At 40.2% G+C, this 119,859-nt stretch overlaps 5 protein-coding genes, 1 long non-coding RNA gene and 1 pseudogene across 10 annotated transcripts; 5 read left to right on the forward strand and 2 right to left on the reverse strand.

Annotated features, from left to right (window-relative positions):
* The first annotated feature begins 6,181 nt into the window (after positions 1–6,181).
* Positions 6,182–40,112, forward strand: LOC124289331 (alpha-L-fucosidase-like). Of its 3 annotated transcripts, none has more exons than XM_046725946.1 (8): positions 6,182–6,544; positions 10,632–10,738; positions 11,513–11,643; positions 12,181–12,314; positions 13,422–13,519; positions 14,219–14,351; positions 21,696–21,866; positions 39,409–40,112. In XM_046725946.1, exons 1-8 carry the CDS (start codon positions 6,210–6,212, stop codon positions 39,665–39,667), a joined length of 1,368 nt encoding a protein of 455 aa, XP_046581902.1. In that variant the 5' UTR covers positions 6,182–6,209; the 3' UTR covers positions 39,668–40,112. The 3 variants fall into 3 exon arrangements, with proteins under 3 accessions (XP_046581902.1, XP_046581903.1, XP_046581901.1); XM_046725947.1 differs by lacking the exon at positions 21,696–21,866 and adding an exon at positions 39,119–39,289; XM_046725945.1 differs by lacking the exon at positions 39,409–40,112 and adding an exon at positions 22,981–23,281.
* Positions 40,113–50,506: 10,394 nt separating this feature from the next.
* On the forward strand, positions 50,507–58,930 carry LOC124289330 (annotated as a pseudogene).
* A 10,900-nt stretch (positions 58,931–69,830) lies between these two features.
* LOC124289333 (alpha-L-fucosidase-like) lies at positions 69,831–81,630 on the forward strand. Its single transcript, XM_046725949.1, has 8 exons — positions 69,831–70,206; positions 73,583–73,689; positions 75,533–75,663; positions 76,285–76,418; positions 78,024–78,121; positions 78,398–78,530; positions 80,317–80,487; positions 80,941–81,630. The coding sequence occupies exons 1-8, from the start codon at positions 69,872–69,874 to the stop codon at positions 81,197–81,199; spliced, it is 1,368 nt and encodes a 455-aa protein (XP_046581905.1). The 5' UTR covers positions 69,831–69,871; the 3' UTR covers positions 81,200–81,630.
* On the forward strand, positions 78,586–79,225 carry LOC124289340. Its single transcript, XR_006901665.1, has 2 exons — positions 78,586–78,763; positions 78,798–79,225. It is a non-coding gene; the product is annotated as an uncharacterized LOC124289340 (long non-coding RNA).
* A 3,088-nt stretch (positions 81,631–84,718) lies between the features above and the next one.
* On the reverse strand, positions 84,719–92,662 carry LOC124289338 (IQ motif and ankyrin repeat domain-containing protein 1-like). Its single transcript, XM_046725954.1, has 5 exons — positions 92,476–92,662; positions 91,223–91,334; positions 89,269–89,403; positions 87,728–87,850; positions 84,719–85,675 (listed from the first exon to the last, which is right to left on the reverse strand). Exons 1-5 carry the CDS (start codon positions 92,576–92,578, stop codon positions 85,525–85,527), a joined length of 624 nt encoding a protein of 207 aa, XP_046581910.1. The 5' UTR covers positions 92,579–92,662; the 3' UTR covers positions 84,719–85,524.
* A 3,443-nt stretch (positions 92,663–96,105) lies between these two features.
* On the reverse strand, positions 96,106–104,596 carry LOC124289328 (alpha-L-fucosidase-like). The gene is made up of 8 exons (XM_046725942.1): positions 104,211–104,596; positions 103,680–103,786; positions 102,413–102,558; positions 100,800–100,933; positions 99,675–99,772; positions 98,818–98,950; positions 98,140–98,310; positions 96,106–97,368 (listed from the first exon to the last, which is right to left on the reverse strand). Exons 1-8 carry the CDS (start codon positions 104,546–104,548, stop codon positions 97,104–97,106), a joined length of 1,392 nt encoding a protein of 463 aa, XP_046581898.1. The 5' UTR covers positions 104,549–104,596; the 3' UTR covers positions 96,106–97,103.
* Positions 104,597–104,673: 77 nt separating this feature from the next.
* LOC124289334 (methyltransferase-like protein 22) lies at positions 104,674–115,644 on the forward strand. Of its 3 annotated transcripts, XR_006901663.1 has the most exons (11): positions 104,674–105,025; positions 105,182–105,265; positions 106,378–106,464; positions 108,385–108,425; positions 108,949–109,093; positions 110,085–110,219; positions 110,546–110,626; positions 112,242–112,341; positions 113,667–113,835; positions 114,536–114,854; positions 114,904–115,644. XR_006901663.1 is itself a non-coding variant. In XM_046725950.1 (10 exons), the coding sequence occupies exons 1-10, from the start codon at positions 104,932–104,934 to the stop codon at positions 114,569–114,571; spliced, it is 972 nt and encodes a 323-aa protein (XP_046581906.1). In that variant the 5' UTR covers positions 104,674–104,931; the 3' UTR covers positions 114,572–115,644. The 3 variants fall into 3 exon arrangements, 2 of the variants coding, with proteins under 2 accessions (XP_046581906.1, XP_046581907.1); XM_046725950.1 differs by having other exon boundaries at positions 114,536–115,644; XM_046725951.1 differs by lacking the exon at positions 106,378–106,464 and having other exon boundaries at positions 114,536–115,644.
* Positions 115,645–119,859: the final 4,215 nt, after the last annotated feature.

The following is a 119,859-nucleotide window of genomic DNA, read 5'->3' on the forward strand; positions in this document are numbered from 1 at the left end:
TGGTTGCTGGTCATGGGGATGATCTCGGTCATACCTGGTTGCTGGTTGTGGCGATGATCTCGGTCATACCTGGTTGCTGGTCATGGGGATGATCTCGGTCATACCTGGTTGCTGGTCATTGGGATGATCTCAGTCATACCTGGTTGCTGGTCATGGGGATGATCTCAGTCATACCTGGTTGCTGGTCGTTGGGATGATCTCGGTCATACCTGGTTGCTGGTCGTTGGCATGATGTCAGTCATACCTGGTTGATGGTCATGGGGATGATCTCGGTCATACCTGGTTGCTGGTCATGGGGATGATCATGGGGATGATCTCTGTCATACCTGGTTGATGGTCATGGGGATGATCTCTGTCATAGCTGGTTATTGGTCATGGGGATGATCTCGGTCATACCTGGTTGCTGGTTGTGGCGATGATCTCTGTCATACCTGGTTACTGGTTGTGGCGATGATCTCTGTCATACCTGGTTACTGGTTGTGGATCTCGGTCATACCTGGTTGCTGGTCATGATCTCGGTCATACCTGGTTACTGGTTGTGGGGATGATCTTGGTCATACCTGGTTACTGGTTGTGGAAATGATCTCTGTCATACCTGATTACTGGTAGTGGGATGAACTCAGATATCTCCACACTTTTCAAGTATTTCAGTAGATACCCCTCAAAAGGGTGAGCATCTTTCCAGATTAAGGTGATGCCATAAGGTCATCGAGACACCTAATGGAATGCAGAGTGAACTCCCTCACCATTACATTCCTCACACTATATTGGGGGAGATTTGCCATATTGTTGCCAGAATGAAATAAACCGATGGATTACACAAACTCTCTGTGTTGACTTATTTGAACTGTAGGCTGGGTGGCGGATTTGTAGTTTTGATGTTTATCCTTTCATTCATACATAAAACATACTTCGCAGACGTATGAGACAAATGACACTTTCCAGCTACTTTGCTTGTCCACAATATTTTTCATCCATCTTAATGTATTGTTACCTTGTATTTGAATATTAATTAATCATAGGGCAACTTATATAACCCTCAGGGGCGGTGGGGTAGCCTAGCGGTTAAAGCGTTTCAATCTTCCACGGACATTCTTAATTACTGCCTTTAACACTGATTCCATCAAAACCATCCTCTAACTCTCACTGCAATGGGATAAACATTTGAAACGAAACAGAGTCTCCATCTACCTTGGGAAGTACTGAAATCCAGCCTCAGCCATCTAGCTGACATTCCAGCATTTTTGTTAGTCCAGTTTCTAAATTTTGAATCGAGAACTTTCAAAGAGTTTTCTTGAATGGAAGTCGCGAAATTGAAACAGGGACCGTTATGGCATTCGCAACCAATTCATGTTCTTGACAGCGCACGCCAATTACTGACACATTTTTTTGTGTGTGACTGGATCACCTCTAAACACAAACGGACATAGCTGAAAGATTTGTGGACACATTAGACTACCTCCAACGCGGTCGAACCGCCTCCGTGGTGTAGTGGTTAGAGCGTCCCCCCGGAGAGCGGAAGGTCGCGGGTTCGATCCCCGGCCGCGTCATACCAAAAGACGTTAAAATATGGTACTTGTTGGTCCCTGCCTGGCGCTCGGCATTAATGGGTACAACAAGGACTGGTCAGCTCGGAGTCAGTATAATGTGTCTGAGTTGGGTATTCATGCTTCACTGCGGTATGGTATCTCAGTGGGCTAGCACTATAAAACCAGCTTCAGTCTGGGCTAGTACAAGCAGCCGCACATACACATACACACGCAAGCACGTCGACATGTGAGCGAAATATTCTCAAGCACGACGTTAAACCCAATTTCGCCCCACCTCACCTCCAACGCGGTCGCGTACCGATCCATCGAATTTCTGATTTCAAAGTAGTAAAATGCATTCGACGGATGAGCACTGTGATCTTAGCTGTTAATTAGTTATCAAAACATTGGATCATACCAAAAAAGTGACACAAGGGGTGTTGGATGGTTTGACTCTCTTTATTTTTGCACTTTTGTACCTATCTTTGCCTTCTCATATGGGCAGAATTTTTATTTTTTGTGTTTCTCATCGCCCGACCGACCCTAATTATATTGCCGACCAAAAATAAAAAAAAAACCTTTTTTAATTTCAACACCGCCGAATCGAACCTAGAACGTACCGACTGGTCATCTAAAATATTACCACACACAAAAAAGTTATGACCCTTGACAACAGACCGACCATGATGTCTGCTACTTGCATAGCAAACGAAAACGAAAACAAACATCTGGTCTATTTTGCAATTGAAGTATCACCTTCATATCCCTTTTAATGTGGGAGCAGTGTCATCTATATTTGATAACCTTTTAAATTTTATGAACCTATAAACTCGTTCAAGCACAATATATTTGTGTTAGATATAGAGATTACTAAACGAATGTCTGTCAGATACCGTTTATCTTACGAGTTGTTTCAAAACGTATTTTACGAGCGAAAGCGAGTTAAATACGTTTTGAAACAACGAGTTGTAAGATAATTGGTATCTGACAGACACGAGTAATGTAATCTGTTTCTTGCCATACAAGCCGACCCCTTAATTAATGAACTTAGACTCTCCCAGTGTGTTAACACGGTCTGAAATTCGACCGATCAGCACTGAAGCATGATTCGACGGATCGTCACTGCTGACTGTTCAAAATTCGACGGATTAGGCCGTAACCCTCCAACGCATATCTATCACACAAATGACATAAATTGCAGACGGCAATGAAAATAATTGGATCTCAGCCGGCGGATCCGTGTGTGTGTGTGTGTGTGTGTGTGTGTGTGTGTGTGTGTGTGCGTGTGTGTGTATGTGGACCCGTGAAGGTCCAATGCTTGTAAGAGGAGACTAAGGGGTGGGTGGTCAGGCTCGCTGACGTGGTTCACTCATGTCATCGGTTCCCAATTGCGCAGATCGATGCTCATGCTGTTGATCACTGGATTGTCTGGTCCAGACTCGATTATATACATACCGCCATCATATAGCTGGAATATTGCTGAGTGCGGGGTAAAACTAAACTCACTCACTGTCTGTCTGTTATTCTGTCTGTCCATCTGTCTGTCTGTGTCTCCCACGGTCGGCCCTGCAGATCTCATTTTCCCCACAAGTAGGAGTCTAGAAGATGATCCTTGAGAGACAATGTCTTCAACTTGCCATATCTGCTCAATCTTCGGTAATGAAAAGGTGACGAATTAATTCAGTATTTCTCAAATTAAAATGACATATCTTTCAGAGATAGGTTACTTGTTTTTGCATTGTGAATTATAAGTCAACAAAACACAAAGACGTATACATGAATGGAGAAAATGGAATCAAGGTTTGTCAAATTGTGACCTGGGTTAGCTTAGGGACCGTTCATAATTTACGGCTAGGGGGGGTGATGATGATTTTTATGGAGAAGCATGTACAATGTGAATGACCCCCAACCCCTAAAATATATGTACAAAATAAGTGAACCCCCCTGCATGTCATGTACAAAATCAATGACCCCCCTCCCCTTCCCATAATGTCTCAGCATCATTTTATACATATTTTTATGTACAAAATTGCTCCCCAATACATGTGTATAAAATTGATGACTCCCCAGAACAAGATGGGTGCCCCCAAAGTACATGTGTACAAAATTGATGACTCCCCAGACACAATCATCATCATCTATAGCTAGCCATAAATTATGAACGGTCCCTTAGGTCTCTGCTGTCTTGAATGCGAAGCGATTGTCATTGCCTGTTTTCTCCCAATTACATTTATCCATGTGAGAAACAGCTTTCCATCTTAATCAAAGATACAATCATATTGTCTCAGAGAGATCTTTCGAACAGTTGGGAATAATTATTCAGTGTGATGTTGGTCCGATTTTTAAAAATGCTCAGTTTTTTCTGTGTACATGGTGAACAAGCTCGAAGTCATAGACCCCTAGAAACATTGCCTAACTAGGATTAACAGATTTAAGCATTAATACCATTCTCCGTGTATAATTAGTTGGTGAAACAACCCATGATTAGGGGTGAAACAGCCTCTAATACGGGATGAATTGACCCAGTTTGGAACTGGGATGAAATGACCCGAGTGAAACTACTTTGGGGTGAAACGACCCGAGTGACACTACTTGAGGTGAAACGACCTGGACCCCTTGCTGAACACCACGCGTGAGAATGTCGCTTGTGAATATATACTGAGGGGAAAACATAAGGGATCACATGAAAGCACAAGTGTTCCTTTATTTTTTTCCAGGTTTCTTCACAAGCTTTGTATCGCATATTTTTTCCCTCAGTATATCTTTGGTTATCTCAGCTGTATGTGTCTAGTTTTTCATGTAAAATTACAGCAGGACAATGTTGCTGAACCATGGTCACTTTCCAAACGACATAACACCCTGGCATGGTCTATGCAGCAGGCCAAGAAGGACTAATATTAACGTTTTCATATTTATATAGACGTGTTTAACAGTTAATCTCGTCATCACCTGGATGTATTGGGTATTCACTCCGCCATGTGGCGTATTTCCACCAGTAGACGGGTTCTATTCATCTGTGGAACCTTGAACACCGTCTTAACATGCAGTTATAACAGTTCAACTACAAGGTATACGCCCCATCAAAAGTTTAGACTCACTAGTGTAAATGTAACCACTTATTTCAGTCAACTGTTCTAATCTAGATTTTGCAAAATAGTCCGTACTGTTTAAAGGTACTGCTTACACATACACTGATGTATTGTAAAACAAATTCGTAACGTTGAAAAGATTAATGTCAAGAGTTCAATAAATTATGAAACACATTGAAAGTTGGCGAATTCCTAACCAAACTTTACACCAAAACGAAGATGTTTGCATGCACGATATTTGCACGTGCTTTTCAGCAAATTTGATGCATGATCCTCGTGAAATTCATCTGCATAATGTTCGATGTAACCGTACACACACACACACACACACGCACGCACGCACGCACGCACGCACACACACACAAACACACAACATATAGTGAGTGCATTAAGTGAGTCTAAACTTTTGATGGGTAGTATATTTGTAATTTTATGGAAATCGTAGGGTTTGTGCACGAACGCATTTTATCAGTCATGACTTAAGCCGATAATTAAATTGTTTGATCACACGGTCACGCTCGCTGACATTGGAATGCTAGTTTGAAAAATTAAATTGTTTGATCACACGGTCACGCTCGCTGACATTGGAATGCTAGTTTGAATAGCTAGGTTTGAGGTGGATACTTTCTGTCTGCTCTACATCACAAGATGAATGTGTATTCATGGGTTTTATATATGAACGTCGTCGTATTCACAGGGGTAACCTCCAAAAACTTAGACCGCCATATCTTAGACAGCTTAAACCGACAGCACTTCTGGTTCAGTGCACAACTAATCCTCAAGCTGATACCTATTTCTTATAGTGGATCAGTCCAGTAGAATCAGTTAGACAAAACGTTATGTTCATTCAGCATAATATTAAATATTAAATATGGTACTATGTTGATCATGTCCACTGCATTTCTACAACATTTCCTAAAATATAATATTTGTACATAACATAACATTTAATTTGCACATAACATGTAATGCTTACTGGTCATCATCACGACATCCTTGGCACATTAAGCACAGCACTTATCTGATCCAAAATTTCCCTAACCAAGATGAAGCAAATGCAAGGAACTGCAAGTGTGTTTTCTCGGCTTGCTGAAGTTGCCGCTTGAGTCTTTCCACTCTGTTGTCAATCTCGCGGTAGATTCTCTCTTTGCTGGGTGGGGCTACTCCGAAAGTTAACTGCGACAGCTTAGCTCTATCAGCATTCTCTATTCTCCTGATATCTGACATTAATGTAATATAGCCCAAGTCTTTACTGAATAAACAATCGAATCGAATCGAATCGAACTCATCGGGACCACTAATTAGGACTGTTCCATTTCAGCCATAGGTGTTGTCCTATTTAATCCCCATCATTAGTGTCTAAGTTATGGCTGTCTAAGTTTTGGGAGATAACCTTCACGGGCACCCTGACAATGAATAAACAGCATTTGCTTCCCCGCTCAACTGTGACAAGTGTTAAGTCACGTGATAATGATCTCCAGACTAAATCGGGTTTTGCATAAGCTGCACATATGACTAGCTTCAAGTCCTGTGTCAACATTCGTTAACAGAACGTACAGCCTGATATCTAATATATACTGGATCAGCCAACATGGCTGGGCTGTTGTTGTTTACGCTGTTGACAGTGACTCTAGCGGCAGGTGCCCGCTACGACCCCACATGGGAGTCACTGGACCAGAGGCCCCTCCCTGCCTGGTACGACGAGGCGAAGTTTGGCATCTTCCTTCACTGGGGGGTGTTCTCTGTTCCAAGCTTCGCTGGAGCTTGGTTCCAGGAGTACTGGCGACAAAACAGAGCGGACGTTGTGGAGTTTATGAAGAAAAACTACAGACCCGATTTTACCTATGCTGATTTTGCAGCTCAATTCACAGCTGAATTCTACAACCCCGACGAATGGGCGGAGATATTCAACGCCTCTGGAGCAAGGTGAGATCGCTATATATAGCGCATGCGTTAATTGACCCAACCAATCATACACGCCTCCAGTGGTTATTATTAGTAACAGTGCTGTTTCATTCCGAGCACAGACCATATTGATATTATATATTTGGGGTGTAACTCTCAATTGTAGCTGTGTTGACGGTATCAGTTCTCGTATATCTAATAGTAGTAACTCGACCTGTATCGGATTTGTGGACTCAGATCAGTGGTGTTGGCCGTTGTGATGACTTTTTTCCCTGTTCCGGCTTTATGGCCGCTGTCACGTGATTACCTTATCAAGAAACTCGCATTGCAAGGAACGATAACTTGTAAAAATCATTTCTACATACCCTGGTTGAAGCAATCTGTGAGATTGACTTGTTTGTTAAGATTGGCCATGCTTTTGTCAAATGCTGACAGTATGAGTGAGTGAGTATCTTTACGCCGCTTTTAGCAAAATTCCAGCAATATCAGGGCGTGAGAAACCATAAATGGGCTTCACACATTGTACCCATGTGAGGAATCGAACCGGGTCTTCAGCGTGATGAGCCAACGCTTTAACCATTACGGCCCTTGATGGTATTACCTCATCAGCTGTTAATGTTTAATTATAGAGATGTTCCGAACAGCAACTTAATCCTCAACCGTCTAGTTTTCCGGGACGGGGTTCCGTTTCATTCATATAAATTATACTTTCAGCATACATTTAAATCAACATGGATTTCACTCGAGCATAAACTACTCTATGTCAAACTAACCAAAGTAAAGAAGCACAATGAAATAGATCAGGACAAACCTTTATGGATGAACAACTTCTTTATTCAGGTGACGCGACGTGTCGATAACGATGACAACGATACAAGAATCTGAATCGAAACGTCGCATCACCTGAATAAAGAAGCTGTTCATCCATAAAAGGTTTCCTCATCTGTCTCTCCAACTTAAAAAAATGCGACTCAAAGAAGTCATAATGAAATAGTGGTATTAGTATTTAAATTATATGCATAAAGCTTCCGTTAGTCGTCTAACTATCTAAAAACGCAGTGGGGTAGCCTAAATGGTTTAAAGCGTTGAGAATATTTCGCTGATAGACCGGGTTGCGTGTGTATCCCTACATGTGTATGTGTATGTGCGGCTGAAGCCCATTTGGTTTGGTAGTCCCCGCCGTGATGTTGCATGCCGCAGTGAAGCATAAAATCGGCGTAAACACATTATACTGACTCCGAGTCGACCAGTCCTTGTTGTACCCATTAATGCCGAGCGCCAGGCAGGGACCAAACGCACATAGACATTTGTCGGTGTGGTATAACCATTCCATCGCTACGATTCAACGCATTCAATACTATTAGAATCTTCTTTCTTCATTCGCTCTAACGAAAATACACAGCTGAACATATGCCATATATAACTAGATACATCATGCATACCCGGCTGACAGTATCTCTTTGCTGAACTGGGCCTAGATTTTTTGAAGCTCTCTTAGCGCTAAGATAGTCGTAAGTGCCATACATTTACATTAACTTACTACTATCTTAGAGAGCTTCGAAAATCTAGGCCCAGAAATGAACTTACTATTTAACAAGCGTGTAGTTTCACCACTGTGGGGCGGTGGGGTAGCCTAATGGTTAAAGCGTTGGCTCTTAACGCCGAAGACCCGGTTCGATTCCCCACATGGGTAAATGCGTAAAGCTCATTTCCGGTGTTTCCCCGCCGTTATATTGCTACAATATTGCTAAAAGCGGCGTAAAACGATGCTCACTCATTTTCACCACTGTATTCGCCACCGACTGAGGTAATTATTCATACATTGATAGCCACAGAAGGACATACCTAGTGAATGGTCTTTGTTGATTCCCAAATTGAAGGTTAACTAAAAGTCGGTACATACAGAACTAAACTGTATTGAATTGATAACACATACACAAACTTCAATATTTCGAAATAATTACGTAGTTTGGGAGACAATAATCCCCAATCACCAGGTGTGTGCTTACTTTAATACGTCAGTTTACATTACATGTAAAGAAGGTGCCAAACTCTGGGACGAGGTTAGGTCACAAACATCCATTCAGGCCACTCTATTGCACGAGGGGCGGTAACGTAGCCTAATGGTTAAAGCGTTGGCTCGTCACGCCGAAGACCCGGGTTCGAATCCCAACATGGGTACAATGTGTGAAGCCCATTTCTGGTGTCCCCCGCCGATGATGTTGCTGGAATATTGCTAAAAGCGGCGTAAAACCAAACTCAGTCAGTCAGTCTATATCAGTCTACCGTCAGAATATCGCCACGCACAGTATTCAAATTACTGTTACTTACAATCACCAGAAATATACATATATTATACACTACATATGTATATAAGAATAGTAAGTTTTTTTTAAGATTATAATGGATATAAGATTTTTTGAACAGATCTTACAAAGTTATAGAAGAATAGTGTTTTTAAGAGGAAGCATGGATAAAACTGTTCAATTGTGTACGACGTCTCTACATTGTTGTTTATATGTAATTAAGAGAGGAATACATTTCTTTAGATTTCGGTGTCGAGACTATGATATATAACTGTATGGTGAGTTGGATAGTGAGACTCACCATACAGTTAATTATCATAGTCTCCAGATAAGGTCCGTATCGGCGTATGTACGGATATAAAATAAGCACGATACGGTAGGAAATAATTTAGAAAACGTAGCAGATACGCACCACAGCAATGGTGTACGGTCTTAGAATCATTTACAGACGTATTTATCTGAAAAAGTATTGTTTTATTGTTTATTGACCTGTTTACACAAGACTAGCAATGTTGTGGTGCATATATGAAACAAAACACAAGATTACTGATACTCCTGTAATTCCATTCAGTACTCTAAATGTACTCTTATTGTTTTCCAGTACTCCTATATTGAAAAAATAAGGAGTACGTACTCCTGATCATGAAACATTATCTGGAGCCCTATGGTCATCTTACAAGGCTGACCATGTTTTGGGTAGTAATTGTGTTGTTTTTATTAGCTGGAATATTGCTGAGTGCGGCATAAAACTAAACTCACTCACTCATTTATTCATAAAAATATGGCGAATCGACTAATTTGTAGTTTCGAACTTCCTACATGTGTTATACTTCAAGCGGAAGTGTTGTATTTGCCATTGATCGCCTGTCTCACAGTCCCTGAACCACATTATTTTCTCTACTGTCAAGTTCTCCTGCAATGCTCTATAGGTCTGTCTCACAGTCCCTGAACCACATTATTTTCTCTACTGTCAAGTTCTCCTGCAATGCTCTATAGGTCTGTCTCACAGTCCCTGAACCACATTATTTTCTCTACTGTCAAGTTCTCCTGCAATGCTCTATAGGTCTGTCTCACAGTCCCTGAACCACATTATTTTCTCTACTGTCAAGTTCTCCTGCAATGCTCTATAGGTCTGTCTCACAGTCCCTGAACCACATTATTTTCTCTACTGCCTAGTCCTCCTGCAATGCTCTATAGGTCTGTCTCACAGTCCCTGAACCACATTATTTTCTCTACTGCCTAGTTTTCTACTGCCTAGTCCTCCTGCAATGCTCTATAGGTCTGTCTCACAGTCCCTGAACCACATTATTTTCTCTACTGCCTAGTCCTCCTGCAATGCTCTATAGTTCTGTCTCACAGTCCCTGAACCACATTATTTTCTCTACTGCCTAGTCCTCCTGCAATGCTCTATAGTTCTGTCTCACAGTCCCTGAACCACATTATTTTCTCTACTGCCTAGTCCTCCTGCAATGCTCTATAGGTCTGTCTCACAGTCCCTGAACCACATTATTTTCTCTACTGCCTAGTCCTCCTGCAATGCTCTATAGGTCTGTCTCACAGTCCCTGAACCACATTATTTTCTCTACTGCCAAGTTCTCCTGCAATGTTAAAGCCCTAAATGAAGCAAGTCTAGATTTCATCAGGTTCTGAATTTCCCATCTCACTGGGGCTCCTTTTCAATTTAAATGGGTTTATTTGTTACTATCAAAAACATATATATTCAGAGACTAAGCGGTTGTCTATTAACATTGCCTGAATCTGTTAGTGTGCAAAGTGTGTATCATTTATGTAAAATGTTTCAGATATGTTGTGCTGACAACAAAGCACCATGAAGGATTCTGCAACTGGCCAACCAAACACTCCTTCAACTGGAATGCCATGGATGTTGGCCCTCACAGGGACTTAGTGGGTAGGTACAGAGTTGCGTCCCTTGGCTGTGCATCATCAATTGAACTTTGGTTCGAATCCTGAGAACCGCTTCAGTTATGATTCTTGTTTTGCTAGCAGTAATGAACTGACTATTTGAATACTTGTTCGTATGTCAGCAAACACAGATACAAGAATAGAATATAAGATGCCATTTATGCTACACAAGTCTTTTATACTATTATACCAAAGGTAAGAGTGGGTAATAGCAGAGTGCTATGCCTTTGCAAGACTCGATCAGATTATGATTTCTTGGTTTGGTAGCAGCAATGAATTGAAGCATTGTGACATATTTGTTCGACCTTTACCAATCATCCAATACAAAATGTCATTGTGGATAATTATTTAATGCTACACGTTTTTTGTTTGTATGTTTGCTTGTTGTTTAACGCCGCACTCAGCAATATTCCAGCTATATGGCAGCGGTCTGTAAATAATCGGATTTGGACCAGACAATCCAGTGATCAACATCATGAACGTCGATCTACGCAATTAGGATACGATGGCATGTGTCAACCAAGTCAGCGAGCCTGACCACTCGATCCCATTAGTCGCCTCTCACGACAAGCATGGGTTGCTGAAGATCAATGCAAACCCGTATCTTCATGGGGCTAATGCTACACGACTCTAGTACAGACTTGTTATCAGAGGTACACACAATCGTTTCTTCAGCAATAAGTAAGGACACATGTCAGATTCATAATATACACAACCGCCTTGTTAACCTTTACCCTTTGTTGTGCATCATCTGTTCCAGGTGACCTGGCCAAATCCATTCGGAAGAAGACGACCATCAAGTTTGGTCTTTACCACTCACTGTTCGAGTTTGTCAATCCCATCTTTCTTCAAGATAAGAAGAACGGTTTCAAAACACAAGACTTTGTTAAGGTACGTCAAGCGTACTTTAATTTTATTCCTAGTTTACAATTTGTAACAAAAAACATTTTCTTTTTCAAAATGCTTGATATGAAACGCTTCACCAGACATTTATGGGAAACTAGTCATTTGGTATGCATAACAGAGTGTTCACTTTCTGAGATGTTTCGGTTTGTTTCTTGTTGCCCCTTAACGCCAAGGATCTAGTGGTTAGGCTTCATGGTTGGGTGTTGGGCGGTGGGCCGAAGACCCGGGTTCGAATCGTCATATGGGTACAATGTGTGCAGCCCATTTGCTAAAACCGGCGTAAAACTGAATGCACTCACTCATGATTGGATGTCATGGTACCCAGGCACGTGGTCATAATATCAACCACTGGTTACGCTGATGATTTCAGGCAGCTGTGATGAATCTGAAAATGTTGCTGATTGTGGAGACAAACCTGTAAACGTACAAACTCACTTGTGTGAAAAAACAGAAGTAAGGAACACCCAGTAGTGACATATATTGACAAGGGGAGTGCATTGATTCATTAAACTTGTCTTCCAGTACAAGACAATGCCCGAGTTATATGAGCTAGTGAACCTGTACAAGCCGGACATTGTTTGGTCTGACGGGGATTTGGGTGCGTCATATACCTACTGGAACTCTACAGAGTTCCTCGCCTGGCTGTATAACGACAGGTGGGTCTTTATCTAGAGTGAAGACAGAGGAAGAGAGAAATCACAGGGAATTGCAAATATTGAAGAAAAAGGAAATTACAGTTATTTTTATACATTGATATGGTCTGGCATAGCAACGCCCATGACATTCTGTGACAACAACACCCATGACATTCTGTGACAACAACACCCATGACATTCTGTCACAACATCCATGACATTCTGTGACAACACCCATGACATTCTGTGACAACAACACCCATGACATTCTGTGACAACAACACCCATGACATTCTGTCACACAACACCCATGACATTCTGTGACAACAACACCCATGACATTCTGTGACAACAACACCCATGACATTCTGTGACAACAACACCCATGACATTCTGTCACAACATCCATGACATTCTGTGACAACACCCATGACATTCTGTCACAACATCCATGACATTCTGTCACAACGCCCATGACATTCTGTCACAACAACACGTGACAACACCTGTGACAACATCCATGACATTCATGACATTCTGTGACAACATCCATCAACACCCATGACATTTCTGTCACATGGCATTCTGTGACACAACAACACCCATGACATTCTGTCACAACATCCATGACATTCTGTGACAACACCCATGACATTCTGTCACAACATCCATCACATTCTGTGACAACACCCATGACATTCTGTCACAACAACACCCATGCCATTATGTGACAACAATACCCATGACATTCTGTCACATGGCATTCTGTGACAACATCACCCACGACTTTCTGTCACAACAACACCCATAACATTCTGTGACAACAACACCCACGACGCTCTGTGACAGCAACACCCATGACACTCCTTGACAGCAACACCCATGACATTCTGTCACAACAACACCCATGACATTCTGTGACAACACCCATGACATTCTGTGACAACAACACCAATGACATTCTGTGACAACAACACTCATGACATTCTGTGACAACAACACCCATGCCATTATGTGACAACAACACCCATGCCATTATGTGACAACAACACCCATGACATTCTGTGACAACATCCATGACATTCTGTGACAGCACAGCATCCTGACAGACACTCCCTCATGTTCCAGCCCAGTAAAGGACACCGTGGTGACGAACGACCGCTGGGGAAAAGGCACGGCATGCAAACATGGCGGGTTCTACACTTGCACTGACAGGTACAACCCAGGTACGTGTATACCCGTGATGATCCGAGTTCGAATTGATCTTCCGCAAACCATGCTTGTCGTAAAAGGAAAATGGGATCGGCTGGTCAGGCTCACTGGCTTGGTTGACACATGTCATCGTATCCCAATTGTATAGCTCGATGCTTATGATGTTGATCATTGGATTGTCTGGTCCAGACTTGATTATTTACAGACCACCGCCATATAGCTGAAATATTGCTGAGTGCGGCGTTAAACAACAAACAAACAAACAAACAAACCTGGTACTTGTAGCACATCTATTTAGTGCTCATTTACAAAATGATTAATTTTGAAAGAGTTTGATATTCTGTCATGCGATACTTATCATCAGAACGATAAAGGAGTAGTTGTTGATCCTTGTGGGCAACAGACGCCGAATATTCAGTCCTTACAACTAAAAGGCCTGACTTTGTGACTAGGGCTGTTTGGTATTATCGACCCATGAGTGAGTGAGTGAGTTTAGTTTTACGCCGCTTTTAGCAATATTCCAGCAATATCACAGCGGGGGACACCAGAAATGACATTGTACCCATGTGGGGAATCGAACCAGGGATGACGAGCGAATGCTGTATTTAATCACTAGACTAGAACATCTACGTGTAATTACAGAAATATCATTACTGACCCAATATTTATTCATGGGCGACTGCTGTTGTACTGAACATTGTCAAAATGGACAGGAGTGGCACAGAAGCATAAGTTTGAAGATGCTACCACTATCCACAAGACGCACTGGGGATTCATCAGGAACGCCAAGCTGAGTGACTTCCACACCATTGAGGAACTCCTTACTGAGCTCGTCACAGTTGTCAGGTACATGTAATTATTTCAATAAATAATGAATGAGTGATTGTTCGGGTAGGCATCAGAATCAGATTAAAGGACTCGGCTCCAAACTTCCCCAGTCTCCTCGCTATTCTAACCCCGGAAACCCTGTGTGGATATATGCGTATAATCGTGGAATCTCTACTTGTATATATATATGTCTGTAAGTGTAAACACAGATGTGTGTGTGTGTGTGTATGTGTGTGAGTGTGGAATCACTACTTGTATATATATGTGTGTGTGAGTGTGGAATCACTACTTGTATATATATATATGTGTGAGTGTGGAATCACTACTTGTATATATATATTATTATTATTATTATGCTAGCATTTGTATAGCGCCGATATCCAGCTCAGCTCAGCTGCTCAAAGGCGCTTTGTTTTTCCCTCGTTCACTGGATGTCAATCTCAACGGCACATCGTATTGTCAATCTCAACTCCCTGGGGAGCATACAACTCTTGCAGCCTACTAGGCGCACCGAGTTAGTGTGGCATTCCCATCCTTACGAGGTACCCATTTTTACAGCTGGGTGGACCTGCACACAAAGTTGACTCCAAGGTTTTTACACCCGGTCACAGGTGGGCTCGATCCCGGCACCTGAATCTCGCTGGATCACTAGCCTGGCGCTTTAGCCAGTTCGCCCACCGCGCCCCCAGCGTGGAATCTCTATTTGAATATATATGTATGTGAGTGTGGAATCACTACTTGTATATATATGTGTGTGAGTGTGGACACACTTCTTATATATGCACGTATGTGGAAGCGGAATCACTACTTGTATAGATGTGAGTGTGAGTGTTGAATCTCTATTTGTATATGTGTACGTGTGTGAGTGTGGAATATCTGCTTGTATATATGTGTGTGAGTGTGGAATTTCTACATGTATATGTGTGTGTGTGGAATTCCTACTCGTATATATGTGTGTGAGTGTGGATTTACTACTTGTATATTTATGTGTGTGAGTGTGGAATTCCAACTTGTATTTATGTGAGTGAGTGTGGAATCACTACTTGTATATGGATGTGTGTGAATGTGGAATTACTACTTGTATGTATATGTGTGTGAGTGTGGAATCCCTACTTGTATATATACGTGTGTGAGTGTGGAATCTCTACTTGTATATATACGTGTGTGTGAGTGTGGAATCTCTAGTTGTATATATATGTTTGTGTGAGTGTGGAATCTCTAGTTGTATATATATGCGTGTGTGAGTGTGGAATCTCTACTTGTATATATGTGTGTGTGTGTGTGAGAGTGTGAGAGTGTGGACTATCTGCTTGTATATATGTGTGTGAGTGTGGAATTTCTACATGTATATGTGTGTGTGTGGAATTCCTACTCGTATATATGTGTGTGAGTGTGGATTTACTACTTGTATATTTATGTGTGTGAGTGTGGAATTCCAACTTGTATTTATGTGAGTGAGTGTGGAATCACTACTTGTATATGGATGTGTGTGTGATGTGGAATCTACTACTTGTATGTGGAATCTCTACTTGTATATGTGTGTGAGTGTGTGAATCCCTACTTGTATATATATACGTGTGTGAGTGTGGAATCTCTACTTGTATATATATATATATGTGTATATATGTGTGGAATGAGTGTGGATATATCTAGTTGTGTGTGTGAGTGGATATATGTTGTGTGTGAGTGTGGAATCTCTACTTGTATATATATGTGTGTGTGAGTGTGGAATCTCTACTTGTATATATATGTGTGTGTGTGAGTGTGGAATCTCTACTTGTATATATATATATATGTGTATGTGGATATATCTATTGTATATATATATGTGTGTGTGTGAGTGTGGAATCTCTACTTGTATATATGTGTGTGTGTGAGTGTGGAATCTCTACTTGTATATATATATGTGTGTGAGAGTGTGGAATCTCTACTTGTATATATATGTGTGTGTGTGAGTGTGGAATCCCTACTTGTATATATATATGTGTGTGAGAGTGTGGAATCTCTACTTGTATATATGTGTGTGTGTGAGTGTGGAATCTCTACTTGTATATATATGTGTGTGTGAGTGTGGAATCTCTACTTGTATATATATATGTGTGTGTGAGTGTGGAATCTCTACTTGTATATATATGTGTGTGTGTGAGTGTGGAATCTCTACTTGTATATATATGTGTGTGTGAGTGTGGAATCTCTACTTGTATATATACGTGTGTGTGAGTGTGGAATCTCTACTTGTATATATACGTGTGTGTGAGTGTGGAATCTCTACTTGTGTGTGTGAATCTCTACTTTGTATATATACGTGTGTGTGTAGTGTGGAATCTCTATTGTGTGCTTGTATATATATGTGTACTTGTATATATATGTGTGTGAGTGTGGAATCTCTACTTGTATATATATGTATGTGTGTGTGAGTGAGTGTGGAAATCTCTACTTGTATATATGTATGTGTGAGTGCGGACTCTCTACTTGTATATATACGTGTGTGTGAGTGTGGAATCTCTACTTGTATATATATGTGTGTGAGTGTGGAATCTCTACTTGTATATATATGTGTGTGTGAGTGTGGAATCTCTACTTGTATATATATATATGTGTGAGTGTGGAATCTCTACTTGTATATATATATGTGTGTGAGTGTGGAATCTCTACTTGTATATATATATGTGTGTGAGTGTGGAATCTCTACTTGTATATATATATGTGTGTGAGTGTGGAATCTCTACTTGTATATATATGTGTGTGAGTGTGGAATCTCTACTTGTATATATATATGTGTGTGAGTGTGGAATCTCTACTTGTATATATATATGTGTGTGAGTGTGGAATCTCTACTTGTATATATATGTGTGTGTGAGTGTGGAATCTCTACTTGTATATATATATGTGTGTGAGTGTGGAATCTCTACTTGTATATATATATGTGTGTGAGTGTGGAATCCTCAAGTGGATATATATATGTGTGTGAGTGTGGAATCCTCAAGTGGATATATATGTGTTTGAGTCCGGAATCCCTACTTGTTTATATGTGTGTGAGTGTGGAATATTGTATATGTTATAGTCAATGTGTAAAATTAGTCGATTTATTTGCCAGATTGGTTGAAAGACAGTTTCAATGTGTATTATCATTATTAGTGTATAAAAACTTAACTTTTAGATAAATGCCTAAGACACAGACACATCTTTATTGACAGAAAACAGTAATATCTAGCTTGAGCTGTCTCAGTTTCTGTAGGCTCGGTGGTTGAAGGCTCATCATGGGTAGAAGGCTGCTCACTGTTGTCTGTCGGGGTTGAGGCTGGGGCTTGGTCTGAAACTGGACATGCCTGATAGGCCACTTGCAGGTCATCTTCAGTCACAAGTCTCTCAAGGATCTCATTTGGAAGAGATGTTGCTCGAAGACCAACTTTGGCATCGTTACCAAACAGCGCCTTGAACGGAAGACACTGTTCTTCTGAAACTGGACAAACCTCAGTCCAGTCGGCCAATCAGTGGAGTCATTGTCTCCCATCCATGCAACCAGCATGTCTTTGATGCCACAGTTCAATCGCTCTACACAACCCTGGTTTTGGGGGTGCCGAGGTTTGCCATGCACCATCAACAAGGCCACATTGACTTGAGTTCAGTGATGACCTTTGCAGTGACCTCACTTCCGTTGTCAGAATCTGGATGCAGCAAACATCAAGAAAATGGCCAGGCTACTTCAGTCGGCTACTACTTTGGTTGATTATGTTGATTTTGATCATCTTACCTGGCTTCCTATAACAATCAGCTGCAATCACAATGGCTGAGGATGATAAACATGACTTAATTAACCTATTGTTTCAATTCATACTAAAACCATTGAAACTGACTTACAGTCAATCTGTCAAAAACAATTCAGGCAATTTGTAAACTGACGGAGTGAATCAGGCCATTTACAAATTGACTGATTTTACACATTGACTGAAACATATATACGTATGAAATCCCTACTTGTATGTAGGGGTGGAATCCATACTTGTATCCATGTAAGTATGGGATCCCTACTTGTATATACGTGTGTGCATGAGTATGGAATCCCCACCCGGATATATATGTGTGTGAGTGTGAATCCCTACGTGGATGTATTTGAATTGATGTGAGCCCGGCTCACCATCACATCCTAAAGCCATGGAGCCTGTCTGTCAATTTAGGTGAGGTGAGGTGAAATTGGGTTTAACGTAGTGCTTGAGAGTATTTCGCTCATATGACGACGTGCATGCGTGTGTATGTGTATGTGCGGCTGCTTCTACTAGCCCAGACTTAAGCTGGTTTTATAGTGCTAGCCCACTGAGATACCATGCCGCAGTGAAGCATGAATACCCCACTCAGACACATTATACTGACTCCGAGCCGACCAGTCCTTGTTGTACCCATTAATGCCGAGCGCCAGGCAGGGACCAACAAGTACCATATTTTAACGTCTTTTGGTATGACACGGTCGGGGATCGAACCCCCGACCTTCTGCTCTCCGGGCGGACGCTCTAACCACTTTAGTCGCTTGGTAATGATGGACCCCAGTCGCTTGGTAATATTCAGAATGATTCGTGACTGACTGTGGTCAACAGAATGATGCGTGACTGACTGTGGTCCACAGAATGATGCGTGACTGACTGTGGTCCACAGAATGATGCGTGACTGACTGTCGTCCGCAGAATGATGCGTGACTGACTGTCGTCCGCAGAATGATGCGTGACTGACCACAGAATGATGCCTGTGAATGATGCGTGACTGACTGTCGTCCACAGAATGATGCGTGACTGACTGTCGTCCACAGAATGAACTGACTGTCGTCCACAGAATGATGCGTGACTGACTGTCGTCCACAGAATGATGCGTGACTGACTGTCGTCCGCAGAATGATGCGTGACTGACTGTCGTCCAGAGAATGATGCGTGACTGACTGTCGTCCACAGAATGATGCGTGACTGATGCTGTCGTCCACAGAATGATGCGTGACTGACTGTCGTCCACAGAATGATGCGTGACTGACTGTCGTCCACAGAATGATGCGTGACTGACTGTCGTGATGCGTGACTGTCGTCCACAGAATGATGCGTGACTGACTGTCGTCCACAGAATGATGCGTGATGACTGTGACTGACTGACAGAATGATGTCGTCCGCAGAATGATGCGTGACTGACTGTCGTCCGCAGAATGATGCGTGACTGACTGTCGTCCGCAGAATGATGCGTGACTGACTGTCGTCCACAGAATGATGCGTGACTGACTGACGAATGATGCGTGACTGACTGTCGTCCACAGAATGATGCGTGACTGACTGTCGTCCACAGAATGATGCGTGACTGACTGTCGTCCACAGAATGATGCGTGACTGACTGTCGTCCACAGAATGATGCGTGACTGACTGTCGTCCGCAGAATGATGCGTGACTGACTGTCGTCCACAGAATGATGCGTGACTGACTGTCGTCCACAGAATGATGCGTGACTGACTGTCGTCCACAGAATGATGCGTGACTGACTGTGCGTCCACAGAATGATGCGTGACTGACTGTCGTCCCACAGAATGATGCGTGACTGACTCGTCACAGAATGATGCGTGACTGACTGACAGAATGATGCGTCCTGTCGTCCACAGAATGATGCGTGACTGACTGTCGTCCACAGAATGATGCGTGACTGACTGTCCTGACTGTCGTCCACAGAATGATGCGTGACTGACTGTCGTCCACAGAATGATGCGTGACTGACTGTCGTCCACAGAATGATGCGTGACTGTCGTCCACAGAATGATGCGTGACTGACTGTCGTCCACAGAATGATGCGTGACTGACTGTCGTCCACAGAATGATGCGTGACTGACTGTCGTCCACAGAATGATGCGTGACTGACTGTCCACAGAATGATGCCTGTCGTCCACAGAATGATGCGTGACTGACTGTCGTCCACAGAATGATGCGTGACTGACTGTCGTCCACAGAATGATGCGTGACTGACTGTCGTCCACAGAATGATGCGTGACTGACTGTCGTCCACAGAATGATGCGTGACTGACTGTCGTCCACAGAATGATGCGTGACTGACTGTCGTCCACAGAATGATGCGTGACTGACTGTCGTCCACAGAATGATGCGTGACTGACTGTCGTCCACAGAATGATGCGTGACTGACTGTCGTCCACAGAATGATGCGTGACTGACTGTCGTCCACAGAATGATGCGTGACTGACTGTCGTCCATGTATATTCATCACCGTTTAAACCTGAAACAAATCATTTAGAGTAGTGTTTAAGTGAACCATACGTGACACGTTCCTGGTATGCCACGTGGAACGTGTGATTTGATAAATGTGGATGACAATCATAGTTGAGGACACAGATAAGGGTATTGACGACATGTATTTGTTTGCCTACCTCTGTCTGATCAGCACAATAACTGATAATGTTCCTGAATTATGTTATCATTTTGACCCTATGACCAAGTTTACAATACTGGAGCACTGACCATTAGTTTGTAATATTCTGTTTCCTCTACGCCTAATCCTTGATTTGTAACGGGTTGAAATATTTGCAAGATCTTGTCGTTTTCCCCGTTTTAATTGTAGAGACACATGTCACATAACAAACCCAAAACAAGGCGAGAGCGACAGACCCATTTTGTTAGTGTGTTATTTTACGCCGCACTCAGCAATATTCCAGCTATATGGCAGTGGTCTGTAAATAATCGAGTCTGGACCAGACAATCCAGTAATCAAAAGCATGAGCATTGATCCACGCAAGTGTCATACGATGACACGTGTCAGACATGGGTTGCTGAAGATCAATTCTAACACGGGTCGACAGAGGTGGCTTAGTGGTAAATTGACCCTTGAAGATCCGGGGTAGAATAGGTCTTCAGCAACCCATGTGCTTGCCATAAAAGGCGACTATGCTTGTCGTAAGAAGCGACTAACGGGATCGGGTGGTCAAGAGTGATGATCCGAGTTCGAATTGATCTTCCGCAAACCATGCTTGTCGTAAAAGGAAAATTGGATCGGCTGGTCAGGCTCACTGGCTTGGTTGACACATGTCATCGGTTCCCAATTGCGCAGATCGATGCTCATGCTGTTGATCAGAGGATTGTCTGGTCCAGACTTGATTATTTACAGACCGCCGCCATATAGCTGGGATATTGCTGAGTGCGGCGTAAAACTAAACTCACTCACTCACTAGTGGTAAATTATTCGCTCGCCTGGTTGGTGCGACAGTTTGTTCGCTCTTTTTGTTCTTTATGTGTGATATTGTGAACACTAGTTCGGGGTAACCCTCTTAAAATCCTATTACCACCAAAAACATAAGACGTAATGTTATGATACCTAAGGTTATTTTGTTGACAGTTGTGGTGGAAACTTTCTGCTGAATGCTGGGCCCACCCGTGACGGAATTATCAGTCCAATATTTGAAGAGAGGTTCCGTCAGATTGGACAATGGCTGAAGGTTAATGGAGACGCTATCTATAAGACCCGACCCTGGACTTCCCAGAATGACACAGCGACCCCTGGTGTCTGGTATGTATATTACATACAAGTTCCTCCTATCTACGTACATAAGTGACCTACTTACGGACCATATTCTCACGTGTCTTGTCCTTGACATACTAAACATATAAGATATCTAAGCTATTTTATCATTAATTTAATCATTTAACGAGGTTAAAAATAGTTAATGAGGATTGTTATAAAACAAGAATCAAACACAATTGACCATATATTTCAATGAAAAACTCTAGTACCAAACAACATGATAAACCTAGCACAGCATCGACAGGAAGGGTTGAGGAAATAAAGTCGCGAGGCCGTATTTTGTGGGTGTAATTCAAATATGTCACAATGTTTCTTTCATGGGTCCACTTTCATAGAAGTGGGTTGGTGAGGTAAAATTTAACTAGCCATATTTCAGCAATGTTGTGTGGTTGCCTAGAATATAGGTAGACTATCATCTAGTCTCTGAAACGAACATATTTTAAAGACAAAATACCCGTTCATAACTTATAGTCATAAAATACAGTGAAAAGGAGCCCAGAGACTCTCTTAATGAAACTGTGGTAATCTAGACTTACTACGTTTCTAGACTTGCATGGGCTTTCTTGGTTATATTTGTTTCGGGTCCGTACGCCAGACTGAGAACTTAGGTTGAACGAACATATGATATTCACAAGCGTAACGTATCGACATTATTTTCTTTCTTACAATTAAAAGCCATTACGACTATTGGTGAATTATTATTATTCTAACTGAAATGCCCAAGAAAACTCAAGATTGGCGTGAACTCTGTTTCAGCCACGTTGTAAACTGACGTACCAAAGAAAGTATACACCGGATGTTATGGTAATTTTTTCCCCTAAAAACAGCGTAATATTTAGAAAAGTGTTTTGATTGTGACTCACAAACATTGTGTACGTGTTGCAATAATACCATAGATATCGTTTCCAACTGGAACATTGCTAGCAAAATATTTACGTTTTTTAATAGTCTCAAAACACCAGGTGTGTTCTTTCTTTTGTACATCAGTATACTTTCGTAGGCACAGAGGCTTATTTGCGAAACGGTTATCATTTTAACTGAAAGCTGTGAAGTACTGAAGAGTTGTTAACTCTGTTTTATCACCTCTATACTTTCGTAGGTACACTACCAAGAAGTCTGCCACCGGCATTTCCGTGTACGCCATCGTTCTCCGCTGGCCAAGGGGTGATAAGCTGGAGCTCGCTGCCCCACAACCGGGTCCTGCCACCACAGTGACGTTGCTAGGATACCCAGGACGCTTTGGATTCAAGGCTGGCGCCACATCAGGAATGGCAATCATGATTCCAGCAATTCCAGCCGATCGTATGCCTTGTCAGTGGGCCTGGGTCTTCAGACTTGATAATCTCAGAAACCAATAGAATACCTTTTACATACAACATGTATCATTTATTAGTTCCAACTGTTTGTTTGTTGTTTAACCCACACTCAGAGATATTGCAGCTATCTGGCGGCAGTCTGTAGCAGGACACAGATAAGGGTATAGACGCCATATATGTATTTGCCTACCTCTGTGTGATCAGTACAATAACAGATAATGTTCCTGAATTATGTTATCAGTTTGGCCCTTTGACCAAGTTTACAATACTGGAGCACTGACCGTTAGCTTGTAATATTCTCTGTTTCTTCTCTACACCCGAACCTTCAAATGTAACGGTATTTGCAAGATCTTGTCCTTTTTCCCGTTTTAATTGTAAACACACATAGTACACATGTCTATGACCAACCCAAAACTAGGCGAGAGCGACAGGCCCACTTGTTTGGTTTGTTGTATAACGCCACACTCAGCAATATCCCAGATTTATAGCTGCGGTCTGTAGATAATCAAGTCTTCACACGACAACCCAGTGATCAACATCTTTTGTAACGGGTTGAAATATTTACAAGATCTTATCCATTTCACAGTTGAATGGCAAGGCCATCTATGGCCGACAAGTGAGTAGGATTGCCGATGATTTTGGAGAAAATGCCTGCTTACTGTCGAGGAAATGATTTGTAGATGTTGCAGTAAGTTTGTAGACCCGTGGAATGCCGCCACCAACGTGGCTGGAATTAATAAACGAATTTAAAAGGCGAGTTTTCGCTGACTTGGGTGATCCATGATTTTGGCTTGGAATGGCAGAGGTAGCTGTTTTCGGTGAGTCAAGGCGTATAACTTTTGAAATAATGATCTGATTGTGACCATTTATAGCTCATTTTGTAGGGAAATCATCTCGCTTTCGATCCGTCGGCCTCGATGGGGCCTTAAAAATAGTTTACGTGCTGAAATCTAACTTTGATTGAGGAGGGTGGTTCCGTCGTTACATCCCTTTCCTTTTATATAGTACTAGGGCAGGGTCCATATACCTATATGTCTTTCTAACGCTGTTTCTAAGCGTGACACGCCCCAGTGGTCCATTTACCCCATTCTAATTGTAAAGACACATGCCACATAACCAACCCAAAACAAGGCGAGAGCGACAGCATGAGCATCGATCTACGCAATTGGGATACGATGACATGTGTCAACCAAGTCAGCGAGTCTGACCACCCGATCCCGTTAGTCGCTCTTACGACAAGCATGGGTTGCTGTAGACCAATTCTAACCCGGATCCTCCCGGTAGGGAGTTCCCATTGTGATTTTTTTGTTCGTTATTTTTAACATGTTTTGTATCCTTATAAATCGTATTCTGGGCCAGACAAAATCTATTTTTATACATACATTATTAAATACTTGTAAATTATTATTTTTGTGCTAAAATAAATATTAAACATTTGTGCATCTCGCTTTAATGGGACCTAACATTTGCTACACTAAGAATCTCAAACTGTTATTTTTGTGTTAAAATAAATATTAAACATTTGTGCATCTCGCTTTAATGGGACCTAACATTTGCTACACTAAGAATCTCAAACTGTTATTTTTGTGCTAAAATAAATATTAAACATTTGTGCATCTCACTTTAATGGTACCCATACCATTTGCTTCACTAAGAATCTCAAACTGTTATTTTTGTGCTAAAATAAATATTAAACATTTGTGCATCTCACTTTAATGGGACCCATACCATTTGCTTCACTACGAATCTCAAACTGGAATCAATTTCATGGACACGATTTACAGGATACACAGGTAATCGCAGAACTCCAGTATTCAGAGGAGTGAAACTCAGGGTACCATATGTTTGGTAATGAAATTCTTTGTGTTTCTCTTTGTTTTAAGAAAAAAGCAGAGTTCCTTGTCGTGGGTTTGATCATGAGGTATTTCGGTAGAAACCCCCTAGAAGAATGAATACATGGCGGGGTTCATTGTCATGGGTTTGAACTTGAGGAACACGCGCCAGGGTCTATTACATTCCTAAACATTTTTGGAAGATGCATATGTAACTTAATCTTGTCACTTTGAAATAAACCGATGGATTAAAGAAACCCCTGTGTCGTGTCATATGAACATATGAGCTGTTTGCTGGTTAGCGGTGTCGGATGTTGACGGACTTGCTTGAAATGTTGACATGTAATTTAATAAATACACCAAACATATGACCTCCTACTACTACATTCATAGTCAACAACATCAGTCCGCCTTCATTCGTTGTAATCGTGGATTATATGATGCTATTCTTAGAAACAGGAAGGAAAGGACCCAAAGGCAACTGAAACTAGAATATTCAGTGTATTCAATTGGTTAACTATAAGGATGGTATTTGCTGTCGCTCTTGATGACATAGACTAACGCTTAGTCTCTAAATATATATAATTTCGACAGAAACAAATAATCCTTTTAAACTTAAAGGAGCCCTTATTGGATGGGAGATTGTGTACCTTACCAAATCTAGACTTGTTTCATTTAGATCTTTAGCAGCCCAGAAGGAGTTGGGTGAATGGGAAAATAGGACGTATCGGGGACTGTGAGAAAGTGTATTGCTGACATTGACCCAAGTAAACTGAAATTATTGGAAATAGCGTCTGGATGTCACCAATATTGGATATAAAGGTTGGATTGAAGATTTCTATGTTACATGCACTAATCTGTTTTAAGTTGAATAGTAATGTTTCACTGGATTCTTCATTGAAGGACATATGAAACAAGTTTTAGCTTGCTATTCCTATACGATGTAGCACAATGAATCTTTGTATATAGAGAGCCGTAACGAAGTCCATGCGTAGCAATCGGTTGTGTTAGAGTTATAACTGCATCCTAGAATAACGCATTCCATTGTGAATGTTTTTGGTTTTGGCATGCTATCACTTGCTTGGCAACGACATTAGAATCTATGTCGAAACGTCGCCTAAACAATAAAGAAATTGTATATCCAGTCCTCATTCTTCATCTACCCAACTTCTAGAATGCCAATCAAAGAAGTCATGCAATCAGGTGTTATCTTCATAGGAGTTGCCTAGCTGTTATCTATATATGTGTACTCAATGCACTTCGCTTTTAAAGGTCTTTGTAGTCATTGGCTATGTATACACATGTAACAGCACCTTCCCTTCAATCCTTCAAACGTCACTGCTCATGCGTCGTTATGACCGCCATATATAAGCACGTAACAGCATCATCTCCTTCAAACGTCTCTGCTCTTGCATGACAAGCGTCGAGCCTCGTGACACATTGATAAGACTGAATCTGGTTTGCATTAGACACACTGAAGCAGCATGGCTGGGTTGTTGTTGTTTACGCTGTTGACTGTGACTCTAGTGGCAGGTGCCCGCTACGACCCCACATGGGAGTCACTGGACCAGAGGCCCCTCCCGGCCTGGTACGACGAGGCCAAGTTTGGCATCTTTCTGCACTGGGGGGTGTTCTCTGTTCCAAGCTTCGCTGGAGCCTGGCTCCAGGAGTATTGGCGAGAGAACCGATCGGACGTTATTGAGTTTATGAAGGACAACTACAGACCAGGTTATACCTATGCTGATTTTGCAGCTCAATTCACAGCTGAATTCTACAACCCAGACGAATGGGCGGAGATAGTCAATGCCTCGGGAGCAAGGTGAGATTACTAGCTCCAGAGATAACGTAAATAGCTTGCAGCGATACCAAAATACGCAATGATTATTTAAACTAAACCTTTCATATCTAATATTGATAACAGTGTCTCGACTGAGGCAGATTGGTGGAATAATGGCAGACTTTGTCAATGGTCCTTTGAGAGGTCTTTTACGGTGTTCTAGTCAGCATGATAAGACTGAGTCGGTTAGTCTGACTCACAGTCCCCGAACTATATTATTTCCCCTTCCACCCATTCCTGCAAATGCTAAAGCCCAAAATGAAGCTAGTCTAGATTTCCTTAGTTTCAGAATCCCAATTTTCCCTGAGACTGCGTTTCAGTTTAAAAAGAATTATTCGTTTCTGTCAAAAGTATGTATATTCAGAGACTAAGCGTTAGTCTAGAGTGGTGTATGAGGGGTTGAATACAAACTGAATACAACTTAACAGGCATATATATTAACAACTATTACCGCATCTATTTGTCAACATTATGTGACCATCAAGGCTGTGTTATGAGCAAGTAGCAAGATGCGGATTGGAGGACCATTAGGCTACCCACCGACCCAGTGTTACACGCGTGTTGTAGGCATGGTCAAATGTAAATAACATGTCTAACACGCTGTTCAGTTTTATTTAAAACTAGTGAGCTAGTATGGTTTTATGTCGCTTTTAGCAATATTCCAGCAATATCACGCGGGGGCACCAGAAATGAGCTTCACTTAATGTACCCATGTGGGAATCGAACCCGGACCTTCAGCATGACGAGCGGACGCTTTAACCATTAGCCTACCCACTACTCCTATCCAATAAGAACCGAGGTAGAGTACAACATAGATTTCAATTACACGTGGTGTAGCATTTCATGTATGACAAATGCTCAAGGCTGGTCACATGTTACTAACGGGATGAATTGTTGTTAATTTTCAAAAAACGACGAATCGACAAATATTTATTTTCTAGTTTCAACTTCTGACATGTGCCTCCAGTTGTTTGTGTAACAGGTGTATATTGAATAATACGCAGGTAAGGCTGGTCAAATGTGAGAACCAATTGTTTGTTTATTGTGTTATTATTGGTAACAGGATCGTATTCATTGTGATGTGGTATCTTTTAACTGGAAGTATAGTATTTGAAATTATCTGAAACTGTTTTTAAGCAAAGTTAGTATTATTTATATACGCTCTTCAAAAAAAACCGCACAGGCGTTTTCAGCAGTTCATTTCGATATATTTTGACAGCAATCGTCATTCAGACAATTCCTTTGTTTGAATCCCCTTAATCAAGTGGCGATTGTTGTTCATTTGGCGCAAACGCATCCCAAAATGTGTTTAATAACGTTTGTCATCAAAGACAGCAGGGACATCGACTATAAAACGCCAAACGGAATTCATCATTTCATTACACAATTTACAACGAAGAACATAAATGCCAAGATTGAATGCCACTGACCAATATATTGCCATTGAACGTTTGGAAGCAGGGGAGTCCCAGTCTGCCGTTGCAAGACACTTCATCGTCCACCATAGCACCATATCTCGATTATGGCATCGATATACCCCTTCAAGAAAACCATTAGTGACCACTCCCTCTCAGGACCGATTCATTCGGGTGTTTCACCCACGTCACCGATTTGCTGCAGCAACGGACACTGCAGAACAGGTGCCTGGTCTTCGAAGAATTTCCGATCAAACCATCAGCAATCGTCTGAGAGAAGTGGGAATTCGAGCATATTAATGAAACGTTTGACCTGTCCTGACGCATTTGGTTCAGCGATGATTCGCGTTTCCTCCTCGCGTTGTACTCCCAGGATGGGAGACAACGTGTCAACCTACATCGACACGTACGTTTAGCACTGAACTGATGGACAGGTGGACATATTTGATGGAGAACGCGTCATGGTGTGGGGAGCCATGTCCTACACGGGTAAAACAGATCTATTGGTGGTTCAAGGCAATCTTGCAGCAAATTGCTATATCGACATCCTGCGACCTCACCTCCTCCCACTTATCATTGACTGATTGAGTATGGTTTTACGCCGCTTTTAGCAATATTCCAGCAATATCAAGGCGGGGGACACCAGAAATGGTTCCCTCCCACTTATTAACCTGATGGAGCTGTTTCAACACAACAACGCTCGACCCCACACAACTCGTTGCAGAGGTGCCTATCTCGCCAATGCAAACGCCAATGCCCTTACCTGGCCATCCAAATCGCCTGATCTGAGCATCTATGGGACGAACTTGATCGACACGTCCGTAAACCCCACTATCGTCCTCAGACACCCGCAGAACTAGCCAATGCATTGCAGGAGGAATGGAATTCCCCAAGCAAAAATCCGACGACTTGTGCAATCCCTTCCAAAACGGTGTCGAGCGGTGACGGCTGCAAGGGGGTGGTGTCACCAGGTACTGACCTGAACGCCCCCTTGTGTCCACACATGTGCAGTGAGTGAACTGAATTAATGATGACAATGACAACAATACGTATGTTCATTAGTGTGTCGAAATTTCCTTCATCTATGTTCAATCTTAATCGTCTTATGTAGTACTACACTAAGATACGTTTAAAACATTTCCTTATTTTGGTCCTGTGCGTCTTTGTTTTTGAAGAGTTTACATATATTTCAGATATGTTGTGCTAACAGCAAAGCATCATGAAGGATTCTGCAACTGGCCAACCAAATACTCCTTCAACTGGAATGCCATGGATGTTGGCCCTCACAGGGACTTAGTAGGTAGGTACAGAGTTGCGTCCCTTGACTGTGCATCATCCATTGATCTTGGGTTTGAATTTCTGAGAATCGCTTGGATTACATTTCTTGGTTTGATAGCAGTAGTGAATGACTTATTTGAATATTTGTTCCAGTGCAGCGATGTCAATACCATTTATGCTATTGTTTCAAATATTATAGGGGGAAATTATATTTCGTTGATACTACTAGTTATACAGTACCATATTGGTAAATATTTACCCTTTGTTGTGAATCATCTATTCTAGGTGACCTGGCCAACTCCATAAGGAGGACGACGAATGTCAAGTTTGGTCTTTACCACTCACTGTTCGAGTTTGTCAACCCCTACTTCCTGGAGGATCAGAAGAACGGTTTCAAAACTCAAGACTTTGTTAAGGTACGTCAAGCGTACGTATATTTTGATGCCTGCTAAAGTTTACAATTTAGAACAAATGCTTCAGACATTTTCTGTTTCAAGATTTTGTTACGTTTTTAGTACGTCTAACGGGCACTTTCAAATACTTGAAAATGTATCTTCAGTTTTAGATTTCTTTGCTTATATATTTTTTTGATTGTTTCTTAAAATGTTCTCATAGATATTGCCTTACTGAAGGCTTTGTCAGCTTAGGTTAACCATGATAGGCTTCACCATGCAGACATTTGTGAGAAACTAGCTATATGCTTGGTACAGTAGTGTTTATATTCACTTTCTGAGATGTTTCGACCAGTGAAGATGCGGGTTAGAATTGGTTCTCATCAACGTTAACCCATGCTTGTGGCAAGAGGCAACAAACGGGAGCGGGTGGGCAGGCTTGCTGACTTGGTTGACGCATGTCATCGTATCTCAGTTACGTGGATCGATGCTCATGCTTTTGATCATTGGATTGTCTCTTCCACACTCGAGTATTTACAGACCGACGCCATACAACTGGGATATTGCTGAGTGCGGCGTTAAACAACAAACAAACAAACTTGGTTGACACGTGTGTCCCAATTGCTGAGATCGATGCTGATGCTGTTGATCACTGGATTGTGTGGTCCAGACTCGATTATTTACAGACCGCCTCCATATTTCAGGAATATAGTGTCCATATTCACTTTCTGACATGTTTCGGGTCAGTGAAGAATCCCAGTAGCCCTTAATTTTAGAGAGTCTGATGGGTAGATTTTGTTATTGGTTGTCATCGTTACTAGGCAAGTTGGTCATCATAATATCAATCACTGTTCTGATTGACTAATTTGAATTTTACAGGCAGCTATGAATAATCTGCAATATTCTCACTTGTTTCGACAAAAGCAATTCTTCCCGTGATACAGGAGCCTGTAAGAATAGTGAAGTGTATTGATATCGTGTACACACTGATTCATTTGAAAATATATATTCACTCCTTAAAAAACCCTTTCCTTATGCCATAAGAACATATTTATGGTTTACGCCATAAATGAACAAAATATTCACTATTTCAAACAAATGATTCACTGTTATTTTCAGTACAAGACAATGCCCGAGTTATATGAGCTGGTGAACATGTACAAGCCTGAAGTTATTTGGTCTGATGGGGACTGGTCAGCAAATTCTTCCTACTGGAACTCTACAGAGTTCATAGCCTGGCTGTATAACGACAGGTAGGTCTCCACCTTCCACTTACAAACTAAGCGAAGACAGTGTAATTCAGACTGTCAAAAGATGAAATGGGAATTGTAGGACATATAATAAAGTAAAAATCGATAAACAAATCTTCATTACGTTTACGTATAAATACGTCCTGTCAACAGCATGGCCCTCTGTTAGAGCAGCGTTCATGCCGTATTGTTTCAATAAACCCCCGTTAAAGCAAGCATTTGTGGAATACATTGCACTTCAACCTCAAAACCATTCAGCCTTCTTCACAGTTTTGCATTTCATCCTTAGAACGCAAATGTAACTGTCACTGTTCTGCATCCCTAGAAAGAATTCTGCCCCTTTCACAGTCCTGCACTGCATCCCTAGAAAGCATTCAGTCCCTTTCACAGTTCTGCATTGAATTATTAGAGGTCATTCTGTCCCCACACTTCGAGCATCCACGAAAAGTATTATGTCCATCCCCATTCCCGTATTGTATCCTAAGAACGTATTCTGTCCCTTTCACAGTCCTGCACTGCATCCCTAAAAAACATTCTGTCCTTTGCCCAGTTCTGCATTGAATTATTAGAGGTCATTCTGTCCCCACACTTCGAGCATCCACGGAAAGTATTATTTCCATCCCCATTCCCGTATTGTAGCCTAAGAACGTATTCTGTCCCTTTCACATTTGTGCACTGCATCTTTAGAACCTAATCTGCCCCTCTCACAGATGTGCACTGCATCCTAAGAACGTATTTTGTCCCTTTCACATTTGTGCACTGCATCCTTAGAACGTAATCTGTCCCTCTCACAGATGTGCACTGCATCCTTAGAACGTATTCTGTCCCTTTGACAGTCCTGCATTTGCATCCAAGAAAACATTCTGTCCCTTTCACAGTTCTGCACTGCATCCCTAGAAAGCATTCTGTCCCTTTTACAGTTCTGCACTGCATCAACAGAAAGCATTGTGTCCCTTTCACAGTCCTACACTGCATCCCTAGAAAACATTCTGTCCCTTTCACAGTTCTGCACTGCATCCCCAGAAAACAATCTGTCCCTTTCACAGTTCTGCACTGCATCCTTAGAACATAATCTGTCCCTTTCACTGTTCTGCACTGCACCCCTAGAAATCATTCTGTCTCTTTCACAGTTCTGCACTGTATCATAGAAAGACTTCTGTCCCTTTCACAGCTCTGCACTGCATCAATAGGAAACATTCTGCCCCTTTCACAGTCCTACACTGCATCCCTAGAAAATATTCTGTCCCTTTCACAGTTCTGCACTGCATCCTTAGAACGTAATCTGTCCCTTTCACTGTTCTGCACTGCATTCCTAGAAAGCATTCTGTCCCTTTCACAGTTCTGCACTGCATCAATAGAAAGCATTCTGTCCCTTTGACAGTCCTGCACTGCATCCCTAGAAAACATTCTGTCCTTTTCACAGTTCTGCACTGCATCCCTAGAAAGCATTCTGTCCCTTTCACAGTTTTGCACTGCATCACAGAAATCATTCTGTCCCTTTCACAGTTCTGCACTGCATCCCTAGAAAGCATTCTGTCCCTTTTACAGTTCTCCACTGCATCAATAGAAAACATTCTGTCCCTTTCACAGTCCTGCATTTGCATCCCTAGAAAACGTTCAATCCCTTTTACAGTTCTGCACTGCATCCTCAGAAAGCATTCTGTCCCTTTCACAGTCCTACACTGCATCCACATAAAACATTCTGTCCCTTTCACAGTTCTGCACTGCATCCCTAGAAAACATTTTGTCCCTTTCACAGTTCTGCACTGCATCCCTAGAAAACATTCTGTCCCTTTCACAGTCCTGCATTTGCATCCCTAGAAAACGTTCAATCCCTTTTACAGTTCTGCACTGCATCCCTAGAAAGCATTCTGTCCCTTTCACAGTTCTGCACTGCAACCCTAGAAAGCATTCTGTCCCTTTCACAGTTCTCCACTGCATCAATAGAAAGCATTCTGTCCCTTTCACAGTCCTACACTGCATCCACAGAAAACATTCTGTCCCTTTTACAGTTCTGCGCTGCACCCCTAGAAAGCATTCTGTCCCTTTCACAGTTCTGCACTGGATCCCTTCGAAAACATTCTGTCCCTTTCACAGTCCTGCACTGCACCCCTTGAAAACATTCTGTCTCTTTCACAGTCCTGCATTTGCATCCCTAGAAAACATTCTATCCCTTTTACAGTTCTGCACTGCATCCCTAGAAAACATTCTGTCCCTTTCACAGTTCTGCACTACATCCCTAGAAAACATTCTTTCCTTTTCACAGTTCTGCACTGCATCCTTAGAAAACATTCTGTGCCTTTCACAGCTCTGCACTGCATCCCTAGAACACATTCAGTCCCTTTCACAGTTCTGCACTGGATCCTTAGAAAGCCTTCTGTAAGTTTTACAGTTTTACACTGCAGCCATAGAATTTATACAGGTCATGCATCTGAATTTAAATAAAACTCGTAAGAGATCTTTATCATATAAAAACTCTGATATATATTTTTCCGGTTCAAATTACAGATTTATATGACGAGTAATGATTTAAGAATGATGAAGAAGGATTTTTGCATACCAATTCTGTATATCTATATCTTTACATCTCTGTTTAAAACACTTATAAAACTTGTTACATCGCCACAATCTTGCGATAACCACACAAAAAGAAACCAGAGTGAAATAAAAGTAAAGCGTACATGGGATACCCAATTGCGACCACCATTGTCGTCGTATGTTTTAACATCTCATAGCATGCCTTTGGAATACGATAACTTTCCATATTCAAGGAGTCTACACCAGTACTTTATACAACTTAGGTGAAATACTGTACACAAAGATGGCTTCTACCTGTTTCACCGAGGTACAATGTTGAAGATACAGTTTGCTAACACGAAGATATCTTTTTGAAATAATAAGTTTGTAATTTTTCAATGTTTGCACGATAGGTAAACCCCATATTTCTGCACCATAAAGCAGAATCGGTGCAATTTGCTGTCAAATATATAGTAGATGCCACATTCAAAGAGATATTTTGATAAGTTCTGAAAAGAGAAAATATCGGAAATGAAGCCTTCCTAGCTTGTAAAGAAGCTAATGTTTCACATGCTTTAGACCAGTACAATTTTGATGTGAAAACAATGCCAAGATATTTATAATGAGATAAAACCTTCATGTTTGTACCATCATAAAGCCATTTTTCCGTTATTTCGAAGATAGCCACCATTCCTGAAAACAATAATGCAGGATTTATCTAAGTTAACTTCTAGACCCCATTTGATACAAAATGATTTTAATGTATCCAGCTTTTTGTAAACCTATTACTGTGTCATCAATGAAAGTGACGTCATCTGCGAATAACAATAAAAGTATATCATTCATACCACCATTTTTCACAAATATTCCACGTAGGCCACGTGCATTCATTTCATCTACTAATTCGTTGATAAAGAAAATGAACAGAACAGGACTGAGAATACATCCTTGTCGTAGTCAGATGTTGTCGAGAATACTTCTGTTCGTACACTAGATATTTTCACACGAGCAGATACCTTATCATACATATTTTTTGAGGATTCTGCATTATTTTTCCCATGCATACCTTTACGGAGATAAGAGCATATAAAAGCTTGTTTCTGTCTATATAATCAAATGCCTTCCGAAAGTCAATAAAAGCTGCGTAAAACCGATGTTTACGTTTTCTTAAATACTTTTGGCATAGAGCTTGCAGAACGAACATATTATCAGCTGATGAGTAATCGGGCCTAAACCCTGCTTGACATTCATGTAGTATATCGTTTTAAATCTAACCAGATACGGATTCTGACTTCGAGGATAGAAGTGAATATTTTCCCATTACATCTAAATCAAAGAGATTCCACCGATAGTTATTTGGTTCAGTGAGTGCTTCCTTTTTATAGAATTGGAATGATCAAGCCAACATTCCAGATATCAGGGGAAAATGCCGCTAACCAGTATAGCATTAAACAATATTTCTAGGTAGGAATTATGCATTGAGAATGTTTGAAGAATTCGGTGGTGTTTCCATCAATACCTGGGGATTTACCAGATTTTAACACTTTGATTGCATTTCTATTTCTGTTCTGGTAATTGGTGCAGATAAAAAGTCAGTATTGTTAAGCAGTCCGCACAGTAATCATGCTGTAGTCAAAAATGCGTCAACATTCTCATTGAACTCCATATTTGTTTCCGACACGTCGGGTTTAACAAATTCTTAAAATATCATCACCACTTATCTGCCGTAATTGTGTTATTTTCATTACAATTACTCAGTAGAGATTTTATCTTATGCCAGAACTTCTTACAGTCACCACTTTTAGCTGCACTCTGAATCTCATCAGCAATACCACCGTTAAACATTCTACTTTTATTTCTGCACAACAATGAGGCGAAAGTGTCTCTTTGCTTCAATGTATCTGTTTAGATTTTCATTTGATCTGCATTTGCGGAACATATTAAGCCAGTAGAACTTATATCTTTTGAACTTTCGCATTCTTCATCAAACCAATTAGGTTGAATATTCTTTGATTTCGGGATCTGAACATCACGACATTGAAAGTGACTTCCACAAAGTGGAGAAACTCAACAAGTTTCTCGGTGGCACCATTGATATCAGAATAGACTAGATCAAGAAACTCATCTAATATACAACTCGCTGTACTAGACGCTACAGACTCATTGAACTTGTCTAAAACCACCATTATTCCACCTGAACTTTGCGAGTTTTCACACTCTACATGACGAACACTGGTTAATAGCGAGTTATCACCACAATCCTCGACGGATACCTCTACAATGCACGATAGAGGCAGGTGGTCAGAGTCTGACCGCGAGTGGACAAACATATCCCTAATCAAGTAAAAACAGCTGGTCGACGCCAATATAAAATCAACAACATGAGTATTTAAAAGGAATCCAGATCTGCTGAAATCAGTTAGATTGTGTGCATTAAAGGGAAAATAATAACTTCCGAGGGAGATTTACGACAAGAAACTATTTTCACCAAGAGTCAAATTGTCACGTATCTGTTACTCCCACGTCACGTATCTGGTTCACTATAAAACGAACATATATAAACAGGCAATCCTTTAACCTTTAAACAAACATGTAGGAGATCAACGATTATACAACTAAACCAAAACCAGTGAACCCTTACGGATACAACAGCAGATGAAATCAGTAACGTATCTGTTCACAAAGTGGTCTTGGCATTTGTGACAGACTGAACAAGATCTGCTGCCATTCTGTAATACATTCTGGATCGTCCAAGGGACGTTACTTCAACTGGCATGCACACCAGATGGCATCACGATGGTCTGGCCATTGCAGTCAGATTTTACCTTGAACAATTTATTTTGCCATAAAGGATACAGAGGCATCTGCATCCTCCATATCAACCTCAAGCACTTGTCCTGGAAACCAATCACCATCATACTTCACAGCTAGCATACATTTGGGCGGTGTTAGACATGTATAGATGTAGACTCAGTATCTATTGGCAGAACCCCAGGTGTGTCTGATAATGTGGATTGTTGTAGGTCTGTAGTAGCTGCAGTGTCTGGTACAGTTACGTTGGTTGTTACTGGTGTCAGCTCATGGGCACTCCAGCCGTCACATGGTTGATTCCAGTTCAGACAGTTGTCACAGTAACAAGATGTCTCTCGAACAGATGTCTCTCGAACATAGATAACCCTGTCTCCAGAAGACTGTACATCATGAATCTTCATGGTTCCAGGGACTGTCTTAGATTTCAGTGAGGCAAGATAGGCTGCTGCAGTATCATACTCATCTTGGGAGTAGAAAATATATCGGATTGATTTCTCATTCTCATCTGCCCATTTGTAATGATTACGGGCATCCTGAATTGTACCTATGCCTTGTTTGATAGCAATTGCTGCCATACGTTTAGATGTCCCCTCTATCTCATCGCATGGACCTTTACCATGTCCACACCAAAAATAATTTTATCTGGCTCGGATGTTGTCAAAATATTCTGTGTGGTTTGCCTGTTTCTGTACTGGGAAGATGGACTATCAGTTCAGTAATGGATATCCGTGAGCTTTGGATAGAGATTTTTCAGTTCAGGTATCAGCTTCTGCAAGATGGTGTACACAGCATTAGCATTATGATAGCTGACATCTGACACAGACCAAATTCTTATGAATTAGGTCTTCTGTCCAAATGTCACTCTTGATGCCATATAGCTGGAATATTGCTGAGTGCGGCGTAAACCTAAACTCAATAAACTTCAATAAACTATGTCACTCCTGAAGTAGACAACAACTGGGTGTAATGAAGCTGCTGTAGCATTCCAGTATGCGGACTGAATTTCATCCATGGTCTAGCATATAAAGTCCGCAAAGTCCATCTGTATCACGGCATGTCCTTGGGGCAAATTCATTTTCAGATCATGGAGCGCTTTGTATTGTGCAGCTACTCTAAAAAGAGGTGATACTGATGGGGTTGATACTAATAACGTAAATGCTGCAGTACTGTAGGAGCTGTAGTGTCTGGTTCAGTTACGTTGGTTATCATCAGATTACTTCTTGCGTTCGCGATAGGCTTTTTTAATTTCGACCCCTGTTTTGCACATGACTGTCTGAACTTGAAATTAAAAACACTTTTAGACTTTAGGAATCGTTGATGGTTATCTAAACTAGAATTTCATGCTTTACCATCTAATAAAGTTAGTGAAATCTGAAAGAATGTGCCGTTGAAAATGTGCAACAGATACGTTACTATGAAAGACTTCAGTAAATCATCAATGCATGTTTATACAGTAAGCTAATTATAATCGCAATTGATAAATAAATAGTTAACATAACAAAACCCAACATAGCAGGTTTTTACAACGTTTAGACTGGTGGTGATACAAGATTGCATGGATAATAAATACATTACTTTCAGATTGGTGACTTTCCTTCTCATGCGTCCTTCCTAGGAACCAGAAATGCTTGTGTGATACAATCATCGTTAATTATCACGTCAAACTTGAGTTCTTAACGCGGAAAATTCAAATTTTGACACTGTGGTAACGTATTGGTAACGTATCTGTTGGACATAAAATGTATTTAGATGTGTTGGACAAACAGTTAAAGCCAGAAAAGGGCCATAACCCCCAGACTACTCACCAAACTCCATGCACGATGGTCATGTATGAGAGTCGGTGAGTGTAAGACGGTTCATTCCAAAATGGGAGGCAACTTATGTAACGTATCTGTTGATATTTTCGCGTACTTGTTACAGTTGAGAGTACTCTCTCAAAAAACATTATATTTTTAAAGCATGCGTCTTTTAACTGATTGTTAAATATTGTTTTATATTCATTTGCGGTTGAGATGACATTATAATTTTTGTTATATACCTTCAATTTTGATTTCATAATGATTTTAGGTAACGTATCTGTCAATTATTTTGGAGACACCTACCTCTGCGCCTGGCTTGAAAAACACTGACATACTAAAGTATTGGAATCGTATTAAATATATTCTCATGTTATAGAGACATTAGGATCTAATGTTTAGAAAATTTGTTCACTATTTCGAATATGACATATATAATTGTTACTGCTCTGTTGGCTAGCGACATGCATATTTATGTAAAACTGGCACATTTATGAGCCTGAAAGTAAATAAAATCAGTTTCTATAACTTCTGTTAAACATGTTCTTAAACATTTTATAACTATCCCAAAGCAACGCCATTATGTGTTAAATGCACGTTTAGTGGAGAATGAACCAAAAAATGGGGAACTATCGACTATAGATTAAAGGGACGCAACTCTGCACAGAATTGATTCTCCTCGGAAAACTAGGACAAAGTGTCTTCTCACTCCTCACCAAGAAATGGTGGAATACGTTCAGCAGATAATGTTATAGATTGTGAAACCTACAAAGATAATTTCGTTCTATGACAGCTGCGGTGGCAACATCCTGCTGAATGTTGGTCCCACCCCAGACGGAATGATCAGCCCGATCTATGAGGAGAGGTTGCGTCAGATGGGACAATGGCTGAACGTTAACGGGGACGCCATTTATGAGACTCGACCCTGGACTTTCCAGAATGACACAGCGACACCTGGCGTCTGGTACGTATGTTACATACAAGTATTTCAATGGGTGTGTTGATGAAACGGTTATCATTTTAACTGATGGCTGCGAAGTACTGAAGAGTTAAATCTGTTTTATCACCTCTATACTTTCGTAGGTACACATCCAAGAAGTCTGCCACCGGTATTTCCGTGTACGCCATCGCTCTCAGCTGGCCAAAGGGAGGTAAACTGGAGCTAGCTGTCCCACAAGCGGGTACTGCCACCACAGTGACGTTGCTAGGATACCCAGGACACTTTGATTTCCAAGCTGGCGCCACATCAGGAATGACAATCACAGTTCCAGCAATTCCAGCCGATCGTATGCCTTGTCAGTGGGCCTGGGTCTTCAGACTTGATAATCTCAAAAACCAGTAAAGTTTTAGAAAGTACAGTTTTGTACTCTTCTTCAACCAGCGTACTTTTATGTCAAGGTCATTTCCTTTGTTCTATATTTGCCTTATGCTTTCCCAGGCCTTAGGGATGCTTTCCCATGTCTCACCCCATATACAACGTTGCCGCAGTTTTGGCCACGCTGAAAATGTACGAAGCCCGATGTGATATTGCAGGAATATTGCTAAAAGCTGCATAAAACAATACCCGCTCATTTCGTGTTGCCTTTTCACTGCATGGGTCGCTCGGCTACCCAATTGTCATCATTATTACATATCTCGATATATTTGAATAATATTTAATAATTTAAAAAACACATAATACAACCCCTTACATCCTTCACTCATTTGATTAACACTTGCTCATCCCTTTTGCCTGTTGTCAATGGTTTTGTACTCCTGTTTTAGAATTAAACTGCTCTTGAAACATTGTCGTCTTCTCGTTTTATCTGATATTGGTTACATTTTGGTTTTATAAAAAGGCCAAAGGAGATCCTTTGTGCATTGATAACTGCAGCACCTTCTAGAACTTAGAGTACACAAGTGTTGCTTTGGTATCGGTAGAACACGGATTCACAAGCCCTACCGTAATCTGTGTGCGATTAGCACGCTCGTGTTTGTTAACTCTCTCACATTATTTTATGTTCACTAGCCTCTCGTAGTTACGCATGGAACGGCTTAACATATCAATTTTTATTTGTTTTCTATATTTCTTGTGCCAAATGTTAAAGTGAGACTTTTGTACACTCACTGTCTATTAATTAGCGCAGGACGAACTGATTCTAAGCAGAGGATATAAAAACAACACATCTGATTAGTGTGTACACATTTAAACTGACTGACTGATTTTGGTTTTACGCCGCTTTTAGCACTATTCCAGCAACATCACGGCGGGGGACACCAGAAATGGGCTTCACACATTGTACCCATGTGGGGATTCGAACCCGGGTCTTCGGCGTGACGAGCCAACGCTTTAACCATTAGGCTACCCCACCGCCCCTGTACACATATAAAGAATACGTAGGTTAATACATCGGTTCACGAATTCAGTCTTGGTGATGATAGTAAAATTTCATTCTGAATAATGTGTGTATAAATAAAAGAATCTTGAGGTTAATAAGTCGGTTCAGGAATTCAGTCTTGGTGAAAGTAGTAAGATCACAATGTCATTCTCCCCCGGGGCCTCATTTCCCAGAGCACTAAGGTCATCGTAAGTCACTAGGGTAACCTTAGTGCAATGTTAAAGGTCACATGCAACGTAAAACACAACTTTGCAGATTCTGATACCTTTTGGTATGGAAATTCAACTTATAAAGTTGAAAAATAACGCGATAAAAAAACCGCGCGAAATCGGAGTTCAAACGTTTCACTAAACTGGTTTCAACAGCTGAGCTGCGCTCATAGCACGTGCGCAGTGAAATAGGTTCGCGCAGCTTGGAAGCGGGTTGTCCGGTGAATACTCGGTGAAGGCTTTGGTGTGAGCTATTTTTCTAATGTTTTGTTGATATCTCACAGGCGCGAGCTTTTTATATGTTATGACAGTAAATTAACTGTTTATATAATTTCATTTGTCTATTTCACCACACGTTCTTCTTACCGAATCACTTTCTCAGTTCGATACTTAAAAGCAATGTCATTATTTATCGTTGACAGAATTTCTAACTGTGATATAGATATGTCGTTGTCACAGACAAACTCAATGTCTTGTTTTATTGACACCTGTGTGTCTGCCTGCCTGTCTCCAAATGACAATATTCAATTGTACAGCTGCTATCACTGACCACATGCAATTTGAACTTAACACCAATCAGGCTATACACCATAAACAAAATGCATTGATTTATGGCCCGAGTTCGGTCTCTGTCACATTATGTAATTACACAGACAGGCAGGTGTGATACTTGAACACATGACATGTTATGATGTCAGTTGATTGCAAAATGTTATTCACAAAAAATGAGCATGTATTTACAAAACCCAACATCTCTATATATACACGCACAATGAGCCGTGACGGCATCTGCAAATGAACCAGCCGTTACACTTGAGTGCACACCCACCCGCTCTGACTGGGTTCGGTATCCCGGCTGCTTCGTTTCTTGGGAAGTAAACCCAAGTACACAATATTGCACTTTTGATTTGCGATTGTACGCTTTTAATTTTGTTTATATGTTTTTATAACCAGCAATGTATATTATATGTCATGAATAAGTGATAATTGTGTTTTAATTATGTTTGATATTTTGGTTGCATGTGACCTTTAAAGAATGGTATTTAAGGTTAAACTTAGTAAAGGTTGCTTCGTGAAAGGAGCCCCTGAGCCGTGAACCTTTGCACAATATGAGGAAGAGGAAGAAACTATTGTATACAAATACTCAGAATACGTACGCTATGCCAGGCCAGATTACCTTTTACGTAACACAGATTATGTACATTCATAAATGAATGAAAAGAAGATATATGTACATGAAATCACAGTGGAATCTGTCAAATCCGGACTCTGTGTAATCCGGCTTTCTTCATAATCCGGACTACTCTCTGAGACCTCGGAAATTGTTCTTAATTCATCATTAAAGCTTGCTTTATAATCCGGACTCTCTCAATTACGGATTACGGACTAAACTAAGATTCCCGACAATCAACTTGCTATTACAAATATGGCAATACAAATACTCAGAATACGTACACTATGCCAGGCCAGAGTACATTTTAAACATGCAACAGAGATTATGTACATTCATAAATGAATGAAAAGAAGATACTTTGTACCTGAAACTATATATATTCCCATTTCATATTAAATTGAACTTAGGATCAGGTGGTTTATTGGGAAAGCTCGTGTTTTCTTCACTGGAACATGTAGGATAATGTTTCGGGATATAATCAACCTATCGCTGCGAATTAACACATGTCGACAGGGGACATCTGCAAATATAACTATAGTGAGCTAGAAAATGTACGTCGGCTTCAACGACGTGACGTTACTTTTAGAACCAGCAATAAATTTCTGATTGTACGGATTTTTATGTAGTTTTGGAATCCAGTATAAAACAGGAATGGACATGTCTTCAGGTTTTAGAGTCAAGCCAAACGTTAACTCATCAGTTGATGACTGTGTTCAGGGGACTGTGCGTGTGTGTGAGTGCGTGTGTGCGTCCGTGCGTGCGTGCGGTCGGTCCTATTTTAAGGGCTGGGTGCTACAACGAATCTGACTCAGCCCTACTCTGAGATCTACTTAAAACAAAACTGATTCATCAGTTGATGTGACTTTCAAAATATTTTATTGCCATAAACTTGACCATGGTCAATCAAGGACATGTGTACAAGTCATGATAATCTTTGGAAACAATGTCAGCATGATGAAAATCTAAACAAGAACTTTTAAAAATCAGAAATTTGTAACTTAGGGTTCTTAAGAAGGCCAACACTTTGTTATTTCCAAGATATGTTTCCAATTTATAAATAACAAAACAATGGCTGAATTGGAAAATGGCTCAAGATTAATGGCGACGCTATCTATAAGACTCGATCCTGGGCTTCCCAGAATGACACAGCGACACCTGGTGTCTGGTATGTATACTGAACATAAGAAATGTCACACTGATAGAGGTTTCTTAAAGCGCACACTTTAATTCACTCTAATTAACAATCAAAACGGAGGACTGAGTTCAAACTTGACAGTTATGGTTAACAGTTATGGTTTTCGGGAATCACATTTAGAGTTCACACAAACAAAATCACCAACAATGGTACCATTAAGATACCCCAAAGTCAGTATCGTGTGTGGCCTATATGGGCATCGATGAAATCGTCTGTACATGGAATTAATTAGCAGGTCGATGAAGGCCATAAGCACTTTGGTCCATACTCTGCGAAATGACTGATCGAGTCCAGCCACAGTTGGTTGGAGTTGGTCCTAAAGGTGTTCTATGGGACTTGAGTGCAGGCTATTGTAGGGTTTTAAATGCCTTGTTATCTTAGGAAGTCCAATGTTGCTCTAGCAGTGTGGGCACGACCGTTGTCTTGCTGGAAGATGTGATTTCTGTAACGTCCAAAATGTGGTACAACGTGGGGTCTTATGACTTTTTAAAAAAAATTAAATTATTTACCATTTTTTTACTTGTTTATAGGTACAGTACATGTGGTCAACGTATGACATTGATAGGTACAATTGTGCTGATATACAAGATTACAAAAGCAATCAATGATATTTCTATAAAGAAGTCTGCAAATGGCATCAGATACCATGATGCCATATGTATGGGTATGATTATGGGTATGTATGTATGTATGTATGTATGTATGTATGTATGTATGTATGTATGTATGTATGTATGTATGTATGTATGTATGTATGTATGTATGTATGTATGTATGTATGTATGTATGTATGTATGTATGTATGTATGTATGTATGTATGTATGTATATATATGTACATGTATGTATGTATGTACATGTGTATGTAGGTACATACGTACGTACGTATGCATATGTATGTACGTATGTGTATGTATGTATGTACGGGTACGTATATGTGTGTATGTATGTAGATATGTATGAATCTACAGGTGGATATGCATTCAATTTGTATCTTTATGAAATAAGGATGACAGACAAAATCAGTCATCCCTCTCCTTATAGTGCTGGAAAAGTGTATGTAGAGATGACCAAAAGGAGAAAAATTTGTCAACACCACAAGAGGAAGAATAAACATATCTTGTAATGTCATAATACTTAATTATCTCCCTTTTCACATGACTGATAAAGGGTACAGTTGAATTTCTGCTGTGTCTAAAGATAACTTGCTTTACAACAAGTATTATGGCATTAATTGGATTATTATTTTTTCCTCTAATTCCAAGTAAGACATTCTGTTTTGTGAAATATAACGGAATATTCAAGTCAGTTAAAAGCCATGACTGAAGGTTTTTCCAGATATCTTTCACAATTTCACAGTCCCAAAATAGATGGGTCTTATGACTTGGTCAATATGGCGAGCAGCCGTCACGTCATTTCCTCATCTTGGACCAAGATTCTGGAACACCACGGTGTCAACTAACTGGTTCAGACCAAGTGCACCCCACACTGTGATGCTTGGACCACCCCATGAGTCTCTTTCAACAATACACTCATTGGAAAACATTTCACCACGCCTTCGCCTTACTCTCACTCTGCCATTGACTGTCGAAACACAATATCGGCTTTCATGGGATAACAGCACAGTTCTACATTGTCGATAAGGCCAATTTCGATGCTGAGTTGCCCAGTGGGTTTTGGCGGTGATAAGCGGTGAGGACAGGACCACGATAGGGTCTCTGACAACAGAGGTTTCTTCCGCGCAAACGTCGACGCACTGTATCGGCACTGATGGGTCTGTTGTTAGTCCCAATAGTCTGGCGTGCTGTTTCCGCACAATCGGTGGCGCACAATCTGTCGGTCTTGACGTTGCGATGTTACTGAATGTCGCCCACTGCGTGGACAGTGTTGGATGTTGTTACTGACCTGATACCACTCCTGCAGTCGGTAGATTGACCTAACATGAACAAATGATTGCCTACCCTCCGTGCATCTGGACAACTTGCAATCGTCCCAAGACTTGGTTCCTCTGATCTCTTGTAAGACGTGGCATGGTGGTTATGTCAAAACAAAGATGATTTCAGTTGAGTTTGGGACTCGCTTTTATTGGTAGGGTTGTCACGACATGCACGTGCATTTTCATTTTCACGAATGTCATACGGAACCTTTTACCATGTCTACTTTTTTCGGTGCGTTTTGTCGATTTGCTTTTTGATCAGAAAACACACTGACGTTGGTAATAACTGTCAATTTGGATTGAAAAACATGTTAAGACAACAGTACAATTATAATAAAAACACCACCTTGCAAAAACAAAATTTTGCATTTGGTTTTGAAAAGCGACGTTTCTTTTGTGGTTCAGTATATATCACATACAAGTGGTTCAATGGGTGTGTTGATGAAACAGTTATCATTTTAACTGAAGGACTGAAGAGTTAACTCTGTTCCTCCAAGCATATCCTATCACATAAGAATCTAATCTTTTATTCACTATCAATTTAACACTGTAATTATAAAATGGAATAACATAAAGTAACCTAAGCCTTTCTTTACCCTATAGGGCCTGTAAGTCTCGCGAGACGCTACTTTCGGTACTAAGTTGGTTCCCGGCTCCCTTTGCACGCGCCAATAGGCGAGACGGGGCCCAGCTTACATCCGGTACCAGAGTTCGGGGGACAAGCGTATATTCAAGAAATAGTTCTGGTTCCAAATTGCGCGACCGCCAACTATGTCTTTAGTAGACGGGACCAAGTGTACGTTGTTTGTCACGGGGAGTACTAAGGTCTTGCCCTACTTACGGACCCTATTCTCACGTGTCTTGTCCTTGACATACTAAAATGATAAGATATCAAATTTGTCATTTATCATTATTAGTGGTTTGACAACGAGGTTAAAAATAGTTAATCCGGATTGTTACAAAACAAGAAATCAAACACAATGGACCATACATTTCACTGAACGAATCTAGTTCAAAGCATCATGATGCTTGCACAGCATCGACAGGAAGGGTTGAGGAAATAAAGTCGCGATGCCGTGTTGTGTGAGTGAGTTAGATTAGTTTTACGCCGCTTTTAGCAATATTCCAGCAATATCACAGCGGGGGACACCAGAAATGGGCTTCACGTATTGTACCCATGTGGGGAATCGAACCCGGGACTTAGGCGTGACGAGCGAACACTTTAACCGCTAAGCTACCCCACCGCCCCCGGTTTTTTGTGGGTGTAATTCAAAAATAAAATATTTTATAGCAATAGAACATATTATACATACAACATGTATCATTTAGGAGTTCCCATTGTTTGTTTGTTTGTTTGTTGTTTAACCCACACTCAGAGATATTCCAGCTATCTGACGGCAGTCTGTAGCAGGACACAGATAAAGGTATAGACGCCATATATGTATTTGCCTACCTCTGTCTGATCAGCACAATAACAGATAATGTTCCTGAATTATGTTATCACTTTTATGAATAAAATGTCTGCCTGTCTGTCTGATATCACTTTGACCCTTTGACCAGGTTTACATTACTGGAGCACTGACCGTTAGCTTGTAATATTCTCTGCTTCCTCTTCTTCTCTACACCCAATCCATGATATGTAACGGTATTTGCAAGATCGTGTCCTTTTCCCCCGTTTTAATTGTAAGGACACATGCCCAGCTGTCCATAACCAACCCAAAACAAGGCAAGAGCGACAGACCCATTTTTACATGGCGTTGGTCTGTCTTCACACGACAACCCAGTGATCAACATCATGAGCATCGATCTACGCAATACGATGACATGTGTCAACCAAGCCTGACCACCCAATCCCGTTATTCCCTCTTACAAGAAGTATGGAAGTATTCCCTTCTTACTGAAGACTAATTCTATCCCGGCCTTCACGGTAGGGAGTTCCCATTGTGATGTTTTGGTTCATTATTAATATTAACATGCTTTATATGAATCATATTCTGGGCCAGATAAAATCCATTTTTATACATCCATTATTAAATGCTTGTAAATGACTATTTCTGTACTAAAGTAGATTTTGTCCATCTGACTTTTATGGGATCCATACCATTTGCTTCACTAAATATCTCAAACTGGAATAAATCTTATCCAAGTTTGGTCTCCATGGACACGATTAATAGGATACACAGGTAATCGCAGAACTCCAGTATTTAGAGGAGTGAAACTCAGGGTACCATATGTTTGGTAATGACATAACGTCATAACCAATGTCAAATAATAATCTTAGATAGATATTTCTCCTTTGTATTCCCTGTTTTCGACAATTTAATTATATGCAACGGAATTATATCCCGTCCATAATCAAGTGATCAAAACGTTCATGTCAACGATTCAGTGATATTTTTCTATAACACAATACGTTAGGAAGCAGGACGGGCCAGGTCTGTGTCGCAATTCTCTGGGATTCTCTTTGTTTTAAGAAATAAAGTTCCTTGTCATGGGTGTGAACTCTGATCAAGAGGATGAACTACATTCCGAGGTATTTCGGTGGAAACTAGATGGAAGGATGAACACGTCCCAGGGTTCATTGCCGTGGATTTGAACTCTGATCATGAAGATGAACTACATTTCGTGGTCGTTCGTCAGAAACCCCTCAGAAGGATGAAACACTGTTGGGTATTATTACGTACCTAAAGACGTTTTTTGAGAGATGCCTATGTATATTAATCTTGTCACTTTGAAATAAAACGGTGGATGGACGAGACCCCCGTGTTGTCTCATATGAATGTGAGTTGTTTGCTTGATGGTGGTGTTGGACGTTGACGAACTTATTTGAAATGTTGACATAAATAAGACAAATGACCGCCTACTACTTTGTCTGGTATCAATAATTAATAACATCATTCCTTGTACTCGTGGATTTATATGATGGTTTTATTAGAAACAGGAAGGAAAGGACACAAAAGCAGTTGAAACTAGAATATTCGGTGTATTCAATTGGTTAACTGCAAGGATGGTATTTGCGGTCGCTCTTGATGACATAGACTAACGCTTAGTCTCTGAATATATATCATTTCGACAGAAACAAATAATATACTGAGTCAAAAAAGAAACTTCACATTCTTTCGTCAGGGCACTATAAAAGAACAAGAGATGGTAAGATGGTTAAATTGTTATTATTTCATTGCTGAGATCTGTGTGATGTACACGATACACTGGCAGTGCCATAATCAGTTCCATTAGGCTACACCGCCGTTCCAAAACATTGGTATACAGAATGTCAAGTCACAAGAATAAAAATGCGAAATTTCTCAGTTCAATATCGTGTATGGCCGCCCCGCGCATTCACCACTGCCAAACACCGTCTCCTCGTCGACTGCCTGATGCTTGTGAACACGTGGTTGGGGATTCTGCGCCATTGCTCTTGCAAGGCAGCGCCAAGTTCCTGCAAATTCTGAGGTTGGTCCCTAAGACCACGAAGCCTTCTCCCAAAGGTGCTCTATTGGATTAAGGTCAGGGGACCTCGATGGCCAGTGCATGACGTTGATTCCAGCGTTTTGAAGGAAATTCCGTGTCAACATCGCGGTATGCGGCCGAGCATTATCATGCTGGAACTGTAGACCTTGGCCATGAGCCGCCATGAAAGAACGAGTTCAGGGGTGAGCACCTTGTCGAGGTAAGCAGCAGCTGTGAGGTTTACACGGATGACCAGAAGTCGGGAACGGTTGTTCCCACAGAAAGCACCCCCACACCATGCAACTTCCGCCCCCGCATCTGACGACTTCCTGTACACAACATTGGGCATACCGTTCACGACGTCGTCTCCAGACTCTATCCCTGCCGTCCGCGAATCCGAGTGTAAACCTGGATTCATCGCTAAAGACGACTCGATTCCAGTCTCTCTGGGTCCATCGGAGGTGACGTTGGGCCCACAGCAGACGTTGACGTTGATGAAACGGCGTCAATATTGGCCCACGATATGGACGTCGAGAATGGAGATTGGCAGCCCGCAACCGATTTCAAATGGTCTGTGAGGACAGTCGACCTCTAAACATCTCAGCCCTGGTTCGTGTAGCTGGCAGAAATCTGTCACGTAGGTGACGTAGGACGATTTGACGGTCTTCTGCTCGTGACGTCACACGTGGACGACCCGACCTTGGGCGATCAGAAGTGGTGCCAGTTTGTTGTAGACGACCTCGCAAGTCATACACAGTACGACGGCTGCATCCCATTGCTCTTGCGACGTCAATAACTGATCTTCCCGCTTGCAACATGCCAACGGCACGTTCACGTTGCACATTTGACAATCGTGGCATTTCAAGTACCGTTAGAACTGTGGTTTAAAAGTGTTTTTTTCAATTCTTGAGGCCAATGCAAACACGTGCACATGAAGAAAACTTCGATGCGAAGATCACGTGATCGACTGCACGCGCAAAACCTGATTTGGCACTAACGTCATTTGCACGAGGAATGGATGGGTTTGAGTGGGTTTTGCTAACGTTTTTCTAGAGTCGAAAGATAGGGATCCCATTTCGGATACATAGATGTATCATCAGAGAAAAATTATTCATTATTTTTCAAATAACATTTTGTGAAGTTTCTTTTTTTGACTCAGTATAGTTTTAAACTTAAAAGGAGCCCCTATTGGATGGGAGATTCTCAACCTGAGGAAATCGAGACTTGCTTCATTTAGATCTTTTGCAGCTGGGAGAAAGGGCCAATAGTACGTTTCGGGGACTGTGAGAAAGAGCATTGCTGACATTGACCCAGGTTAATTGAAAATGTTGGAAATAGTGACTGAATGTCACCAATATTAGACATACACCATATGCTTTACTTTCTTCTTCAGTCAAGGACATATGAAACAATTTTGAGCTTGTTATTCCTATACGATGTAGCACAATGAATCTTTGTATATAGAGAGCCGTAACTAAGCCCATACATACCAATCGGCTGTCTTAGCGCTGCAACTGCATCCTAGAATAACGCATTGCATCGTGAAAAAATACCAAATTTTGGTTAGGCATGCTATCAGGTGTTATCTTCATAGGAGTTGCCCGCCGTGATATTGCTGGAATATTGCTAAAAGCGGCGTAAAACCAAACTCAGTCAGTCAGTCAGTCATAGGAGTTGCCTAACTGTTGTCTGTGTATGTGTACTCAAGGCCTTCCAGTTTTGAACGTCTATGTATTCATTGTGACGGTTATATATATACACCTGTTACATCATCATCTCCTTCAAACGTCCCTGCTCATGCGTCATTATGACGGCTATATATAGACACGTAACAGCAGCATCGCCTTCAAACGTCTCTGCTCATGCGTGACAAACGTCGAGTCTCGTGACACATTGATCTGACTGAAATTGGTTTGCATTAGACACACTGAAGCAACATGGCTGGGCTGTTGTTGTTGACGCTGTTGACGGTGACTCTAGCAGCAGGTGCCCGCTACGACCCCACATGGGAGTCACTGGACAAGAGGCCCCTCCCGGCCTGGTACGACGAGGCCAAGTTTGGCATCTTTCTGCACTGGGGGGTGTTCTCTGTTCCAAGCTTCACGGGGGCCTGGCTCCAGGAGTTTTGGCGAGAGAATAATTCGGCTGTCATTGAGTTTATGAAGGACAACTACAGACCAGGTTTTACCTATGCTGACTTTGCAGCTCAATTCACAGCTGAATTCTACAACCCGGACGAATGGGCGGAGATATTCAACGCCTCCGGAGCAAGGTGAGATCACTAGCTCCAGAGATAACGTAAATAGCTTGCAGCGATACCAAAATACGCAAAGATTATTTACACTAAACCTTTCATATCTAGTATTTATAACAGTGTCTTGACTGAGTCAGATTGGTGGAATAATGGCAGACTCTGCCAACATTGATGCTCTGTGAGGTCTTCTCTTCCTTTTACGGCGTTCTGGGGCGGTGGGGTACCCTAATGGTTAAAGCGTTGGCTCGTCACGCCGAAGACCCGGGTTCGAATCCCCACATGGGTACATTGTGTGAAGCCCATTTCTGGTGTCCCCCGCCGTGATGTTGCTGGAATATTGCTAAAAGCGGCGTAAAACCAAACTCAGTCAGTCAGTCAGTTTACGGCGTTCTAGTCAGTATGCTATGACTGAGTCGGGTAGTCTGGTCCCCAGTCCCCGAACTGCATTATCTCCCCTTCCACCCAGTCCTACAAATGCTAAAGCCCAAAATGAAGCAAGTCTATACTTCCTCACGTTCAGAATTCCCTTTTCCCTGAGACTCCTTTTCACTGAATTATTTGTTTCTGTCGAAAGTATGTATATTCAGAGACTAAGCGTTAGTCTAGAGTGGTGTATGAGGGGTTGAATACAAACTGAATACCAACTTAACAGGCATATAGTTTAACAACTATTACCGCATCTATTATGTAACTTTCAAGGCCGTGTTAAGAGCAAGTAGCAAGATGCTGACTGGAGGATAGTGGGTGAATGAGTTTAGTTTTACGCCGCACTCAGCAATATTCTAGCTATATGGAAGCGGTCTGTCCATAATCGAGTCTGGGCCAGACAATCCAGTGATCAACAGCATAAGCATCGATTTGCGCAATTGGGAACCGATGACATGTGTGAACCAAGTCAGCAAGCCTGACCACCTGATCCCGGTTGTCGCCTCTTACGACAAGCATGGGTTACTGAAGATCAATATTCTAACCCGGACCTTCACGGGTCGATTGGAGGATAGGGATATAAGGAGATAGATAAGGAGATAGATATGTATAAGGAGGGTCGGACCGCTCCGACGGAGAAGCACCGCCCAGTGTTACGTGCGTGTTGTAGGCATGGCCAAATGTAAATGACATGTCTAACACGCTGTTCAGATTTAGTTAAAAGTGGTGAGCGAGTGTGATTTAGTGACGCTATTAGTAATATTCCAGCAATATCACGGCGGGGGTCACCAGAAATGATCTTCACACAATGAACCCATGTGGGGAATCGAACCCAGGCCTTCAGCGTGACGAGCGGACGCTTTAACCATTAGGCTACCCACCGCTCCTATCTAATAACAACCGAGGTAGAGTAAAACATAGATTTCAATTACACGAGGTTTGGTATTTCATGTATGACAATTTTTCAAGGCTAGTCACATGTTACTAATGGGATTGATTGTTATTAATTTTTTTTAAAATGACGAATCGACAAATATTTATTTTCTAGTTTCAACTTCCGACATGTGCCTCCAATTGTTTGTGTAACAGATGTATATTGAATATATACGCATGTGTTTCAGATACTAGTATATTTCGCTGGTAATGCTGTTCAAATGTTAGAACCAATTGTTTGTTTATTGTGTTATTGTTTCATTGTTTCGAATGATGTGGTATCTTTCAACTGGAAGTATAGTATCTGAAATTATCTTAAACTGGTTTTAAGCAAAGGTAGTACTATCTATATATACTCTTTAAAAAAAAAAGAAACGCACAGGCGTTTTCAGCGTTTCATTTCGATATATTTTGACAGCAATCGTCATTAAGAGAACTCTCACGTTAATCATGTCGTGGTTGTTTTACCATTGCATCCCAAATGTGTTTGTAAGCGTTTGTCGTAAAAATGAAAACGATGCATGAAACGTGCATGCAGAATATGTTTTCCTCGTAATGCACGTGCAATGTGTTGAGACGAGTAGAGACATCGACTATAAAAGGCCAAACCAAATTCATCATTTCATTACGCAATTTACAACGTAAACGAAGAACACAAATGCCAAGATTGAATGCCACTGACCAATATATTGCCATTGAACGTTTGGAAGCAGGGGAGTCCCAGTCTGCCGTTGCAAGACACTTCAACGTCCACCACAGCACCATATCTCGATTATGGCATCGATATACCCCTTCAAGAAAACCAAGAGTGACCACTCCCTCTCAGGACCGATTCATGCGGGTGTGTCACCCACGTCACCGATTTGCTACAGCAACGGACACTGCAGGACAGGTGCCTGGTCTTCAAAGAATTTCCGACCAAACCATCAGCAATCGTCTGAGAGAAGTGGGAAATCAAGCATATCGACCAAACGTTGGACCTGTCCTGACACAACTACCCCGACAAAGACGTTCCAAAGGTGCAACACGGCAACAGGCATGAAAACTGGGGAACTGGTGACGCGTTTGGTTCAGTTTGGTTTCCTCCTGGCTGCAACTACGGGATGGGTGACAACGTGTCTACCGACGTCGACACGAACGTTTTGCACCGAACTGCGTTCGACAGGTGGACAGTTTTGGTAGAGAAAGCGTCTTGGTGTGGGGAGCCATGTCCTACACAGGTAGATCAGACCTAGTGGGGGTTCAAGGCAATCTTACAGCAAATTGCTACATCGACATCCTGCGACCACACCTCCTCCCACTTTTTAACTGCCATAGGGAGCTGTTTCAACACGACAACGCTCGACCCCATACAGCTCGTGTGACATATGCCTATCTCGCCAAGGCAAACGCCAATGCCCTTACCTGGCCCTCCAAATCGCCTGATCTGAATCCGATTGAGCATCTATGGGACGAACTTGATCGACGCGTCCGTAAAGAACGCAGAACTAGCCAGGGGTGCAAGGGGTGGTGTCACCAGGTACTGACCTGAACGCCCCCTGTACAGTGAGCGCCCCCTTGTGTCCACACATGTGCAGTGAGTGAACTGAATTAATGCTGACAATGACAACAATACGTATGTTCATTAGTGTGTCGAAATTTCCTTCATCTATGTTCAAGCTTAATCGTCTTATGTAGTACTACACTTAGATACGTTTAAAACATTTCCTTATTTTGGTCCTGTGCGTCTCTTTTTTTGAAGAGTTTACATATATTTCAGATATGTTGTGCTGACAGCAAAGCACCATGAAGGATTCTGCAACTGGCCAACGAAACACTCCTTCAACTGGAATGCCATGGATGTTGGTCCCTCACAGGGACTTAGTAGGTAGGTACAGAGTTGCGTCCCTTGGCTGTGCATCATCCATTGATCTTGGTTTTGAATTTCTGAGAATCGCTTGGATTACATTTCTTGGTTTGATAGCAGTAGTGAATGACTTATTTGAATATTTGTTCCAGTGCAGCGATGTCAATACCATTTATGCTATTGTTTTAAATATTGTAGGGGTAAATTATAATACTACTAGTTATACTCTACGATTTTGATTCACATTTACCTTTTGTTGTGAATCATCTATTCTAGGTGACTTGGCCAACTCCATAAGGAGGACGACGAATATCAAGTTTGGTCTTTACCACTCACTGTTCGAGTTTGTCAACCCCTACTTCCTGGAGGATCAGAAGAACGGTTTCAAAACTCAAGACTTTGTTAAGGTACGTCAAGCGTACGTATATTTTGATGCCTGCTAAATTTTACAATTTGAAAACAAACGTTTTTACTACGTCTAACAGACATTTTCAAATACTTTAAAATGTACCTTCAGTTTTAAGATGCTTTCATTATATATTTCTTTTGATTGATTCTTGAAATGTTCTCATAGATACTGTCATACTGAAGGCTTTGTTAGCTAAGCATAACCATGATAAGCTTCACCATGTAGACATTTGTAAGAAACTAGCTATATGATTGGTATAATTGTGTGTATATTCACTTTCTGAGATGTTTCGACCCGTGAAGATCCGGGTTAGAATTGGTGTTCAGCAACCCATACTTGTAGTAAGAGGCGACTTGGTTGACACATGTCATCGTATCTCAATTGCTTAGATATTTGCTCATGCTGTTGATCACTGGATTGTATGGTCGAGACTCGATTATTTACAGACTGCCTCCATATAGCAGGAATATAGTGTGTATATTCACTTTCAGAGATGTTTCGGGTCAGTTAAGAATCCCAGTACCCACAAATATAGAGGGTCGGATGAGTAGGCTTTGTGATTGGTTGTCATGGTAACTAGGCAAGTTGGTCGTCATAATATCAACCACTGTTCTGATTGAGTGATTTGAATATTTCCAGGCGGCTATGATTTTTAATCTCCAATATTCTCACTTGCTTCGACAAAAGAAATTCTCCCGTGATACAGGAGCCTGTAAGAATAGTGAAGTGTAGTGATCGATTCACATATTGATTCATTTGAACAGATATATTCACTCCTTAAAACCCTTTCCTTATGTCATAAGAACATATTTATGGTTATGCCATAAATGAACAAAATATTCACTATTTCAAACAAAATATTCACTATTATTTTCAGTACAAGACAATGCCCGAGTTATACGAGCTGGTGAACATGTACAAGCCTGAAGTTATTTGGTCTGACGGGGAATGGTTGGCAAATTCTTCCTACTGGAATTCTACTGAGTTCATAGCCTGGCTGTATAACGACAGGTAGGTCTCCACCTTTCACTCACAAACTAAGTGAAGACATTGCAATTCAGACTGTCAAAATATGAAATGGGAATTGTAGGCCAATTAATAAAGTAAAAATCGCTAAACAAATCTTCATCACTTTTACGTTTTAATACGTCCTGTCAACAGCATGGCTCTCTGTTATAGCAGCGTTCATGACGTATTGTTTCAAGAACGCATGGTGACATTCTGCCACGTCTGTCCCTTCACAGCATTCTGTCCCTTTCACAGTTCTGCACTGCATCCTCAGAAAGCATTCTGTCCCTTTCACAGTTCTGCACTGCATCCCCAGAAAGCATTCTGTCCCTTTCACAGTTCTGCACTGCATCCCCAGAAAGCATTCTGTCCCTTCACAGTTCTGCACTGCATCCCCAGAAAGCATTCTGTCCCTTTCACAGTTCTGCACTGCATCCCCAGAAAGCATTCTGTCCCTTTCACAGTTCTGCACTGCATCCCTCAGAAAGCATTCTGTCCCTTTCACAGTTCTGCACTGCATCCTCAGAAAGCATTCTGTCCCTTTCACAGTTCTGCACTGCATCCCCAGAAAGCATTCTGTCCCTTTCACAGTTCTGCACTGCATCCCCAGAAAGCATTCTGTCCCCTTCACAGTTCTGCACCCCAGAAAGCATTCTGTCCCTTTCACAGTTCTGCACTGCATCCTCAAAAAGCATTCTGTCCCTTTCACAGTTCTGCACTGCATCCTCAGAAAGCATTCTGTCCCTTTCACAGTTCTGCACTGCATCCTCAGAAAGCATTCCGTCCCTTTCACAGTCCTGCATTTGTCCATCCACAGAAAAGCATTCTGTCCCTTTCACAGTTCTGCTGCACTGCATCCCCAGAAAGCATTCTGTCCCTTTCATCAGAAAGCATTCTTCAATCACCTGCATCCCTATTCTGTCCCTTTCACAGTTCTGCACTGCATCCTCAGAAGCATTCTGTCCCCTTCACAGTTCTTCACTGCATCGTTAGAAAGCATTCCGTCCCTTTCACAGTCCTGCATTTCATCCACAGAAAACATTCTGTCTATCACAGTTCTGCACTGTATCCTCAAAAAGCATTTTGTCCCTTTCACAGTTCTGCACTGAATCCATTGAAAGGACATAACATATGACTATTTAAAGGGAGTTCCGGAGAGATAGGAGATCCAGATCTGTGGAAAACACTTAGATGGTTTGCATTGAAGTGAAAAAATATCTCCCGGGGAGTGTGGGAGACACTACCTAAGATAGCATACTAGCTGTTTGTTCTTCAAAACCTGAATCTTGCCATATTATTCTTTCCCTATTACAATGCTTATACTTGTGTTATCATTAAGGCATTTAAGTCTGCATCACAATGTTGGTATGTTAGTTTGCTGCAATTTCGCAGTGATGTTTGAGCATTCCTAACAGACATCACTTGTTCCAGCCCTGTAAAGGACACCGTGGTGACGAACGACCGCTGGGGTAAAGATACCACGTGCCATCATGGCGGGTACTTCACCTGCCACGACAGGTTCAACCCAGGTGCGTGTAGAACTCCGGTTTGGAACTGAATTACAACTAATTCGAAGATGAATAGAAATAGTTTAGTAGTTTGCCATGTGATTTTCATGTTCGCTTGGTACACTATTGACAGGAGTGGTACAGAAGCGCAAGTTTGAGGATTCTACCACAATCCACAAGTCGTATTGGGGATTCGTCAGGAACACCAAGCTGAGTGACTTCCACACCATTGAGGAACTTCTAACGGAGCTCATTACAGTTGTCAGGTAATTATTCTAGGAGAGTAGGTAGGTTGGTGAGTGTTTGAGTGCGTATATCGATGGTCATTATGGATTATGATTCACTGGATTGTTTGGTGTAGATTCGATTTCTTACAGACCTCCCTCATATTGCTTGTACAGGATGGGTCCAGGTAGTCCAAGGAAGAGTCATGACACATGACATATTTTGATACACTTCAAACCAATTGTGTGTCCAGATAATCTATCTCCTTGGTTACAAGGTAAGGGGTGGCAGGATAGCGTTTGGGCCTAGTGGCAAATGGCTTGTTCCCCTGGTTCGAGTCTCAACAGTCATACGTACATTTCTCTAAGCTCCATCCATTTGCCTTGTGATAATAGCGTTGGATAAAACTGAATAATTCATTCACTCGATCAAGGCGCGAGTGATCTCCGCCAGGTTAACGTATTTACACGGGGAAACTATAGACTAAAGATTAAAGGGATGCAACTGTGCACAGAATCGCTTCTCCTCGGACAACTGGGAAATGATGTTTTCACACCCGCCACCATCACATAGAAGCAAGAAATGTTGGGATACTTAGACTATATAATGTTATGTTATGAGACCCAAGATAATTTTGGTTCTATGACAGCTGCGGTGGCAACCTCCTGCTGAATGCTGGCCCTACTCCTGACGGAATGATCAGCCCAATATTTGAGGAGAGATTGCGTCAGATGGGACAATGGCTGAACGTTAACGGGGACGCCATCTACGAGACTCGACCCTGGACTTTCCAGAACGACACAGCGACCCCTGGCGTCTGGTATGTATGTTACATACAAATATTTCAATGGGTGTGTTGATGAAACGGTTATCATTTTAACTGATGGCTGCGAAGTACTGAAGAATTAAATCTGTTTTATCACCTCTATACTTTCATTTTATTTATTTCTCTTTATACCTCTATACCTAATATTTATAGGTACACATCCAAGAAGTCTGCCACCGGTATTTCCGTGTATGCCATCGCTCTCAGCTGGCCAAAGGGAGGTAAGCTGGAGCTAGCTGTCCCACAAGCGGGTCCTGCCACCACAGTGACGTTGCTAGGATACCCAGGACACTTTGATTTCCAAGCTGGCCCCACATCAGGAATGACAATCACAGTTCCAGCAATTCCAGCCGATCGTATGCCTTGTCAGTGGGCCTGGGTCTTCAGACTTGATAATCTCAAAAACCAGTAAAAGTTCGAGAAAGTAGTCTTGTAGACTTCAACCAGCGTTTTTTTATGTCGAGGTCATTGTCTGTTTTTCTATATTTGCCTTATGCTTTCCCACGCCTATACAACATTGCCGCCGTTTTGACCATGTTGAAAATGTACAAAGCCTTTATCCTGGTGTCTCCCGCCATGATATTGCAGGAATATTGCTAAAAGCCGCGTTAAAACAATCCCCGCTCATTTCGTGTTGCCCTTTCACTGCATGGGTCTCTCGGACACTTAATTGTCATCTTAATATATTTGAATAATATTTAATAATTTAAAAACTACATAATACAACCCCTTATATCCTTCACTGACTTGATTAACACTTACCCACCCTGTTTGCTTGTTGTCAATGGTTTTGTACTCCTGTTTTAGAATTAAACTGCTTTTAAAACATTGTCGTCTTCTCGTATGATCTGATATTGGTTACATTTTGCTTTTATAGAACTCCAAAGGAGGCCCCTTTGGGCATTGATAACTGCAGCATCTTCTGAAACTTAGAGTACACAAGTGTTGCTTGGTAAATGCAGAACATGGATTCATACGCCCTACCGTAATCTGTGTGCGATTATCACGCTCGTGTTTGTTAACTCTTTCACATTATTTTATGTTCACTAACCTCTCGTAGTAACGCATAGAACGGCTTAACATATCAAGTTTATCTTTTTTAGGAAAAAAGTATTTCGATTTCTACGAAAAGCCTAGATATACTGTCTGCAAGATACCCACTTCACTAGAGAACAAGAGCAGATTATTAAACAAGAATGGGGGGTATAACCAATGCTACATGACTTCATATAAAAGCAATGCTAGAGGTACAGCTATATTATTCAATAATAACTTTGAATTCCAAGTTTTAGATATTATTATTGACAATGAAACTGGAAATTATGTTATAATAAACGTTAAAATGGCAGGTAAAATCTATACTATTGTAAACATTTATGGTCCTAATCAAGATTCACCAACTTTCTTTAATACAATTAAAGAACATATTCAGCAGTCATTAGGAGAAAGAATTATAATATGTGGAGACTGGAACCTAGTATTAGACCAGCTGAAAGATACCTTCAATTATAAAACATAAACAACCGGAACTCAAGATAAACATTATTAGACATGATGAACTATCTTGATCTGAAAGACCCTTGGAGAGAAACCTACCCCTTTGAAAAAAGATTTACCTGGCGACAGCCTACGCCCCTAAAACAAGCGCATTTGAACTACTTCTTGATCTCTCATAACTTACTTCAACAAGTTATACATACAGATATAAGCCCAAGTATTGACTCGGACCACTTAGTTATATCAATCTCAATATCCCTATCTGAGGTAAAAAGAGATAAAGGATTTTGGAAATTTAATAATTGTTTGTTACATGATTCAGAATATGTACTACTAGTTAAATAAAAAAATAAAAAGAACTTTAAAAAGTTATGAAACAGATAAAGAACAACAGGAACAAGGTTCAAAATATATTATTAATGACCAACTCCTATGGGAAATGATTCTTCTGGAAATAAGAGGACTAACAATCTATTATGCCTCCACTAAAAAGAAAAAAGACACTAATACTATAAATAACTTAGAGAATATATTGTATGAAATGGAAGTAAAACTAGACACGAAGGATAATTCGCAAGATAAACAAGAAATTCTCAAAGAAATAGATGATATAAAGAGAAAACTTAATGATTTTGAAGAAAAAACAACTAAAGGAGCATTTATTAGATCAAAAGCCAAATGGATCGAGCAAGGTGAAAAACCAAGCAGATACTTTTTAAATTTAGAATTTAGAAACTTTCTAAATAAATCTGTATCAGAAATAAAAAGAAATGATGGAACAACAAGTTAAAAAGCAAGAGGAACTACTAAAGGAAACTCAAAACTTTTATAGAAAACTATATACAAGTGAAAATTGCACCCAACTAGATCTAGATACATTGCTTGGAAAATATGAAATACCAAAATTAAATGATGACATTGCCTCAAGTTAAGAGGGAGAACTAAGCTATGAAGAAATTTTTGAAGCTTTAAAAAAATGAAAAATGATAAGAGCCCAGGGCCAGACGGATTTACATCTGAATTCCTAAATTCTTTTGGAATGATCTAAGCAGACTCTTGATAAACTCACTAAACTTGGCTTATAATGAAACTTTATTTGTAACACAGAAAACAGGGATTGATTACATGTATTCCTAAAGATAATAAACCAAAAATGTATTTGTAAAAATTGGAGACCAATTTCACTTCTGAACACTTCCTACAAATTAGCTTCTGCAGCTATTGCTAATAGATTAAAAAAAATATTACCGTTAATACTAAATGATGACCAACAAGGATTTGTACCAGGTTGATATATGGGTGAAGTCTCTAGATTAATATATGACCTTATGGAATATAATTAATCTTACCAAATACCAGGCCTCTTAGTTCTTATTGATTTTGAAAAGCATTTGACTCTGTAGACAGAAACTTTATATTAAACTTGGACCAAGTATTCAAAGGTGGATAAAGACTTTCTTTAATGATATGTCTTCAAATGTACTTGTAAATGGATTTGCTAGTCCATTCTTCCCAATAAGCAGGGGGTGTCGTCAGGGAGATCCTGTTTCACCATATATTTTATTTTATGTGCTGAAATTCTAGGTATACTTATAAGAAATAATAAAAATATAAAGGGTATTAAACAGGGAAATATAGAATTCATCTTAGCCCAATTTGCAGACGATACCACCCTTCCTTTAGATGGCAGTGAAAGTAGTCTATATGCATTGCTGAATACCCTATCATTTTTTGCAAGATTCTCTGGTCTGAAAGTTAATGCTGACAAGACAAGACTGATTTGGATTGGCTCAAAAAAGAGATGCAGATTTAAGCTTTGTAAAGACTGGAACTTAGATTGGACACAAAGTAATTTTAAACTTTTAGGGATTATGTTTGACGTTGACCTTGATGAGATGATTAAAATAAACTATGAAGATAAACTTAAGAAAATAGGAAATGAAATGAATCTATGGTCAGTTCGAACACTCACTCCAATAGGAAGAAATGTAGTACTGAAATCTTTGTTACTTTCAAAACTTAATCATCTATTTTCATCTATTCCATCACCCCGGACGATTTGATTACGTCATTCAAAAAAGGTGCTTCAGTTTTATATGGAAATCTAAACCGGATAAGATTAAGAGGGAAACATTATCTATGCCAACTGAATATGGTGGAATAAGTGCTCCAATTGTGAAGGATATGATTAATGCGCAAAAAATCTCATGGGTAAAAAGGTTCTATACCAGTAATTGTAAATGGAAGACACCAGTTGATAACTGCATACTAAATCACAACAGACTATGGCTAGTCAACCCTGAATACATAAGAAATAATATTATCCCTAACATAAGAAATACTTTTTGGAAAGATGTAGCTATCGCATATAGCACACATTTAAACAAACAATGCAAGACACTAAAGGCGACAGATTTCCTAAAGCAATCTCTTTGGTATAATACCCTATTCAAAGTGGGTAAAGAAATGGGTTTTATTTAAAAATTGGTACAATGCAGGGATACACTTTGTTTGAACCCAAATACAGGTGAATTCTATACACATGATGAACTGCAGGAGGTTTTTAACATCAAGATAAATATCCTTAGATATCAAAGCATGAAATCAACCATTAAAACATGTATGAAGAAATATCATATTGTACACTTAGACCCCTTACCTACTTCTCCAATAATGCCTTTCAATATAGCAAAACTTATCAACAACGGCGAGGGTACTAGATACTTTTATCTGTCTCTTCTAGAAAGAACCTACGAAAAACCATATGTACACAAAAAGTGGGAGAGTCTTTTTGAAAGAAAATATGATAGTGAAATGATAAAAAATATATACATGATGGGAAACAGATGTACTAGAAGTAGTAACCTAAAATGGTTACAGATGAAAATACTATATAATATTATACCTACAAATAAGTATTTACATAGAATTGGTATTAAAGAATTTGCTTTGTGCACCTTTTGTTCAAAGGAACCAGAAACAATTGTTCACCTTTTCAGTGAATGTAGCTATGTAAAAGAAATATGGAGTGATCTAACCAGATGGCTTAAAACTGTAGCAGAAGGTAATATTGAATTTAACTCTGAAAATATCTTACTTGGATTTAAAGGAAGGAATAATAACTCATTAAATGCCATATGTCTTGTTGTGAAACAAGTCATATACTCCTAAAAGGTAAAAGAAGCAATCCCAAATTCCAATCACGTACAAAGGGAGATAAGCAGAGTTTAGTTTAGTTTTACGCCGCACTCAGCAATATGGAGATAAGCAGATACTATGAAGCAACAAAATATAGTGCCCTTTTATGCATTCTGGTCATCATTCCATAATCTACTCAGCGAACCTAATATTTTTTTAACTTATATTTAGATGTGTTGCATTCTGACTCACCCCCCAAAAATGTCTAAAGTATTCCAAGTTATATAAGAGTATATTATCTTCTGAACCTATCAAGTTAAGAGAATTGAATATGTAAATCATGTCATATATGTCAATATTAGTATTCATTGATACAAGCAATACAATTGATTATAATATCTTATGATGTTTATTAAGTAATGTCAAATGTAATCATGGCATCTATGTCAACAATCCCTTCCATTGCTGGAAGTTATACAATCTGGGTAAGATATGTGGATATCAAGCTACAATTAATACAAGGAAGCATATTACTTCTATTTATGGTGTATATTCCTGTATTAATAGCTATTGATATTTATCCTCTCGACAATACATGGAGAATGTTATATATACAACATGTTTAGCATGAAGTGGAAATCGATGCTTATATTTATGCCTTTGACACTTATATGGAGAACATTGTATGGATAAGATGTTATAATATGTAATGAAATTAAGGTTTGTACTTTTGACAATGTATAGAAAATATTATATATATATGTATATATATATATGCATCATATATAAAACATGTAAAACATGAAGTGGAAATAAAAAAAACCAAAACAAACTTTTTGTTTTATCTTTTTTTTCTACATTTCTTCTATCATATGTTAAAGTGAGACTTTTCTACACTCTATTAATTAGCGTAGGACGAACTGATTCTAAGCAGAGGACATAAAAACAACACATCTAATTAATTTGTGTACACATATAAAGAATACGTAGGTTAATAAGTCGGTTCAGGAATTCAGTCTTGGTGATAATAGTCAGATTTCACTCCGAATAATGTGTGTATAAATAACAGAAGGTTGAGGTTAATACGTCGGTTCTCGAATTCAGTCTTGGTGGTAATCCGGTTTTCTTCATAATCCGGACTACTCTCTGAGACCTGGGAAATTGTTCTTAATTCATCATTAAAGCTTGCTTTATAATCCGGACTCTCTCAATTACAGATTACGGACTAAAATAAGATTCCCGACAATCAACTTGCTATTACAAATATGGCAATACAAATACTCAGAATACGTACACTATGCCAGGCCAGAGTACCTTTTAAACGTGCAACGAAGATTATGTACTTTCATAAATGAATGAAAAGAAGTTACGTATGTTCATGAAACTATATATATCTTCCCATTTCATATTAAATTGAACTTAGGATCAGGTGGTGTATTGGGAAAGCTCGTGTTTTCTTCATTGAAACATTTAGGATAATGTTTCGGGATATAATCAACCTATCGCTGAGAATTAACACATGTCGATAGGGAACATCTGCAAATAAAACTATAATGAGCTAGAAAATGTACGTCGGCTTCAATGACGTGACGTTACTATTAGAACGTTTACGTATTCTTCAGGGGACTGTGTGTGTGCGTGCGTGCGTGCGTGCGGTCCTATTTTTAAGGGTTGGGTGCTACAACGAATCTTACTCAGTCTCACTCTGAGGTCTACTTAAACAAAACTGATTCATCAGTTGATGTGACTTTCAAAATATTTTTGGGCCATAAACTTGACCATGGTCAATCAAGGACATGTATACAAGTCATGATAATCTTTTGACAAAATGTCAGCAAGATCAAAATCTAAACAAGAAATTTAATGTAACTGAAGGTTCTTAAGCAGGCTAACACTTTGTTATTCCATTACTGGTTTCCAGTTTGTAAATAACAAAACAATGTCTGCAAATGGCACTTTACATTTACCTATTCCGTGCCACACACATAACATTTTTCATGGTTAATGAAGATTTCACCAAGAGCAGCCAGTTTTATTACCGACCGCTTACTCAGACCTTGAATGTTGTAACTTTGATCAAACACCTACTGGGTAAAAGTGGCATGACGCTCTTTGAAAGCCTGATAAATCACCCCCAAATTTCACAAAGATGTTATCAATAAGAAAGTCCAGCATTTCACATATTATTTTTCTCGGTAAACTCCAAATGACATTTGCTTTCAGTTTTGACAAATTGTACTGAACTCTCTGAACATAGATATGTAGGTATATCTTTGTTCACCACGTTTGTTTACAAAAGCCCCATGAATCAAGGAATGAAATTTTTCCTTAAGTTTGTTATGTGGGATAGTGGTATACAATGTTGAAAAATCAAATATTGTGACAGAACGGAACTCGGTCCGTTTCTGAGATTAAAAAATGTAAGCAAATCCTTTGAGGTTTTGAGAATCCACATGGTATTAATTCCCTTTGTCTCAAATATATTCTGTGAATATCGGAATAGTCCTTCCTTGATAGCGTTAGGGATTATGGTTAATCTCTGAGACAGTGATCTGGTGGTACATTTGCTGGAACCAGCAATTAATCTCTCCTTGTACGGATTTTTATGTAGTTTTGGAATCCAGTACAAAGCAGGAAAGGACATGTCTTCAGGTTTTAGAGTCAAGCCAAACGTTGAGAGCACTAAAAAACCCACAGTAGGATGAACACATGACAAGGTCAGTTGCCGTTGGTTTGAACTCTGATTATGAAGATAAACTACATTCCGAGGTATTTCGGTAGGAATCCCACAGATGGATGAACACATGGCAGGGTCCAATGTCAGTAGGTTTGAACTCTTATCATGAAGATAAACTACATTCCGAGGTATTTCGGTAGGAACCCCACAGGAGGATGAACACATGGCAGGGTCCAATGTCGTTGGTTTGAACTCTGATCATGAAGATAAACTACATTCCGAGGTATTTCGGTAGGAACCCCACAGAAGGATGAACACATATAGAGCCTGCATCAGTTTGGACTTTACTTCTCATAAAGTGTCACATACAGTTGACGCTACCATATCATAATGTGGGAAAGGCTCATTGAGCAAACCCTGACACCATATCATCGAGATACTTTCTTAAATACAGCATTAAAAAATGCTCTCACCGTCACATTCCAAAACACTTTTTCGCCTATGTATTTTGTTCTTGTCATTCTGAAATAAGCCGATGGATTAAAGAAACCCCCGTGTCGTGTCATATGAACACGAGTTGTTTGCTTGATGGTGGTATTGGACGTTGAGGGACTTACTTGAAATGCTGACCTGTTCTTTAATAAATAAAACATACCTTGCAAACACACGAAACAAATTATGTTCTACTACTAAGATAACTATAATCAAAATCATCAGTCCGCCTTCATGCGTTGTAATCTTGGATTGTGTGAAGTTTTTTTATAAACAGGATGGAAAGGATTCGCTTATGACACAAAGGCAACTGAAGCTATAACATTCAATGTAACTATTCCAAGGTCCAATTTCAATTGGTTAACTACAAGGATGGTATTTGCAGTCGCTCTTGATGTCTAACGCTTACTCTCCGAGCATATATATATATCGTTTTTCGTGACACATTGATCTGATAGACTGATCAGGGTCCAATGTCGTTGGTTTGAACTCTGATCATGAAGATAAACTACATTCCGAGGTATTTCGGTAGAAACCCAACAGAAGGATGAACACTTGGCAGGGTCCATTGTCGTTGGTTTGAACTCTGATCATGAAGATAAACTACATTCCGAGGTATTTCGGTAGAAACCCCACAGAAGGATGAACACTTGGCAGGGTCCATTGTCGTTGGTTTGAACTCTGATCATGAAGATAAACTACATTCCGAGGTATTTCGGTAGAAACCCCACAGAAGGATGAACACATGGCAGGGTCCATTGTCGTTGGTTTGAACTCTGATCATGAAGATAAACTACATTCCGAGGTATTTCGGTAGAAACCCCACAGATGGATGAACACTTGGCAGGGTCCATTGTCGTTGGTTTGAACTCTGATCATGAAGATAAACTACATTCCGAGGTATTTCGGTAGAAACCCCACAGAAGGATGAACACATGGCAGGGTCCATTGTCGTTGGTTTGAACTCTGATCATGAAGATAAACTACATTCCGAGGTATTTCGGTAGAAACCCCACAGAAGGATGAACACTTGGCAGGGTCCATTGTCGTTGGTTTGAACTCTGATCATGAAGATAAACTACATTCCGAGGTATTTCGGTAGAAACCCCACAGAAGGATGAACACATGGCAGGGTCCATTGTCGTTGGTTTGAACTCTGATCATGAAGATAAACTACATTCCGAGGTATTTCGGTAGAAACCCCACAGAAGGATGAACACTTGGCAGGGTCCATTGTCGTTGGTTTGAACTCTGATCATGAAGATAAACTACATTCCGAGGTATTTCGAGGTATTTCGGTAGAAACCCCACAGAAGGATGAACACATGGCAGGGTCCATTGTCGTTGGTTTGAACTCTGATCATGAAGATAAACTACATTCCGAGGTATTTCGGTAGAAACCCCACAGAAGGATGAACACATGGCAGGGTCCATTGTCGTTGGTTTGAACTCTGATCATGAAGATAAACTACATTCCGAGGTATTTCGGTAGAAACCCACAGAAGGATGAACACTTGGCACTTGGCAGGGTTTGAACTCCATTGTCGTTGGTTTGAACTCTGATCATGAAGATAAACTACATTCCGAGGTATTTCGGTAGAAACCCATTCAGGTATTTCGAAGGATGAACACATGGCAGGGTCCATTGTCGTTGGTTTGAACTCTGATCATGAAGATAAACTACATTCCGAGGTATTTCGGTAGAAACCCACAGAAGGATGAACACATGGCAGGGTCCATTGTCGTTGGTTTGAACTCTGATCATGAAGATAAACTACATTCCGAGGTATTTCGGTAGAAACCCCACAGATAGATGAACACTTGGCAGGGTCCATTGTCGTTGGTTTGAACTCTGATCATGAAGATAAACTACATTCCGAGGTATTTCGGTAGAAACCCCACAGAAGGATGAACACTTGGCAGGGTCCATTGTCGTTGGTTTGAACTCTGATCATGAAGATAAACTACATTCCGAGGTATTTCGGTAGAAACCCCACAGAAGGATGAACACTTGGCAGGGTCCATTGTCGTTGGTTTGAACTCTGATCATGAAGATAAACTACATTCCGAGGTATTTCGGTAGAAACCCCACAGGTATTTCGGATAGAAACCCCACAGAAGGATGAACACAGAAGTCGATGAACACATGAAGATAAACTACATTCCGAGGTATTTCAGGGTCCATTGTCGTTGGTTTGAACTCTGATCATGAAGATAAACTACATTCCGAGGTATTTCGGTAGAAACCCCAAGGAAGGATGAACACATGGCAGGGTCCATTGTCGTTGGTTTGAACTCTGATCATGAAGATAAACTACATTCCGAGGTATTTCGATAGAAACCCCACAGATAGATGAACACATGGCAGGGTCCATTGTCGTTGGTTTGAACTCTGATCATGAAGATAAACTACATTCCGAGGTATTTCGGTAGAAACCCCACAGATGGATGAACACTTGGCAGGGTCCATTGTCGTTGGTTTGAACTCTGATCATGAAGATAAACTACATTCCGAGGTATTTCGGTAGAAACCCCACAGATGGATGAACACATGGCAGGGTCCATTGTCGTTGGTTTGAACTCTGATCATGAAGATAAACTACATTCCGAGGTATTTCGGTAGAAACCCCATTCCGAGGTAGATAGATGAACACATGGCAGGGTCCATTGTCGTTGGTTTGAACTCTGATCATGAAGATAAACTACATTCCGAGGTATTTCGGTAGAAACCCCACAGAAGGATGAACACATGGCAGGGTCCATTGTCGTTGGTTTGAACTCTGATCATGAAGATAAACTACATTCCGAGGTATTTCGGTAGAAACCCCACAGAAGGATGAACACTTGGCAGGGTCCATTGTCGTTGGTTTGAACTCTGATCATGAAGATAAACTACATTCCGAGGTATTTCGGTAGAAACCCCACAGAAGGATGAACACATGGCAGGGTCCATTGTCGTTGGTTTGAACTCTGATCATGAAGATAAACTACATTCCGAGGTATTTCGGTAGAAACCCCACAGAAGGATGAACACATGGCAGGGTCCATTGTCGTTGGTTTGAACTCTGATCATGAAGATAAACTACATTCCGAGGTATTTCGGTAGAAACCCCACAGAATGGTATTTGCGGATGAACACAATGACATAAACTAACTCTCTGAATATATATAATTTTGACAGAAACAAATGATCCTTTAAAACAAAACTAGTGTCTGAATGTCACCAAAATTGGACATACAGATGAGCTTGAAGATTTATATGTTACATTCACATGACTGGTCTGGTTTAAGTTGAATAATAATGGTTGACTGGATTCTTCAGGGAAGGGCGTATGAAACAATTATTTGAGCTTGTTATTCCTGTACGATAAACACAATCGTTCTTTGTATATATAGAGAGACCATATCGACTGACTCAAACGTAGGCCTGTGTTTTGTCAAATAAATTGTACTGCAATATATTGGGATTTTGGTACCTGTATTCCGATACGTATTGCGATATATTGGGAGCTTCGGTGTCTTACTGTGAGTGACATTGATTGTACGCGCTGAACTTATTTTCTACATTGAACAGCCCTTAAAATAAATGTTATGGATGTAATATTATAAATCTCGAATTTAGATTTGATATTCAGAGATTGAACTTTCTTTTTTATAAAATATATTGTATGTAAAGTATGTTGTTTTGTCAATTAATTCCAATGGAAAATTTCAGTGTGAATGAAAGTCTGTGTAGATTTTAACTTAAACCTTAGAGATAATCACAAAACTTCATTTGATTTTATTACCTAATATAACGGTTCTGAGAAAACATTACCATACGTGTGGTTTGAAGGGCGATATACCGTTTTATCAGTAATACCGCGCTGTCCTACTCAAACGTCTGTGCTCATGCGTGACAAGCGTCGAGGCTCGTGACACATCGATCTAACTGAAACTGGTTTGCATTAGGCACACGGAAGCAACATGGCTGGGTTGTTGTTGTTGACGCTGTTGACTGTGACATTAGCGGCAGGTGCCCGCTACGACCCCACATGGGAGTCACTGGACAAGAGGCCCCTCCCGGCCTGGTACGACGAGGCCAAGTTTGGCATCTTCCTTCACTGGGGAGTGTTCTCCGTACCAAGCTTCACGGGAGCCTGGCTCCAGGAGTTTTGGCGAGAGAACAGATCGGACGTTATTGAGTTTATGAAGGACAACTACAGACCAGGTTTTACCTATGCTGACTTTGCAGCTCAATTCACAGCTGAATTCTACAACCCCGACCAATGGGCGGAGATATTCAACGCCTCTGGAGCAAGGTGAGATCACTATATATAGCACAAGCAGTAAACTCAACAAAGCAAACATACATTTGCTGCAGTAACAATGTTAAATCACCATAGCGACCGCTGTCTTTGTCACCTTTCATATCTAATATTGATAACAGTGTCTCGGCTGAGTCAGATTGGTGGAATAATGGCAGACTGTCGAGGTGCTTTGTGAGGTCTTCTCTTCAATTTACGACCTTCTAGTCAGCATACTATGACTGAGTCGGGTTAGTCTGTCTCACAGTCCCCGAACTGCATTATGCACCCAGTCCTGCAAATGTTTAAAGCCCTAAGGGACCGTTCATAATTTATGGCAAGGGGGGTGATGATGATTTTTATGCAGAAGCATGTACAATGTGAATGACCCCGCCTAAAATTTACGTACAAAGTAATTGAACCCCCGCATATCATGTACAAAATCAATGACCCCCTTCCCACAATTTTTAAGCATTATTTTTTAAACATTTTTATGAACAAAATTGATGACCCGCCTAGTACATGTGTACAAAATTGCTGCCCCTTACTTCCCCAGAACAAAATGTGTGACCCCCTTAAAATCATCATCACCCCCCTAGCCATAAATTATGAACGGTCCCTAAATGAGCAAGTCTAGGTTTTCTCAAGGTTCCTGAATCTCTCGTCTCCCTGGGACTCCTTTTAAATTTGAAAGGATTTATTTGTTTCTGTCGAAATTATGTGTATTAAGAGGCTATGCTTTAGAGAAGGTCTGGGCGATTGAATACAAACTGAACAAGCATGTAGTATTCCCGCCATCGACCGAGCGTATTAGTCAACATTATGTGACTGATATTCAAGTATTATTCACATAAGGGAACACCTGGTGAAAGGTCAGAGTTACGTTCAAGGCCGTGATAAGAGCAAGTAGCAAGACGCTGGTTGGAGGATAGTAATATAAGGGGATAGGTATACATGGGTATAAGGAAATAGGACTATTTAGGAGGTAGGGATATAAGGAGATAGGGATATACGGATGTAAGGAGATAGGGATATAAGGAGATAAGGATGTAGATAGGGATGTAGATAAGGATGCAAGGAGATAGGGAGATAAGGGTATAAGGAGATAGGGATGTAAGGGGATAGGGATGTAAGGAGATAGGGATGTATGGGGATAGGGATAAAAGAGATAGCGATGTATGGGGATAGGGATAAAAGAGATAGGGATGTAAGGAGATAGGTATATAAGGAGATAGGGATGTAAGGAGATAGGGATGTAAGGAGATAGGGATGTATGGGGATAGGGATAAAGAGATAGGGATGTAAGGAGATAGGTATATAAGGAGATAGGGATGTAAGGAGATAGGGATGTAAGGAGATAGGGATGTATGGGGATAGGGATAAAGAGATAGGGATGTAAGGAGATAAGGATGTAAGGAGATAAGGATGTAAGGAGATAGGGATGTAAGGAGATAGGGATCTAAGGGGATAGGGATAAAAGAGATAGGGATGTAAGGAGATAGGGATGTAAGGAGATAGGGATGTATGGGGATAGGAATAAAAGAGATAGGGATGTAAGGAGATAGGGATGTAAGGAGATAGGGATGTAAGGAGATAGGGATGTAAGGAGATAAGGATGTAAGGAGATAAGGGTATAAGGAGATAAGGATGTAAGGAGATAAGGATGTAAGGAGATAAGGGTATAAGGAGATAAGGATGTAAGAAGATAAGGATGTAAGGAGATAAGGGTGTAAGGAGATAAGGATGTAAGGAGATAAGGATGTAAGGAGATAAGGATGTAAGGAGATAAGGATGTAAGGAGATAAGGGTGTAAGGAGATAAGGATGTAAGGAGATAAGGGTATAAGGAGATAGGGATGTAAGGAGATAGGGGTGTAAGGAGATAAGGGTATAAGGAGATAGGGATGTAAGGAGATAAGGGTATAAGGAGATATATGGATGTAAGGAGATAGGGATGTAAGGAGATAAGGGTGTAAGGAGATAGGGATGTAAGGAGATAGGGGTGTAAGGAGATAAGGGTATAAAGAGATAGGAATATAAGGAGATAGGGATGTAAGGGGATAGGGATGTAAGGAGATAGGGATGTAAGGAGATAAGGATGTAAGGAGATAGGGATGTAAGGAGATAAGGATGTAAGGAGATAGGGATGTAAGGAGATAAGGGTATAAGGAGATAAAGATGTAAGGAGATAAGGATGTAAGGAGATAAGGATGTAAGGAGATAAGGGTGTAAGGAGATAAGGATGTAAGGAGATAAGGGTATAAGGAGATAGGGATGTAAGGAGATAGGGATGTAAGGAGATAAGGGTATAAGGAGATAAGGATGTAAGGAGATAAGGGATATAAGGAGATATAGGATGTAAGGAGATAGGGATGTAAGGAGATAAGGGTGTAAGGAGATAGGGATGTAAGGAGATAGGGGTGTAAGGAGATAAGGGTATAAAGAGATAGGAATATAAGGAGATAGGGATGTAAGGGGATAGGGATGTAAGGAGATAGGGATGTAAGGAGATAAGGATGTAAGGAGATAGGGATGTAAGGAGATAAGGATGTAAGGAGATAGGGATGTAAGGAGATAGGGATGTAAGGAGATAAGGGTGTAAGGAGATAGGGATGTAAGGAGATGGGGTGTAAGGAGATAGGGATGTAAGGAGATAGGGATGTAAGGAGATAAGGATGTAAGGAGATAAGGATGTAAGGAGATAGGGATGTAAGGAGATAGGGATGTAAAGAGATAGGGATGTAAGGAGATAGGGATGTAAGGAGATAAGGATGTATTATTTTAAGGAGATAGGGATGTAAGGAGAGCAGGATGTGAGGAGATAGGGATGTAAGGAGATAAGGATGTAAGGAGATAGGGATGTAAGGAGATAGGGATATAACAGATAGGGATGTAAGGAGATAGGGATATAACAGATAGGGATATAAGGAGATAGGGATGTAAGGCGATAGGGGTATAAGGAGATAGGGATGTAAGGAGATAGGGATGTAAGGAGATAGGGATATACAGAGACTGTTCCGGCGGAGAAGCGGCACCTGGTGTTGTATTGTAGGCGTGGCCAAATGTAAATGACATGTCTAAGAAACTGTTCAGATTTGTTTAAAAGTAGTGGTTTTACGCCACCTTTAGTTATATACCAGCAATATCACGTTGGGGGACACCAGAAATGGGCTGGACACAATGTACCTATGTGGGGAATCGAATTGGGGTGTTCGGTGTGACGAGTGGACACTTTAACCTCCTATTGTAACAATATTAATATTAATAACAAGCTTGTTTTTCATTGTTTCGAGTTATGTGGTATCTTTCAACTGGATGTATATTATAGTAACTCAAATCATCTTAAACTGGTTGTAAACAAAGTTGGTATCATATATATACATATATTTCAGATATGTTGTGCTGACAGCAAAGCACCATGAAGGATTCTGCAACTGGCCAACCAAACACTCCTTCAACTGGAATGCCATGGATGTTGGCCCTCACAGGGACTTAGTAGGTAGGTACAGAGTTGCGTCCCTTGGTTGTGCATCATCCATTGAACTTTGGTTCTAATCCTGAGAAAAGCTTGCATTACATTTCTTGGTTTGATAGCAGTAATGAATGGATTATTTAAATATTTGTTCGAGTCATCACAGATACGAAACGCCATTATAGAATTAGTGATGTTTATTAATGCTACAGAATTAAGTCTTTTATGCTGGTATTTGAAATATTTAAGGAGTAATTCATATTTAGTTGATACTTCTACTTATATAAACTGAGGGCCAAAAGAAACGTCCCCAAAGTAAAATTGTAAAAAACATTTCTTCTGTTTTCGTTATGACGGAAATTTATTTAGGAACACATCTTCCGAACGCATCCCCACGTCTCACAGAAAGGAAATCCACGTGGAGTTTTTTGTAAGCATGAAAATTGCTTTTATTCACGTTTTTTGCATGCTTCTGTGGAAACATACCCGTATGAAAGTACAGTATAAAAATTATGCTCGACTGTTCGAATTCATCACTTCAATACGTTGGACACAAAGAACATGCCTCGACTCACGGCAGAACAGAGAGAACGAGCTATTGGGATGTTGCAGCTGGGTGCTTCACACAGTCACGTTGCAAAGAATCATGGGTTGCAGCAAGAAAACCATCACCAGACTGATGACACGCTTCAGAACAACAGGTCGGACTGCAGACAGGCCTAGGGACAGGAGACCACCCGTAACCACCCCTCAGGAAGACCGCCATTTACGGGTGCTTCACTTGCGCAACAGATTCCTGACTGTGACGTCATCAGCAACAACCAGCCTTACCCATCCAGTCAGTAGAAGGACCATATCCAGACGACTCCGCCGATTCGGTATCAGAGCCTACAGACCATTCCGGGGCGTGACGTTAACGCGTGAACATCGACGTCGTCGATTGGCTTGGGCACGTAGAGTTCGGCAGTGGCAGCCGCGGAACTGGCGCCGGGTACTCTTCAGTGACGAGAGCCGCTTCCAGTTGAACAAAGCTGATGGTCGGGTACGAGTCTACAGACGTCGGAACGAACGCACAGCACGTTGTTGCGTTCAGGAAGTTGAGACGTTTGGCGGCGGTAGTGTGATGGTGTGGGGGGAAAAGGGCGAGAGGAAGACTGACTTGTTGGTGATAGAGGGAAACCTGAATGCCCGTCGATACATTGATGTTGTTTTACGACCTGTCGTGTTACCCTTCCTCCAGCAGAATCGAGGCGTGTTGTTTCAGCAGGATAACGCTACTCCCCACACTGCTGTTGTTACCCGGAACTTCCTGAACAACAACAACGTAAACGTCATTCCTTGGCCAGCAAGATCCCCGATTTATCACCTATTGAGCACCTATGGGATCATCTCGGCCGTCAGGTTAAGCAACGTCAACATCCCCCACAGACAAGAAACGCTTTGGCTCAAGCTCTACAGGAAGAATGGCGTCGCATCCCACATCACGTGATCAGACGTCTTGTGCACTCTGCACGACGTCGTGTGGCAGCATGTATCGCTGCAAGAGGTGGACACACTCGCTACTGAGGAGTTGGACACTCAAAGACACTCTGTCAGTACTGATGTGCATATGTTGTCATGATCGAACACCGGACATTTGAACCTCCTGTGAAAAACGTCACAAAAACTCTACTTACAGCAAATTGTTTCAATTGTTCTGTAATGACAGTCTGCATAATATGTTAAAAAATTATATCAAACATTTCAACATTGAATTGCACGTGTTTGTATCATTTTATGATACAAAAATGATCGGGGACGTTTCTTTTGCCCCTCAGTTTACTACCACCTCGATCAGTATTTACCCTTTATTGTGGTTCACCTATTCTAGGTGACCTGGCCAACTCCATACGAAAGAAGACGACCATCAAGTTTGGTCTTTACCACTCACTGTTCGAGTTTGTCAATCCCATCTTTCTTCAAGATCAGAAGAACGGTTTCAAAACTCAAAACTATGTTAAGGTACGTCCAGCGTAAGTTTTACAATATGAAACAAATCTTAAAGACATGTTCTTTTTCAAGACTTTGTTACGTTGTTAGTACGTCTAACGGACATTTTCATATATTTTAAAATGTATCTTCAGTTTTAAATTTGTAGTATTAAATATTTCCTTTGGTTGAGTCTTAAAATGTTCTCATATATATTGCCTTACTGAAGGCTTTGTTAGCTAATCTTAACCATGATAAACTTCACCTTTGTGAGAAACTAGCTATATGTTTGGTATAATAGTGTGTGTATTCACTTTCTTAGATGTTTTGGTTTGCTTCGGGTCAGTTAAGAATCCCAGTACGGTACTACCCTTAAATACGGAGGATCGGAAGGGTAGACTTTGTGAATGGTTGTCATGGTAACTAGGCATGTTGGTCGTCATAATATCAACCACTGTTCTGTTTAATTATTCTGCAATATTCTCGCTTACTTCGGCAAATGCATTTATTCACATGATTCTGTTACAATAGTGAGGTGCAATGATGTCGGGTACACATCGATTCATTTGAACAGACATAATTACGCCTCTCCTTATGTCCATGGTTTATACCATAAATGAACAAAATATTGACCATTATAAGCATTATTTTCAGTACAAGACAATGCCCGAGTTATACGAGCTGGTGAACATGTACAAGCCTGAAGTTATCTGGTCTGATGGGGACTGGATGGCAGAATCAACCTACTGGAATTCTACAGAGTTCATAGCCTGGCTGTATAACGACAGGTAGGTCTCCACCTTTCACTTACAACCTAAACGAAGACAGTGTAATTCAGACTGTCAAAAGATGAAATGGGAATTGTAGGACAAATAATAAAATAAAAATATATAAACAAGTCGTCATCACTTTAGCGTGTAAATACGACTGTCAACAGCATGGCCCTCAGCCGTAGCAACATTCCTGGCGTATTGTTTCAAGACCATTGGTGAAACTCTACCACGTCAACAGTCATGACCTACTGTTAAAGCAAACATTTGTGGCACGCATTGCACTTTAACCTCTGAAACCTTTCGGTCTGCTTCACAATTCTGCACTGCATCCATAGAAAACATTCTGTCCCTTTCACAATTCTACACTGCATCCATAGAAAACATTCTGTCCCTTTCACAATTCTGCACTGCATCCATAGAAAACATTCTGCCCCTTTCACAGTTCTGCACTGCATCCACAGAAAACATTCTGTCCCTTTCAAAGTTCTGCACTGCATCCATAGAAAACATTCTGTCCCTTTCACAGTTCTGCATTGCATCCATAGAAAACATTCTGTCCCTTTCAAAGTTCTGCATTGCATCCATAGAAAACATTCTGTCCCTTTCACAATTCTGCACTGCATCCACAGAAAACATTCTGTCCCTTTCAAAGTTCTGCATTGCACTCAAATTTCTTAGAAACGATTTGGTCCCTCCCAACAGTCCATTTTACAATTCTGCACTGCATCCATAGAAGGCATTCTGTCCTTTTCACGGTTCTGCACTGGATCCATAGAGGGCATTCTGTCCTTTTCACAGCTATGTACTGGATCCGTAGAAAGGACATAACATATGACAATTTAAAGTGAGTCCCAGAGAGATGGGAGATCCAGATCTGAGGAAGTCCATTCTTCTCTTGACTTGAAGGGTTTGCATTAAAGGGAATATAATATCTCCCAGGGTGTGTAGGAAAGATTAAACCACTAGGGAAAGTTATGTCCATTGTTCTTGGAAGTGTTTTATTAGCATAACTGGGGCGGTGGGGTAGCATAGTGGTTAAAGCGTTGGCTCGTCACGCCGAAGGCCCGGGTTCGATTCCCCACATGGGTACAATGTGTGAAGCCCATTTCTGGTGTCCCCCCGCCGTGATATTGCTGGAATATTGCTAAAAGCGGCGTAAAACCAACTCACTCACTCACTATTAGCATAACTGAATAGCCCTAGGGCAATTATTTTTCTATTTAAAAACAATAAAATTGTACTTATTTTGATAATCTTCATCATGCCTAATACAGTACACGCGTATTAAATAAGTATGCCCTCGTGGTGTAAGCCGTTTAATCACCCTCACTACGGTAGTTATTTAAATAAACTCTGCTCGGGCTTAATCCCTCGCGGAGTTTATTCAAATAACTATATTGTAAAGGTGATTAACCTGTGCGTACCCAGGACTGCAATCTAGCTTAGCTTTTTGTTCTTCAAACGTTGTACTGAATGTTGCGATCTCCTTTCCCCGTTACAATGCTTGTACTTGTGTTAACTGTAGATACGTAAGACTGTGTCACAATGTTGCTATGTTAGTTTCCTACATTTTCGCGGTGAAATTTGAGTATTCCTAATAAAAACTCTCACTCGTTCCAGCCCTGTAAAGGACACTGTGGTGACGAACGACCGCTGGGGTAAAGATGCCACGTGCCATCATGGCGGATACTTCACCTGCAACGACAGGTTCAACCCAGGTGCGTGTATAACTCCGGTTTCGAACTGAATCACAAATTATTCAAAGCTGAATAGAAATAGTTTGGTATTTTGCCATGCGAGTTTTATGTCCGTTTGTACAATAATGGTACATTATTGACAGGAGCGGGGTACATTATTGTCAGGAGTGGGGTACATTATTGACAGGAGCTGGGTACATTATTGACAGGAGCTGGGTACATTATTGACAGGAGTTGGGTACATTATTGACAGGAGTGGGGTACATTATTGACAGGAGCTGGGTACATTATTGACAGGAGTGGCACAGAAGCATAAGTTTGAAGATGCTACCACCATCCACAAGACGTACTGGGGATTCATCAGGAACGCCAAGCTGAGTGACTTCCACACCACCGAGGAACTCCTTACGCAGCTCGTCACAGTTGTCAGGTAAATATTCCAGGCTGCTAGGTGAGTGAGTGAGTGGGTGGATGAGTATGTGTGTGAGTGAGGGAGTGAGTGTTTGAGTGCGTATGCCGATGCGCATTATTCCAATCACTTGATTGTTTGGTCTAGATTTGATTACTTACAGACAGCCGTCCTATAGCTTGGATAGATGTGAGTGGCTTTAAACAATCATGATACAAGCCTATATATGTTGGTTTAATTGTTGCACAACGTGGGTCCCATAGATGTATGTATATGGAAGGAGCATAGATTATTGCTTGTCCAAGGAAGACATATTTTGAAAAACATTCAAACTAAATGTGTGTCCAGATCTATCGCCTTGGTTACGAGGTAAGGGTCACAGGATAGCGTGTTGGCCTAGTGGTAAAACCTGGTTCGAGTCTCAACAGTGACACGTACATTTCGTTAAACTCTACCTTGTGATACTCCGAATACCGCTGGATAAAACTTAATCAATTCACCTACTGGATCCACGGAGTGAAACAGGGGTGAACTACTGATTAAAGGTGAAAGGGAGGCAACTCTACACAGCATCGCTTCTCCTCGGACACCCCTCTTCACGAAATGGTCGGATATATGGGGGCGTGGTGGGTGAGCTGGGCGAGCTGCCTAAGGTGCCAGGTTAGTGATCCAGCGAGCTTTGAGGTGCCGGGATCGAGCCCACCTGTGACCGGGTGTAAAAACCTTGCCGTCAACTTTATGTTGTGTTATTGTCACAACCCCTAGTGTACAGTACACAACCCTGTGCACTTAAATGAACCCACGAATCCGTTGGTAAATGACCAGATGGTGGCCACATAAATACGTGTTAACACCTAGTTGAGGCAGTGAACTTGGACAAACCGATGTGACTATGTGGTCCACCCAGCTGTGAATGGGTACCTCGTAAGGATGGGAAAGCCATATTAACTTGGTGCGCCTCGTGGCTGCACGAGTTGTATGATCCCCAGGGAGTTGAGATTGAAAATACGATGTGCCGTTGAGATTGACATCCGATGATTGAGCATGCATGTAGATGAGATGAACTATATCGCTATGTAAATACTAGGGGTGACGATTGATGAGGAAACAACTATTGTGATATCGATAGTCTATTGCAACATACTATTGCGATATCGATAGTCTGTTGCAACCAACTGCAATACTAATGCAATTATAGTTCTTTTTCTCCTTGAATTGTTTCAGTTGAAGTCATTTCCCAAATGAATGTATAGTGTATATGAAATATAAACAAGTAGTTTCAGTCTCTTTTATTAACCGAAACCCAGATCAAATAAACAGTTAAAACATAAAGTCAGTGAAGCTGCAAGTCTGCACCCAAACAATAAAAGAATACAAAACAATATAAATATTTACTAAAAATAAATAACCTTCCAAATACCCATTTGGATTGAGAATTTATCAACAGGAGTTAATTATTAAACTATCGATAGTCATACATACTATCGATGCATCGATAGTTTTATTTTCGTTTCTGACATCGATTAATTGCCATTGGAGACTCAACAATTGCAATCCATCGATAGTTCGATGCATCATTACAACCTTAGTAAATACCCATATAATGTACAGAACAACATTAGAAACGCACCACACTAAAATGCATGAACGATGCTCAGATATCATGGGTACATTTCAGTCTGACAGGGATATTTGGTGTTATATGGGTGGTGCGTTTCTAATGTTGTTCAGTATATATACAGTACATGATGTTATATATTGTGATACCTACCTACCTACCTACCAAGATAATTTCGTTCTATGACAGCTGCGGTGGCAACCTCTTGCTGAATGCTGGCCCCACCCCTGACGGAATGATCAGCCCAATACTTGAGGAGAGATTGCGTCAGATGGGACAATGGCTGAAGGTTAATGGAGACGCCATCTATGAGACTCGACCCTGGACTCACCAGAACGACACAGCGACCCCTGGTGTCTGGTGTGTATATTACATACAAGTTCCTCCTATCTACGTACTTAAGTGACCTACTTACGGACCATATTCTCACGTGTCTTGTCCTTGACATACTAAACATATAAGATATCTAAGCTATTTTATCATTAATAGTGGTTTGACAACGAGGTTAAAAATAGTTAATGAGGATTGTTATAAAACAGGAAATCAAACACAATTGACCATATATTTCAATGAAAAACTCTAGTTCCAAGCAACATGATAAACCTAGCACAGCATCCACAGGAAGGGTTGAGGAAATAAAGTCGCGAGGCCGTTTTTTGTGGGTGTAATTCAAATATGTCACAATGTTTCTTTCATGGGTCCACTTTCATAGAAGTGGGTGGGTGAGGTAAAATTTAACTAGCCATATTTCATTTTAACTGGTGGCTGTGAAATACGGAAGAGTTCTGTTGTATCACCTCTATACTTGCGTAGGTACACTTCCAAGAAGTCTGCCACCGGTATTTCCGTGTACGCCATCGCTCTCCGCTGGCCAAAGGGAGGTAAACTGGAGCTAGCTGTCCCACAAGCGGGTCCTGCCACCACAGTGACGTTGCTAGGATACCCAGGACACTTTGATTTCCAAGCTGGAGCCACATCAGGAATGACAATCACAGTTCCAGCAATTCCATCCGATCGTATGCCTTGTCAGTGGGTCTGGGTTTTCAAGCTTGATAATCTCAAAAACCAATAGGATTTTGAGAAAGTACAGTTTTGTACACTTCAACCAGGGTACTTTTATGTCAAGGTCATTTTCTTTTGTTCTATATATGCCTTATGCTTCCCCACGCCTTACGGAAGCTTTCCCATGTCTCACCCCATATACAACATTGCCGCCGTTTTGGCCACGCTGAAAATGTATGAAGATGAATTCCGGTTTCTCCCGCAGTGATATTGCAGGAATATTGCTGATAGTAAAACAATACTCACTCATTATTGGGTGAGTACGTAATTGTTATCATTTTGACATATCTTGATGTATTTGAATAATATTTGATAATTACAAAACTACATAATAAAACCCCTTATACCCTTTCACTGATTTGATAATCTATCACCCGTCCCGTTTGCCTGTTGTCAATGGTTTTGTACTCCTGTTTTAGAATTAAACTTTTCTTAAAACATTGTCGTCTTCTCGTATGACCTGACACTGATTACTTATTGCTCTTAAAGAACTCCCAAGGAAACTCCTTTGGGTTTTCAGTTTTTCCCATGATGTCAACATGCATTGATAACTGCAGCACATCCTGAAAGTTTGAATACCCAATCGCAAAGATCCAGGTTAGAATTGATCATCAGTAACCCATGCTTGTCGTAAGAGGCGACTAACGGGATCGGGTGGTCAGGCTCGCTGACTTGGTTGACACATGTCATCGGTTCTCAGTTACGTAGATCGATGCTCATGCTGTTGATCACTGGACCATCCGGTTCAGATTCGCTTATTTACAGACCGCCGCCATACAGCTGGAATATTGCCCAGTACGGCGTACAACAACAAACATAACAAACTGGTGTGGGTAGAACATGGATTTCTGGACCCTTCCGTTATCTGTGTGCCCCCGTGAGTCCAGGGTAGAATAAGCTTCCAGCTCCTCGTACGTGTTGCAAGAACCCATTATCAATCCGGTTGTTACAATGTGCCGTCTGGGCAAGCCCAACCAGTGGTCGATAGCATACAAGCGATGACACACAATCGCATCAAACAACTTAATATTCATGATACGTACACCCGTGAAGATCCGGGTTAGAATTGATCATCAGTAACCCATGCTTGTCAATCAATCTTTATTTCAGTACTGAGGAGGCCATAGGCCTATAGTACATTTCATATATACAAATTTCTTATCGACATGGCTTGATAAATGAAACCGCAACATTATTAATTACACTTTCATTTGAAGAATTCAATAGAGACGAAAATTTATCAATTGATGGATGGACAAAATAGAGTTCTTTATATATTTTTTACGTATAGTATTATATGCTGGGCATAGTAGAAGAAAATGTCTTCTATAAGATTATTATTACAACATCTACATATTCTATCCTCTCTTTTGATATTCATAAACCTACCTCTTTCAATTAATAAATCATGAGATGAACAACGGAAACGAGCTAAAGCTATTCTATATTTCTTAACATTAACACATGATAAATAACGTTCAGTAAAAATGTGTGTTTTAAAGATTGAATAATAATTACATTTTGAAGCTAATGAAATTGTTTCCAACCATTTCTGCTGGTAAATATCTTTTAATCTTTGAGTGAATGCATTTAGAAACAATGACGAACATTCAACGTTTTGTTTATACCATAAATGACTAAATCCAGTAGAAAAAGGTAGGTGTTTAACATCTGTTATCCAATTCCTTATTTTTTACCTTCTTTGTCATATAGTAACATTATATTATAGCATTTTTTTTGTAAACGGTAGGATGGCATACTTAGTAACCTTATCCAATATTTAATAGCCCTGAGTTGTGAAGATATGATGAGCGGGTATCTGCCACATTCCCCATATACCGTAACATTTGATGTGCTCATCTTTACCCCGAGAAATTTCTTGCAAGGAAATAAATACTTTTTCTATGGAATCAAAGTATTTAAATCCCCATATTTCCGCACCATACAGTAGAATTGGTTTGATTTTAACATCAAATATTCTAAAAAAGGATGTTAAATTTAAATCCCCAAGTATTTCTATATTTCTCAATATACCTATCAAAACTTTCGTGCTTGAATAGATGCATATTTTGCATGTACCAGCCATGATAGATGATTAGTGACGTATACACCAAGGTATTTATATGAAGTTGTAGTCTCTATAGTAGTGCCTTTATAGAAGCATTTTTCCTTTTTTGATAAGTTCCCCCTTTTTCAAAAACAACTACTTTCGTTTTATCCATATTTACATTTAGGCATGATTTTTACAGTAGTTTTCTAGTTCGTTAATTTGCTTCTGTGGGCCAATGATAGTACTCGAGATGAGAACAATATCAAGATGAAACATATCGGGATGCAACTGTATACCACGTGAGCAATTATTTTCAATCTGTACTGCTAGTTCATTTATGAAGAAGGAAAACAAAAAGGACTGAGTACACAACCTTGCCTTACTCCAATAAGTACATAAAAAGTTTCAGAGAGTACAGTGTTATTCCTGACACAAGCTTTAACATTCTCATGCATGTTACGTAATAGATTGGTCATTTTGAGGCTGAGTCCATTTGTGTTACATAGTCCCCATAGCTTATGCCTTTGCACAGAATCAAAAGCTTTTGAAAAGTCAACGGACAATGCATATAACCTGCCACATTGAGTATTTTAATATCTTTAAATACCATGCTTGTCGTAAAGGCGACTAACGGGATCGGGTGGTCAGGCTCGCTGACTTGGTTGACACATTGTATCCCAGGGCCTAGATTTTCGAAGCTCTTTTAGAGTTAAGATAGTCGTTAGTACTATACATTAACATTACTTACGACTATCTGAGCGCTAAGAGAGCTTCGAAAATCTAGGCCCAGTTGCGTAGATCCATGTTCATGCTGTTGATCCCCGGATTGTTTGGTCCAGACCCGATTATTTACAGACCGCCGCCATATAGCTGGAATATTCTTGAGTGCGGCGTAAAACAAACCCCTCACTCACTCATAATGCGTACGCAATGCCAGGCTATATGGCCTATGAAACACACGACTCAGATTATACACATTCAGATGTGCATAAAAACAAGATACGTAGATACAAAACATTGTTGATTCCCGGGTCATATTGATGAGTGGGGTAATGGGGAAAACTCGTGTTTTCTTCACTGAAACATTTAGGATAATGTTTCGGGATATGATCAACCTATCGCTGCGAATTAACACATGTCGACAGGGGACATCTGCAAATATAACTATAGTGAGCTAGAAAATGTACGTTGGCTTCAACGACGTGACGTTACTATTAGAACCAGCAACAAATCTCTGATTGTACGGATTCTTATTTAGTTTTGGAATCCAGTACAAAACAGGAATGGACATGTCTTCAGGTTTTAGAGTCAAGCCAAACGTTGACTCATCAGTTGATGACTGTGTTCAGGGGACTGTGTGTGTGTGTGCGTGTGTGCGTGCGTGCGGTCGATCCTATTTTAAGGGCTGGGTGCTACAACGAATCTTACTCATTCCCACTCTGAGTTCTACTTAAAACAAAACTGATTCATCAGTTGATGTGACTATCAAAATATTTTATTGCCATAAACTTGACCATGGTCAATCAAGGAAAAGTATACAAGTCATGGTAATCTTTGGAAAGAATGCGAGCAAGTTAAAAATCGAAACAAGAAATTGAAAAAATAAGAAACTTGTAATTGAAGGTCAACACTTTGTTATTTCCAAGATATACGAAATTTATAAATAACAAAACAATGTCTGCAAATGGCACTTTACATTTGTGATTGATAAGCAGAAGCCAATCTGTGCCCAACCTATAACAGCCATTACCAGTGGTTTTATTACCAACTGATTAAACGTCCGGCGACATGCTCCTTCTCGACAGCATTAACACAGCTCAACTCCGGTGGGACAAATAGGGAAATAGCAAACACACAACACAATATTCCTTGGTAAGGTCAGTCCGTGTCTGTTATTACGATGATTCGTAACGCTGCGAAAGCTTTGTTTTCGGAACCCTTAACATAAAATAGATAAAAATCAGAAACTTGTAATTGAAGGTTTCTTAGACAAAAGCTTTGTTATTTCCAAGATAAACATTTTTTTTTTAAAATCCAACGAAACATCCACAAATGGCACTTTATATTTGTACGCAATCTGTGCACAATCCCTTTTCATTTTTTCATGGTTAATGAAGATTTCACCAAGATCAGCCATTACCAGCGGTTTAATTACCGACTACTTAAACGTCGACCCCCATACTTGCTTCTCGACAGCATTAACACAGCTCAACTCCGGTGGGACAAATAGGGAAATAGCAAACACACAGCACAATATCCCTGGGTAAAGTCTGTCCACGCTGTCGTCACTCCACCTGGAAGCAGGTCATTCTGGCAGCGATGAGTGTGTTGGGGCTGGGGTTGGTGGTGATGACAACGAAGCTGAACCTGTCGGTGGCGTAGTAGGCGGAGTTGTGGTACTCCTTCTCGTCCTGGTCCTTGACCAGTGTCAGGTATCTGTGAACACGTCAGTATGGCAACAAGTCTCGCATTGGACAGTTTTGGTTTACAGGTACGTTTCACAAACAACGAACCTTTTTCATATTAACGTGGGGCGGTGGGGTAGCCTAGTGGTTAAAGCGTTCGCTCGTCACGCCGAAGACCCGGGTTCAATTCCCCACATGGGTACAATGTGTGAAGCCCATTTCTGGTGTCCCCCGCCGTGATATTGCTGGAATATTGCTAAAAGCGGCGTAAAAACATACTCACTCACTCACTCATATTAACGAACTCACCTACAACGATCTTAAGAATATAACCAGCTGTGTTTTTTATTCGTCCAGGCAACATGCTGTATATTTTAGTCAAAAACGCTTATTACGAACTATGGATATCACGAAGCAAAATTAGTGATCCGTATTTTGTTGTACTAATGAGTAGGGATGGGCGATAATACAAGTTAACCGGTATATTGCAATTCGAAGTTCGCAATACCTTATATTGCGGTACACTTTTCGCGAACCGGTTCGCCCGATCCGATCGGCCATTTCCGTGACCATGATCGGTAATTTTCGTGTTGTAGTTAATAATAGTAATAAGATTTGTATTTCCTTTATATTATTATACATTCATAGTTTTGAGAATGTTTATTGGTCAATCACATCTGAGTGCTGACATTGTTTCAAAAATAGGAAAACAGTAATTTCATTACCTTAGTTAAACCACGTGTTTCACTTTCACAATATATTGCAGTACGAAAATTTTGTCAATATCCAACCCTACTAATGAGTGCAAGAGTTGGGTTCAAGGAAACTTGAAATAGTACATCGGTTATTTCATAGAATGTCAGCATAACTCAAATACCAGAAGGCTTCATGGAAACTACGCCCTACTCCCACGACTCCCGAATATCAACTTTTCACTCTGAGTATAACTGCTTACCCTGAATGCTGACTAGCACAAATCACAGCACCATTAAAAATGACGTGAGATCTCAAGTTTTGTTGATGAGGGGGAAATAAGTTAATGCATGATCTTTTTCAAATTTGGAATCTGCATACCAAAGTTATATGGTGCCTGCGTTTAACACATGTCTCGTATTCTCTCTAATAGAATCCTTTGGTCGTTGTTGAACCTGTTTGGAACAGTATACACTTACACATGTAATTAATGTGTCTAATCTCACCTCACATCAAGATACCCGTATCTCACATTTCACTAAGATACCCATATCTCACCATGCACTAAGATACCCGTATCTCAACTTACACTAAGATACCCATATCTCAACTTACACTAAGATACCCATATCTCACCTTACATTAAGATACCCGTATCTCACCTTAAGATACCCGTATCTCACCTTACATTAAGATACCCGTATCTCACCTTACATTAAGATACCCGTATCTCACCTTACATTAAGATACCCGTATCTCACCTTACATTAAGATACCCGTATCTCACACTAAGATACCCGTATCTCAACTTACACTAAGATACCCATATCTCACCTTACATTAAGATACCCATATCTCACCTTACATACCCGTATCTCACCTTACACTAAGATACCCATATCTCACCTTACATTAAGATACCCCTCAACTATATTAAGATACCCGTATCTTACACTAAGATACCCGTATCCAACTTACACTAAGATACCCGTATCTCAACTTACACTAAGATACCCGTATCTCAACTTACACTAAGATACCCGTATCTCACCTTACATTAAGATACCCGTATCTCACCTTACATTAAGATACCCGTATCTCACCTTACATTAAGATACCCGTATCTCACCTTACATTAAGATACCCGTATCTCATTTTACATTAAGATACCCGTATCTCAACTTACATTAAGATACCCGTATCTCACCTTACATTTAGATACCCATATATCACCATACACTAAGATACCCATATCTCACCTTACACTAAGATACTTGTATCAGATTGGTAACCGGCAATATTGTCTCTTGTGCCCAACTCGCAGATAGGACACAAAGAGAACTACAAGTCTCGATTCAATGAGGGGTGATAAGTTGTTTCATGTCCCTACCTTTCATCGTCCAAGAGTGTCTTGTCCAGAAGGGAATCAAGCAAGTTCTTCTCAACGTCATTCACCATCTCGACCTCTCTGATGTCATGTGACCCCATGTCCAGCACGAGTGGTTTGCCGAACCTGTATACAGATGACGAAGCCGTTACCAAAGTCAATGGTTCAGAAACGATTAAAATGTGTCAGCAAAGGCCCAGCTGTAATATCAAAGTCAACAATATTCCAGCTGTATGGAGGTCGCCTCTAACAGTCTATGTGTGGGCGACACAAACCCGTGATTGACATTATGAACACGCCGTCTTGTAACGGTGACGCACATCGATCAGCTCTCCGAGTCAAACCACGCAATGCCTCGCACGACAAGCATTGGTCGCTGCAGTCCCAGTCTAACCACACCGAGGAATATGTATGGTACACCAAAATTCATACTTAACCTAGGTTTTCCAAACTGCCCTAATCCCACAGATCCGTGAAGATTCGGGTTAGAATTGATCTTCAGTAACTAATGCTTGTCGTAAGAGGCGACTAACGGGATCGGATGGTCAGCCTCGCTGATTTGGTTGACACATGTCATCGTATCCCAATTGCGTAGATAGATGCTCATGCTGTTGATCACTGGATTGTCTGATTCAGACTCGATTATTTACAGACCGCCGCCATATAGCTGGAATATTGCTGAGTGCGGCGTTAAACAACCAACCAACCAACTAACTAACCTAATCCCACGCTGTTGTCTATATGAGATATATGCTACTCAACGTTTGACTGCATATTAACTAGTGGTGTTCCGATTAATTCAAATAATCGAAGATTGGTCGTAGTGACTAAACGACCAAGCAATCGATCATAATTTCTCATAATCGAACACAAACAACTCTGGAACACTTGTTTTCATTAACAATATTTTTCATTAGGTTGGTTTTGTCTGTTACATTTCATAAGCACTACAAACTCGTTTCAAGTCATGATTGAATTTATCTTAAAGACTCCAAGAAATTTATGTTCCAACATACTAGTCATCCTTTAAAGATGTGAAATTTTGCCAAAAAATCCCCAAAGAACTACATTTTTCCCCTTATTTTAATGTGCATTAACAAATTTCATAAATGACGCTAACCAATTATTTTCGATGATTGATCGGTAGTAATGAACCAATCATCAATTATGAGATTTTAACCAGTTCCCAACACTAATATTAACTATGATGGCTGGGAGGTATTACGAACTCAGTCTTCCAGTTGTGGTGTCCTTGAACTATATATTTTGAGTGGTAAGTGGTTTCCAAACCCCCCTGACTTATACCGTTTTCAAGCATGAGGAAAACGGTATAAGTATCTATACCGAAACGTCGTTATTGTACAATAAAGAAGTTGACCATCCATAAAGACTTGTCATTCCTATTCTTCGGGGCTCAAGACTCGGCCGGGGACATTTGTTCCTCTCTTGGAGTTGGAAACTTTGTTATTGAGCAATAATTCGACCACCTATGAAAGGGTGAGATGTTTGACGCGGTTTTAAACAGTATTTAGTTTAGTTCTCACCTCAGTGCACCCAAGAGTGCTCTCCTGAGTTTGTCGGCGTCCAGGTCACCTGGAAGCTCGGCCTGCAAGACGTTAGCATCGCGGTATCTGAAGAAGGTGGCCACGTTTCCCTGAAGGTCGATGACGAGGGGCCATCTGAAATACAAGGTCGACATTCAGTCTCAGCAACATGCGAAGACACACCCGCATCCCCGTGTACATTACTAATGTTGGCTATGTGAGAATTAATTGATTAATTAATTAATTAGATAACAGTTTAAATATTAAACATACAACTTTATGGATGACAACTTCTTGCTTATCGCATAAGCGACGTTTCGATGTTTTAGCAAGATAACAATGTAAAAATCTATATCGAAACGTCGCTTAATGCCATAAACAAAACGTTGTCATCCATGAAGTGATATGTTTCGTTGTGTCTCACCAACGTCTAGAATGCCGATCAAACAATTAGATATGACAGTTTGTTTGTTGTTTAACGCCGCACTCAGCAATATTCCAGCTATATTGCAGCGGTCTGTAAACAATCGAGTCTGGACCAGACAATCCAGTGATCAATAACAAGAGCATCGACCTACGCAGTTGGGATACGATGACATGTGCCAACCAAGTCATCGAGCCTGACCACCCGATACCGTTAGTCGCCTCTTACGATAAGCAAACGGTTGCTGAAGACCAGTTCTAACACGGGTCATTAAATAACACAAGGTCCAAAACACATACATGATCAAATAGATCACCATAGTAAAACCTGGCTAGCTATTCTCGAAATGTTCGTAGCCATACGAACTTCTTGAGCCCATTCTTAACACGTTTCGAGAATAAGGGCCCTGTTCTTGTTAGTTTCAGTTTTAGCTAACATCAGAGAGAAATATTCTTTCTTTTGCCAATAGGTTTGTCAACAGACCCACATTACAAAGATAACAAGTGCAGGACTATGTGTTCAAGTCATAGAAGTGTGTGGTCAGTGTTTTTATTACCCACGTGGTCAACGTATGGGTAGTTGCATACTAATCTCGTACGTCACACGAGTGTCGTATCGCGTTGACCTGGGCCCTTATTCTCGAAACGTTCGTAGCCCTAAGAATTCTTAACTTTGATCGTAGCCAATGTGTTAAGAATGGGTTTAAGAAGTTCGTAGGGCTACTAACGTTTCGAGAATAGGGGCCCTGTGTTGTAACGACATGACCTGAGATTCTAACGATTTGATTGGATAACCGATGACCTCTCAATTAGGTCACGTTGTGACGAAACTATTTGTTCATTCATAACAAACACGTTAATTCATTCAAGTTTCCACCAGTGATGTTAGCCGAGTGAAGCAACTGCAAACTAAGAAACGGGGTGCTACGGAGTAGTTTAATGTAGGAGGCTGTGCGAGGCGATGACAACGGACATGCATAGTGACGTCGGTTACCAAGGGGGCAGACGAGCAAGGCGTAGTGACGAGATTACAGTGTGACGCCATGCAAAAGGTGTACTACAGAACAACATTCTTCCGCAACCTCTTTATGAAACCGGTTTCGGTTTGAAACCATAAAAATAACAAAAATACGCTATTTTGTCACTATAAAGCATGTAAGGCGTGGGTAATAAATATAATACCACACTCGGTCTCATAACATGCGAATTATACGAAACGAGTGTCCTTCCTATGGTATCTGACCGAACGAAAGCGAGGTCAGAAACCATAGGAGGGTCACGAGTTTCTCATAACATGCGAATTATACGAAACGAGTGTCCTTCCTATGGTATCTGACCGAACGAAAGCGAGGTCAGAAACCATAGGAGGGTCACGAGTTTCTCACTGTATAATTATGAAACATGTTATGACCGAACGAAAGCGAGGTCAGAAACCATAGGAGGGTCACGAGTTTCGTATAATTCGCATGTTATGAGACCGAGTGTGGTATTCTCTATTTAGTATTCAATTGTACACGTCATCCAAACTTACTTTTTGGGATCCTTGCTGTTGGCTTCTTCCGTCAGTCTACCGAGGGCCTTCATACTTATAGTCGTCACCGGCGGCATCGGTGGAGGGGCGGCTGCTGCTGCTGCTGCCTCAGCTGCAGAGAACATATAAACATCTTACGGAGGACAAATACAGCAATGCTTCCAACTGAAGAACTAAATTTAGGAATAGAAGGACGGAGGGCAGTACCAGCCATTGGGCATTGGTTTTTAGTTTAGTGTTTGACGCCTCGCCAACAATACAACAGCTTTATGACGGCGACTTGCAAACAGTCAAGTATGGTCGGGTACTACGTTTGGCTGAAGTGGTCGGTGTCAGTACCAGTACTAAAGATATGTATCCCATATACTAGGGGTGAATGGATACTGCAAGATTACGATACAGAGGTCACGATAGATACCTATTGCGATACATATATTGACCTCAAGTCTCGTGGAAACCTCTTGACGGTAAATATTTCACAGCAGCTTCGGATAGGAAAAGCTAGCTTCAAACGCATGAGCGTCACGGCTATTTCGAGTAGTAAATTTGAAAAACTGATTACAATTCATTTTGCGAGGTTTGCGTGATAATTGAGTGAAAAAATATAGGGTGTATTTAAGCTGATAGTGTTTAGCGAGTATGTCGTATAGCCTACCCTAGCCCAAATGAAAACAGTGACAGATCGCTTAAACGGTTCCTTAATTGATTCTAAACGTAGAAGATATTATTTTTTCAGTTTCTGAATTGGAACTGACAAATCCTTTTGTGAGATGCATTCCAGCGAGATAAATTAAATGAACAACAACGAAGGGCTACATTATTCATATATTCAACGATGTACAGCATTCTCCAGCATGCAGGCGAACCGGAACTACAATTAACATGAACCGGTTTCATTTCAGACTGAGGAATATAAACTCCTCGACCGTTTAGGGTACCACGTACTTTTATGTATTCACATTTTGTCTGGGGTACATTCCTGTACATTTCTGTACCTGGGGTACCCACATCTGGTGTGCATGTGCTGACAAAGTCACAAAGTCTGTCTATCTGATCTAATATACCGTTAGTCACAACTCATCACAAAACAAAATGGTAATGGGGATCTAATCTACCTCGAGTCTCCACGAAGACCAAGTAAACCCTCAAGGAAATGACTACCATAGTAGGAAGGACATGTACACAAGCAAGCACGTCGAGACAACCATCTTGTTTTTATCTGATATATCTAATCAAGGCGATACTAATCAAACCTTTTTGGCTGTCAGCCTTCTTTGCCGCAGGTTTGGTGGTGGTTCCTTTGGATTTAACAGGTGTAGACGACGTTTTGGAAGTGGGGACTTTTTTAGGCGGCATGTTCAGCGTTATGATGAGACTAACTTGTGTGAACTAGCTTCAAGTCAAATATCGAGTATGGTCGCGGTAACCTAGCTGCATATAAACAGTAGTATCCGATTTCACACACTCCAGCGCACCCTGACGGGTGTAAGACAGGGCTAAGCTTTTAGCCAACCGGGTGTAGCGATACTTAAGCTATCTATAGTATTTTACATTAAAGACTGGCAGATAATCTATTCTCACTGTACTTTGTACTTCCGACAATCCCACGTCCACTGTTTAATATGGCTCCATACATCTAGAATTATTTTTGAGTGCAAAAACGTTTTTAAACTCATGTTGATCAACATCTAATATGTAATGTAAATACGTCGGCATAACTATTTGAAATTACCCCATAGTTAGTGAGGTTTTACGCCGCTTTTAGCAATATTCCAGCAATATCACGGCGGGGGACACCAGAAATGGGCTCCACACATTGTACCCATGTGGGGAATTGAACCCGGGTCTTTGGCGTAACGAACGAGTACTTAGGCGACATTAGTTTCAGTAATTTTACAGATAGTTTTAATACAATGAATTTCTGATCCTTTGCAGTTGTACAATCGTTTGCGAAAAGGTCCATAGGAACGTGAAATCATAGGAAAGCATTGTCTCAGAAAAGACTCGGTGTGAGACACGGTGACCAAAAAGGGTCACGGCTTTATCGTCTTCATTAAAGCCGTACCATGCACGAGATTGCGATCACACCAGATGAGAAAGCCATACTTTCTCGCAGTGACATAGGTTCGCGCAGCTTGGAAGCTGGTTGTCCGGTGAATACTCGGAGAAGGCTTTGGTGTGAGCGATTTTTCTAATGTTTTGTTGATATCACAGGCGCGAGCTTTTTATATGCTATGACAGTAGATTACCGATTTAACTGTTTATATAATTTCATTTGTCTATTTAACCACACGTTCTTTTTACCGAGTCACTTTCTCAGTTCCATACTTGAAAGCAATGTCATTATTTAGCGTTGACAAAATTTCTAACTGTGATATAGATATGTCGTTGTCACAGAAAAAAACTTAATGTTTGTTTTTTTGACACCTATGTGTCTGCCTGCCTGTCTGCTAATGACAATATTCAATACACAACTTCGATCACTGACCACATGCAATTTGAACTTAACACCTATCAGGCTATACACCATAAACAAACGCATTGATTTATGGCCCGAGTTCGGTCTCTGTCACATTATGAAATTACACAGACAGGCAGGTGTGATACTTGTACACATGACATGTTATGATGTCTGTTGATTGCAAAATGTTATGCACAAAAAATGAGCATATATTTACAAAACCCAACTTCTCTATATATACAAACACAATGAGCCGTGAGGGCATCTGCAAATGAACCAGCCGTTACCCCTGAGTTGCACACCCACCCGCTCTGACTGGGTTCGGTATCCAGGCTGCTTCGTTTCTTGGGAAGTAAACCCAAGTACAAAATATTGCACTTTTGATTTGCGATTGTACGCTTAAAATGTTGTTTATATGTTTTTTTCATAATAAGCAATGTATATTATATGTCATGAATAAGTGATAATTGTCTTTTAATTATGTTTGATTTTTTGGTTGCATGTGAAGTAATGTTGAAAGATCTTCGCTAAGGCAAGTTTACAAAAAATTTACAAATTGGTATTTATGTAAAAATATTAGAAGTCTATATGTTCTGAAACATCAGTTATGTTTCAGTTTATTTTGGACCCGTGAAGGTTCGGGATAGAATTGATCTTCAGTAACCCATGCTTGTCGCAAAAGGCGACTAACGGGATCGGGTTGTCAGGCTCGCAGACTTGGTTCACACATGTCATCGGTTCCCAATTGTGCAGATCGATGCTCATGAGCTTGATCACTGGATTGTCTGGTCCAGATTCGATCATTTACAGAGAGGCGCCATATAGCTGAAATACTGCTGAGTGCGGCGTAAAACTAAACTCACTCAGTTTATTTTACTGTCTGGGCCAAACACACGCAAAAAAAGAAGTTTATTTTGAGAGTATAGAGAAATTGAACCATTCGTTCACAACACAATTATTCAGGCCTGATGAAGTCTCATTTGGGTAGATATAACAATAATTGCATACATTCAAACATCTGTTGACACATTTGTTAAGTTTAAGTTCATCTTGGACCAAACAGATCAAATGGGATAGAGACTGTGTTCTGACTTTGACAGACATAATAGCTTAACATACGATACACTGTGACCTTACAAAGTGGGGTTTAGGCGGCTATAAGTGTAGGAGGCGACACAGGGATCGGGTGGTCAGGCTCGCCGACTTGGTTGGGTGAGTGAGTTTAGTTTTATGCTGCATTTAGCAACATTACAGCATTATCAGGGTGGGGGACACCAAAGATCGGCTTCACACATTGTACCTGGCTTTGTTGAGACAGTCATTGTATCCCAGTTGCGTAGGTCATGATATTGATCACTAGATTGTCTGCTTCAGTCTCGATTATTTACAGACTGCCACCAAATAGCTGGGGGCAGCGTTAAACAAATAAACAACATGTGATTGAGCTGACCTGGTATGAGATGAAGTGAGGTGAAATACTAGCATACAATGTCAGGTACAAGATTACTCCAGTTATATCTGTGCATCAATACAAGTTTAACAGTGCTAGCTAGTGTTGGGAATTGGTTAAAATCTCATAATCGATGACTGGTTCATTACAACCGATCAATCATCGAAAATAATTGGTTAGCGTCATTTATGAAATGTGTTAATGCACAAAAAAATAAGGAAAAAAACGTAGTTCTTTGGGGTTTTTTTGGCAAAATTTCTTTAAAGGATGAGTAGTATGGAGGAACATAAATTTCCTAGAGTCTTTAAGATAAATTCAATCATGACTTGGAACGAGCTTGTAGTGCTTATGAAATGTAACAGACAAACCAACCTAATGAAAAATCCTGTTAATGAAAACAAGTGTTCTAGAATTGTTTGTGTTCGATTATGAGAAAACATGGTCGATTGCTTGGTCGTTTAGTCACTGCGACCAATCTTTGATTATTTGAATTAATCGGACCACCACTAGTGCTAGCCCACTGAGATAACATGCATGAACACACCACTCAGATACAATATACAGACCACAGTATGCTCAGACTACTGTATATCAACAAGTACCATATTGGAAATTCGGTTTAACCCCCATAACCATCCTCACTCACCCCAGACAAACATTTACAGGATATAGGGTATTTCCTCTAATAAGCGCACAGGCGCTTATTTTTTCAATGGACTTCCAGACCCCACGCTTATTATAGGCAAGGCGCTTTTTGCGATTACTGGGTGTACTTACCGTAATTGTTAGTGAGTTGCTTTACCTGGGCGCTTATTTGAGATCCCCTCGTTTATTAGAGGAAATTTAGGAAATACGGCATATAAAGCGTTAAAAACGAACACAAACAAATCCTCAGGTTTCCCTAGCAAATGAAATGTAATTAATTGCATTGTGTTTAATAATGCGTAGAAATAGGATGCACAAACCAGGGCAAAGGCAAATACTCGTTTATTTACCAAAATATCAAACTCAACAGAAAAATGCAATAACGTCAACATGTGGAGGATGCAAACAATAAACAGCAGTCTTCCATCAAGGAATTAAGTTTTACTCTTATAATTAATTACTACCAAGAAATAATGTTACAATGGAACATGAGTCCATGATTTCTGGAGAATAACTTGCCAGATATGCTGGGACTGTCAAACTGACATTTTGTTTAAAAATATAAATGCTCATGCAACATCCATTTTAGATTAGTCTGAGAGTTGTTTCTGTACTGTAGCATGAATAAGTATCTCAAACTTAAGTGGAAAAATCAATTTGAGATCTCAACTGTATAAGCTCATATGAATAAATATTTGCAAAAATAACATGCTACAAGCAATCAACGTAAGGGAAAATATATAAATAATTTGGAATGATATAAACACTGTAATTGACCAGACCAACACTGATGACCTGTTAGGTTCCATGACTATAATGTGTTACTATGGTAACCAGAATTCACATATATGTAAATATAGTACAAAATACAAACAAAACTGTGCCAATACACAACTCCTGCAACAGATGAGGTAGATAATCTGAAAATAACACTCCGCTATTTGTTTTAAATTGGTGGAACAAAACTGTCAAACCAATAAAGCGTCTGTGCACAATCAGAAAACATACTTCATGAAAAGCAAGGTTTAAAAAGGATAAGAAATGATGTTGTCAATTTGAAGCAGATACCTGTAATATTTGGCTTATGACATGTTAATTACTATGGACCCACAGCATGAAGCTATCTTAGTGCTAAGCGTATTGTAACACTTTACTAAATACTTTCATGTTGCCTTACCATAGTCTTAGCACCAAGATCACTTTGTGCAATGGGGTCCTGGTTTCTATAATAATGATTGCAAGGGTCAAAGTGAGACAACCGTCTTAATGCAACAACATAATATTGGTCTTACAAATTGTAAAAACTGTATCCACACACCTCGAATTCAGATATATTGGTTCTGCAAATTATCAAGTCTGAAAACCCAGGCCCACTGACAAGGCAAACCATTGGCTGGAATTGCTGGAATCATGATTGTCATTCCTGATGTGGCGCCAGCTTGGAAATCAAAGTATCCTGGGTATCCTAGCAACGCCACTTTGGTGGCGGGACCCGCTTGTGGGGCAGCTAGCTCCAGGTTATCTCCCCTTGGCCAGTGTAGAGTGATGGCGTACACAGAAATACCGGTTGCTGACTTCTTGGATGTGTACCTACACAATTATAAATGAGAATAGTAGTGTTTGGAGCTGGATGTAACATCATGACTTATGACTGGGTCTTCCTGATAGTTCAGTCATCTAAATGAACTGATAAGCAGCTGATGAATGTTAGTCAGTAAAAACATCAGTAGAACTTCAGTAAAAACACCAAATAGAAACATAAGATCTTACTTCAACACTTCATTTCTCAAAACAAACATAACACACACTAAGTGGTGAATAAATGTTCTCAGTAAACAAAACTAGAGGGATAAACATATTTGTGGTCATTAATGTACAACTGCTTTGGATTGCTTGGCAACTTGGACCCTCTGATTGATCTTTAATCATATCAAATAATCAGAATCCCACTATAGAATATATACTGCAAAAACAAAGTGTAAAACACTCTACAGTACATCACCATAGGCATATCAGCGCAAATGATTTACCAATAGTAACAAAGAAAAAAATCTGAAATTGAAAAGAACAAAGAGTGAGTATATGAGGTGCACTGCTTCAGACAGAAAAAAATCATCAGCCTACACATACTTGAATGAACAAGAGGCTGATATTATGAGCACCATCCTACATTGTCAGGAGATGGTGACCTGTGATCTACCCAGTCACAGAGTCTGATCAACCCACCTTCAAGTTGACTTTTTGACCAGCATAATACAGATTTTATCCCAAAATGTCAAGGGGTGTGTGTGTGTGTGTGTTTTGACAAGCACAACATTCTGATTGACATCTCATCTAAGGCTTTGTTTATAACATACTTACCAGACACCAGGTGTCACTGTGTCATTCTGGGTAGTCCAGGGTTGAGTTTTATAGATAGCGTCTCCATTAACCTTCAGCCACTGCCCCATCTGCCTAAGTCTCTCCTCAAATATCGGACTGATCATACCATCCGCAGTGGGCCCAGCGTTCAGCAGGAAGTTGCCGCCACAGCTGTCAACAAAACATTGTACGTCCATTGACACAAAACACACCATGAGTGATTGACTTGGGGTAAGTTCTGCTTTGAACAGTATTCTAGACACAGTTTCCCTGTGGTGGCATGTGATCTTTGGCACAGAACACAGGATGCAAATCATGTTACGTTAAGTAATATCAGTTGCTCAGAGTAGCTGGACTCCAGGAAATGTGTATGGTCTGGTCCTGCTCCTCATCGATGCACACGTTTGATTGTTGTCTAACGCTTCGCTCAGCAATATTCCAGCTTTAGGGTGGCGGTCTGTAGATAATCAAGATGTGACCAGACAATCCAGTGACCAACAGCATGAGCATTGATCTACGCAATAGGGATACGATGACATATTTCAACCAAGTCAGCAAGCCTGAGGCAACAATAGCGACATATCAGGTACTACATTCATTTTACAAACTTCATTTATGCTATTAAACATTTACATTTCATTAGATCTTAAACTGATTTATGTTGCGCTAAATTGTTACCTGACAACTGTAACCAACTGATCAATGAGCTGCTGTATAGTGCGGAAGTCTTCCAGCTGGGCGTCACGTCTGTATGACCATCCTCTCTTGTCAATAGTGGTTGCATCCTCAAACTTGTGCTCCAGTAACACACCTGAGAATTATCAAGGTATTAAAAGTATTTTAAAAATTTATATTGGCAAATAAGTGTCTTTTAGAACTGATCCAAGCAAACAAAGGAAAATTAACATTTACAGAATGTCCTTCAAAGACCAACTGATAATTGGTAATAGTTGTGAAACAATGCAGTGAGCAGCGCAGACATTGAATATTTGATACAAGTACCGTATATTACCGTCTATAAGCCGACCCCCAAACTTGACCCTTAAAATCAGTGTCAAAATGGTATGTTTCGTGCATAAGCCGATCCCCGGCGATGGGGTCCTAATCGCGGCAAACACAGACCACAGACAACTGGCAGTTACCAATAATCATAACTTTGGTCCACATTACTCAAAGAATTCACAATCATATATATATTGCATCTACTCACGGATCAAATGAAGTGTAGTTGACAGAAAATGCATAATATATTTTGTTTATCTAAATATCATATTTATTGTAGCAACAAACTGGCTTGCTTATTTTACCCCATTCAACAATCACGAACTGATTACCGGCTCGTTTTCCATTGACTGCTATTTTACAGTAACATCGGTAAAAATGTGTGAATTTAAATGGCTTCCGTATTTTACCCGTAGTGGTTGATAGCATGAACTAGAACACAAACCAGGTCATATATTGTGAAATCCTGATATCATTCAGCTTCCAGACAAGCATCTGGGTCAATATTACATCAGTTACTGCATTTGTGTTACCTGGATTGAACTTGTCACGACAGGTGAAGTATCCTCCATGTTTACACAGTGTGTCACTTCCCCATCGGTCATTTGTCACAACCGTGTCTTTTACAGGGCTAAAGGGGAGAACATTAAACATGAAAGTTCACTCTAGATTGGAACACATTTCTCAGAGTTAAAACACTATTAAAGCATTTTAGGCTTAGGTGTAACAAGCAGATAAATATTTTGGACACATTTGTCACTTGAAGATACAGCTGTTAGGCTCTGTAGCTCACCTTAACTGTTAAGACATTTCTACTTCAGTACAAAAGCCTGGGTATGTTGCTTACAAAACAAAGATGATACGAGAATATCTGGATTCAAACACATGATCAGCAGATCCTGTCACCACGATGGAACTGGTCGCATTCCACTAAGCAACCATAGTGCTACAACCATTGTAAGTCATCGTAAGAGTCTGGGTTTTGTTTATTTGTTCAGTTCATTCCTCCTTGACAATGGCACAAGAAGCTGTATCAAACTTCGCAAAAATATCAAAATAAAAGAAATTGTTATCCATAAAGTTTGTCAATACTCAGCAATATTCCAGCTATATTTCAGCTGTTTATAAATAATCAAGTCTGGAACAGACAATCCAGTGATCAACATTGATTTACGCAATTGGGAAACGATGCCTGACCACCCGATCCTGTTAGTCTCCTCTTTCAACATACATGGGTAGCTGAAGACCAATTCTAACCTGGATGTTCACAGGATTATGAGTATGGGAGATATGACCAACGTAGTGCTACCAGTGTTTTGTATAATGGGGTATTGAGTCTGCACAGTCAACTGTGGTGCCTCAGAGACAATATTAGACAAATGACGGACTGTTAAACTGCTGTTTAACTCAGGGGTGGAAATAACTTTAAAATTGCTAGTGTACTCCGGTACAGTGGCACATGTAAAATCACTTGCCCTGATAATTTTCCACTATACCTGCCAATTTTCTAGTTGATTTTTCAAATAAACAACATAATTAACATTGGAAAGTCAACTGGACACCGGTACAGCGTGATATAGAAATTTGCTTGCCTGACAGAAAAAAAAAACACTGGACTGGGACGTCGGGCAATGGGTTATTTTCACCCCAGTAACTACCTGTCGTTGTACAGCCATGCCAGAAAGTGTGTGGAATTCCAGTAAGATGACGGCGCCATCCACTGCCCATCAGACCACACCACATCAGGATGGTACAGGTTCACCAACTCGTACAGCTCTGGCATCGTCTTGAACTAGAAACAACATCAATGTAGTAGGGCTGCATCGAATCTACTGTGAGGCAAACATAATACATAAAACTAACATGGCATAAAAATCATTATATGCAGTGAAACAATAACAAAATAAATTCTTTGACTTGTTTTGACCATGATGACAGTGTTAATATATCTAAAAAAAGGACCCCATTATTGTTGGAGCTGATATTTATATGTTTGATGACACTTATCTTGGCTGGGTTGGATATATTCCATTTTGCATATCTCATTTGGATAAATATCAACCAAATTCAAGAAAAACACTTCTTTTTGAAAAATTCATGAATTGTTGATTGTAGTGATCACAAATAGACTGAATTCAAGAAAGGATACTGATAATGAGGATCTGAACAAATTGTAACAGCCCTACGCTGTAGTTTTCATCCATATCACGTGATGCATAACAACTTGACTACAAACCGAATCAAAAGCTATATTATCCCAGCCTTGGAGAATGCTGACATTTTGAATGTTCACATTCACCGATAAATCCAACATTAAACATTCCAGGGCCATATAGGCTAATATTTGTACAGACAGGGTTTTGCATGAAAATCAGTAACAAAATCGAAATCAGCAGAACAAATGTTGATCAATCTACCAGATTCAGCTTAAGAATAAAAAGTTATATATCATATGCAATTTTGATGCAGTGGTTGGAATAAATTGTATCTGAAACCATTATTATATCAGAAATAATACTGCAATATCATGTTATTTATAGTTGCACCATTTACTATATATATTACAAATAACACTCCGTGGTGTAGTGGTTAGAGCGTCCGCCCGGAGAGCGGAAGGTCGTGGGTTCGATCCCCGACCGCGTCGTACCAAAAGACGTTAAAATATGGTACTTGTTGGTCCCTGCCTGGCGCTCGGCATGAATGGGTACATCAAGGACTGGTTGGATCGGAGTCAGTATAATGTGTCTGAGTGGGGTATACATGCTTCACTGCGGCATGGTATCTCAGTGGGCTAAACAGGCAACCAGCTTAAGTCTGGGCTAGTACGCAGCATATGAGCATAAAATATTCTCAAGCAATATTCTCAAGCAGGCGTTAAATCTAATTTCACCTCACCTCACATCACAAAAAACAATGGTCATATAATAATGGAATAATGTAAATTTAAGATACATGGAAAAAAGTGAAATCTTCCTTCCTGCGCTTAAGGCGACCCCACTTTCTCAGTCCCCTCATTTCAGGTAGGAAAAACTTGCCTTATATGCCGTGATATACTGTACCGCAGAAAAACTAATAAATCATCCTCACTTAGGTGATGGAACTGGGATAATGAATTCAAAATCAAGTGTTGTCAAACATGGTCACTGTCTGTTGTGTGGGAGACAATTCTGTGTAGTTCGCGCTCATGGAATTTAGTATTTCACTGTTCCACTGTATTGCCAATAATACCATACGTCATTGAGGTTACGTGACTTATGTGATAACTGCCTACCCGAACAAAATCCTGGGTCTTGAACTTGTTCCTCTGATCTTGTTTAAAGTATGGGTTGACAAACTCAAACAGTGAGTGGTAAATACCAAACCTGAGGATTGACTTCTTTCTTATAGACCTTCTGGCCATAGACTTGGCCAAGTCTCCATGGAATGTCATTGTCCAGATCAATATCTATGCACTGCACTGTTATTTGCCATAAAAGTGTCTTTATCTTCAGATCATGCAGATTGTTACCCTCAGTTCAATGAGTGAGTGGTATATAGCAGCCCCCAGTTCATGCAGATTGTTAGCCCCAGTAGATGAAGTTTGCTAGTCCCAGCTCATGCAGATTGTTAGCCCCAGTAGTTTGCTAGTCCCAGCTCATGCAGATTGTTAGCCCCAGTTCATGAAGTTTGTTAGTCCCAGTTCATGAAGTTTGCTAGTCCCAGCTCATGAAGATTGTTAGCCCCCCAGTAGATGAAGTTTGCAGTTCATGCAGATTGTTAGCCCCAGTTCATGAAGTTTGTTAGCTCCATGATTGTTAGTTCAGTCCCAGCTCATGCAGATTGTTAGCCCCAGTTCATGCAGATTGTTAGCCCCAGTTCATGAAGTTTGTTAGTCCCAGCTCATGCAGATTGTTAGCCCCAGTAGATGAAGTTTGTTTCATGCAGATTGTTAGCCCCAGTTCATGAAGTTTGTTAGTCCCAGCTCATGCAGATTGTTAGCCCCAGTACATGAAGTTTGTTAGCCCCAGTTCATGAAGTTTGTTAGTCCCAGTTCATGCAGATTGTTAGCCCCAGTTCATGAAGTTTGTTAGTCCCAGTTCATGAAGATTGTTAGCCCCAGTTCATGAAGTTTGTTAGCCCCAGTTCATGCAGATTGTTGATCCCCAGTCAGGTTGTTGGTCCCACATTATGTAGATAGAGAGCAGCACATCAGACTGTCAACCAAAGAAATGCAGATTGTAAAATTGATTAAATGTTCAATGAAGAATAACATCACCAATACATTTGCTTCTCAGTCTATTCACAGTCTGTATTGACTGCCGTCACATAGATCCCATCAGTATATACTGGATACTGACCAGTAAGGTGTTACTAGAATCGGTAAAGTCTTAGATCTCTTGGGACAGGTAAATTTTTGCTTTCTCTGTATATTTGTTAAATTCTTGCCTACATTAGTGACAGAAAAAAATGCCATCAGAAACCCTGACCTGTACCTGCCAAGAGCTAGAGTGAGCTGTTGACTAGTTCTCGAAGTAAAGTTATGGGTACATTAAACGTACCCACTAAGTCCCTGTGAGGGCCAACATCCATGGCATTCCAGTTGAAGGAGTGTTTGGTTGGCCAGTTGCAGAATCCTTCATGGTGCTTTGCTGTCAGCACAACATATCTGAAGTTATATTAATATATACATATGCACATGATAGAAACATATGGTTAATAATCAACATTCCTGAAACCACATGAATTTGCAGAACTCTGTACATATAAAGCAACAGTTTTATGATGTGCCTCAAAGGCTGCAGGACACCTAAATATATACATAATTTGCGTACTGTAGAGAGAAAATATAGTATAGCAGATTTCTGCGCTGAAGGTGCATTAATTGCATCAAACCACATGACGCCAAAAGAGAATCATAGTGTTGGAGTTTAGTCCAGCCTGGCATTTTCATCAATACTGCGTACACTATGCATGTGTAGGTATCTTGATAACTTGATTGTCGATATATGCAGGCATACTCTACAACCCTTATATAGTCTCCCTGGTATATATATGGTCGGTTTCTGATTGATAATAGATCGTGTTCTAACCTTGCACCTGATGCGTTAAAAATCTCCGCCCATTGGTCGGGGTTGTAGAATTCAGCTGTGAATTGAGCTGCAAAGTCAGCATAGGTAAAACCTGGTCTGTAGTTGTCCTTCATAAACTTCACCACGTCTGCTCTTTTATGTAGCCAGAACTCCTGGAACCAAGCTCCAGCGAAGCTTGGAACAGAGAACACCCCCCAGTGAAGGAAGATGCCAAACTTGGCCTCGTCGTACCAGGCAGGGAGGGGCCTCTGGTCCAGTGACTCCCATGTGGGGTCGTAGCGGGCACCTGCCGCTAATGTCACAGCCAACAGCGTGCACAGTAACGGTACAGCAACCATGTCAGATATATCATTATTTTGTCTTTCCCACCAAATATGCTATTTATAGATGTACGTATGATCACATGATCAATCACGTGATCTAACTCAGTCACAGGTCAAAACCGACCAAGGAAACTAGGGGACCGAAACAGGTTCAAAACGCATATATATGTTTACAGGAGTACTGCACTTTACCGGGCGCACTTTTTCCCGGGTTCCCTAACCCTAAGGATCGTAAACGGTGCCTAACCCTTTTTCCGAGCATGGTAAATCTTATATAAATCATATCTAAATTTAACGAGATTGGAGCTCAGCGGTCACTTGTCCCAATGATAATAATGACACTTCGCGAGCATCTGTTGTAAGGGAGGTCACTCTCGATTACTTCTCCTGTTAGGCGAATGGAAAGGAATGTTGCAGACAAGGTTCTGTCTGATGTTCACGTGTTCACACCACACGAAACACTCACTGACACCGACGAGAGTGTGAACAGAGGTAATTTTATGTTTCTTGTTATTTTATAGGGAACCATTTGCTAGACATGTATTAGAATCACACATTTTCAGAACCGAATAACTGTGTTCGAAAACAATTTCAAGTTAGGTAATTTAAAAAGTTAATTTGATTTTATAGTAATATTATAACTTTCAGTGACCAGATTCTACTTCAGCCTCCCCCCAGATGTCTGCAGAGAGTTGTCAGCAGACATTGTCTCCGACACGTCAGATCCCAATGGTATGTAAAACTGAACAGATGAAACTGAATATTTCTCATACTGTAAAAGATAATGGATCATTAGCTAAGATACATATAGCGTTCACTGACATGAACAGCGTTCATGTCAGTGAACGCTATGTATCTTAGCTAATGGATCATCTGATTCCTTCATATTATGTTATTATCATGACTGTCATGGCGTGACAGATTAACTGTAGTAATGTTGAAATATTGGATGAACAACTGTTTTAGGAGTAGAAAGTAATATAGTTGAAAGTAAAATCTAATAATTTTATGCTGCTCTTGTACAGTGGTGTGATTTCAATTTACAATGGGGCAGTTATGTAGCTAAGAAGGTCCTCATGAGTTGTACTCTTTAATGTAAAACTGCTAAGAAAATGTATCTTGTAAATGCATGTCAATCTAATGTGTGTGATTCTGTATTTTTGTCAGTTAACACTTAAATGATAATCTCAGTCAAGCTAAGATATTGTACTAGTCTTGTATAACCAGAACTAATGAAACAATGTTAAGTCGAAGATGTATAGACCACTGACTAAAGACCCTAACCCACCCACCCCCAACACACGCACACACGTACGCACGCACACACATCAAACCCCTCAGCTGATGACTGTCATGGTTAGGATCATACTATGGTTTGGTACTTCGACTCTGATTGGCCGCAGTGGATAGCATGGCTATTGTTCACAAAGCTATTCAGTTACTGACCTTCACTGTGTTCTACCACATCAACAATTTTTCATCCTTTTGTCTTGTGTGTAAGTAAAATGTGATCACACTTTGGTTTGGTTTGGTTCTTGTTTAACGCAGCACTCACCAATATCCTAGCTATATGCCTGCAGTCTGTGAATAATCGAGTCTGGACCAGACAATCCAGTGATCAACATCATAAGCATCATCTACACAACTGGGATATGATGACATATGTCAACTAAGTCAGCGAGCCTGACCACTTGATCCTGTTAGTCGCCTCTTACGATCATACATTGGCATATGAAGTCATTTTGTGTAGGTTTAGAGAACTAACTGAAGGAACTATTTATGCAGATATATTTTTTCACATATTACAGATTATGCCATAACAGTGTTCTACCTTTGAACTTCAGATGATGGAGAACTTTTATTTGATGATGATGGTGATGTCTTGGTTACTAGGAAACCACTTACAGAAGACAAACAGGTCATCACAATCGGTAAATGACACAGTCTTCAATTTATAGCTTTGTTTCCACGATTAATACGCAAAGTATTTATATTATTTATTCTCTTTGATCATGCTTATGTAGTTTTTTAACTGCAACATAACCAGCCCTTGTTGAACAGAGCAGTTCAGCCCTTCTATCTGTATAGTATTTTGATATGGCGTTAACATTCTTGCACTGATTAATAGCATTTTGTACCCCAAAGTCATTATTTTCCTTTGCATGGAAACAACTTCCAGAATGGAATGCATGTTGCATCTCTTGCAGACATTGTTTGATCAGCATTCTGGAAGCTGGTGAGTCAGTAATGAAACACACAACTTTCTGGTTAATCTGCTGTTTGTCATAACATACTATTTAAACATGCACGCTTGCACACACGCACGAACGCACGCACGCTTCTCATCACTTGGTTGTAGTCACCCTTAGCTTGATAACAGTGTAAAAATAGAAATGTCTATTAGTGGTGTTCCGATTAATTGAAATAATCGAAGATTGGTCGCAGTGACCAAACGACCAAGCAATCGATCACATTTTCTCATAATCGAACATAAACAATTTTGGAACTACTGTTTTAGTGTTTGAAATACTTGACGATGGAACATATCTTAGAAGTTGTCAGGTCCTGAAAACATGTTTAATTCTTAGAAAAGTCACTTCACTAACTGAAAAGTCATGACTGAATATTTCTCTAAGACTCCAGGAAGTTTATGTTCATGATATATTAGTCATCACTTTAAAGTAGCAAGTTGCATCATGTTATACTTTTCTGCAATAACAACCTGGATAGGAAAATCTGAAAAATGACGCTAACCAATTTTTTTCGATGATTGTTCGTTGGTAATGAAGCAATCATCAATTGTGAGATTTCAACCAATTCCCAACACTAATGTCTATGCTATAATCAAGATGTTGTTATCCACAAAGTTGTATGCTTCATTATCTCACAGACATATTATACTTCTATCTTGCAGAAAGAGAACCAACTTTTATTATGCTCCTGTCAAGCAGAGAAAAAGATACGCTTTTTATCACTTGTCACAGTAATGGTCATGACCACTTGCCCAAAAGATATAAAAAATGAATAGAATTATCATTAAAATCCTCGCATGTTATCAGAAATGAGCGGGCCACTGTAACTTGATAATGCCCCCAAATTGCTTAACGATGGGCCATTATCAAGCCCATTGTTAGGTGATGTCATAAGGAGCTCAGCTCTTGATGTTCAATCACCTACGGCTCATTTGAACTTGGGCTCAATATGACGATATTTCTGACTCACATTTGTCACATGTACCGGTGCTGGTGCCAACCTTAACAATTGTACCATAAATTACAACAAGCAGCAATGAAAACATCGACTGGAACTCTAATGTTGTTGAGGACTGAAACAAATGGCGTCTGGTAGTATGGGCAAAAGTCAAGGTCGAATGTCACACGCAATAGTGACATCATCTGTTTTTTTCTATGACGTTTCCATATTTGTAAAAAGTGGGTCAGTGACCTTCGTCGTTTGTTGTTAGCAGTAGATGCTTCAAAACCGATACCATTGTTTGTTTTTATTATATTAAAAATCCTATACATTTTAGCTATAATAACGGTAACGCTATTTTTCAGGGCATTATCATTTGCAGAAGCCCTCAGTCTTTTCAACTGCGCTCCTTTGTTGGGCAGTTAATGAAAGACCTCGGGCTTCGAAAATGATAATGCCCTGAAAAAAGTGTTACCCTTATATTAATACTGAAAAATGTCTCCAAGCAAGTGCCTGATATTGTCTGTGTGATGCCTGATTGATAGGCCTGATTGATAGAAATAAAATAAATATTAAATTTTGAATAGTTAGAGGCAAAATATTAATTTTGGTTATGATTTCATGATTTTTGTTGAAACTCAATGTGTTTTCTCTTTCAGAACACATGATGGAGACCAAACTTGATGATGTTGGACTACAAGTAGGTGAAGGCTGTTGGGTAGATGTTTGGTTGGAGTGTTCCGTAGCAGGAAAATACCAGGTTCTGTTCGCTACAATTGTTATGTAACATTTGGTTCCCACACCATCTATCCATGATCATTCGGATTATGAAATCTCAAGTTTGGTATGTTTTGCAGAATGCATCAATGCCAAATATCATAATAGAGTGAGCGAGTGAGTTTAGCTTTATGCCGCTTTTAGCAATATTCCAGCAATATCACTGCAGGGGGACACCAGAAATGGGCTTCACACATTGTACCCATGTGGGAAGTCGAACCCGGGTCTTCAGTGTGACGAGGTAATGCTTTAATCACTAGGCTACTCCACCGAGACAAATATCACTATGAAATGGAGATATGGTGCACTGAAAATTGAGGATTTACATCTCGTACAAGATGATGTGCTTTTGGTTTTCTTTGGCAAGTGCAGATGTTATGCTTGATGCAGTGTAGATTTACAGAGATACAGCTTAATGCCATGACTTTGATGTTCCATTTATTCAGGTTTGGCAGGGTTGTCTCCTTCTGTGCGACTTTGTCCTTCACCTTCACAAAGAGTTCAAGGGCAACAAGGTCTTGGATTTGGGGGCCGGTGTTGGTCTCACAAGCATAGTGGCAGGACTGTTTGCAGAGTCTGTTCTAGTCACAGGTATGTAATGTTAAATTGTGTACATACTCTTTCAGTAAATAAATATACCTGAGTGCAGTTGCTGTGTGTAATCAACAAATCACAAACCCAAACACCCAGTGTTTTCTCTGTCAAAGAGTCTAGAGTCCTTCAAATAGGGTCACTGTCATCTGAAGGACTACTCATAACACGACAAGGTTCATGACCTATGACCTACAGAAACAATGACCCTGACTGACCATGACCTACAGAAACAATGACCCTGACCTTTGCAGTGACCATGACCTACAGAAACATTGACCCTGACCTTTGCAGTGAATGAGTGAGTGAGTGAGTTTAGTTTTCACGCCACACTCAGCAATATCCCAGCTATATGGCGGTCTGTAAATAATCAGTCTGGACCAGACAATCCAGTGATCAACAGCATGAGCATCAATCTGTAGGTATTGGGAACCCGATGACATGTATCAACCAAGACAACTAAACTGACTGTGCAATCACCACCCTATTGATCCTTGTCACTATGATGAGATGGAAGCATCATAAAATGGTTTCATAATCCTAAAGAGCTTTTTTAATGATTGTGCTTCAACAATTTTAAATTAGTGTTTTAACATTTAATGCTATTTCCATAGATGTGCTGAGAAACGATCTATTCTATCAGAATGCAACATTGCCTTGAACAAACCACTACTGGGTGAAGACTGCACTTTCAGAGTTAAAGAACTTTGCTTAAAATGAAGTGGTTGAAAGCTCAGTGGACCCAAAGACAGTTGTTCTGGCATCGCGAGGCATGACAGCATTATGCTGTAGGTGATGTTCATGACCTATGACCTACAGTTTAGTTTTCCATCTATTGTTTAGCACTATTGTCCCAGTTTCAATTGATCCTTGTCACTATAATGAGATGGAAGCATCATAAAATGGTTTCATAATCCTAAAGAGCATTTTTAAATGATTGTGCTTCAACAATTTTAAATTAGTGTTTTAACATTTAATGCTATTTCCATAGATGTGGGAGAAACGATCCTAAGTGCATCAGAATGCAACATTGCCTTGAACAAACCACTACTGGGTGAAGACTGCACTTTCAGAGTTAAAGAACTTAACTGGTTGAAGTTCAGTGGACCCAAAGACAGTTGTTCTGGTAAGACAGCATTATCAAAATAATAGTCTGAAAATAGTTCTCTGATTTTGTAATGTGAAAATATTTCGTATATGAATTGTAGGATTAGATACCATTAAACATGACTGTATTATAATTGCTTCAATTGAAGCAAGTGATTAAGACTTTACAAATGAAACCTGACTTCTTATACACAAAGTAGAGGACTTCTTTGCTGCAATGTGTAAATATAAATCAGATTACAAATCATATTGTCACATCCTGACACCCCCACTGATAATCATTTTGAAAAATGGCTGACACACCAGCAAATACGTATGGTACATATTTAATTTTCTGTCCGACAGATGTTAGAGCCTGCAGATTCAAGATGACAGCAGATGACCACGCATTGCTGGACAGTGTCAGCCTCATTCTGGCAGCTGAAGGTCAGTTTAGTATATACATGCAGAGGTACAGATAAGCTGCCTATCTGCGTACATTTTGCAAATATTTATGTGAAAACTCAATTCCTATTAAGTCTGTTGTGTACAAGTACGCTTGAATTTTTTGAAAATATTCAGTAAATGTGATCTTACATACATACAAACAAAAATGTCAAATCTTAGCTTGCGTACCGGTGGATAGATAAAATAACTGAGGTATATTGAGAGGTTCTATTTCAGGACATGAGCTGGACAACTTGCAGTCTTTCTTATCGTTTCTCAGGTTACAAATCAAATATAAATAACAAACACTAACATTTAAACTTTATTATTTTCTTAAAATTCATGGAAAATGACAAAATACCCAATTGAGTTTGAGTGAGGTGAGTACAATTTATTTGGTTACTCAAAGGAAAATTAGGATACCCAATTGAGATGAACACAAGCGAGTACATAACTCAATGACCCAAAAAGTTATCTGTAGCTCTGACATGCTGGTCTTACAGGTGTCCTCCCATTAGTCATACATCCCACTAGTCATGCGGGTTTAAAACAACATATGGTATGGTTGTTTGCACCAACAACTACTTTTGTAATACCTTTGTAAAAATGGAATGATCCAAAACAAATACAGCTTCACATCAGTGAACTTTAATAGTCTGTCTTCAGCATAGTATTCATACATAATCTGATCTTGAGCATGGTATTCATACATAATCTGATCTTGAGCATAGTATTCATACATACTCTAATCTTGAGCAAAGGGAATGAATCCCTTGATTTTGCAATTTTCAGTTTTGGTGTATTATGTTCATATAACTTCAATGTAATATACTTTAATAACATTCCTTTATATGTTTTCATTACCAAAGACTGTGGCATTCTCAGTGTTAGAGATTAAACTAACCTCAAGCTCTCAAGCGGCTAGTCCGTTTTGCACAAAGGGTATATGCCTGTTGTTGTTTTAATTACTCCCTCATTTGCTGTGTGACTAGTGGGAGTAGGACTAATGGGAGTATGACTAATGGGAGTATGACTAATGGGACATGACAGGTCTTACAGGATGGTCCCTCACAGCCAACCTTTATGTGTCAAGTCTCAGGTGTTATAATGAACATTAAATCCAGCAAGTAATCATTACCCAGGGATTTTTTAGGGTAGAGTTATTAACAAATGTCTATGACTTCAGTTTTGCAATACACACAGTTTATGCGCTTCTTGAATATTCAACCCTAATTTTCAAAAACTTAGGATATTCTGTCTCTGATATAGACTGAGAATCCTTCAAAGAATTTGTAAATTTTGTGAGTATGAGACATCATTACGCACAATGGAATTATAGATGTAATAGGAAGACATTGGTGTGAGTTGATGGCTGTTGTTTCTTGGTGGAATAGAGTCACAAAACGTGAAAGCATAGAAACATATAAACTTTCATCTTTGGGGGATAAATCTTCAAAGGTTCAAGTTGAGGTTATATTTAGGAACAAGATCAGAGTTCTGTGTTCTGTTTTCAGATAACACAATCTTAATGTGTATGATACTCTTGTATTGTATTTTTCTGATTATATACAAAATTTACAATTTTCTGTTATTAGGCAGTGTTTTTCTTCTTCAGTAATATATGATCCAGACTTAACTGATGCTTTCTTCTCTACGGTAACACAACTCATGTCCAGACCACCAGCAAAGACTCTCTACATGACTCTAGAGAAGAGGTACGTTATCGTTCGCATAGATTGCAGATATTCTTGTTTATCTTTTGTAGTGAGTGATTATTACCAGTCTTCACTCACTCACTTTACACACATGTGCATGCACAAATACACTTGCACACACACATATGCATGTTTTTGAAACCTATGTATGATAATCATTAGGTTTCAGAAACTCTTTCAAATACACTGATATTGGTAAAGTTGTCACCTTTGCACCCCAATTTATAGACCTTGGACCCCAAAATTATTACTGAAACTCTCTAGATTTCACAAACAGAACCAGGCAGAGCCACATAAATACCTATAAACCTGTGAATTGGCCTTCAGCAAGCCATTTGGTTGTAAGAGGCGACTAACAGGATCGGCTGCTCAGGCTTTCTGACTTGGTTTACGCAGGTATCCCAGTTGTGTGGATGTATTCATGATGCCAATCATATCGATCACAATACCTTATGGCGTAATTTGTGAAACTTTGTGACCAAAAACACTGGCAAAACAATGGCCTGTGACATCAGACTGTTGCTGGGTTATCTAAGCTCCTCTGTGTTCTGCCAACTCTATAGGCATTATCATTGAATAATTGAATATACAGTGAAGCCTCGTTAATCCGGACGGTTGCGTTTCTCAGCAAATTCGTCCGGATTTCGAATAGTCCGGACTACTGAATCAAGACCCAAGTTCAAGCAAGAGTTGCTTCCCTTACTATTACAAAAACGACACGACTCTGGATAAAACAAATAAGCATTTAATGTAAAGCTTATAAAACGATGAATAGCAAGCACAACAATAAATTATAGTTACAGCAAAAAGTCTTTCATAGTTGTTTGTGTTCTTTTAACCTTCTTCATTGAATTCTTCACATCAATAATTTTACCGAGTGTAATTGCTTATCTTAGTGACATGTGACATACGTCAGAGACCTTCTGCACCTGATGTGCTGAATTCTAAAGGTGCTCCAATGAAGGAATTTTGGAATATGTTTTGTATGGGTTTCCTTAAAGCACCTGCTGAAGGTTCCCTCGTTGTCTGGGGTTCTAAATGATTTCAGTGTATATTGTTATGGCATGAATCACTAAACACAGCCCTTAATGTAATGAAATCCTTGAAAAGTCACATCAAATTACATCATAATTTTAGTTGATAGTCCTCCTTATTTACGCAAAAATATTTGACTGTCAGAGCTTTTGTTGTCTTTGTTGACATTTGAAGCTGTTGACTTCATATACAGGTGAGGTAGCGCTATAGCATACTTTATACTTATGCAGTGAACAGTCATATGTTTTAGTAAAATATAGATAATGGATCACTGTTCGCACTGATTGCAGACTGGTGTTCACGCTGGCTGACCTGGACGTAGTCAGTCCTGCTTACGAACATTTCCGTGAGATGATACAAGAACTGTCGGGTTTGTGTGTTGATGGAGTCACCTTCCACTGCTGCCAGATCCATTGTGACTTTCCCCAATACTTCACGTATGATCGGCACAAACACCTGGTGAGTAGATACATGTAACAGTAACAATTATCCCCTAACATGTACCTCCCAGTTACAAGATTATAGAAGACGGTCTGAACTGGTATCTTTTGCTATTCAGAGATTATTTACATTCTGCGTTAGGGTTTGTTTGTTTGTTGTCACTCAGATATATCCCAGCTATATGGCGGCGTTCTGTAAATAATCAAGTCTGGATCTGACAATCCAGTGATCAACAGCATGAGCATCAATCTATGTTATTGGGATATGATGACGTGTCAACCATGTCAGCAAGTCTGACCACCCGATCCTGTTAGTCGCCTTTTGCGACAAGCATGGGTTGCTGAAGACCAAGTTTACCCCCAATCTTCATGAGTTTCTATGTTTGTAAGGCAACAATTTAGTTGTGGAGAGTAGGATTTGTTAAATCATACAAACCTATGGGATTCCTGTTGAAGTAACTTTATGGATTCTGTGGTTAGACTAAGCAACTTGTTTGTGTGACTTGACATTGTAGGACATGGCTTGTCAGTCACTGGATTGTCAGATCCAGACTCCATTATCAGGCTGCTGTAATTTTATATAACATAAGATAAGATAAGATAATACTTTATTATCCCGGAGGAAATATGGGTTAGTTAATATATTTCAATGGATGTGAAATCATGTGTCATGTCCATTGTCTACATTGCATATATGTGTTTGTTTCTGTTTTTTTCAGGAGCTGTGGCAAATAACTTCCTGTATGGCTGAATGAATCTTACAGCAGCATGGGGCATATGTGGCCCAGTGGTTCAAGTCATTCAGAGTTGCGTCACTGAAGAGATCCAAGAATTGCCCATCAGAACCATACTCATAGGTTTCACACATGTGATAAGGGTCTGTTTGGGCCGTACTCACACACTTTAAAGTTTGACATACCGTTCTACCCAACTGGCCAACTCAAAATCATCAATGTGAGGCTGAAGACTCATACTGCTCAAATTCCAGACCAGGATGTGAGAGAAAGGGTTCTGGCACTTACTGTCAGCAGGATGTAGGTACCACCTTGCCCCAATAATGGCGAGAAAAGATGGTCACTGACTGTAGCCGGGCTGCAGGGACAGGCTCATCTTAGTGATGCAGAGAAAAGGTTCTGGCATTCACTGATCAGGAGACAATGTAGCCAGGGATCCATTCCACAAAGCATTCATAGCACTTTGCCAGTCATAAGCCCATGAACAAGTACAGAGATGTGATAGGTTGTGACATTTCAAATGCTTTGTGGATCAGGACCCAGGATGATGGTATCAGCCCATCTCAAAATGCAGAAAAAGGGTTCTCAAGTTCCTGATCTGGGAACATGTAACCAGGATAATAGTACCAGCCCAAATCATGGATGTAGAGGAATGGTCTGGCATTAACTGAAGGGATCAGGAGCACATTTTTCTATTTTTGTAGACTCAAAATTGAACTGAACTGTAGCTGACACCACTTCTGACACCATGTAGCGTTCTGTGTATCTTGAGATTTGAATAAACACAGAGCTGTCATGGGTACAGGTCGGACATGTTGCTTTACTCATTTAACCTGCTTTACAGTGCAAGGGAGATAACTCTCGTAGAAGTGCATATCAGTACGTGAACTAGTAACTACTGCTAAAACAACTGGTGTGACAAGGTGGACATTGCTTCTATGGTCCAGTCATATTGACCAATGGTCAGCGGTGGAGTTTGATGCATTGCCCATGTTCATTTGTGCACCAATATGTTTTTCTATACAAACTTTACAATGTGAGGACAGTTCACTGCCCTTGGCAGTTATGTATACTAAAATTTTGGGAACATCTTAGTTTCATTGTTTTGTTATCATTGTGTATTACACAGAAGATCCCTTCTTTTACCCCTTCTGTTCATGATGTAAACTATTGATGTCAGGTGGCTCCTTCTATAAATGATAACAAGCATTGTCACTAAGGTGACATAATCCCCCGCCGCAAATTATCAAATCAAACTTAAAAGTAATGAAAGTGAAGGTCGTAATTTAAGATGAAGTTAAATGTAAACAAAAACATGACCAGTCAACCTCTCTTGATATCTTGCTCTGTAGTTGTTCAAACGCACAAATATTTTCAAGACTCACTTTGACCTTGACATGAATGTCTTAGTGTATGAAATATGCAAAAATAGTAATAAAGAAATTGCTTATTGAAAAACATTCAAGGGAAGTCTTGAAAGTCTATGAAGAAAATCCAGTGAACTGTTCTTGAGATATCTCGCTGACAATCTTAACATGCAGTTTAACATGCTGAAATCTTCAAAGTGTCGCCGTGACCTTGAAAATTATGTGAAGGTCACCAAAATCGACTGAAATCTTGCACCTTCACTAGATGAAGCTTGGTGTCAAATTATGTGAAGAAAAATCGACTCCAGATGAATGGTTCTTGAGATATCTTGAGATATCTCGCTGACAATCTTTACATGCAGGTTAACATGCTGAAATCTTTAAAGTGTCGCTGTGACCTTGAAAATTAAGTGAAGGTCACCAAAATCGACTGGGCCCTGCGCCTTCCCTAGATAAAGCTTGGTGTTGAATATGAAGAAAATCCAGTGAACGGTTCTTGAGATATCTCGCTGACAAGGGTAAAACGTTAAAGTCCCCTTGTGACCTTGAAATGAAGGTCAAGGTCACCAAACCTGACTGGGACCTTTCTTTTACTGTGATGAACCTAGGTACCAAATATGAAAAGAATCCAGTCAACGGTTCTTAAGATATTCCAATTCGTACGTACGTACGGACGGACAGCGGAGATTAATACTATATCCCCTACACCACGGAGGCGGTCGTTAATGCCCTGTCCATCGAAGTGATCCCTGTTACTGTTAACACTTTCTTTACTCTTGGTGATTGGTGGATCTTCTCAAGACAATGTTTCAAGGACAGGCAAAACTGAGAACATAAATTGTTCATATAGGTCTTTGCATGCTGTGGGGTTTTATGTTTTTGTGTTGGTGAGAGCTGGTGACCATTCCGTCAAATACTAGGTAATATTGTGAAAAGAGGTCTTCCAAAACATGAAGTCTTAACTGAAGTGCATGTAGCTTCCTTGTGAAGTAATCAAAGCAACATGAAAATATATTTGTCGTGGCTTTATTTTAGGAATAATTGTCATTTCAACAGGTCATGGCTGTCTACATAGCAACCACATTTTCGAAACGCTGAGGTGTTTTTGATATGAGAGATAGTCGTCTCGGAGGGTTCACGTGGAGAGAGTGAATAAATCAAGAAGTGATCCATAAGATTTGTCTTGTATTGCATTGTTCCTGGTGAGGCTTTTTTACCCAGAGAGAGAATGGAAGTTGTAAACGTTCATTCAGGTAGTTGAACGGTCTATTTTCTTTCTCAATCAGCAATGTCACTTGTCTGGTGTTATATTCTGTACAAGTGATCAATACATTCTTTTATTGTTTTCTGACAGGACTTCTTATGACCTTTTTGATTTAAACAATTGCATGGAGAATCCCTACTGTAGGTCAGTATTTCTGCAAGAAAATATTGAAAGCATGTTATTTCCTATACTTTGATCTTCAGCTTTACGATGGTCTTGATGAAAGCCAAACTTCGTCTCCCTATAGAGCGACATTTTCTGTATAAACATTCACTCTGTATAGAGTTTCGGATATCGGTGGAGTAGAAACTGTACACTTTTTTAGTTTCTTGAAATAATCCGTAGTGGCACAGATTATACACTATATAACCTGCACCAAATCCCAACACATGATTTCTGCTTGTGTTTTGGGGGTCAAACCATTGTGATGCATTTATATCCACATTTTCATTAACAAACAAATAACACATTAGGATTTCATATGAAAAGTTTAATGATAAAAATTTAAACAATGGTCCAAAAACTCTGTACATTGTCTTGAAATGTGCAAAATGAACACAGGGCATTCTGCAGCAGTCACATGACTTGATCACATGATCAATGTTATGAATGTGTCACATGATCAATGCTTTGAATGTTCAATGGAGTCATAACATCTTCATGCATAATGACTCGCCCAATTTTTACAAGGGGATATATAGATAGAAAAATTTACATTTTCAAACATTTGTTCTCTTTTCACAACAAGCAAAGTCAACGGATATGCAATTTCCACATGCTCAAAATATTTGCCATTCATATATCAGTGGATTTACTAACAAGTATTAAATTCAAACTAACCAAAACAACAAGAATGAAACACCTCATAAGTTTCACAATATCCATTGATGACGACAAATGTAACAACTCTTCAGATTATTGTAATAAGAGAATGCTTCTTGTTTCATAGAGTCCGTTTTGTTTATGATGTATCCATGGAAACATAGAATACACACACACACTACTTGGGGACAATACTCGCAATACACTGACAAATGCACAATTAATCCAAACATTGTTAAAGAGATTGATATGAATCCAACATTTCACTCATGGTAACCATGACAACTAGAACCGATCCCCGTGCCAACAGCCTGTCCACAAGCAAGAAAAACATATTCAAGGTTATTTCACTGCAAATAAAACAAAACATTTAAAATCAGTATGGACACAGGTACCTGTTTTGGTAATCATTTTACACATTTCAAGTTTGCTGAAATATGTTTCATGAAGGCTGACTGACTGACTGACTGACTGAGTTTGTTTTTTCGCCGCTTTTAGCAATATTCCAGCAACATCACGGCGGGGGACACCAGAAATGGGCTTCACACATTGTACCCATGTGGGGATTCGAACCCGGGTCTTCGGCGTGACGAGCCAACGCTTTAACCATTAGGCTACCCCACCGCCCCACATTAAGGTTGAGCAGTCTTTGGTAACTTTCAGTGTACACAGCAATATTCCAGCTATATGACAGTGGTCTGTAGTGAGTGAGTATGGTTTTACCTCGCTTTTGCAAGGAACACCAGAAATGGGCTTCACACATTGTACCCATGTGGGGAATCGAACCCAGGTCTTTGGTGTGACAAGCCAATGCTTTAACCACTAGGCTACCCTGTTTATCAGACAACCCATATTGCAGTACCAATATTTGTGGATCTTTCTATTGACGATACCATTTTTATCAACTTGGGTATGATTGACAATGAAAGTTACATTTGCTTCAGTGAAATAACAGATAAATGCTGAATTTAATGGCCTGTGGACAAATGTATGGCAACTGAGTGCTCAGGCCACACAAGAGCGTACACACTGTATACATGTACTCATACAAATTGCTTCCGAACTGACAACACTAGCTGCATATAAAAAGTGCCATTTGGATGCTGTTTAGATTGATTTCTTTCTGAACAATACAGAACAAATAACAGTTTGCAAGAAAATCTGCTGCCACAAGTCAAGATGATAAGTGACAATGCCATTATGATTAGCGTGTTCTTATGGCACACACACACACACATTTAACATAGGAAACAGGATACACAGACCGGTCAGTGGGTGCTGCTGGGAACAAGATAGCATCAGACAGGGATGCTGTTACCACTACCCGATGGCCAGTTGTCTTGTGGAATCTACAGCAGTATCGGGTGGTGGTGGTGGACACAAAATATCACGTTTTATATGAAGTGCAGGAGTAGAGCTGAGGTCAAACGTGTGATGGGTGAACACTTTCTCCACTGAGCAAACAATAATAACAAAGGAAGTGTGTATGTCCGTACTTCCATGGTTGAAGATAATTTAAACATCAGGAACCTATAACTGTATGTTGTATTAGCTGTTGCAGGTTGCATTTGGTTTTAATTACATGCACACATAACAAATCGTGAGTTCTTTCAATACATAAAAGTGAAGCTCAAAAGAGTTTCTTGGTTGCAATGTCAATGTCTATTCACTGTGTGCTGGGCAGTAAGCTCAACAGTGGGTCTCTTAGTGTTAGTAAAGCTAAGGTTGCTGTTGTTCAAAGTGATCTTAGTACTTAGGTGACCGTAACTCCAATACCTTAGGTAGTCTTAGCACTAAGGTTGTTTTGTACAATGGCACCCAGGTAGCTTATAGTTATGTCCAGCACGTATAAGTAC

The sequence above is a fragment of the Haliotis rubra genome, unplaced genomic scaffold (genome assembly GCF_003918875.1).
Source record: "Haliotis rubra isolate DU_JTF1 unplaced genomic scaffold, ASM391887v1 Scf44, whole genome shotgun sequence".
NCBI lineage: Eukaryota > Metazoa > Mollusca > Gastropoda > Lepetellida > Haliotidae > Haliotis > Haliotis rubra.

Bases quoted from the DNA above. Each gene is read 5' to 3' on its own strand.
- LOC124289331 (XM_046725946.1), top strand. From the start codon at position 6,210: ATGGCTGGGCTGTTGTTGTTTACGCTGTTGACAGTGACTCTAGCGGCA. The intron at 12,315-13,421 runs GTGGGTCTTTAT...CTCATGTTCCAG, and splicing joins GCCTGGCTGTATAACGACAG to CCCAGTAAAGGACACCGTGG. The intron at 14,352-21,695 runs GTACATGTAATT...TTTTGTTGACAG, and splicing joins GAGCTCGTCACAGTTGTCAG to TTGTGGTGGAAACTTTCTGC.
- LOC124289333 (XM_046725949.1), top strand. From the start codon at position 69,872: ATGGCTGGGTTGTTGTTGTTGACGCTGTTGACTGTGACATTAGCGGCA. The intron at 76,419-78,023 runs GTAGGTCTCCAC...CACTCGTTCCAG, and splicing joins GCCTGGCTGTATAACGACAG to CCCTGTAAAGGACACTGTGG. The intron at 80,488-80,940 runs GTGTGTATATTA...ATACTTGCGTAG, and splicing joins ACAGCGACCCCTGGTGTCTG to GTACACTTCCAAGAAGTCTG.
- LOC124289338 (XM_046725954.1), bottom strand. From the start codon at position 92,578: ATGCCGCCTAAAAAAGTCCCCACTTCCAAAACGTCGTCTACACCTGTT. The intron at 91,335-92,475 runs GTTTGATTAGTA...TGTTCTCTGCAG, and splicing joins GAAGGCTGACAGCCAAAAAG to CTGAGGCAGCAGCAGCAGCA. The intron at 87,851-89,268 runs GTGAGAACTAAA...ATCTGTATACAG, and splicing joins GCACTCTTGGGTGCACTGAG to GTTCGGCAAACCACTCGTGC.
- LOC124289328 (XM_046725942.1), bottom strand. From the start codon at position 104,548: ATGGTTGCTGTACCGTTACTGTGCACGCTGTTGGCTGTGACATTAGCG. The intron at 99,773-100,799 runs GTAGTTACTGGG...TCTCCCCTTTAG, and splicing joins GCATGGCTGTACAACGACAG to CCCTGTAAAAGACACGGTTG. The intron at 98,311-98,817 runs GTAACAATTTAG...TTTTGTTGACAG, and splicing joins CAGTTGGTTACAGTTGTCAG to CTGTGGCGGCAACTTCCTGC.
- LOC124289334 (XM_046725950.1), top strand. From the start codon at position 104,932: ATGGAAAGGAATGTTGCAGACAAGGTTCTGTCTGATGTTCACGTGTTC. The intron at 105,026-105,181 runs GTAATTTTATGT...TATAACTTTCAG, and splicing joins CGACGAGAGTGTGAACAGAG to TGACCAGATTCTACTTCAGC. The intron at 105,266-106,377 runs GTATGTAAAACT...TTTGAACTTCAG, and splicing joins CGACACGTCAGATCCCAATG to ATGATGGAGAACTTTTATTT.